This window comes from Oncorhynchus gorbuscha, linkage group LG13 (assembly GCF_021184085.1).
Source record: "Oncorhynchus gorbuscha isolate QuinsamMale2020 ecotype Even-year linkage group LG13, OgorEven_v1.0, whole genome shotgun sequence".
NCBI classification, from domain to species: Eukaryota; Metazoa; Chordata; class Actinopteri; order Salmoniformes; family Salmonidae; genus Oncorhynchus; species Oncorhynchus gorbuscha.
Window position 1 is genome coordinate 42,934,505 of NC_060185.1, and position 142,753 is coordinate 43,077,257.

Sequence of the window (142,753 nt, forward strand, 5' to 3'; positions counted from 1 at the left end):
TGCACATGGTGATCTTGGGCTTGTGTGCAACTGCTCTGCCATGGAAACCCATTTCATGATGCTCCCAATGAACAGTTATTGTTCTGACTTTGCTTCCAGAGGCGGTTTGGAACTCGGTAGTGAGTGTTGCAACCAAGGACAGACTATTTTTATGCGCTTCAGCACTCGGCGGTCCCATTCTATGATCTTGTGTGGGCTACAACTTTGCGGCTGAGCCGTTGTTGCTCCTAGATGTTTCCACTTCACAATACCAGCACTAACAGTTGACCGGGGCAGCTCTAGCAGGGCAGGACTTTTACAAATGGACTTGTTGCATTCTATGACGGTGCCACGTTGAAAGTTACTGACCTCTTCAGTAAGGCCATTCTACTGCCAATGTTTGTCTATGGAGATTTCATGGCTGTGTGCTCAATTTTGTACACCTGTCAGCAATGGGTGTCGCTGAACTAGCCAAATCCACTAATTTGAAGAGGTGTCCACGTACTTTTGTATATATAGTGTACTTTAACACCAAACACCCTGACAACCTACTCCACCTGCCCTCCCTTCCCAACATGCTATGCTGGGAATGAGTTCACTGTTCACTGGGGCCCTGCCCATCGGATGCTTCCTGTGCGACGAACAGAGCCACTACAACACCTTTACCGGCTTTCTGCTCTACGCCACTGACTAAGTCTGAGCTGAAGCTACTGAGGCTACCACACCCCACCACCACCTTCGCCCTGTCTTGAACTCCTTTGCCCAGTCCTGCTTCAGGAAGGGAACCTGGAGCTGGTCTTGAGGCTCTGTGATGAGAATGTGATCAGGGGCCAGCTCCTCCAGTGAATGTCAATCAGAACTACATTCATCTTTCCAGGACCAGAACTAGGCTCCCCCAGCCTTGACCATCCCTCAACAACTTTGGTGTAACAACTTCTTACCCAATCAAGTTAACAGGTGATGTATGCCGTGATGGGAAAAATAAATGTGCATGTGTTAGATTATTAACATTTTTATAAACCATGATTATACAACAAGTACTGATGAGTGGGGTGAAAGTACAGCACAATAAAGATAAATGCCAAATTAGCATTTTTGAGGGGGAAAAAATCAAAAGCCTGTAACTAAAGTGACAAACGCAAACAGACAAACTCAACTTGCCTTTGTATTGCTATGAATTCACTCAACTAAATCGTTACACATTGAAAGCGTACATTGTCCTCTTGAGTGAAATGGGTTACTTTGACACCACTTTATGTAATCTGATCATATTTTTCAACTTGTTGCTATTTTCTGAGCTCTGTACCATACAGCTCAGCATGTTGTCAGGGATGTAGGGGCGGCAGGGTAGCCTAGTGGTTAGAGCGTTGGACTAGTTCAAACCCCCGAGCTGACAAGGTACAAATCTGTCGTTCTGCCCCTGAACAGGCAGTTAACCCACTGTTCCCAGGCCATCATTGAAAATAAGAATGTGTTCTTAACTGACTTGCCTGGTTAAATAAAGGTAAAATTAAAATTAAAATGTACAGGCTAGGGGTGTACAGAGCAGTGAATTTAAGCCATCTGCATGAATACTGTATGTAACTCTATCAGTAGCTGTCTCTATGCCCATCAGACTCCACATGAGACAGATTTGACCTCAGTGACCTCAGTGAGCCAAGAGATAATGTGCCAGAAAATCCAGGGAGGAGTTATGGACGAGATAATATCATTTGCATGAATCAATAGAGGTGCACAAGTGTAATACAATGTGTATTTGGCTCGGCAATAGTGACATGAATATCTTTACAGCTTTTCTTATGTCCCTTTCAGCAGCACATTACTTAAATGCTATGTACTAGCTACATACTGTATGTAGCACAACCAGTTCACTGGTCCTTGACCATTATTTATGTGTCATATATTTATGTCATCAACACACATGCAGATGTACAATGCAACATTTATATTCACATATACTGTGTGTATTCTGAACAAAAATATAAATGCAACATACAACCATTTCAAATATTTTATTGAGTTACAGTTCATATCAGGAGATCAATCAAATGTAATTAATGAATCAAATTGAACTAATCTATGGATTTCACATGACTGGGAATGCAAATATGCATCTGTTGGTCACAGATGTAATCGGATAATATTTTTCAACATGTTGCTATTATCTGACATCTGTACCATACAGTTATGCTCAACACGTTGTCAGGAATGTACAGGCTAAGGGTGGAAAGAGCAGTGAAGTTTAGCCATCAGCATTAACACTGTGGTCAGGTGCCACAAAGAGGGACTTGGGAAAATGACACTTGGCCCGGAACAGGGAAGCATCAGTGGCCACCCGTCATTCAGGGTACAGCCCCACCTTGCATGTTATTTTGGCATTAATAGGTGTCACATATCAGTTCGCAAACAATGTAAAATAAAAATCATTGAGTTAATAAAGCTGCATAAAAATATGATCTCTTTTTTTGCTTTCTTGAGTAAGGCAGCTCCAAAATGCAGGTTTTTCAGCCTACTGCAGCTCAGTGCTTTCTGTGGTGGTGGGGCAGCCAGCGGAAAATACAGAGTGAAGGGGTTGGTAGTGTTCTCTAGTTACGCCGTGATTGGCTCAGTGTTCTGTCACTCATGGGGACACTACATCACCGCCAAATCTATGGGGAGAGCTCGAAAATTCAAGCCCCTTGGGTGCTACCATAGAGTTACATTAGAAGTGCCCATCCAAGAAGGATCAAGGTCATTGGCCACAGATAAAATTACTTAAAATCACATTATATCTACAGTAGCTTTGATTGGAATGATCATGTCAAGCTAGCAGTCATCATCGTGAATCAAGTCAACAATCTACTGGCAAATCCTTTTCAATCCTTGTCATATGAAGATAAATGATAGATAAAACGTATCAGTACTCATCGGCCATTGGACATAAACATTAGACAACAAGTTGGAAATGGCTAATTCAACAATGAGTGGTTTGGAGGTGTTAGCAGTTGATGTTCCTCTTCAGTAACACAGACCACAAAGCAAATCAGGGGGAGAAAAATAGGTTTATTCAACGAGGACACATCATGGATGTTATGCTGAGGTAGATGTTCATTACCCCTGTCCTCAGTAATTCTCTCCACAGAACAAAGAGACAGAATGTAGTTTAATAACCGAACCCTAGCCTGTGGTTGACCAATTAGAATTCCTTGCAATAAAACCAAATAACAAGTATCCTGTTTCAGGCTCAATGCCGAGACAAATTCCTCCCATGTTTCTGACCCATTGATCATTAATTCCCTACTACATAAAAAACACTATTTCCATTGATCGTTAATTCCCTCTTGACCATTAGTCCTCTGCATTGTGTATTTATCTTCGAAATATTCTTACACTTCCCCCTAGACCATTTTAAAAATAAATATACTTCAAATGACTTTTTAGAAAACATTTAAAAAATGAACAGTATTAAAAAGCATTAGCACAAAGCATAAAATCATTCACATTAAATACCTTGAATTTCTATAAAAAAAAATAAAGGGCATATTTTCCTTGCTGTTAAAACAATAAATAGATTTCAAACAAAGTTATAGAAAATAAGTATTAACATATTTATGATTCCTTCCACATCCTGTATTAAAAGATTGTCTGCAAGTATTTAGTCAGCCACCAATTGTGCAAGTTCTCCCACTTAAAAATATGAGAGAGGCCTGTAATTTTCATCATAGGTACACTTCAACTATGACAGGCAAAATGAGAAATCACATTGTAGTATTTTTAATGAATTTATTTGCAAATTATGGTGGAAAATAAGTATTTGGTCACCTACAAACAAGCAAGATTTCTGGCTCACACAGACCTGTAACTTCTTCTTTAAGAGGCTCCTCTGTCCTCCACTCGTTACCTGTATTAATGGCACATGTTTGAACTTGTTATCAGTATAAAAGACACCTGTCCACAACTTCAAACAGTCACACTCCAAACTCCACTATGGCCAAGACCAAAGAGCTGTCAAAGGACACCAGAAACAAAATTGTAGACCTGCACCAGGCTGGGAAGACTGAATCTGCAATAGGTAAGCAGCTTGGTTTGAAGAAATCAACTGTGGGAGCAATTATTAGGAAATGAAAGTCATACAAGACCACTGATAATCTCCCTCGATCTGGGGCTCCAAGCAAGATCTCACACCGTGGGGTCAAATTGATCACAAGAACAGTGAGCAAAAATCCCAGAACCACATGGGGGGACCTAGTGAATGACCTGCAGAGAGCTGGGACCAAAGTAACAAAGCCTACCATCAGTAAACACTACGCCGCCAGGGACTCAAATCCTGCAGTGCCAGGCGTGTCCCGCTGTTTAAGCCAGTACATGTCCAAGCCCGTCTGAAGTTTGCTAGAGAGCATTTGGATGATCCAGAAGAAGATTGGGAGAATGTCATATGGTCAGATGAAACCAAAATATAACTTTTTGGTAAAAACTCAACTCGTCGTGTTTGGAGGACAAAGAATGCTGAGTTGTATCCAATGAACACCATACCTACTGTGAAGCATGGGGGTGGAAACATCATGCATTGGGGCTGTTTTTCTGCAAAGGGACCAGGACGACTGATCCGTGTACAGGAAAGAATGAATGGGGCCATGTATCATGAGATTTTGAGTGAAAACCTCCTTCCATCAGCAAGGGCATTGAAGATGAAACGTGGCTGGGCCTTTCAGCATGACAATGATCCCAAACACACCACCCGGGCAACGGAGGAGTTGCTTCGTAAGAAGCATTTCAAGGTCCTGGAGTGGCCTAGCCAGTCTCCAGATCTCAACCCCATAGAAAATCTTTGGAGGGAGTTGAAAGTCTGTGTTGCCCAGAAACAGCCTGGTATCAAACCGGGTATCAAACCTCCAACCTTCCAATCTCAGGGCAGACACTAACCACAAGGCCACTGAGTTGGTTAAGATAAGTATATGATATAATCTAAAATAATGTAAACCTAAACATATTTAACACTGTTTTATTCACCAAAAATAATCAAAATGCTAATTCATGCAGTGTATAAAAGAATGTCAGACAAACCCAGAAACCAGCTTTGATTGAATAGGCCCCACTTTAATGTTAGTAGCCATCGCAGATACATAATACACTCTGTTGACTCGTTTTGCCCACTAGAGGGCACATTGAAACCCCAAATATTGTATTTCCTGAAATGGAAAAAAGCAATGAGATGTTGAGCTAGAGAGATTATGGGGGATATTGGATGACATACTGTACATGTCCTCTGGCGGCATTGTGTAACCCTGTAAACACATGTCTTCTCTCACTGCTTATCCTAATTTATTATAAACCAGCGAGGGGCTGGATGTAAGCAAACTCCTCCACTCTTATAAACTCACTCTGACGTATGACCCTACGCACACGTATGCATACACAAATGCCGAACATCCACACACATGCACACGCTCATACACCCATCAGATTAAAGTCTAAGAGCGTGAGGGTTTTAACAGAGGCATGGCGATCATTCCAGGGGACTGGGATTTAAAGGGAATGAGAGGGTGCTGCTTTGACATGATGATATGCATACTGTTACAGGTTCGTCTAGTTTCAATAAATGTATTGATGACGATTGAATGGCAATAGATCCATAGTGTACAGTATCATATGCTAATGCACCCCCTGTAAATTCACCATTCAGAAGGCGATGGCGACCGCAAGAACACTCTGGTTGCATAGAAAGGCTGCGTGTCTTTTAGTCAAGCAAAACTCGTCAGCGGTTGCGGTTTGACGTGGGCGCACAGGGACGAAGGAGTTTAGTTTCTGCTGCAGCATTCGCGCTAAAATATAACGCGTTGCGGCACTGCTTCACATAGAGAGAGTGCAAGAGAGTGGAGAGGTAATGCGTCTCACACATTTTGAGGTTTTACAGTACCTTTCACTATGCAATAACCAAGTATTTATATGTAACTATCATTGGACTTGTGGTTAGTTACCGCCCAGGAAGATTGGGGGTTTGATCCCTGGTCGAGTCATACCAGACTCTAAAAATGGGACCTGCTTGGCAATCAGCATTAAATAGATGGATTTGGGGTAAGGCCCTGCGACAGACTAACATCCTGTCCAGGGGTTGTACATTAAAACTGCATCGTGATGCAAACGGTAGGCTACTGCCATATGGGCCATTCTGGCATTCTGACTTTGGCAAAGTGGGTGGGGTTATATCTATCCTGCCTGGTTTGCCCTGTCCAGGGGTATTGTAATGCCCAGGGGTATTGTAGAACGGGGCCACAGTGTCCTCTGACACCCCCCCCCCCCCCCCCCAGTATCTATTCTGCAATTGTCTATGTGCCGGGAGGCTACTGTCAGTCTGTCCTATCTGGTGTCCTATCTGAACTTACATGCTTCCTCTAATTCTCCCATCTGTCTCAAACATCTTGAAGAACTATCTGGCCTTAATGGCCATGCAATCTTAGAATCTCTACCCGGCACAGCCAGAAGAGGACTGGCCACCCCTCGGAGCCTGGTTCCTCTCTAGGTTTCTTCCTAGGGAGTTTTTTCCTAGCCACCGTTCTTCTACACCTGCACTGCTTGCTCTTTGGGGGTTAGGCTTTGTTTCTGTATAAGCACCTTGTGACAACTGCTGATGTAAAAAGAGCGTTTATGAATAAATACATTTGAAAATGTAAATTTGTCCCGAAGCTTGCTTACTTACCTGAAGGCCTTTGTGTTTTACTAAGTCTGGTTACTGAGACTGGTGATCTTTCTGGAAATATTCCACTTGATTGATTTCCAGATTCCAGACACAATGCGTGCCTGACTACTTCCAGAAGTGGTCAGGAAGATCCGATCACAATCAGATCACAAGGTATCGTTTAATCTTCTACACCCCTCCAAAGAAATGTGTGCACATTCAGAATGTAGACAAGATAAGGACAAAGGATGCATGTTAGCACCAGGTTTAAAAGGGGCTTGTGATAAATTGGTGAGATGGGAGGAGACACAGTGGGACAGAAGCGACAACAACTGACTTAATGTAGGAAACAACGGTTGGCATTGGGTGTGAGGCAAAGTGAGTTTACAGTACTGGGGTCTGGCAAGAGAAGGAGTGTGGGTAATAAGAAGGGAATGTGTTACTAACTATGACATCCACACATCCTCTCTTCCCCACCCCCATTTCTCTCACCACACACACACACACACACACACACACACACACACACACACACACACACACACACACACACACACACACACACACACACACACACACACACACACACACACACACACACACACACACACACACACACACACACACACGTTTGCCCAAACACAACTCAGCAGGCCAGTTGAGGAGCATCCTGGACATAAAAGGTCTGCTGTGCTCTGATGGTGAGATGACTCGTCTTCACTCATTTATCTTTCTCAACCTCAGATTCCCTCTTCTCCTCCCTTTACTACTCCTCCTCCTCTCACATGGCCCTCCCATCTGTGGTCACCCTCCCCCCCCCCACCCCTCTCTCATTTCTGACATCAATAACAGACTTTCGGAAATATGAAGGGGGGAAAGAACAGATGTGGTCTGTTGAAGCAATCTGTGCCACTATCCATGGGCCCTTAACGACCACCTCTATTCATCACCTCCTCCTACTCTAGCTCAAGCCTCCCTTTCCATCCTCTCTTTTTCTCTCTTCCCAGGCAGCGCCTCTCTCTCTCTCTGCTGATGGAGTGGTGTGGTGAAGTATTTGGAGTATTCCTGCTGACCAAACCAGAGCCTCCTGGCAGAGCTCCCCTCGCACTGAACAGGCCTTCCCAAATAAGGATGCACTTTTTTAACAGACAAGAAAAAAAAGAGAAGTCTAGAAAGACAGGGGAGGAGAGAGGGAAAGCACTAGACAAAAGGAGGGAGGGATGGAAGGAGAGTAGACAGAAAGCCCATGCCCTTTTAAGGCTGTGGTTTCCTATTTACTCTCTCTCCCTCTCTCATTCTTAGCTAAATCCATGTTTATACATGGTGCTAACATGTGCCCTGAGTCCTGCTCTTGTCCACATTCCGATTGTGCCCAAATGTTTTGATAGGTGTAGATTAAAAGACACATTGTGATCTGATCTTCCTGACCACTTTAGGAGGTAGTCAGACATGCATCATGTCTGGATATCAGTCAAGTGGAAACAGATCTGAGTGGTCAAAGCATTGAACTCATCATTATACTGTCATTGACAGGTAGCACCATTGACTCATGGCTTCCGTAATGGTCTTAAAATAAATAAAATCTTATTGTTTTGAAATAATTTCTGTCAAATAATTTGCATACAGGGAGCCACCAACTAATATAGTCACAATGCGGACACAGTGGAAGGATAGGAGACACATTTTAATACAATGTGTAGACGTGACAAACCTTGATCAGATAGTGGTTGGATCATATTGATGAGCTCATGAAACTCACATGTTAGCACAAGGTGTAAACAAGGCTTACGAGAAGTGAAGTCATTTCAGCTTGTCTGGTCCTTTTTAAGCCAGCACTTTTCCGAGGGAGGACTTTGCTGGAGCTAGAAGTATACAAACACTCAGTCACACACACGGACACACACACCTCCTGACCCAGCGCTTGTACAGAAGAAAGACTCTTCGCTTCATACTTTAACACAGTGAGTATATCTCTTTACAGTTGCTGCTTTTGGGTTCCAGTCAGAAGAACACCTTGCTGAGAGGGTTGTCTGTCTGTCTGTCTGTCTGTCAGTCCTGTGATGGTATCCTGAGTGTACAGAGCTAGAAGAGGCATATGGCTGTCTGTCAGCTATGTCATCGGTTAAGTCTTTGAGAAAAGTAACCTTATCAGAGCACTGTGTTTCTCTAACCATGTTTTCATTGTTTCACTAATCATCCATACTGTATGTCTGTGTGCCTCATACTCCATCCTGTGTGTGACTGGGTGTGAATAGACGCACAAACACTACTGATCTATGTGGGATGGTGTCTTGCTCAATGGGATACCAGGTGCCAGACGGACGGGATATGTAGTTCTGATTTGAGCTAGCGTGTTTCTACTGTAGAATAACCATCCAAATCAGTCACAAAGATGTAAAGGCAACAGAGAACGTTTGGTCATAGAAAGAGATCTGGGGTAGGCAGCGCAGCAGCTCTTCTTGTAAGAGACACACTTGCATAGCTCAGTTTTCACTTGCAAATGACTGAATGCCATACGTTGGCTTTGGCTAGGAATTCAATAGCAAACACAAGTCCACGGCAGACGCACTTTTCAAAGGAGAAAAGCACGCGCACACAGACAAAGATGCAAACAAGTAACACAGCGGCTTTCATTGATCGTATGGGATTAATCAATACCGTTTCTCAGCCTAATGTTTTCTGTGGGTGAGCGGAAGTGTGTGTTTGAGAGGCAGCGAGATAACACTGGAGAAGTACAGCAGCAGCTTCAGTAGCTGTGGAGTTATCTACAGTACAGTATGCCTAGCAGGATTAAAGTCCCAGAGGATAGCTGACCAGCAGCAGGAGATAGTCTTATCTCGAGTTCCGTTTCAGTGGCACTGCAGCGCCGCTGGCAGTACGTCATGGTTTTAGCCACAGTTCACAGACCACAGCTTTCAAACTGCTTTATGGCGAGACAGCCAGCTGTGTTACCATGGCGAGACAGAAACACAGAAGTAAAAACAGACATGAAAGGAGAGATGGATGGGGATGTCATTAGGATAATTTTCATTAGGATTAGTGGATACTGTTTCATACTGTAGTACCAGTAGTTGAGAAGCAACATGTAGTTCAGAGACTGAATGACAATACTCCAAACACATAGTCTACATGTCTTACCAAATGTAGAACTCATTATGATCAGGTCAAAATAGAAACATAGCTATGTACTTAACACACACACGCATACACACATACATACATGCATGCATATATACGCCAACCAACAGGCCAGCCTGACATTCTGTTCTGGACTGGAGATGTCAGAGACAGGGCTTGATGCCAAACCTAACAGTAGAGTAGGTCCCTAAGCACACATAAACACCATAATGGAACCAGGGTCCCGTCCCATGTGAACTGACCTCTCAGGCCATCCATTTCACCTCTGTGGGGGGCTGTGACCTATACTGCCAGTAGCACAGAGAAGAAAGGGGCTTTCCACATTGGAGGAACATCAGTCTAATTTCCGTTGGTCAAAATGCTTGTTTATGAAGCATAGGTCTAGACCAACTGAAGTGAAAAAGTAATGACATGGCTAGCAGCCCAACATTCCTCACATTCCTCTGTAATGTTTCTATAATTATGCACTGTGCAAGGGTTTGACTGAGTGTGTGTTAGGGTGAGGTTGGGAGCTTATTGTGGTCTGACTGAGGAGGATGTGGGGCATATTAGGCATGTTTCTTGTCTTTATGGTCCAGAGTTCATCTCATCACCTGTGAACAGCAGTCTGTCAATAAGGTTCCATGAAACAACTGGTTCCATGAAACAACTTGAAAACACTAAAGAACCTCCTGTCATGTTTCTGTATTCTGAAGGCTTCATATTTGTGACTGAATTGTTGGCAGATAGTGTCTAGAAGGACTGTGCCTTGGTCTACTTCTTTGCATGATGGAGCAGCACTAATGTTTGACTGGGCCCAGTTCCAGACAGTCCAGGGCTGTGTGTTGATGGCTGCCAATCCAACACAATATGGTGACACAGATACATGCTCTTAATGCCAATGTTCAACAAATGACTGCTGGCTCAGAACTAGGTTAATGGCAGCTGATCGATACATTTTCTCTTAAGTGTTGCCTGACTTAAACTGATGAGTCAATATGGGCACGAGGAAGTGTAGGCACATAACGATTCAGGAACTTTTGGAGAGAAAAAAATGGGAGCTGAGTTTCAAATGAATCTTTTTGTAGAAACACAAGAAATAATAAGCATGAAGATTGAAGAATAAATATTGTCTTCCATTTGTTGCTTGTGTTGCTGCTAGTAAGGATTTTTGAGCTTGCTACAGGTCATCATTCAAATACTAGGTATGGAAGGGTCCATGCTGACCTTGTGGTGGCGTGTGAGTAGTTGAGTCCAACTAAAACTATGCAAATACACACTTAGACAAAAAGCTGCTATCTAGAATCTAAAGGGGTTCTTTGGCTGTATCTACTGTATAGGAGAACCCTTTTGGTAGAACCCTTTTGGGTTCAATGTAGAACGCTTTCCACAGAGTTCTACATGGAACCAAAAAGGGTTCTCCTATGGGGACAGCCGAAGAATCCCTTTGGAACCATTTTGTGTAGATAAGGCAACTGGCTCCTTGAGACACATGAAGTGGCCAGATCTTACTATTGGCTAGCCCATCCAACAGCAGTCTGGGGAAGGACTGAGCATGACCTCCAATCAGGATGAAGATGAACTCCAGGTGGTAACATTTAACATTTGACCTTCAACCCCCAGGCACAACAAGTCGTGGTACCCTGACATCAAGATGGCAAACAAGGTGATAAGTGTGCATTGATATGGGCTTTGCGCTTGGCCCAAAAGCAACAGTTTTGCAAGCAATGGTGTTGGTGGCGCCTAGTGTGTTTGAGAGCAGAGAGACACAAAAAGAGTGATTCTGCTGATTCTAGGGCTCCCATTGTACAGCACTTTGGCTCCTGATATTTAGTTCTGTAATTAATGCAGATGGCTGAATTGATGTGCATTCGGAGACAATCATCTTTGGGAGGGAGCGGCTCAAATACACGCCTTTATAAATGCATGACATCTACATGTGTGTAAGTGTTCGCAGGCGTATTTGTGAGTGAATGTGCCATTTGTCCAATGTCTTAATGTGTCCGCATGCGAATCTGCATATATATCCACAGAGCTGTTGGAAATGGCTTGATTTGCAACTAAGGTAATCTCTGTTTCAGTCAAGGGCCAATGGAAAAGAGTCCCTTTGTATTAGTCATGATAGCAGATTATAGCACAAGTGACATGCAAATGGAGGTGTACATGCTCACCTCCAGGCACTACTTGTATAGAAACTGTCATACATTATACATAGTCAATGTCACAATGTAATCTTGACCATGGAATACTTTCAGGTCTAATACCAGATCAAGATGTTCTCAGACATAGAACAGGGATCATCAACTAGATTCAGGCGCAGGATGATTTTTTTCTTGAATGGAAGATCAGGGGGCCGGAACATAATTACAAATAATCTGTAAACCTCAAATTGACCGCAAGAAGCCCAAATGGATATAAGATTTTACTAAAACATAATTATTTTAAAGCTTGCTTTACATTTGTATACAATTACATACTTTATATCTCTATTATTCATGGGAATAATCAGGAACAAATTTCCAAAATTATTTAAAAAAAATTTTTTAGTCTTATGTCCAAAAATAAACTAATAACAAAAAATGGTAATAAAACAGAAAAATTAACCAAAAAAATTGTCAAAAAACACCAGTTGGGGAATCCTATCATATAACAACTTCCTTTCCTCAAATAAATATCCATATTACCTCTATTTAATATCTGTTCTAATCCACTCCCATCTTTCCCTCAATCCTTCTCTCCCTTTCGGTGGGAAAGGGACCTCAGGTAGGCATGGCCAACAAAGGTCCATCTTATGGCATGAGCCGTGTGGTGCAGGACAAGATTGACAAGAAGTACGACGCTGAGGTGGAGGAGCTCTTGGTGCAGTGGATTGTGGCCCAGTGTGGATCTGGTGTTGGGAAGCCTGAAGCTGGCAAACTGGGCTTCCAGGACTGGCTCAAGGATGGATGTGTGAGTACTAACCTAATGCTTAAGACCCCTCAGACTGAAACATTCATTTTATCTTAACAGAATTCATATGAGCCATTTATTTGGACCATCTTTATTCGATCTAAAGATTTATGTAGAGAACGGAGAAACAAACACTTTGGAAATCAGATGATCATATACAATTTAAAACAACAATGGGCCAAGTATCAAACCTTGGGGGACCCCACAAGAGTATATGACGGTACAGGTGGTTATTTTCTGTCAACTTACTCTTGTGTTTGTTCCTATTCCCCAGGTCCTGAGTGAGCTCATTAACAGCCTGCATAAGGACAACAAGCCCATCAAGAAGATAGCCAGCTCAAGCATGGCCTTCAAACAGATGGAGCAGATCTCACAGTTCCTAACTGCTGCCGAGAGCTTCGGTGTCATCAAGACCGACATGTTCCAGACCGTGGACCTCTGGGAAGGTTTGCAAAGCATGTCCATCTGGCATATCATCAAACAATCACAATGACAACACAGGGTAGTAAATATGCCACATAACAGCAGATGTAGTGGTGGGCACATACAACGGTGTAGTGTACTGTCGCTATGGTGTGGCGACTTATAAACCCTGCTGTGATTTTTGTGGTGACAGGGAAGGATTTAGCTGCAGTCCAGAGGACACTGATGTCCCTTGGCAGTGTGGCTGTCACCAAGGATGACGGCAACTACCACGGCGACCCCAACTGGTTCTTCAAGTGAGTTAGAAGAATGCTGATGTTGCATTGCTCGTGTATTCAGCCAGTGCTGTGGCTGTTTTAAAGCTGGAGTATGTATTGTGCCAGTGTGTGTTTTTGAGTTCATCGTCCATGTGCCCTTGCAGGAAAGCCCAGGAGAACCGGAGGGAGTTCACAGACGACCAGCTGAAGGCGGGGAAGGGTGTGATTGGCCTGCAGATGGGCTCTAACAAAGGGGCCAGCCAAACTGGCATGTCGTACGGGGCCACCCGACAGATTCAATAATAAATACCAAACCACTGACCCTTGTCCTTTCCCCTCCCTTCTCCACCACACCCTGCACTGCCCTCCTCCCCCCTTCGCCCTCTCACTGCAGCTACAACAGGCCCAACAGATTGTCTTAATGCCTCAACTCAACCTTATCCCAGTGTAGTAGGAAGTCTCACTAGTATCACACACACACCACTATGACCAACCTTGACCAGCCCAATCTTACAACCCAAATCCACACTACAAATACCATATGTGAAAAGTGAGGCTTAAGGTGAAAGGGACAACATGCATATACAGCTGTCAATCACTCATTCTCAAATGCAATTCTCATGTTTACATGAGACTGATATTTTAATCATAGAGAAGGCACTGAAGCAACTAAGCTGTCTTCTTAGAACAAGGACATTCTATCCAAATGTAGAAACATTGAGAGATCATTTGAAAAATACCAAATAAAAAGGAAGGATATTAGGTTGAAGTTCATTGTGTCTTCATTGTGTCATGGATAACTTTAAGTTAACAGTGCAATACTGTATGTACCATTCCCGGACAGCTGCTATGACCTCTTAACAGACCCATATTTTTGTACATAGTCTTGAATTTCTGAAACTGAATTTCACTGCTTGCTCTGCCCTCATATTTAGCCTCACATTGAAGTGTTTTTCCAGTGTCTTTTCAGGACAACCAGGGCTTCAAGTGGAAAAAACTATTTGACATAAATACTTGCATCCATGAGTTTTATTGACCAATGTCAATGCACAAATAAGGATCGTTAAGCAAACAATACATAAGAATGCTGTAAGTACAGAAATTGTTTGCTCAGTGGGAAATGAATATCCAATTAGTCAGTGACAAGTTTAGAGTTTGTGACAAACTGAGCTTATTACAGGATAAGACTATGTCCTGGGATTTCCAATGATCTATGTATAAGAACCTCTTCCCTTCTAACGACTAGGGTCAGCTTTCAATAGATTGTCGCTCACACATTTTTTTGTGAGAATAACCATTTTTCGGGATCCGCCCTCGTCTCAAACACCACTCTACCTCAACCCCCGTTAATCACACAAACTAATACAACAACCCAGCTGTTGTAGGTCAGACAATGTTTAAAAAAGGGGTTAGAAGTCCAAAACACGCCGGCGATAGCACTGACTTCGTCCTAAATTCCTCTAGTATGATTGGAAGGGAAATGATGAATGATCCAGCCTGAAACTCCAATTCATTTTACTCAGTCAAGCTGTGACCAGAACAGGCTTCCAGTTTAGTCCAGTAAACACATATAATCATTGTTTCAGTTCATTAAAAAAAAATCAAACTCCAAAATATTGTTGATTGTAACATATTACAGTTGATACAAAAAAAAATTAACACATTCAACCCCCAAATCAAGCTCAAGTACCAGAAAAATGTATAGTCTGCACAAAATAACATTCCAAAACCACCACGCCCAAACGGGAGGTCTGTTTACAAAATAATTAAGTTAAAAGGTGCACTATGCAGAAATCGCTCCACCATTTCCTGTTTGCTCAAATTAGAATAGTTCCCCTAATTTCAGTTTGTGACAAAACCGCCATTGTGTAGAGAATCATTGTACCATCTAAGTCGTTGTGAAATATATTTTCCATCACCAAAAATATTGAAGTTGGTGTCCAAAAGCAAAACTTCAGAATGGGAAGCATAGAAATAGCACACAGAACAGATATACTGCTTCTTATCCTGCTTTCAATAGGAATTAAATATCTCACATTTCTATGTGAATTTGGTCAGGTCACTCAAATAGTTACATATTGTAGCTTTAAAGTTTCTACACAGGATTTATTTTTTGTATTGTAATTTCAGAAAATGTCCATAAAATCTGTCGCTAATAGTGTTTCACATTATCTTACCTCTAATCTCCCACCAGAACGGCATCTGTTAAAATAGGAAAGCTGTTCTGACTTATCTAGTGGAAATAGCTTATTTCCTAGCTGCTCAAATTCTACACTGTTCCCTCAATTTATATGCAAAAACAAGCATTGAATAGTGTTGGGAACCATTGTACCATCTCAATCGTTGCAAAAAATACATTATTTTACAGCTGTTTGATGCTTGTGGATCAAAACCGAAAGCAACTTGTTCTACAACCCAAAGGACATCCAGTCAACTTGACAACTGTGGGAATAATTGGCATCAACATGTGCCATTATCCCTGTGGAATGCTTGACACCTTGTAGAGTCCATGCCCGACAAAATGAGGCTGTTCTGAGGGCAAAAGGGAGGGTGTAACTCAATAAAAGGAAGGTGTTTGTTTTGTACACAGTGTATTATGGACATTTTTATAAAATCCTATGAGTAACACCTTTAATTTAAAAAAATAACTTAAAGTAACCATAATCAAGAGCACTCACACACATCTTCAAACCCAAACACCATTTACATTTTAAAACACATTCACACACACACAGCATTGTAATGCCTTCCCATGGTACACACCTAATAAACTTTAGAAGTTTGCCATAAACCCAGACTAAACCTAATCCTGACCAATATTAGCCTTAATCGTTGTCCAGGAAACCAGCCCGGTGATGCTCTTTCTGGTTGTCCAGGAAACTGCCCTGGGAGTGATGCTCTGTCTGGTTGTCCAGGAAACCGCCCCAGGAGTGATGCTCTGTCTGGTTGTCCGGCACACCTAGTCCCACACTAAAAGACCCAGGTATGGGACCGAACCAAACTAGTGATATATACTCCAAACCAAAGACCAAGTCAAACTGCCACCTCTATAGCACTGCTAGGTGAGACCGGAGGGTCCTGAGAGATCCAGGGGGTTTAGGTTGCTCCACCACAGTACACTTATTCACACACACATGGGGCACAGCAACACTGATAAAAGGCCACAGGCTTGGGGAGCAATGGGTTGGCCAGTGAGCACACAGTTCCAGCCCACATAGTTCAGTCTCCAGTTCAGTTCAGTTGGCCCCACTGGTGCCAGGCCCAGACTGTTGAGCAGCGGGTGGGATGTCGTAAAGAGAAAGGACAGAGGTTTTCTCCAGTGTTATGTGGCAGTGTCTCCAGTGATGAAGGGTACCTTGTACTCTGAGTCCAACACACTCTGCATCTCCAGCTCAGAGCTGTCCCCCAGAGTTCCAGTGCCTCTCCCCCGGCCCCCGCGGGAGCCCCGCATCCCCCTGCCCCGCCGACACAGTCCCCTAAAGTCCAGGTTGGCCAGGGTCACCTCCAGGGTGTAGTACAAGGACCAGAAGAGAGCAAAGCAGCCCAGCAGTAGCAGAGACTACACAGAGACATGGTGATGGGTGAGGGGAGGAAATGACAAAATTAGGCATATTTATTTTGTGTGAGTGTGTGTAACATACCTTGAGGCTCTTGGAGGTGAACGGGCTGACCGTCTCAGAGGGGATGTCCATGCCTGCAGGACAGGGCAGGGAGAAACTGCTGTCCAGATACTGCCCCCCCATAGCCTCCTCCACTACACTGTCAATCAAAACACACAAATCAATGCTCACATCCACTAAGGGAGCACCAATGACTAAACATCCCTTCCCTTTAAAAATAGAGCATCCAAAAACGCATAACAAATATAATTAGACATTTTCTATTTATATCAATGCAGGCTGCTGTTTTAACAGTGATGTGTCTCCTGACCTCTGTCTCTCCTTGACCTCTTCGAAGGACAGAGAGGAGCCGTACAGAGTGAGCTTCCAGTGCTTCAGAGAGCCCAGGGTCAACCCAGGGTCATCTAAAAAACAAAGAAAGGGACAAAGACAGAGAGGGGGGGGGATGATGACTGAGCAACAGAGAGCTCATACTGTAGCCAGGGTCATGTAGTAGTCAGTGGCAGACAGGTGAACGACAGAGAGACAAAGACTGGTCCTTACTGTGGTCAGAGACTTGCAGCCTGTACTGGCCCTCGGGTCTCTCCCCCCAGCAGCGCACAGTGGAGAACGTCCAGTCTGAGTAACCAGAGGTATCCCTGGAGTAACACACAAAAGGACAGAGGCAAGGATGTCCATTTTTTTCAAGTAAGTAAATAGAATGTCAAACTAAAATCAGTGTACATGCACATGACCAAAAGTATGTGGACACCTTCTCGTTGAACATCTCATTTCAAATTCATGGCCATTAATATGGAGCTGGTTCCCCCTTTGCTGCTATAACAGCCTCTACTTTTCTGGGAAGGCTTTCCACTAGATGTTGGAAGGGACATTGCTGCGGGGACTTGCTTCCATTCAGCCACAAGAGCATTAGTGAGGTCGGGCACTGATGTTGGTCAATTAGGCCTGGCTCGCAAACAGTGTTACAATTCATCCCAAAGGTGTTCGATGAGGTTGAGGTCAGAGCTCTGTGCAGGCCAGTCAAGTTCTTCCACACCGATCTCGACAACCCATTTCTGTATGGACCTCACTTTATGCACATTGGCATTGTCATGCTGAAACATGAAAGGGCCTTCCCTTCACTGGAACTAAGGGGCCTAGCCAAACCATGAAAAACAGACCCAGCCCATTATTCCCCCATCCACCAAACTTTACAGTTAGCTATATGCATTTGGGCAGGTAGTGTTCTCCTGGCATCCTGCAACTCCAGATCCGCCAACCCCAACGTCCATCAGACTGCCAGATGGTGAAGCGTGATTCATCACTCCAGAGAAAGTGTTTCCACTGCTCCATAGTCCAATGGCGGAGAGCTTTACACAACTCCAGCCAACGCTTGGCATTGCGCATGGTGATCTTAGGATTGTGTGCGGCTGCTCGGCCATGGAAACCCAGTCCTATTCTGAGCTTGTATGGTCTACCACTTCGCGGTCGACCCGTTGTTGCTCCTAGACGTTCCACTTCCCAATAGCAGCACTTACAGTTGACCGAGGCAGCTCTATCAAGGCAGATATTTGTTGGAAAGGTGGCATCCTATGACGGTGCCACGTTGAATGTCACTGAGCTCTTCGGTAAGACCATTCTACAGCCAATGTTTGTCTATGGAGATTGCATGGCTGTGTGCTTGATTGAATACACCTGTCAGCAACAGGTGTGGCTGAAATAGTATAATCTACTACTTTGAAGGTGTGCCCACACATACTTTTGAATATATAGTGTATGTGTGTGCACTGTTATTACTAGTGATGCACTGATATTACATTTTTGGCCGATACCGATATTTTCCTCGCTAAAACAAAACTGATACCGATAACTTATATTACAATTTTTGGCGGCCTTTTAACCATTCTAGTGCAGTTAAATGGTTAACACACACACACACACACACACACACACACACACACACACACACACACACACACACACACACACACACACACGGACGCAGCGGCCTAAGGCACTGCATCTCAGTGCAAGAGGTGTCACTACAGTCCCTGGTTCAAATCCAGGCTGTATCACATCCAGCCATGATTGGGAGTCCCATAGGGCTGCGCACAATTGGCCCAGCGTCGTCCGGCTTTGCCCGTCATTGTATATAAGAATTTGTTCTTAACTGACTTGCTTAGTTAAATAAAAAAAGGTTACACACACACACTCCAGTCAGTTGTTCAAATGGAACTAGCTAGTGTGTTCATGTTTCAAACATGTTCTCAAATGCCATTGAAATGGCAGGAGCGGAATGACAACCAGCACAGTCATGAACATGCAATACGACTTCCTCAGTACAAAATCCTTGACGACCCACTGTGCTGTCTGACTCATGGGGTTGATATCGCTGGTCCAAATGACAGTCGTAAAGCTCATAGCAATAACATAAAAATAATTTTTTAGCAGTGTCACTATTACCGTTTAACTCCAGTAGGGAAACATCTGAAAAAGAGAGTACTAGGTAGTGTGGACTGGTGATTGACCAATCAGCGAAAGCCAACATCACCCACGACAGAAAACGGTTGATTGTCAAGAGCAATTCATTCCATTATCTTGGCTTCAATGGATTTGGACCTTTGAGTTATCTCGCTGAAAATGTCTTACTCTTTCAAATGACTGCTGGACTTGTTGACTGCTCCATCCACACAGCAGACATTGTGGGCTAGGTTAAGAATGCTGTAGCACATGTAGCGCTAAGTGTTACGTGGCATCATGACGTCATGTACCTACGTTATATAGGTCTGCACGTCAGCTTTGACATCGGTCTTTCACATCGGCGTAAACTAGACATCAGGCCGATGCCGGCATTTTTTGCTAATATCGGCCGATTCCAATATGTTCACCGATATAGCGTGCATCCCTAGTTATTACTGCACTGTTGAAGCTAGAAACAAGCATTTCGCTGCACCTGCTATAACATTATATAAATCTATGTACGCGACTAATAAGCTTTTCATTTGATTTGTGTGCGTGCGCTAACTCACATGTCCAGAGTACGGCGCGCCCCGATGAGTGAGGTCATGCCACTGGGGCAGAGTAGTACAATCTCCACGTTGCCACGGCGAGAATGGACCATCGTCAAGGTGACAGACACGTGCTCCAAGGTCTGCATCCCGGACTGCCTGAGGTCAGCTGCAGTGACTGGGGTGGGAGGAGCACAGAGATCCTAATGAATGACTATATGTCTTTCGATAGGAACGGCAGAGTGAGGGGAAGAGCATTTAGTGTGAAACTGTATTTCCCCATAAGATCTTTGTATATGCATCTGTCCCAGACACCTGCAATCTTGTTTTCGCCTCTGTTCAAGATCATGTATCACTGTCCTCATGTTTAATTGAAAGTTGTTGAAAGTGTCATCAGTCTCATATTACCCAGTGTCTGTAATGATGCATTTCTTCTTCATTCAGAATGACTATATATTGTTTTAGCAATTGTATCAGGTGCCTGTTGGGACATTCAAATACATTTTCGTAACTTGACTGCTGTCTGAGCGGTCTCCTTTTACACCCAAATCTTCCCCAGAAGCGTTTAACATTGTTACTGCACCATCCACTGTGCAATGGCTCTGTTGTCGATATTCTACAGCCAATTCTTGTGAGGACATCTGGTACTCACAAGTAGAGTAAAATGTTCACGCCCCCCCCAGAGGAATACAATATGTCTCAGTCGTAGAACATGCAAGGAGCAGACAGACTTGTAAGTCCCTCACAGCGGAGCCTCCGTTTCACTCTGGATTCCTGACCTGCAGCAGCAGCATACTGTAATTCACTGGCATTTCCTCACCCCCTGTTTGCTAATGGGCCTTAATGCTCCATTACCATCTAGGGAAAAACACTTCCCCAGGCCAAGGAAGGAGAGCTAGAGGGAGGGATATACAAAGGTGTGGAGGAAGAGAGACTGGTGGTGAAGGGGTGCAGAGAGAGGGGCAGAGTGTATAGGGGTAGAGCAGGATGGATGGAGGGAGGGGGGAAAGTATGGACACTTCCTGGAGTCCAATCATCTTCCAAAAATACAGGACTGGTAAAAGTTCCTCAGAGACCCTCCCACACAGACAGTGACTTTTAATGAGAATCTCACTCCTCATCCACATAATCACGACTGGTGTGTCTTAAGAGGGCGTTACTGCCTTTTCACACAAGTTTCATATTAAATGATGCACAAACTTGTTGCAACCCAAATGCTCCAAGCTCTGAAATTATAGAATCTTTTTCACCAATATGGAGGTCTGCATAATCAACTCAATGGCTATGCTTCGCTTCTACTGTTCTCTCCCTCTCCGACACACACACACACACACACACACACACACACACACACACACACACACACACACACACACACACACACACACACACACACACACAGGAAGATGAATTAGCCAGAGATTGTAGCTACATCCCAAGTGGTACCCTTTGTGCAGACTTTGTGCACTATAAGAACAGAGTGCAATTTGGGATGCAGTTTGAATGGCAGAGGTTTTAATCAACACTGCCCTGACATGCACCCCATACATTCCTCTCTGGACAAACATCTTAAGACGTTTTTAACAGCAGCTTTTCTTTTCAACAACAACACGCGCCTATCTTTTGGGAATCCAACGTTTGGGACTGAACACTCTAGTCTTCCCTTTTCACATGGGAAGGAAATAGTGATCACACTAACTACTGGACCTTAAGCTAATGGACCGGCCAAAACACATAGCAACAAGGACAACAAATAGCCTAGCGATAGAGTAGTTTAACATAACAACCTGCCTCATGTATCGTTGGGAATAACCAAAACTAGCTTACTTTTCAATAAACGGAAATATAATTTCCATGTATAAATACAAAGTCGATTCACATCTCGAATTTCATTCATTCAAAACGCATGTCCGACTTGGACTAAAACATTTAGCCTTTGACAACAACTCCTACTCTGCTTTGTCCTTAGGAACCCTAGTCACGTGAGACTGGACACACACACACACACACACACACACACACACACACACACACACACACACACACACACACACACACACACACACACACACACACACACACACACACACACACACACACACACACACACACACACACACACACACACACACGGCTGTGCTGCAGCAGGGAAACACAGTGCTTCTGGCTCTGCTTCTGACCACAGAACAGGCAACACACAGGCTGCATACGCTGGACTAGGAGGGAAGAAGAGAGAGAGAGGGAGGGAGGAGGAATACAGACATCTCTGCTGTGACACTGTGTGTGTGTCAGAGAGGGAGAGAGAGGGAACGTAGGGATGTGTTCTCTCCTCCATAGTTCAGTCAGTATACCCAGTGGCAGAGAGACTCTGAAGAACATTGCCTAATAAGGGCAGACTGCTGATTTGCCTGTTGGGAGGGTCTCTCTGGAGAGCACTGGCAGAGAGAAGAGAAACAGCAAATATTCAGACTCGCTTGCATGCTCATTCTCAACACACACAAACGCTACCAACCGTTCCAGGTTAGGTTGAGTTGATCCGGATAGGCTGGAATAAGCTCCTCCTCCATCACCCCTAGGCTCTGATAGGACACTAGGAACGGCACCATCTCCCACACCTGATTAATACACACGCACAAAACAAAAAACTTTCACATGTATACCCTCAGTCTATTTTAAATGAGCAGAATATTGAATTAGCTGAAAGAAAATCCCTACCACTCATTACGCTGTCAGTAGTGTAGTTGGTAAAGCTTGACATTAGTGTGCTGCTGAGACATTAGGAAGGGAGTGGGTGAGGTGGAGAGGTACCTTGGCAGCGTTGACCAACCGCCAGGCGTTGAGCAGGCCGAAGCCGTGCTGGTGACTGTGGTGGAAGCCCGCTCCATTGATTTTCCAATCCCCTTGCACATCATACTACAGACACACACACATAATTAGGAACTGCATGTGCTTGTGTAGCAGTGATTCATTCTACAGTACATAAAGGGGGGTCATACAGTGAGGTCCAACATTGTATTGAGTCAGTGACTGTTTTGTTCTTTTGGCTCTGTACTCCAGCACTCTGGATTTGAAATGATACCAGACTGTCAGCTTTCATTGGAGGGCATTTTCATCCATATCAGGTGAACCGTTTAGAAACCAGAGCACTGTTTGGACATAATCCTACCATTTTAGGGGACCAAAAGTATTGGGACAATATATCATAGCCCCCAAAAATGCTAACCTCCACTGTTATTGTAACGGGGAGAGGTTAGTATGTCAATGTCCCAATACTTTTAGAGCTCACTGTATGTCTACATAACTGTGGAGTGTGCATGTAGGTGGTGTTGTCATGTAGATTGTACCTGTGTAGGGGGTGATGTCACTCTGTTGTCATGTAGATTGTATCTGTGTAGGGGGTGATGTCCCTCTGTTGTCATGTAGATTGTACCTGTGTGGCTGTGTAGGTGATGATGTCACTCTGTTGTCATGTAGATTGTATCTGTGTGGCTGTGTAGGTGGTGATGCCACTCTGTTGTCATGTAGATTGTACCTGTGTGGCTGTGTAGGTGATGACATCACTCTGTTGTCATGTAGATTGTACCTGTGTGGCTGTGTAGGTGGTGACGTCACTCTGTTGTCATGTACATTGTACCTGTGTGGCTGTGTATGTGATGATGTCACTCTGTTGTCATGTAGATTGTACCTGTGTGGCTGTGTAGGTGATGACGTCACTCTGTTGTCATGTAGATTGTACCTGTGTGGCTGTGTAGGTGGTGATGTCACTCTGTTGTCATGTAGATTGTACCTGTGTGGCTGTGTAGGTGATGACGTCACTCTGTTGTCATGTAGATTGTACCTGTGTGGCTGTGTAGGTGGTGATGTCACTCTGTTGTCATGTAGATTGTACCTGTGTGGCTGTGTAGGTGATGACGTCACTCTGTTGTCATGTAGATTGTACCTGTGTGGCTGTGTAGGTGGTGACGTCACGCTGTTGTCATGTACATTGTACCTGTGTGGCTGTGTAGGTGATGATGTCACTTTGTTGTCATGTAGATTGTACCTGTGTAGGTGGTGACGTCATTCTGTTGTCATGTATATTGTACCTGTGGGTCTGTGTAGGTGGTGACGTCACTCTGTTGTCATGTACATTGTACCTGTGTGGCTGTGTAGGTGATGACGTCACTCTGTTGTCATGTAGATTGTACCTGTGTGGCTGTGTAGGTGGTGACGTCACTCTGTTGTCATGTAGATTGTACCTGTGTGGCTGTGTAGGTGGTGACGTCACTCTGTTGTCATGTAGATTGTACCTGTGTGGCTGTGTAGGTGGTGACGTCACTCTGTTGTCATGTACATTGTACCTGTGTGGCTGTGTAGGTGATGATGTGCTGCACGTCTCTCCAGGTGAGACAGGGCCGGACCTGCAGCATCAGAGCCACCATGCCAGCCGCCAGGGGTGCCGCCGCCGAGGTGCCCGTGTGCCCGTCAGTACAGCCCGTGCCCTGCTGCAGTGACCAGTCTGACGTCACCTACACAGTACACACAGAATAGTCATAAACATGTATGCAGACAAAACACTCTCACACTATTACAAACAGCCAGTGGTAAGGAGCTATGCCATGACTAGGGAGGAAAATAAAACATGGAGAGAGTTGGAGATGGAGGGTCTTAAGGTGGAGGACAAGGAGAGAGAAGGGATAAAACAGACAGACAGGAAGTGGTGAAGGGGGAGAGAGATTGATAAGAGTACAGGGACAGGGAGACAGCAGGGAGAAAAAGACTGCTGATGGGAGTCACTGATAAACATCTCTGCCCGGGGGAAGGGGGTAACAGATAAAGATGCCATTTTCTCGCTTCACATGCATTTCTACCAGCTCTATAGACACTGTTTCAGCCTTACTGAATGATCACTGACACGCTCAAGCATTTCAGACCTGCATACTAGTATAGATCCCATAGCCCTTCCAAATGGAGAGAAATTACTATGGTGGCGTCCCAAACGAGAGCCTATTCCCTATTGGACTTGAGCGGGAAATACCCCGGACAGTCATGGGCTCAATAGCTGACATAAACAAAGAGAGAATAACATATGAGCTCTGTGATGTGTGTATTTTGGGTTAGAGTATAGGGTGTATTTTTGCATATGTACTAGCTTATGAGCATAAAATGCATGACAATGGTATGGTATGAGGTGTACTGAACCTATTGCCCATAATAAAGTGCATAGCGCTATGATAAACTACATCCAATGGCTTCATTCAAATGACCTGCATACACATTTATATGAATGCAGCTGCCACTGTATCGAAGCCATTGGATGTAGTTTATCATAGCGCTACGCACTTTATTATGGGCAATAGGTTCAGTACACATCATTTCATTTTGTATCAGAAAGTAACCTGGCCCTCTTTGAAGATCAATGCATTGCTCTCTTCTCGTCTATAAAGCCCTCTTGCATAAACTTCCGCTATACTTTGTCTCATTGTTAACCTACAGACGTACGAGCTACCGGACCCGGGCTCAGGGATGGCCAACTCTGGACATCCCTTCCATCTCTACTGAGTTGTTTAGCACCTTACGGGTGGAACGATCTACAATACACTTTCAAAATGGAGGAATGTGTGCCTCTAGCGCATTTCAGATTGTTAGGGGACCTTTTCACTGAAGATTGTGTCTGTTTCTTATGATTGTGTTTGGCTTTTCATGTACGGTAATGTGTAGTTGAATGTGTTTATTGTATTGTGCATGGTGGTGCTATACAGGCCTCATCTGGAAAAAGAAACCTTGGTCTCAGCATCGACTCCCTGTCAAATTAATATAAATTTGGGACACAGAACTGCAGTACAGATCCTAACAGTGCCGTCTAAACAGCCCGTCTTCCAGAGGAGTAAGGGACCTCTCTGGAGCGTTGGTGACAGACAGACAGCTAGGGGTGTTTGATCATAGGTAACGACTGGCCTGGTCGGACACCCAGAGGAGAGAGTCTGACGGGAACACGACATGTGGCCTCTCTGCTGTGGAGGGAAAGGGACGGAGGAAGAGTCCACAGACATATGGTCAACTAGAATGCCTTCTCTTATTTAAAGCAAAGCCATGACAGCACAGAGCGGAAAAGCGAGCTCACAGACTGCAGCACTGCTCAACATCAAATGGGATCCCATGTGTTGTGAATGTGATGAGGGAATGGTGCATAGCAGTGGTGGCACTGCAGAATAGCACATGGCAGCTAGAGGCAGTCGGGCTGGTGGGTGGATACAGTGTCTGTATCCCAAATGTCACCCTGTTGCGTATATAGCGCACTACTGGTCAAAAACAGTGTACTATATAGGGAATAGGGAGCCGTGTGGGATACACACAGTACGTGCAGAGCACCCGTGCGACAGGGAAGAAAGAGCTAGAGCCTAGCCCTAAAACCACTTGGCCTGGTGTTAAGTGGTGGATTTGGCTTTTCAGGAAGTCACGGATGCCAGTTGAGAGTTTGATGGTTTTAACCCGGGGCTTACATCACCCGGCCAAACCATGTTACCCAGGAGATGGCAACAAACAGCAGCAAACAGAGATTTGCCTTACAGATCTCCTCTCTTGCTTCCGAAAATCCTCTCCTTTGCCCTCGCTCAAAACGCAGCATCACATGATGCAAAATGCAGCATACCGACGGCATTTCTGTACTTTGAATGTTATGCATCTTGAAAACTTGATTTCTGACATGCAAAGCGTTCTGGGACTATATCAACAATGGACTAAGCACCCAAAATACAGTTTTTGGGCGGTTTTCCTTTAGCTCACTAGCCATCAATGTGTCCTCTCTGCTTCATTCAAAGATGTCTGATGGCACAGTACAGTATCATCTGTCAATATCCCACTGTCTAACTTTCACATCAATCTATGTCTTAAGGGGCAAGGCACAACCAGTCTTTGGAAGGGGGATCCCATTGGTACCGTGGTGCAGTTCACTGCAGGTGAGAATGCAGTCCGGACCAAACACAGGAAAAGAACCAGAGGTGTGCAGTATTATTGGTTGTTTGACTGAGAGCATTTGATGAAATGCACGCAGTGCCTCAACTTGGCACCTCTGAAACATTCTGTGAGTAGCAGCACATTTATGATTGCATCTGATGCGGATTAGGGGAGAGGGGAGAGGGCTATACCCGGGGATATAGGCTATGGAATATAGTTAGTGACTATTGCGCTGTTTAGTCCCGCATGTTGCTGGTAGACCAAAGCGAAAGTAATATGAAGTTTGGGACACACAGGTTATGCGCCTTGACATTTGGCGACCAAAAGGAAAAAAATACCACATATAATGGAACTCTGATTCAAACTATAACTCAGAACTGTGTGATAACGCCCTAAATGGTGTGTGTGTTTGCTACCAGTACAGACTCACAATACTGCGTAGCGTTCTGCCCCCACTACTGAAGGTGACAGCCAACATGGAGGCACACTCCTCAGCATAGAAGGGCATCTTACCTTCCTCATTTACTGCTCCTACAAGAGACACACACACACACACAATTAGAAAACACTCACCACCACACACACACACACACACACACACACACAGAGAGACAGACAACATTGCTCCTATTCACTTACCAATGGTAACAGTGTAGATTGAGTTGGCATAGCCATCGTAGTTGCAGTTGTCCTCGTACTGGCCTCCGTTGCCACTGGCGACGACAAAGATACTGCCGAAGCCCCTTCTGCCAGCAATCACGCCGTGCTGCAGCGCCGCCTACAGGCAAAACAAGGAAACATTCGCTTCAGTCACACCTAGTAACTTCTTGTAGACTTATACAGCCAACCAGAGTATATAGTAACATTTTAAAATGGTTAGCAAGGGTCCTCATTGGTGAGCAGCATTCTCAGGCCTAGTCATACCTGAATATTCAATATTGAGTATACAAAACACATGCTCTTTCCATTATATAGACTGACCAGGTGAAAGCTATGATCCCTTACTGCTGTCACTTGTTAAATCCACTTCAAATCAGTGTAGATGAAGGGGAGGAGACCTTTTAAGCATTGAGTTATTGATCGTGCATGTGTGCCATTCAGGGCGTGAATGGGTAAGACAAAATATTTATGTGCTTTTGAACGGGGTACGGTAGTAGGTGCCAGGTGCACTAGTTTATGTCAAGATTTTCTACGCTGCTGGGGGTTTTCACACTCAACAGTTTCCTGTGTGTATCAAAAATGGTCCACCGGGCCTCCTGAGTGGCGTAGCGGTCGAAGGCACTGCATCGCAGACCCGGGTTTGATCCCGGGCTGTGTCACAGCTGACCGCGACCGTGAGACCCATGAGGTGGCGCACAATTGGCCCAGCGTCGTCTGGGTTGGAGGGTTTGGCCGGCAGGGATGCCCTTGTCCCATCGTGCTCTAGCGACTCCTGTGGCGGGCCGGGCGCATGCATGTTGACACGGTCGCCAGTTAGACAGTGTTTCCTCTGACAAATTGGTGAGGCTGGCTTCCGGGTTAGGCGAGCAGTGTGTCAAGAAGCAGTGTGGCTTGGCAGGAACGTGTTTCGGAGGATGCGTGGCTCACGATCTTCGCCTATCCATATGAGAATTGCAGCAATGGGACAAGACTAACTACCAATTGGATATCACGAAATTGGGGAGAAAAAGGGGCAAAAAGTCCCCCTCTTTCCACCAACCAAAGGACATCCAGCCAACTTGACACAACTGTGGGAAGCATTGGAGTCGGAGTCGACATGGGCCAGCGTCCCTGTGGAATGCTTTCGACACCTTGTAGAGTCCATGCCCCAACGAGGCTGTTCTGATGGCAAAAGGGGGGTGCAACTCAATAATAGGAAGGTGTTTCTAATATTTGGTATACTCAGTATATGTCACTATAATCCTATAACTATATGATCACTATGTGTGTATACCTCCATTCTTAGGTTTGTGAAACCTGGATTCCGAAGCTAGCATGAATTTCTATTTGACAATGAGGACTGGCTGAGGGGATTTGGAGGTTCTGATTCACTTCCACAGTGCCTGCCGAAGCCATTCAGAGAGTGAGGAACACCTAGGCAACGAACATGACCAGAAAAAGCCAGACACTCTGTCTCAATTCAGAATGTGTGTGTGTACGTGTGTGAGACGTTCGCTCTCTCTTTTTTGGTCTCATAAGACACTCACAAACTGTGCCCTGTCGAGTGCAACAGTATACTGCCCTCTGCTGGTACAGAAGAGTGGCGCAAAAAATGCATTCTCATAATGCATTTCTATAACGAGACCAGGACTAGCAATATGTGTTAGAAATGGGTTGTGTGTAGTAACGCGTGTTGTATCCAAACCAACCTTGCCCAAGGGGTGTGGTCCATCAACAGTGTGGCCATCATCATCAGGACCCCAACTGAGGAGGAGGAAAGGGAAGAGGAGAGAACAGTTGAGTCAGACACATTTTTCCTACAGCCGCTGAAGAGAGGCTGGGGGGGGGACCTAGAGCGAGAAGGGCATATCTTCATAACTATGCTTAGAGCGGTGGTTGGCTGTATATTACGCTTAGTAGTTTTCTTTACGCTGAGATTATAAGCAACTGTACACTGTTGTACCTGCAGCTGTAGACGTCGTTGATCTGGTAGTGCTTGTTGAAAGCCACCGCCTCCATACTGTCTGTGAGCGGCCCATCCAGGACTCTGATACCTGAATAGACAAAACATGACGTGAAGAAAGGACTTCAAAAACATAAGAATCTCATAGCGCCGTCTACATAACTAGGGCCATGAGATTTTTCTCAGCACCTGACCAGACCAAGGTTTTATTCACGAGGGGCCCGATTCAGACTTAGGAAATGTATGCCTTTCCTACACATTTTGATTTCAGCACGTCTCAGTATGTGGTATTCAGACTTACCTGATGCAGGTGCGCAACGAGCTCTTTGGGAGAGGCATATTATGTGCACTGAATAGATTTAATTAAACTGCTGAAAACACTCCCACTTGCTGGCCAACAGATTTCCTCATGGAGTTTTCAGTACATTTATCTAAAGCCATCCGTTTAAATTCGGTGTACCTTTAATTTGAATTCATGACTGACAATATAATATATAGAGAGAATGGGTTCAGAATACTAGGGATAGATAAAAGACAGACATCTAAATATATGCATATTTGTCTCCGATTCCACAATAAAATGGTTGATTTTAAAGTACTCTAATCTTTTAGATAATTTAGGGTTAGGAAAGTATTTATAAATCATGGTCTGGAGCCCTTTACGCACAAAATATATTGATGAATGAAAAATACAGTGGTTTGATTCATCCTGAAAGTTGCCATATTGAATTGTGCAATCCATAAAATATTGGAAGGTGAGAAAAGTGCAGAATAGGCTACTGATCATGGAACTGTACGATAATGATCCAGTCGTCGTGAACTGTGCACCAAGCTGTGGTATGAGTTCCATAACGATTCAAATAGGCCAGGGTGCTCAACTCGGTGCTCAGGACCCCAAGGGGTGTACCTTCTGGTTTCTGACCTAGCACTACACAGCTGATTCAAATAATGAATGAATGAGAAAGCTTTGATAATCTTAATCAGCTGTGTAGTGCTAGGCAAAAACCAAAACGTACACCCTTTGTCCCGAAGACAGAGTTCGGGAAACGCTGAAATAGGCTAACATGTTCCAAATTATTGCACAATTATTGCACAACAGCCTAATATGTTCCACACTTGCTAGCAATCCTCAGAAACAACTACACGGACGTGACAGAGGAAAGAAAGGTAAACGGAACGAAATTATGCAAAATGTAAGCTACAAATTGAAGAAAACTGACACTAAAGTGACTTATCAAATGTACGTGGGAATTACTGACGGTGGCTACCGATAGTGGCTAATATTTAGCGTGATACAAATAAAAGAAAAACCTGTGCTTATAATTAAAACATTCCAGAGCGCATAGAGTACATCAACTCAGTAGGTTTGGTGATACAGAAGCCTATAGCTTCAGTCTCAATTTCATTCCTGCAAATTTTGAGGACATACAATAAAATTCTGAATAATGGCACAGCTATTTATAGCCTACTTTACTGTATACAGTGCATTCGGAAAGTATTCAGACCCCTTGACTTTTAGCACATTTTGTTACGTTACAGCCTTATTCTAAAATGAATTAAATAAAATAAAATCTTCATCTACTACACACAACACCCCATAATGACAAAGCGAAAACAAGGTTTTAGAAATTGTTGCAAATTTATAAAAAATTATATTAAAAAATACCTTATTTACATAGGTATTCAGACCCTTTGCCATGAGACTCGAAATTGAGCTCAGGTGCATCCTGTTTCCATTGATCATCCTTGAGATGTTTCTATAACTTGACTGGAGTCCACCTGTGGTAAATTCAATTGATTGGACATGATTTGGAAAGGCACACACCGGTCTATATAAGGTCTCACAGTTGACAGTGCATGTCAGAGCAAAAAACAAGCCATGAGGTTGAAGGAATTGTCTGTAGAGCTCTGAGACAGGATTCTGTCGAGGCACAGATCTGGGAAAGGGTACCAAAACACAGTGGCCTCCATCATTCTTAAATGGAAGAAGTTTGGAACCACCAAGACTCTTCCTTGAGCTGGCCGCCCAGCCAAACTGAGCAATCGGGGGAGAAGGGCCTTGGTCAACTATTTAATCAATTTTAGAATAAGGCTGTGACGTAACAATGTGGAAAAAGGCAAGGGGTCTAAATACATTCCGAATGCACTGTAAAAAGGCCCGAAATACATGTCATGTTGATATTATTTTGTTATATTCCATGATTGGTTTCACATTCGTCTTTAGGGGCGGCAGGGTAGCCTAGTGGTTAAGAGCGTTGGACTAGTAACCGGAAGGTTGCAAGTTCATATCCCCGAGCTGACAAGGTACAAATCTGTCGTTCTGCCCCTGAACAGGCAGTTAACCCACTGTTCATACGCCGTCATTGAAAATAAGAATTTGTTCTTAACTGACTTGCCTGGTTAAATAAAGGTACTTTATTTTTTTAGAGATCATAAGAAAAAAAAAAACTAAAACAATTGCCATTTGAAATTACAATCCCCTTCTCCAAACAGATTACTAATTTACCTAGCTCTTATCAACTTCTACATTACCATGCATGGAGAAGGGTGTTATTTCTATCGGAAAGTTTTTCCACTTTGAACAGACAGGTACTCGACCTTATTCAAAACTAAAGAAAACAGACAAACAGGGAGGAATTATATGATCTTGTCCAATAAGCAACACAAATGTTCATTTTCCGTGCAAAACTATTTGCTACGGTGTGCACTAATGAACACAACCCTGCCAGCCACCATAACCAAGCTTTCCAAACACACAACGTACCTGCCACTTTACTGCCGTAGGCCACGCCCACAGCACAGAAGTTGTTGTTGGAGACGGCGGCGATCTCCCCGGCGCAGCGCGTGCCGTGGTGGTTGTCACTGAGGGCGTCCGGGTGGGGCATGGGGTCCGGGTCGTTCGAGTTCAAGTCATAACTGCCCTCTGGACTCTAAAGGGACAGAATGAAGCACGACAACATTCGTATTTGTGAGAATGTGAATTTGGAAAATAACATACTAGATGATGACATGATAGAAAGAAAGTCACTAATTATACTCCCAAATATTTTATGGGTATCGCAACCAACATTTCTGACACAGTGCTTTTTTCAGGGCACTGAACCCTGTCACTGAAGAAGGCACTGCGTGCGGGAACGTTGGTTTCGATACCCATAAAATATTTGGGAGCATAATTAGAGTGTGCTACTTACTTTCTTTTTATAGTTTACTCTGCGTTAGTCAGAACCTCTACAAAAGATTTTGAGGTGTGCGTCATCTTATGCTTTTTAACAGCAAAAAGCTCAAAAGGAAATAGGCCTAGACGTGGCCAGCATGAAACTCACATAGTTTGGCTGAATATCCTGGAGGGTGTGTTGAACCCCATCATCCACGACCACCACTGTCACCCCTGTCCCTGTGATGTTGTGCTCCCATACACCAGTCACATTGATGTCCATGCCCTCCCTGACATCGTTGTGCTGCGGGTAGGTGGAGAGGAGGAGGAAGAAAGCGTGGATGGAGGAGGAGAAGAGCGGGGAAGTGACAATGGTTCGGGTCCAAGACATTGTTTGCAAATTAGGAATGAAAATAAACGTGGCATATAGCCGACTCAGTTCAAAAAGCACTGTTCATTCTTACAGATCTGAATCTTCTATAGGCTATAAGTGTGCAGTAAGTAGATCTAAATGTTGCTTAGCTATGAAACAGTTCTGAAGAGGAAATAAAAGAAGACAAATTAGGCCCAATTCTCACCAGGTGCCACTGTAAGGGGTATCTGGGGTCGTTGAAGGCCATTGCCCTCTTGGAGCGGCTGAGGACCTGCTCTTGGGAGTGCCAGAGCACATGAGGGTGGGCTGCCAGCACGTCCCCCGCTCTGCCCTCCTCATCAGGGCCGGCACAGAGCAGGTAGTGTCCCTCCAGCTGCCCTATCTGGCCCCTGTTCTCCAGGCCAGCCTGCTCAGCCACCATGCTGGCCAGCTCGTGCAGGGTGGAGCCGTCAGCCTCCAGCAGCTCTGAGTCTGTGTGCAACCGGACGGCCCAGGACTGGCCCGGCCCACATGAGGGTGGAGGAGCCGCGGGAGGGGCGGACGTGTGGAGGGTATGAACAGTCAGACAGAGCATAGGGGTCAGGCCCAGGAGGAGCAGGAACAAGGGGGGTGAACCCATGGCAACACAGGTAGGTGCTCAACGCAAGTTCTGCTCCGCCTCCACATTAGGACCAGCAGCCTGAGGAGACACAGTGTGGTGAGGAAGAGTAGGGAAGGTAGCTGAACACACAGAAGGGAGAGAGATGGCTCCACTGCAGTGTGGTATTCAAAAGGCAGTAGCGATATTTCACAACAACAGCCCAGTTCTCATATTCAACAGCCCTCAAAGTAACACATTGGTACACACCCTTCATTGGCACACTGTTCATATCAAACCTCCAGCCAATCACTGCACCAGCCCTATATAACATTGTGCTGTTAATGACACCAACATTGGAGAGGCGGCAGGTACATGTTGTACCATATCCATGTGACACTATGATCCTGCTAATTATAGGCTAGTCTAACCACAGAATACAAGGACAACGCCATGTAAGCATATGAATCAACTCAAGTTCTACAAAAAGCCAAAGCCAACCCCGACAACGCATATTTTGCCGAGTATTGACAAGCCCTTTTTCTCTGTTAGGAAAGAATAGGACTATAACCCGACTAAGACAACCGACAACAGACTTGTGTCACGAATTCACACACATTGTGTTTTTTACTGGGTGTGGACAGAGGCCATTTCAACCCACTTGTACACAATCTGTCAAGCTTGTAAATTAAGATGGGCGAATTTACCTACAAAGCAGAATAAGCTAGGCTACATCAACAAAGGGAAAGACTTGTCACTTCTGGGTCGTTTGACCTGTTCAACCAGTTATTCAGTAGTAAATGAATTGAGAATGGATATCAATGTTGACAGATATTCACAAATTAAGAAAAACATGTTTGTTAGCTAACGTTAACCATGTAATTTGTGTGTTTAGGCCTACTTCTACCAAACTAACTAGCTTACTCAGCCTCCTACATCCCAATTACAAAATACATGGAATCAACTTGACATAGCAGCTAGTAAGATGGCTAGATATCGTACACCGATGTAAAACCCCATTATTGCTTGTTTCAAGAGTGTAGCCATCAGTACAGTATACGTAGGCTAGCTAGCTATAGTACTGTAGTTAGCTAACGTTACTGTCCTAGCTACAGTAAAGCAAATTGGAAGCTCGTTTCATAACACGACAGCGACTGAAACGCAGCTTACTGTATTGTTTTTATTCAACAGCTAGTTAGCTATGTAAATAGCCAGAGAAGTCGTTGGTGAATCATTACTAACATTAGTTAGTGAGCTATAAACGGACAGTATGGCTCATTTGACATGCGGATGTTGTAGCTAGAGCTAGCCCACAACACGCAAGCAAGTATAGTATAAACACATGGTTAAATTTCATACGGATTTATGTATTTTACCTTTTCGTCGACGTCTTTATTGTACAGTTTATTTGTGGACAACAATTTCATTTACGATAGCTATTTCGCTGTCATCTGTCGTTTTTCGAAATGTTGTCACTTCCGCAACAACTTGGCCGTCTATCATTTGTTTCTCCACTTGGGGGAGATCTAGTCTTATTATGTGTACCAGTATGTTTAGCCGTCATTGCATTCCTTGTCATGCTAAACATCTTTGGCTCATGACGCGGAGTACAAGCAGTGGAATGTTAGCTAAACATACTGGGACCCAGGTAAAAAGTAAGGTGAAATATAATAAATAACCTTTTACAGATCTCTCACAGCTACATAATCATAACCTCTAGGAATGTTGCTAACGTTACATCATTTTTAAAAAGTTGCTACAACCCTTTTTTAAAAACTTTTAAATGAATTGTATTGTAATGACCTGACTAGATCATGACGGAACAATTGTCCAGACAGAGGATTGAGTTTACGAATTGACGGTTTATTAACCCAACTTTATACAGGCTACTGTTTGGCCGTAGCCCACGCCAAATAAATGAAAAATAAATGAAAGATAACCCACAAGCCAACCGTAACCTCCTCTTGTGAAGGCCATATTTAAGAGAGAGAACAAAGGATAAACCTGGTCTTAACTTCCAATGCTCCATCCCCCTGCCCAAACCCCCTCCGCTAACCGCCAGGATGCCCGGCGTCAGAACATTCCAGGCATTCCCGTGATTGGCAGACAGCAGGTTGATTGGCATGTCGGACCCCGCGAACACTGGGTACTGGTAAATACAACACAACCACCTACTAGCCTAACACATAACACCCAGCTGTCTGTGCGGGTCGCCACAATAGCTTCCCATCTTGAAAAATATAACTTAAGTTATTCTAATCATGATACTGCAGTATTTGGTCTTTCACTTAGAGACCTTGAGTGTTTCCAACCTACATAAAACGTAACTGTCACGTCTACTCCCACTCCTCCCCTCCTGCGTTCGACTTCGCAGGTATATGAACCACTGGTCTTGGGATCATTATGCACACCTGGCATCAATCATTACACGCACCTGCCCATCATCATCAGGCACACCTGGACTCCATCACCTCACTTATTACCTCCCCTATATCTGGCACTACCTTAGGTTCTTTCTCCAGTCAGTATTGTTTATGTCTATATGCGACTTGTGATATTGTTTAATGCTCCATTTATTATTAAACTCACCACTTTCTTCCGACTTCCAGCGTATACGTTACAGAATTCTGACCCCAACAATGGAAGCAGCAGGAAAACAGAATATCTCCCAGATGGTCGACGAGCAGGGATACTTTCTACGTCAATGCCATGACCAGCTGGCACAACTGGGGACGGCTATGGAAGAGGCTCTTCACAGTGTGCAACGTCTCGAACATGCCCGGAAGGCGTTGTCGTCAACTAGCGAAGGATACTCTACAACCAGTTGAGAGAGCCCATTCAGCAACCCTCTCAGGTCAGCAATGCCCATTTGTCCCTCCTGGATAAATATGACAGTACCCCATCTAAAAGTTGGGGCTTCCTTCTTCAGTGCTCCCTATAATGTACACACCAGATGGGAGCACCACCACCGAGAGGTCTAAGGTTGCCACAGTTATTTCTCTGCTGACTAGGTGGGTGTTGAAATGGAGAAACGACCGTTTGAGGGAGAGGAGCTAGATTCAAATGAGGGGTTCATGGCTCTCCAGAGGGCAGAGAATGGGGTGAGGGCTTACTTCAATTACGGCTGGGGGACCAGACAGCTGCTGAGTACACGCTCACCTTCTGGACAGTAGCCGCATCCAGTGGATGGAATAAGCCGGCGCTTCATATGCTATTCAGAAGGGGTCTGTGTGAGGAGGTGATAGAGGAAATGATGGTTGAAATGACTAATTATGTTTACATTCCAATCAGACCTGACTAGTCCAAATGCTATAATGTACTGTACATGTGAATTTTCTCTCTTGCTCCCTTTCCCAATTGTATATAATGTAGTCAGGAGTTTAGTAACAATGAAGGTCTGTTTCTTAGTTCATTCAGTTGTACAAATCTCCAGGTGGTTGGAATTGGCCATCTCCAGATTGTCTAGAATGTTGATTTATACTGACTGGCCTTGACTTCGTGCTGATAACGCGAAGGCTCAAGAGCTAGAGGGCCCCTCTGCTTGTAAATAGAACGTTTGGAAAACGCTGATGTCATTTTCAGTTTATAACCTGTGGAAATGTGTGTATGCGTTTAGTACTCTCTTGTAATAAACGCTGTTACCCTGTTTGGCTTTTAAGACTGGTCTCAATCTACTTCATGCATAATTAATGCACTTACAACTCAATAATGAATTAGAAATGAGTGCGAATTGGTTTTGGCTATAAAACATACAGGAATTTAGAATTCCTCCATCAGGAGGTCCAGACGGAACTGGCCTGTTGAGACAACATCATCTCCTTGGACGCACTCATTGCGATGGCCGGCTGTCTGGATAACCTAATTCAGTAGCTTCGGTACTCTCATCGCTTCTCTCCCTCCCTCAGTGAACACTCGATCAGAGCCTGAACCCGTGGAGGTAAGGGGTCACACACCTCCCCGTGGTGGAGCAACACAGCTGGGGCTCTGTCTGTTTTGTGGTCAAGGAGGGCTCCAGCATTGTCCGGGACTTCCCAATTCGGGATCTACGAGCAGAGGGACAGTCACGTGATCTTCCACCTCCTGGGGCAGGAGTGAGTATTCCATCATCACTTTCTGCTATGCTCTTTTTGGCATCATCACACTAGTTGACTGCTCCTCACGTACTGTGTCTACAGCGTTAGTGGATTCTGGTGCCGCGGGGAACTTTATTGACCAGACCCTTGCCGCCTCTCTTAACATATCATACCCGCGATCCTTTCCTAGTTCAAGCCTTCAATAGTCGGCCATTAAGGCCCTGAACCATCACCCAACCACTCACCCTCACCGTGGAGTCCATTCATCAGAACATCACCAGTTCATAAGATCATCCTTGGCCTGGCTTGGCTCCAACACCATAGCCCCACTATCTCATGGTCGAGGATGAGAATCACAGACTGGTCACCTGAATGCTGGAGGACCTGCTTCGCTTCCCCATCCCCTGTGGTTCCACATTGGTTGAGGGTCCTATGGTTGCCCTTCAGCCCAACATCCCCGGAGGTTTACCAGGTCTTGCGGGAGGTATTCTCCAAGACCCGCACCACTTGTCTTCCTCATCGCCCCTTGGACTGTGCCATTGACCTGCTGGCAGGGGCTGTGCCTCCGCACAGACGCATCTACTGTCTGTCAGTGGCTGAGACCCAGGCCATGGAGCATGTCCACTTCTCCCGCGTCGTGGCCAAGCAGGATTAGAGGACTCAATGAAATTACCACAAAGTACCATTACCCTCTCCCGTTGGTGCCGGGAGCTATAGAACAGCACCGTGGGACCTGTTCTTTACCAAAATGGACCTGCGGAATGCATACAATCTCATCTGCATCCAGGAGGGGGATGAATGGAAGACTGCGTTCAGCATGATGTCTGGTCACTACGAGTACTTGGTGTTGCCATTTGGTTTAGCAATGCTCCGTCAGTGTTCTAGGCATTCGTTAACAAGGTGTTTAGGGACCTGCTCGGACGCCAGGTGGTCATGTATATCGATGACTTCCTGGTCTACTCGGCTACCCTGGAGGATCACATCACTCACGTCCGAGCCTCCTGGCTAACCAACTGTTTGTCAAGACTGAGAAGTGCCAATTTCATCAGAAGGCGGTCTCCTTAGGCTACCAAATCAGCCTGCGGGGATTGAGGATGGACGACATGAAGGCAGATGTGGTCAGATCACTGACAGTCCCAACCGCCATAAAGGGGTTACAACGTTTTTGGGGGTTTGCCAACTTCTACTGCTGTTTCATCAGGAACTTCAGCTCAGTTGCTGCCCCTCTCACCTCAAGGGTGGTCCCCTTCCATCTACTCAAGGGACGTTTCAAATCCACCCCATTGCGCAAACACCCAGATCCCACTATCTCCTTAGTGGTGGAGGTGGATGCTTCAGAGGTGAGCGTGGGGGCAGTTCTCTCAACGACAGGGTAATCCACATAAATTGTATCCATGTGCATATTATTCTAAGAAACTGTCCCCTGCAGAGAGGAATTAGGATGTTGGTGATCGAGAGCTCCTGGCGGTGAAGTTGGCATTAGAGGAGTGGAGACACTGGCTGGAGGGCGCCAAGGAACCATTCGTCATCCTCACCAGCCTATAATCCCATCCTCCCGAGTCGTATCCCCTGTGGTCTGGGACGTAGATATGGACATTTGCCAGGCTCTGGAGAGGGAGCCCTCACCCACTAACTGCCCTCCTGAGCTCATCTATGTTCCCACAGGAATAAGGGATCGGCTGCTGACCTGGGCACACACAGCTGTCGTTGGACATCCAGGTATTTCCCAGTGTGTGTTCTGGGTTTTCTGCTGGCCCTGGCTGCATGGACCCCAGGTCAGACCGACACTCCTACGGTAATTAGTGGTTCGCAGTATTTGGAGTGACGCTCACGTGAGACTCCAGCGCTTCAAAAGGATAGGCAGACCGCCACTGCAGTGAGACCGCCACTCCTGTGTACCAGACAGCCACTCCTGTGTACCAGACAGCCACTCCTGTATACCACCTTGGGGATCGTGTCTGGCTTTCTTACCAGGAACCTCCCACGCCGCCTGCCCTGCAAGAAGCTGATAGTGACATTATAGGTCTAGATGTCTGTATCCCACTCATTAAGGAAAGTGAATTCATGTCATGACACAGATTAAATTATATTTGTTACTTTATTTATTGGTAGTGCTGTGTCAGGTGCGTCTATTTATTTACAGCAGATCTATGAAAGAAGAATCTGTCTGTAATTGTGAAATTGAGTTTCATTTACATAAAATCATCACACAACGATTTATATTCAAGCACACCATGGGGATAGTGCAGTAGACTGGGGCACATGAACGTGTGTTACTGTCTGGGGCTGTGCCGGTGAGTTTTTGTATGTGAGCTGTTAAAGGGTTGGCTGAGATCAAGCTGTTTGGAGGTTTTGAAGACCTCTGAATGTGTGGGAGAATGATTGTGTGTGTCTGTGCGTCTCTTTCTGTGTGAATAGTACATTCACAAGCAGTGAGGTACCAACTTGTGTCATATCTGATATTAATTGTATTAAATACATAATCTAAGCTTTTTAATGTACACCAAGTAACATGGCTTCACCATATATTTGAGTGCTAATTTTACACTCTTGAAAAGTTCACCCAATTAGCACTTATGATTAGCGTTGCTTAGCTGGTACTGTTGATGTAAAATAAAATATATTCATTCAGGTCCATCCTTAAATTCTAGATCACCTCGTGTATATGTGATCAATAAACACACAGTACCCGCCAAGTTTGGACACACCTGATTCAAGGTTTTTTAGAATTTTTACTATTTTCTATATTGTACAATAGTGAAGACATCAAAACTATGAAATAACACATGGAATCATGTAGTAACAAAAAAGTGTTAAATCAAAATATATTTTATATTTGAGACTCTTAAAGTAGCCACCCATTGCCTTGACAGCTTTGCACACTCTTGGCATGCTCAGGTAGTCACCTGGAATGCATTTCAATTAACAGGTGTGCCTTGTTAAAAGTTTGTGGAATTTGTGGAATTTAATTCCGTAATGCGTTTGAGCCAATCAGTTGTGTTGTAACAATGTAGGGGTGGTATACAGAAGATAGCCCTATTTGGTAAAATACCAAGTCCATATAATGACAAGAACAGCTCAAATAAGCAAAGAGATAGGTCCATCATTACTTTAAGACATGATGGTCAGTCAATCCGGAAAATTTCAAGAATTTTGAAAGTTTCTTCAAGTGCAGTCGCAAAAACCATCAAACGCTATGGTGAAACTGGCTCTCATGAGGGCCACCACAGGAAAGGAAGACCCAGAGTTACTTCTGCTGCAAAGGATAAGTTCATTAGAGTTACTAGCCTCAGAAATTGCAGCCCAAATAAATGCTTCACAGAGTTCAAGTAACAGACACATCACAACGTCAACTGTTCAGGGGAGACTGCGTGAATCAGGCCTTCATGATCTAATTGCTGCAATGAAACCACTACTAAAGGACATCAATAAGAAGAAGATACTTGCTTGGGTCAAAAAAACACGAGCAATGGACAGTAGACCGGTGGAAATCTGTCCTTTGGTCTGATGAGTGCAAATTTCAGATTTTTTGTTCCAGCAGGCGTGTCTTTGTGAGACAGAGTAGGTGAACGGATGAATTTAAATGTGTGGTTCACACCGTGAAGCATGGAGGAGGAGGTCTGATGGTGTGGGGGTGCTTTGCTGGTGACACTGTCTGAGATTTATTTAGAATTCAAGTCACACTTAACCAGCATGGCTACCACAACATTCTGCAGTGATATGCCATCCCATCTGGTTTGCGCTTAGTGGGACTATCATTTGTTTTTCAACAGGACAATGACCCAACACACCTCCAGGCTGTGTAAGGGCTATTTGACCAAGAAGGAGAACGATGGAGTGCTGCATCAGATGAGTTGGCCTCCACAATCATCTGACCTCATCCCAATTGAGATGGTTTGGGATGAGTTGGACTGCAGAGTAAAGGAAAAGCAGCCAACAAGTGCTCAGCAAATGTGGGAATTCCTTCAAGACTGTTGGAGAATCGTTCCAGGTGAAACTGGTTGAGAGAATGCCAAGAGTGTGCTAAGCTTTCATGAAGGCAAAGGTTGGCTACTTTGAAGAGTTTAAAATATATTTATATTTGTATAACACTTTTTTGGTTACTAAATGATTCCATGTGTTATTTAATTGTTTTGATGTCTTCACTATTATTCCACAATGTAGAAAATTGTACAAATAAAGAAAAACCCTTGAATGTGTAGGTGTGTCCAAACTTTTGACTGGTGCTGTTCATACATACATACATACATACATACATACATACATACATACATACATACATACATACATACATACATACATACATATACAATCACGAACACTCACACACATCTATAAATACTGTATATGTATATCATGCCCTTCTATCAATAAAGTTGTCCACTGAGTCCAGGAAGCCATTTAACCCAGCTTGCTGGTATATCCACCTTTGATGAATCCAAAGTAAGTGGCCATGGGCTTGTTTGGTCATTGTGCTACCCTCCCAAGCCACAACTAACACCATCCTACATGATAATCTGTTTCTGCATTACTCATTGAGGCTGATGCGTCCTCAATAACCATTAGAAAAGCCTCCATCTCCATTCCTGGTAGGCTTGCCTCTCCTGTGTACTGTATTTCCATGCCTTTCTATCATTTGAGGAGTGAGATATTATCAGCGAAGTCCCCAGCTCCAGATGGGCGGAGACAGCGGGAGAAGCGCCACTGGCACAGCATGAGGCACAGTGGCAGCATGAAGAGGGCACAGATGCTTGCCATGATGTAGGCAATTGTCATCAGGGTGGACTCGTCCGTCTGCGGGATGTTGTAGCCGCAGTCCTCCAGATCCACGCCGTGGAAAGGCCCCTCGACAGAGGCCGTCCGGAACTCATCGTGCACTGTGGCATAGAAATACACATAGATCAGGAACATACATACAGGCACACAGACACACATAAATCCATCTTTAATCTGTCTCCTCCACTTCATCTACACTGATCGAAGTGGATTTAAAAAGTGACATCAATAAGGGATCATAGCTTTCATCTGGATTCACCTGGTCAGTCTATGTCATAGAAAGAGCAGGTGTTCATAATGTTTTGTTCACTCAGTGTATATACACTGAACAAAAATATAAACGCAACATGTAAAGTGTTGGACCCATGTTTCATGCTCTGAAATAAAAGATCCCAGGAATTTTCCATACGCACAAAAAGTTTATTTCTCTCCAACTTTGTGCACAAATTTTTGCATTTCCAGATGTCTAGATGGGACGCCTGCGTGTCGGGTGGAGGTAAGAGGTTAAAATCGTCAAAGACCAGCCACCTGGACAGCTGATGAAACTGAGTAGTATTTCTGTCTGTAATAAAGCCCTTTTGTGGAGAGAAACTCATTCTGATTGCACTCTCTATTGCACTCCACACTGCCCTTTCCCATCTGGAACACCTATGTGAGAATGCTTTTCTTTGACTACAGCTCAGATTTCAACACCATAGTACCCTTAAGCTCATCACTAAGCTTAGGATCCTGGGACTAAACACCTTCCTCTGCAACTGGATCCTGGACTTGACAAGCCACCCCCATGTGGTAAGGGTATGTAGCAACACATCTGCCACGCTGATCCTCAACACAGGAGCTCCCCAGGGGTGCATGCTCAGTCCCCTCCTGTACTCCCTGTTCACCCACGACTGCATGGCCAGGCACAACTCCAACACCATCATTAATTTTGCAGACGACACAACAGTGGTAGGTAGGCCTGATCACCGACAACAACAAGACAGCCTATAGGGAGGAGGTCAGCTACCTAGCCGGGTGGTGCCAGAATAACAACCTATCCCTCAACGTAACCAAGACTAAGGAGATGATTGTGGACTACAGGAAAAGAAGGACCAAGCACGCCCCCATTCTCATCGACGGGGCTGTCGTGGAGCAGGTTGAGAGCTTCAAGTTCCTTGGTGTCCACATCAACAACAAACTAGAATGGTCCAAACACACCAAGACAGTCGTGAAGAGGGCATGACAAAGCCTATTCCCCCCCGGGAAACTAAAAAGATGTGGCTTGGGTCCTGAGATCCTCAAAAGGTTCTACAGCTGCAACATCAAGAGCATCCTGACCGGTTGCATCACTGCCTGGTACGGCAATTTCTCGGCCTCTGACCGCAAGGCACTACAGAGGGAAGTGCGTATGGCCCAGTACATCATTGGGGCTAAGCTGCCTGCCATCCAGGACCTCTACACCAGGCAGTGTCAGAGGAAGGCCCTAAAAATTGTCAAAGACCCCAGCCACCCCAGTCATAGACTGTTCTCTCTACTACCGCATGGCAAGCGGTACCGGAGTGCCAAGTCTAGGACAAAAAGGCTTCTCAACAGTTTTTACCCCCAAGCAATAAGACTCCTTAACAGGTAATCAAATGGCTACCCAGACTATTTGCATTGTGTGCCACCCCCCAACCCCTCTTTTTACGCTGCTGCTACTCTCTGTTCATCATATATGTATAGTCACTTTAACCATATCTACATGTACAAACTACCTCAATCAGCCTGACTAACCGGTGTCTGTATGTAGCCTCGCTACTGTATATAGCCTGTCTTTTTACTGTTAATTTGATTTCTTTACTCACCTATTGTTCACCAAATACCTTTTGTGCACTATTGGTTAAAGCCTGTAAGTAAGAATTTCACTGTAAGGTCTACACCTGTTGTATTCGGTGCAAGTGACAAATAAACTTTGATTTGATTTGATGGTTTGTCATAGGGCATAGCGTTATGTCTTATAAGCATCCGGGTTAGAGTCGCACTCCTTGAAAGCGGCAGCTCTACCCTTAAGCTCAGTGCGGATGTTGCCATAAATCCATGACTTCTGATTGGGGTATATGTACGTATGGTCACTGTGTTGCGATGTCATCGATGCACTTATTGATGAAGCCGTTGACTGATGTGGTATACTCCTCAATGCCATCGGATATTTCCCGTAACATATTCCAGTCTGCTAGCAAAACAATCCAGTAGCATAGCATATGTGTCATCTGACCACTTCCATATTAAGCGAGTCAGTGCTACTTCCTGCTTTAGTTTTTGCTTGTAAGCAGGAATCAGGAGGATAGAATTATGGTCAGATTTGCCAAATGGAGAGCGAGGGAGAGATTTGTATGTGTCTCTGTGTGTGGAGTAAAGGTGGTCTAGAGTTTTTTTCCTCTGGTTGCACAAGTAACATGCTGGTAGAAATTAGGTAAAATGGATTTAAGTTTCCCTACATTAAAATCCCTGGCAACTAGGAGCTATAACTCAGTAAAATCATTGAAATTGTTGCATGTTGCATTTATATTTATTTATTATAAATTGTTGCATTTATATTTATTTATTATACTTTAAATATATTTATATATAAACTCAGCAAAAAAAGAAGCGTCCCTTTTTCAGGACCCTGTCTTTTAAAGATCATTTGTAAAAATCCAAATAACTTCACATATCTTCATTGTAAAGGGTTTGAACATTGAGCATGTTTCCCATGCTAAACAATTAATGAACATGCACCTGTGGAACGGTCGTTAAGACACTCACAGCTTACAGACGGTAGGCAATTAAGGTCACAGTAATGAAAACTTAGGACACTAAAGAGGCCTTTCTACTGACTCTGAAAAACACCAAAAGAAAGATGCCCAGGGTCTCTGTATGAACGTGCTTTAGGCAAGAGGCATGAGGACTGCAGATGTGGCCAGGGCAATAAATTGCCATGTCTGTACTGTGAGACGCCTAAGACAGCACTACAGGGAGACAGGACGGACAGCTGATCGTCCTCGCAGTGGCAGACCACGTGTAACAACACCTGCACAGGATCAGTAGATCCCAAAATCACACCTGCGGGACAGGTACAGGATGGCAACAACAACTGCCCGAGTTACACCAGGAACGCACAATCCCTCCATCAGTGCTCAGACTGTCCGCAATAGGCTGAGAGAGGCAGGACTGAGGGCTTGTAGTCCTGTTGTAAGGCAGGTCCTCACCAGACATCACTGGCAACAACGTCGCCTATGGGCACAAACCCACCGTTGCTGGACCAGACAAGACTGTAAAAAGTGCTCTTCACTGACGTGAGTCGCGGTTTTGTCTCACCAGGGGTGATGGTCAGATTCATGTTTGTCATTGAAGGAATGAGCATTACACCGAGGCCCGTACTCTGGAGCGGGATCGATTTGGAGGTGGAGGGTCCGTCATGGTCTAGGGCGGTGTGTCACAGCATCATCAGACTGAGCTTGTTGTCATTGCAGGCAATCTCAAAGCTGTGCGTTACAGGGAAGACATCCTCCTCCCTCATGTGGTACCCTTCCTGCAGGCTCATCCTGACATGACCCTCCAGCATAACAATGCCACCAGCCATACTGCTCGTTCTGTGTGTGATTTCCTGCAAGACAGGAATGTCAGTGTGCTGCGGACAAGTACATTAGAGTAGAGTACATTAGTGTCTAGTTTGAGAAACAAACGCCTCACAAGTCCACAACCGGCAGCGTCATTAAATAGTACCCGCAAAACACCAGTCTCAACGTCAACAGTGAAGAGGCGACTCCGGGATGCTGGCCTTCTAGGCAGAGTTCCTCTGTCCAGTGTCTGTGTTATTTTGCGCATCTTAATATTTTATTTTTATTGGCCAGTCTGAGATATGGCTTTTTCTTTGCAACTCTGCCTAGAAGGCCAACATCTCGTAGTCATCTCTTCACTGTTGATGTTGAGACTGGTGTTTTGTGGGTACTATTTAATCAAGCTGCCGGTTGTGGACTTGTGAGGCGTCTGTTTCTCAAACTAGACACTCTAATGTACTTGTCCTCTTCCTCAGTTGTGAACCGGGGTCTCACACTCCTCTTTCTATTCGGTTAGAGCCAGTTTGCGCTGTTATGTGAAGGGAGTAGCACACAGCGTTGTACAAGAGCTTCCGTTTCTTGATTGTTGCTGATAATGAGCCTCTGTACGCCTATGTGGATATTCCATAAAGAATCTGTCAGTTACAGCTACAATAGTCATTTACAACATTAACAATGTCTACACGTCTGCTAAATGACTTAAATGTAAATGTAAATGTACACTGTATTTCTGTTTAATTTGATGTTATTTTAATGGACAAAAACAAGGACATTTTTAAGTGACCCCAAACATTTGAACAGTAGTGTGTGTGTGAATATATATATATATATATCATCTCCCTCTCTCCCTCCTTCTCATACTTCCTCCATCCCCCCTCACCATGGCAGGTGCTGACGGCAAATCCGATGCGTTTCCTCTGGCGGTCGAACACCACATAGAAGCCCTCCATGATGACGGCGCCCATGACGGTGCCCGTGCTGGACTGGGACACGGCAAACTTATAGCAGTCCTCCTGGGCCGAGGCCACGTCCTCCACGGGCCTCAGATACTGCTGCAGGGGGCACAAAGAAACAGCGGACAGTCAGTAGAGAACAACAACAACAATGTATGTTAAGTATAAACCAGGAGAAATACAGCAATAGGCTAATAAGCTCACTGCACTGTTTTGTGCTTGTCTATGCAGTCTGGGTTTGGTGTAAGCATGAATTAACCAGTCCACGCATGAGTGAGGAATTTACTCACTTCTTTCACATTTTTATACAAGCATATTATCAATGTCAACTGTTGCTAGTCAAAGGTTCAAAGCCAGAGCTGGCTGCCTCTACTGTCCCAATATACAAGCTGCTCTCCACTTCTATCTCATCAGGGATTCCACTAATCACCACTATCTCCAAGGTCCAGTCTCTCATAGGAATAACATACATCAAATACTCTCTGACGTTCTCAACACATCTAAATTGAATGAACAGTGAAAGGAGTTTAAGAGAGGATCATCACTAGCTCATTGAATTGATGAATTGAAGGTAAGTACACAGACAGACACTGTTACCTGTGGGAGAATGGAGATGCGGAAGGACTGGTTGCGGTTCTCACTCATTAGGTAGAGCGAGATGACAGGGAAGATGTGCCACGGGGTGGTGCCAGCCTGCCAGCACACCAGCTGCTCCCCCAACCAGAACCCAGAGGGAAACTGCTCTGTCTGATAGGGAGACATGGGGTTTGTGTATGTTTGTGCGTGTGTGTGTGTGTGTGTGGGGGAGAGAGGGATAGAAAGAATATTTAGCAACTGCAGAAACTAGAAACTAGAGAAAGTTGATAGCCATGAACGTATTACAGACATTAGACCTGAGAAAGGGGATATCACATGACACTAGCTGAAACTGGCAGCTAGAAAGATGAGAAAGAGCAAAACAACAGAGAGGGGGAGTGTGTGAGAGAGGAGAAAAGGTATGAGGAGGAACTCACAGACGAGGCAGCCTCGATGGCCTTCACGGCTGCCTGGAACACTTTACGAGGGAGCCGGAGGTTAGTGGTGCCACTGTCCACAATGCTCTTATCATAGTTGTACTGATAGAACCACAAGCCAAGAGAGGAAACAAATTGTCATTCTTTATTCACCGTCACTTACCGCACCAGTATTAGTGATCAAAGGTAAACAGACAGATATTCAGGGTTAACTAAAGAGAATACAGGAGCAAACTAAAGAGAAAAAGAGAAGGGACCACACATACTTCAAATGTACGCACACATGACTATACGTCGTTTTGGATAAAAGCATCTGCCTAATGGCATATATTATATTAAAGATTTTTTTTATGAAATAGAGAGGAAAATGTTGATTAAAGGATCATCAGAAAAACACAGATTATAAAAAATGTTATCAGCAAAACCGTTAGCTCCAGTACCTCCTTGCAGTCCATGTTGAGATCCTGACCATTGACCTCAATGCGCACAATGATGACCTCATAATACCACTCCCGGCGGATCGGGGTGTACCACAGGTCCCCAACATAGAGAGAAGAATCCACTCCACCGATGATCTAAGGAAATGGAAATCAGACAGTATCATAGGATGGGTCCAAACTCTCAACACACTTTCTATCTCATATTGCCTTTGCAATACAGATTATAAATAAACAATAAACAATACCGACATACAGTACCTACCTGGCACATACCATCTCTATATAAACTCACTGTCAACTGCGTTTATTTTCAGCAAACTTAACGTGTAAATATTTGTATGTGTCAGGACCCGACACATACAATGAACATGATTCAACAACTGAGACATAAACTGAACAAGTCCAATTTGTAAGTCGCTCTGGATAAGAGCGTCTGCTAAATGACTTAAATGTAATGTAAAATGTAAGTTCCACAGACATGTGACTAACAGAAATGGAATAATGTGTCCCTGAACAAAGGGGGGGTCAAAATCAAAAGTAACAGTCAGTATCTAGTGTGACCACCAGCTGCATTAAGTACTGCAGTGCATCTCCTCCTCATGGACTGCACCAGATTTGCCCGTTCTTACTGTGAGATGTTACCCCACTCTTCCACCAAGGCACTTGCAAGTTCCCAGGCATTTCTGGGGGGGAATGCCTCGATCCCTCACCCTCCGATCCATCAGGTCCCAGGCGTGCTCAATGGGATTGAGATCCAGGCTCTTCGCTGGCCATGGCAGAACACTGACATTCATGTCTTGCAGGAAATCACACACAGAATGAGCAGTATGGCTGGTGGCATTGTCATGCTGGAGGGTCATGTCAGGATGAGCCTGCAGGAAGGGTACCACACGAGGAAGAAGGATGTCTTCCCTGTAACGCACAGCTTTGAGATTGCCTGCAATGACAACAAGCTCAGTCCGATGAAGCTGTGACACACTGCCCCAGACCATGACGGACCCTCCACCTCCAAATCGATCCCGCTCCAGAGTACAGGCCTCGGTGTAACGCTCATTCCTTCAACGATAAACGCGAATACAACCATCACCCCTGGTGAGACAAAACCGCGACTCGTCAGTGAAGAGCACTTTTTGACAGTCCTGTCTGGTCCAGCAACGGTGGGTTTGTGTCCATAGGTGACGTTGTTGCCGGTGATGTCTGATGAGGACCTGCCTTACAACAGCCTGCAAGCCCTAAGTCCAGCCTCTCTCAGCCTATTGCAGACAGTCTGAGCACTGATGGAGGGATTGTGCGTTCCTGGTGTAACTCGGGCAGTTGCTGTTGCCATCCTGTACCTGTCCCACAGGTGTGATGTTCGGATGTACCAATCCTGTGCAGGTGATGTTACACGTGGTCTGCCACTGCGAGGACAATCAGCTGTCCGTCCTGTCTCCCTGTAGCGCTGTCTTAGTGTCTTAGCCATCTTACAGTACGGACATTGCAATTTATTGCCCTGCCACATCTGCAGTCCTCATGCCTCTTGCCTAAAGCACGTTCATACAGATGAGCAGGGACCCTTGGCATCTTTATTTTGGTGTTTTTCAGAGTCAGTAGAAAGGCCTCTTTAGTGTCCTAAGTTTTCATAACTGTGACCATAGTTGCCTACCGTCTGTAAGCTGTTAGTGTCTTAACGACCGTTCTAAAGGTGGATGTTCATTAATTGTTTATGGTTCATTGAACAAGCATGGGAAACCGTGTTTAAACCCTTTACAATGAAGATCTGTGAAGTTATTTGGATTTTTATGAATTGTTTTTGAAAGACAGGGTCCTGAAAAAGGGCCGTTTCTTTTTTTTGCTGAGTTTATAACTCTCTTGGTTACACTAACACAATACACCGCTTCTGTGTATTTCCCTAAAACAGAAAATGTGTCTGTGTCTTTTCCTATCTACTGTATGTCTATTTCTCTTTCTCTATCTCTCTCATCTCACCATGCTGCCACCCACGGTAGCACTGCCCAGGCTGTAGTTCTGGGTGAACCCTGCACCACACATCTGCAGGGAGAACAGGTTAGGCACGGGGGTCTGCCGCACCAGCGAGTCAAAGAAAGGCTCCAGCATCTCATCAGGCTAAACAGAAATGGGGGGGGCGGGGGTTAAAGGATTTAAAGATGGGAAAAGGATAACTACATTAAAGTGAGGGGGAAAACATCCAAAACAATCCTGTGGTCATTTTAGCCATCTTGTTGACAACAAGCCTAAACTGATATTGTATCTCCACAAATCCATCACTGTGCATTTTTCACATTACTGAATAGTGTTGTCCCTCTACCCTCACCAGTGACCCTCTAGCCGATCATTCTCACTCTCCCTCTTCCCCCCTCTCACCCATGTGTTTTCTACCCAGACCTTTTCCCATTCCCTCCTTCTCTCTCCCCTCCTCTCACCCGTGCAATCTCGGCGTAGGCCAGGCCCAGAATGCCCTCCCAGTTGGATCCGTTGATGAAGAAGCGGTCTGACTGAGTAATGGCAGCGATGTTGGCATGGAGCGAGGCGTTGGGGCCGTGTGGCACAGACACCAGGTCAGTGCCCAGCTCACCCTCCCAGCGGCCCTGGGTGTAGGGTACGTAGACACTGCGCCCAAGGTCGCGGTAGGAGTTGGACCTATGAACAGCAGCGGAGAAAAGGGGCTTACTGTATAAAGCCCACCAAGGGACGTATGTGCAGAGTCATCTAAAAGGGAGAGATCCCACTGAGATTCACTCGTCAATGGGATTCATATTTAATATTATATTTAAAGGGATAGTTTACTCAAAAAACATGTTTTAGTATTTTGCCCATCCGGCCACTGTTGATAGGGTCCCAAAGCATTGCGCATGTCAGCAGTAAGGTTTTCAAGAAAGAGCACTTTCAGTGTATTGTAATAAGATCCCATGGTACTCACAGTGAGCGATGGTAGTATCTGCAGAGGAAAGGGTGAGCAGCTGCCCCGACTGCAAAGTTACTGCTGCCTGTGTCCACCAGAATATTCAACTGATTCCCAAACACACAAACACAACATAGTTGTCATTACATATTCACTAGGCATTTTTCCAATGCTAGGCCTATATTATGTGGTAGCTAGATGTGGTGTATGTAGGTGTGTGTGTGTGCGTTATCGAGTCTTCCAGTGTTAAAGGACAGAATAGATTGAAATACACTGATGATAAGGACATTATCCCGGTTACCTTGGAGACAACCATGCCTATTCATAAAATGATTCCCTGCAGCTGCTGCTAAAAGCACTTCATTTCAGCCATTTGGAGTCACTTTCTCTCTCCCTCACCTCCTGGCATTGTGGTACTGGCAGTTGAAGCTCATTTGCAACTGGCAGTTGCTATGTATTGATTTCTTTTGCTCCAAATGTCCTTCTCTTTTCCTTTCCCTCTGCATCCAACCCCTAGGCTGTTCTCGGATTGCCCTCTCTCTCTCTCTCTCTCTCTCTCTCTCTCTCTCTCTCTCTCTCTCTGTCTCCCACCTTCCCTCTCCTTTCAGTGTGAGTATCACATTTTGCGCAGTCAGTCAATCAGACTGGCAGCCATGTTGTCTCTCTGGTGACCAGCAGGACCCTGATCAATAATAGATCTGCTCCAGAAATATCCAGGGATGCATCCTCAACTGGCACCCTATTCCCTATATAGTGCACTACTTTTGACCAGAGCCCAAGTAATGCACTATGTAGGGAATAGGGTGCCATTTGGGACATAACCCAGGAAAGTTCTTCTTCTCAGTGGCAGAGCCAAGAGCCTGAAGGACTGTGTGCATGGAATAACCCCCAGCCTGCCTTAGTCTCTCACCCGGTCCCACACACACTCTCCACACAAATGCCACATGCACACACTCCCACTAACAGAAACATGTCACTTGAGATACACTCATCACATGCACCCTGCTGTTCCATAACATATCCATGTCGTCTTCTAACCCTCTATCACAGAAGTGTTAATTGGGTATGGCAGTCGCCCTACCCTACAACACAAACAATTTAAAATAGGCTACTAAAATCATTTAAATCCCGATTAGAAGGCAAATGCATTTTTCCGGAACTGACTGGCTGACTTTAGGACCATGCAGACACCTGGGAGCAGGAGGGAAGGCTGTTTGTATGGATGGCTGGCTGGCTTTATGGAGAGAGCATCACGCAGCTGCAGGGAACAGCGCCACATTTTCTCAAAACAGTGCAGAGGTACAGATGGATGTAGTAGATTGCTTTGGCTAGGTAACTGCTGTTTGACTTGACATGAAACTAAACTAGAGTTTTAATTGGGGAGAAAGGGCTCGTGGTAATGCCTTCAGCGGAATTGGTGGAATGGCATCGAATACATCCAACACGTTTCCATGTGTTTGATGCCATTCCATTTGCTCCATTCCAGCCATTAAAATGAGCCGTCCTCCCCTCAGCAGCCTCCACTGGTTTCTAGAATGTTCAGTCCCCTATTGACTGAGAGGAATGAAGCTACAGCAACAAACTGATCATGTCTGGAGTCATGTAAGCTTGTTTTATGCTATGCTCCAAATGCATTTGAGAATTTTTACATTTTGTAGAAATATAGCAAATGAGCTTAAGTTTTCTAAACATTGCTTAGAGGAGTATGTCCCTTTACCATCCATTCCCTGTGTTTACAGCAGCTGAAATTATGTTCTACTATGTACACATATCACATAAAAACACTAAGCCATGAAAACACACATACATTGCAATGAATTGTGGGGGAAACCCAAATCAAATGTAAATTAAATAGGGTTACTAGGGAGATTGTGCATAACAGTCTGTGTGGACCCATTTGCATGTTATATGATATTGAAATAAATAAATAATCACCTTAGCATTATGAGGTAGTACTGTAAAGAGTGATTTCACTTTAACCTGCATAAACTCTCCCTGTCAGCCTCTTGGCCCGCTCTCTTCCCTTTCTCTCTCTGATTGTAGTGTAGCGGGTGTATTTTGGTGAGGAATACGCTGACGGCTCACAATTGATTTGTCCTGCCCGCATCCTGCTTCCCTTCAGACACACCACCCGAGACGCATGGCCCGCGGCTACATCCTGACACACACACACACACACTTCACTCTTGCTACGACCCTTCTAAACTTCCTCTAGCTGGCAAAAGCCTAGAATCCCTGTTGCAAACCTCATCTATTATTTTAGGGACTGTATGCATGAAGCATCTCAGAGGAGTGCTGATTTAGGATCAGTTGAGCCTTTTAGATCATGAATAAGATTACAGTGGGGACCTGATCCTAGATCAGCACTTCTACTCTGTGATGATTGATACATACAGCCCCTGGTTTACATCTTGAAGTTGATTTAACAGTCACACATTTAAGTCTTATAAACTCAGCAAAAAAAGAAACGTCCTCTCACCGTCAACTGTATTTCTTTTCAGCAATCTTAACATGTGTAAATATTTGTATGAACATAACTAGATTGAACAACTGAGACATAAACTGAACAAGTTCCACAGACATGTGACTAACAGAAATTGAATAATGTGTCCCTGAACAAAGGGGGCGTCAAAATCAAAAGTAACAGTCCGTATCTGGTGTGGTCACCAGCTGCATTAAGTACTGCAGTGCATCTCCTCCTCATGGACTGCACCAGATTTGCCCGTTCTTATTGTGATATGTTACTCCGCTCTTCCACCAAGGCACCTGCAAGTTCCCAGACATTTCTGGGGGGGAATGGCACTATCCCTCACCCCCCGATCCAAAAGGTCCCAGACGTGCTCAATGGGATTGAGACCTGGGCTCTTCGCTGGCCATGGCAGAACACTGACATTCCTGTCTTGCAGGAAATAATGCGCAGAACGAGCAGTATAGCTGGTGGTATTGTCATGCTGGAGGGTCATGTCAGGATGAGCCTGCAGGAAGGGTACCACATGAGGGAGGAGGATGTCTTCCCTGTAATGCACAGCGTTGAGATTGCCTGCAATGACAATAAGCTCAGTCCGATGATGCTGTGACACACCGCCCCAGACCATGACGGACCCTCCACCTCCCAAATCGATCCCGCTCCAGAGTACAGGCCTCGGCGATAAACGCGAATACAACCATCACCCCTGGTGAGACAAAACCGCGACTCACGTCAGTGAAGAGCACTTTTTACAGTCCTGTCTGGTCCAGCAACGGTGGGTTTGTGAGGACCTGCCTTACAACAGGCCTAAAAGCCCTGAGTCCAGGCTCTCTCAGCCTGTTGCGGACAGTCTGAGCACTGATGGAGGGATTGTGCGTTCCTGGTGTAACTAGTTTTTGCAGTTGTTGTTGCCATCCTGTACCTGTCCTGCAGGTGTGATGTTCGGATGTACCGATCCCTGTGCAGGTGTTGTTACACGTGGTCTGCCACTTCGAGGACGATCAGCTGTCCGCCCTGTAGCTCTGTCTTAGGTATCTCACAGTTCGGACATTGCAATTTATTGCCCTGGCCACAATTGCAGTCCTCATGCAGATGAGCAGGGACCCTGGGCATCTTTCTTTTGGTGTTTTTCAGAGTCAGTAGAAAGGCCTCTTTAGTGTCCCAAGTTTTCATAACTGTGACCTTAATTGCCTACCGTCTATAAGCTGTTCGTGTCTTGACAACCGTTCCACAGGGGCATGTTCATGAATTGTTCATGGTTCATTGAACAAGCATGGGAAACAGTGTTTAAACCCTTTATAAAGAAGTTATTTGGATTTTTACGAATTATCTTTGAATGACAGGGTCTTGAAAAAGGGATGTTTCTTTTTTTGCTGAGTTTAGTAGTCTATAGGCCTTTGTGGCACTTTGTTTGGTTTGTATTACTGTAACAAAGCAGTATGGTAATGGTATCCCTTTGAGTGTATTTTAGTGTGTTGCATAAATAGTTATTAACACTGGATTCATCTCTATGGTTGTATTTGTATCAATGTCTCTAAATGTTAGTGAGTGGATGGAAGCCAGTGATGGTTTATCCTCCTAGTGGCATAATGAGAGTGTCCTAGGCAGGGCATAACATTGGCTCTGTCACACAGTAATCCCTGTGGTGTGCCAGTCTGTACCCTGCAGCTGCTTAGCTGCATCACACTGGGAATTATCCCCCCCCCCTCTCTCTCACTCTCTGCAGAATTAAAGGCTTCATTCTCTCCTTCTTTCTCTCTCCTTCTCTCACATGCAAACACGGGCACAGACACACACATTTATTATTGTCCTTCTCCTTCTTCACCCTCTGTCATTTTAAAGGCCAGGTTACCAAGGTTTACGAAGGCCAGTGTTTCTTAATTCTGGTCCTGGGGACCCAAACAGGTGTACATGTTTTTTTTCCTACTACTCATCACCTGATTCCACTAATCAAAAGTTTGATAGGGTAGGTTTGACGTGCCACAATGCAGAGGATATGGATGTCATAAGGTGAATGCACCAATTTGTAAGTCGCTCTGGATAAGAGCGTCTGCTAAATGACTTAAATGTATGTAAATGGATATAGGGCACAGGTGCGCAAAACGTCATACAGGGTCAATGGAATGGGCGTCTCAATAAGAGAGAGAGAGACAGAGACAGAGAGTGAGAGAGAGAGTCAGTCAGTCACCTTCTGTGGCGGTGAACCCACTGCCATCTCCACGTAGTAGCCCTGTCCAGATTTCCCACGGAGGTTGTCGATCATGTCCACGAAATTGATGCCCCTGACCCCTCTGCGCCTTCGCGCTGCCCTCGAGGAGCGTTGCGGGGCCACGTGCGGGGGTTGGGTTTCGGAGAGAGGGCCCTGCCGCAGTGGGAAGTGGAGAGTCAGTGGACCAGAGGTGTTTGGTTCAACTTCAGCCTCGTTGGTGCCGAAGCTGACACCCACAAACAGGGCGACAATCGCCCATAAAAATACCATCCAGCGAGGACAAAGTGCATCCATTTTGAAATGTTATTTTAGGCTTTATATTTTAGGACACTTAATTTGCGCGCTCGACCGTCTCCTTTCGGGTTGGCATCATTAGAAATGCTGCAGAGTTGTTGTTTATAGCACCAAGATCAAACGCTGATGCTGCAAAACAATTGATAGTTGCAGCCATAATGCAATAATGTAATAATGTTGACATATTTATTCAAATACAGCGGAGTTCCCTTGATTTGAAGATCTGTCCGTGTACGGATGCTGTCGTATCGAGCGCGTTGCTGGCGCGACCATATACCTTGTCCACACCTTATAAGAAAAATAACAATAATTTACAAAATCTTTGATAATATCCATGTGCCAATAGTCTAAAACAATCCAATTCAGTATAATAAAATCATCAACTGCGCAAATAGGCCGATAATGAAAGAAAACAGAGAACGCCTGAATTAGAGATTGTCCAAAAAGGGCTGTAGTCCCAATATCAACAATCTAGTGGCCCGTCCCGTCACACGTCCGATCATCGTTCTGTCACACGACCAAAAATCCCAGTCAAATAGACCAACATAATCCGCATCACTCCTCTGTGCATTCTCTCCGCTACATTCCCGCATTCAACCGCTTCCTCCATCAATCCTGCATCATCTTGTAATTGAACGGAACATCTCCTTGCAAGCGCAACCTCAGTTGGGAAATAGGAGCACACAGGGCATTGTGGGTATAGTAGTTTTTCTATGTAATCATTGGCATAACAGAACAAAAAGCCTTTAATAAAAATAGCTTATAATAAATCATAAAGCAAAAGAGCAAATTATTTTAAATGGGTCTTTATTGACATCATTTGAATAACAATATTTTCCACTTTAAACAATTAATCCCCCTATATTGCCTTGTGTGCTTTGTGTAAAAAGTCATATCTAAAATCACCAGCCCAAGATGAAACAATCAAAGAAAATAGGCTAAATGATTGAGCTCATAATAGAACATTTTCACTTGGTTCCTTTGAGAAATAATGAAGAGAGATATTCACATATTGAAGGAGAATGTGGGCTACTGTAGGAAGATCTTTAGCAATGGAACTATGTAAGACATTCCCTCCTCTCATCCCAGGTTCAGTCTCTCTGAAATGCCTGGACATTCCCAGAGAGTGGGAAGGGGGATGAAAGTCAAAGGTGGAAAAATATTACTCTCCACATCCTTTCTCTCACTGGTACAGTTGATGTCTTCCCTGCAGTGGTGGCCTAGTTCACGGTGCGCTGTTGATAGAAAGGCAATGTTTTAATCCTCTAATCCTACAGAGGAGGAAACCAAGAGCAGCTATGTAAAATATAATTTCTCTGACCAAGATTAGTTCACATTGTGGAGTGACAGTGACGTATTAAGGGCTGTATATTGCTTTAATAAAAAGCTCAGTATTTCATTCCTGGGTCTCAGTCGCTCACTTGATAGACTCTTTAGGTTCTGTGCTTGCTGCTCTCCTGACATACTGTCAGGCTCGTGGCTGCCCTCCTGTGGCTGCCAGGTGGGCAGAGAGTGACGCAGGGGCCTGGCACTGCCCACCCTGAACACACACAACACACAGTCACATTACAATCAAAGGAGTGTTAGGCAGAATTGCAACAGGTTCAAAACAGGTTACCACCATTAGTCACCTTTTATCCGATCATGGTATGCTTGGCTTCAATAACCAATGGCTTACTTTATCAAGCATATTTGAGTGTCTGCTGTGTTGTCATATGTAGAGGCCAGAGTCAAAGTTCAGGTATCATATTGCGATTGATCCTTAACCTGAATATCAGGTGATAAGGGAGAGAGCGATAAGGATGTACAATGGTGCAGTTATTATTTAGTTGAGCGTTTTCGTGGAACAATCTAGATTTGATATTAGCTGTAGGAGGGAAACCCCCTGAATCCAACAATCAGTCCCCAATGTCTGAATATGGTTGTGTTCAACGTATCACCAAAATCATTCTGACATTTTAGACACTAACAAACAAAGATTCGTTATTATTTTTTATTATTAAGATTCGTTATTATTTTACCAGGCGTCAGGATCAGTAGTTCGGAAGCCCTTGGCAAACGGGTTACTGGCTATCTTCAACTGGGTGATCTGAGAGAGAGAGAGAGAGAGAGAGAGAGAGAAAGAGAGAGAGAGAGAGATTTTTGATTTGAACAGGATCCCTCGTCAATGGCGACAGCTAGTCTCATTGGGGTCTGACACAATGAAAAAGACATTATAGACAAAAGACTTTAAAATGTACATACATTTAAAAACATTAACATGTAGTGTGTGTGTGTGTGTGTTTATCTATCAGCTACACATACATTTCAGCACATACACACAAAAAGTAGGTCACGTGGGAGGCAGTCGTTTTGCTGCGAGGTGTTGCTTTATTCGCGTTTTGAAACCAGGTTTGCTGTTCACTTGCGCTACATGAGATGGGAGGGAGTTCCATGCAATCATGGCTCTTTATAATACTGTACGTTTCCTTGAATTTGTTCTGGGCCTGGGGACAGTGAAAAGACCCCTTGTGGCATGTCTGGTGGTGTAATTTTGTGTGTCGGTGCTGTATATAAGTTGACTATGAAAACAGTTTGGAATTTCCAATACATTATTTCTTATAAAAACTAGAAGTGATGCAGTCAGTATTTCCTCAACTCTTAGCCAAAAGAGACTATCATGCATAGTATTGATATTAGCCCTCTGATTACAATGAAGAGCTAAACTTGTCGCTCTGTTCAAGGCCAGCTGCAGCTTAACACGATCCTTCTTTGCAACACTTGACCATATGCCTGGACAATAATCAAGATAAGATTAAACTAGAGTCTGCAGGAGTGTGGTCTCCAAAAAGCTGAGCATCTCTTTATCACGGACAGACACTCCCCATCTTTACAACCATTGAATCAATCTAAGATAACAAACACTGAGTAATTTAGCCTACTCAACTTGCTAAACAGCCATGCCATTCAGCTGAGGTTTAGAACAGGGAATGATATACATGTACCAAATAGAATGCTCTTAGTTTTAGAGATGTTCAGGACCAGATTATTGCTGGCCACCCATTCTAAAACTGACTGTAACTCTTTGTTTAGGGTTGCAGTGATTTCTTTCAATATTAATTTTTTTATGCATGAATACGATGTCTCACTGTTTGTTGTTGGCATTTCCTGCCTAAGGTTGCCCACTTCACCAATTAAGTAATCAGTAAAATAATTGGCAACATCAAATGGTTTTGTGATGAATAAGACATCTGATTAGATGAAAGATGGAGTTGAATTAGTCTTTCTGCCCATAATTTCATTTAATGTAATGCGATCATCTTTATATCATTGATCTTGGCTACATAATACAGTTTCTTCTTCTTTTTGTTAACTTTAGTCATATAATTTCTCAATTTGCAGTAAGTCGGCCAGACTTATTAGCCACTCCTTTTGCCCCATCTATTTCAACCATACAGTTTTTAAATTCCTCGTCAATCCATGAAGCCTTAACAGCTCTAGCAGTTTCTTAACAAGTGGACGTTTATCAATAATTGTAAGGAGCAATTTCATAAATTCATCAAGTGCAGCATTTGGATGCTCCTTATTTATCACATCAGACCAACAAATATGTTTAACATCATCCACATAAGAGTCAGCTAAATCTTTTGTGTGATCTCATAAACAATATTTTAGGCCCAGCTTTTGGAACTTTGGCTTTCCTGGATATAGCCACTGTATTGTGATCACTTTATCCAATGGGCACGGATACAGCTTTAGAACAAAGGTCTACAGTGTTAGTAGAAATGTGGATGATATAGTTCCTGTTGTGTTTGTAAACAACCTGGTAAATTGATTAATAACCTGAACCAGATTACAGACTTGACTATTTTGTCTCTGCAACATCATATGTTGTGACAGTTATAACATAGTCATTACATTACCCTGTGGTTCTGGTAGGCAGTGACGGCTATGAAGCGTGTTTCTGGGAAGGAGAAGGTGCAGAAGTTGCGGTGGGCATGAAGCTGGCTATCCCGCCGTGGGTCCACATACACCACATGGAATCGAGGCTGGTAACGATGCATGGAGTTCAAGATCATCTGGGTGTTTGACAAACAATCACAATGCACATTACATCCACACACAGGCACAAAGACTCAGAAATACAAAGAATGTATAAAGAACACAAGCAAGTGCTGATTGTAAAGATGTGTGTGTGTGTGCGTGCATGTGTGTCTGTGTCTGGACTGGTCGGTGTGTGTGTGTCTGCGTCTGGACTGGTCGGTGTGTGTGTGTGTGTGTGTATGTGTGTGTGCTTGTCTTACATGTCCATTGTCATCCAGCAGGTTGTTGGTCAGTTTGAGTGCGTCGAAGGAGACCATCTGTTTCATCCACTGGGAGCCTCTGGCGGGGGAGTCAGGGTGGAAGTGCATCCTCCCCGGGGCCGCCACGTCGGCCCGGCCTGCCACCAGCCACGAGGAGCTGTGGAACGCATATCTACATACAGGAGAGCAAAGATACTATATTCATTGGTTGCAAGTTGTGTCACTCCACTATTGAAAGTTATGTTACATCAGGCTGAAAGTTCTACTCAATACATTCTCCATTGGCGCTGATTAAGATTTTGTGCATTATCTGGTACATATTATGTGGTACAATCAAGAAGAGGCTGCCAGGGTATGTACTGTACACCATAACCACAATATACCATATGATGATTCCACACAAACACTATTATGTGTAGATCTAGTGTATGTCTCTTATGCTGGCAGAGTGTGGGTAAAACCACAGAGCCTAAAAATCACATTCTATGTAAGTCTATGGAGAAAACTCACCTGTATCTCTTGTCATCCACAGGGATGAAGTCCATGAGCAGCACATACTCCGCTGCAGGGTCCATCCCTGAGATACTCACCTGGAAGGTAGGGAACATCCTCCTACAAGGACCATGCATGACTCAGCAGCAACACAGTGATATGTGATTAGTTCAACCACAGTGAGTGTGTTTGTTTATGTGTGTGTGTTTACGTGTGTGTGTGTGTCCATTTGTGTTAGCATGTTCCTACCTCCCAGCCTTGGTGACAATCATCTCTGTGCCCAGCTGGTCAAACTGTTGCCACAGCGTGTGCATCTCCAGCTGAACTGTGACCCCCGTGACCTGGGGGGCTTTGGCACAGGTGGCCCCACCAGCTTCTGCACAGCAGGGCAGCGTGAGGGCACACCTGTGAGACAGCTGGGGAACTGGAGAGGAGAGGAGAAAAAAACACATGAAAAACAGAATTTCCCAAGAAAAGTCAGGTGGGAACCAATGAATTCAAACTAACGCAGTGAAGCTCCAGTACCATCCATACTGTTTGTGTTACAGTCAGAATCTCCAGTGGTGGGGAAACGCTTCAGATTTCTCCACTTTCAATTTCCATCAATTGGTCTTCTGTTCCACTGTTCACTGACCAGTCTGATGTCCAGTTTAGAGTCGAACTGTGACCACATCAAATCCCCTGCTTTAGTCTCAGACCGTTAGCTGTCCTTGGAGAAGCAGAGTGTCTATGGTTGAGGGTACCACTGACTGGGTCTGGGACACAGAGGACTGGAACACCAAGCAGGCTTTATACAGGCTGGGACACTCAAGGGACCCTCGATCCCACCTCATCCATTACACTGTAATAAAGCCCACTGACATGCAATATTAACATACTCGCACACACAAGGACACACACACACACACACACTCTGCACATATACATAGATACATGCACATGAGATGTGACAGAGGAGGAATGAAAACATTTACTACTGCTTTCAGACAATTCTTTACAGTTTTATACCATGATAGGATGCACAAAGTGTTATTTTCGTTGAGATGCACTTCACTTTTTAGAAGTAGGTCATTAATTACACTAGTTGTCCTCCGTTATTGAGTGATGACAGACATCCGACAGAGAGCCGCTGCTGCTATTGATGAAAAAAAAAAATCTCTTCAACACCATGCTAATTGCTATCTTCAACTCTAATCTAAAGTTGCCTTGAGATGGTCACCAAAAGAGCTTCACCGTGTTTCGTCTGGGAGGAATTCTTATACGTGCCGTATCCATAGGAATAATATAATAACAACATCTGCCATTTAAAAGATGCTTTTATCCAAAGCAACCTACAGTCATGCGCGTATATATTTTTCCTATGGGTGGCCTGGGGAAGCGAACTCAGTCATTAACAACAACAAAAAGAACAGTTAAGACAAACCACGAAAACAGTAAGAGAATCACGTTGCAAAACACATTAAAAACAAACCAAAAACCAAATAGCAGTGGATACAAGTTTATAGTCCAGTTAGTACAGGTTTATTATCAAAACTATTACAACTGAGCAGTAGATAGCAGCAAATATAAGTTTATAGTAGAATTAATGTAGGTTTATCATCAAACTATTACAACTGAGCAGTAGATAGCAGCAAATATAAGTTTATAGTAGAATTAATGTAGGTTTATCATCAAACTATTACAACTTAGCAGTAGATAGCAGCAAATATAAGTTTATAGTAGAATTAATGTAGGTTTATCATCAAACTATTACAACTTAGCAGTAGATAGCAGCAAATATAAGTTTATAGTAGAATTAATGTAGGTTTATCATCAAACTATTACAACTTAGCAGTAGATAGCAGCAGATATTATTTGATAATACTGTCGGTGCAGAAAACAGCACCCACAATCCTGATGTTAGAAGCACCATACTCTACCAACTCAGCCGTTGAAGGCCCATTCCTACCCTCTTGCTTATTATCAAGGATTGTTACATGTGAGGGGACAGAAGTTGGTATTGGTGGAAGAAGTCCACTCTATAAAGAACCAACTTATGTTTAGATGGCATGACTGATAATCAACCGTAGAAGTCAAGTGTAAACTCAAGAAGTTATTTTTTTCTCTCCACAGTCATACCCCCTCCCAATGCTCCAGTGTGTGTGTGTGTGTGTGTGTGTGTGCGTGTGCGTGTGTGTGCGTGTGTGTGTACTCTGTGATGGGAGGGTGATGATGGGGCTCAGCCTGAGAGGTGCTGAGTAGCACCCCATCCATCTAACACCGTCTCTAATGAAACTCTACGGGTCACAGCCTGACACCTCCTCCTCCTTATTAACCCATTCATCAACCCTCTATGGCTATTAACACCACGACTCACATGAACTCCCATGATCTCCATGAATGGTCGCTGGTTTTCAGAGAAAATCATTAGAAAAGTCCATTCGTTAAAAAAAAATCTAGCTTTCAAATGAACCGTTCTTTTGAACCAATACTGTTACAGTGACGTGATATCCGTGTAAGAGACGTTCGTTCATTTAATTACATGCAATAGTTGCATCACTTCATTTTGATCATGTTGCGATCATGGAAAATAGAAAAATCATAGAACGCATATCGTTTTAGAACACAGAAGTGTGTGATACGAGACGTTCATACATAAACCCAACATGGCTATTTTGTCACAGAGCGCATGTTAGTTGTGAGAGCCACATGTAAAAGCTTGTTCTAAACAATACAATCCAAAGAAGTCAAACTCAGAGAAGGAAATAGTATGAAACAGTATGATGTTTATTGAGCTGTTTTGAAGCACACAGCTATCTTGAACAAGCAGCAACACTAGAATATTCACACTTGATGTTCATAGTACAGTCAACATTATGCAGGCCCAGGATTGTGCACACAGGCCCTGAACACAACTCAAAACTGAATGTATGCAATAGTGCGTTAGTGTCTGCGCTTGCGTGTGCTTGAGCGCATATGGTGGTGCGTTAGAGAGAGCAAGAGTCCTGCCATGCCGCTGCAGAGGAATTGCATCAGTTTGGCATTGGCGTGGTACGTATGGTGTGTGAGTCAGTGTGAGTGAGACGGGAAGGGAGGGGGTGTCCGGCTGAGAGCGTGTTTATGCCTTCATGGCCTGGCTGATGGTCTCGTAGAAAGCCAGGAGCTTTTGCTTGGCCTGTTCGGCTGCGGGGCCCACCTGGCCCTTGAAGTCCTCAGACAGGGGAGACACCTTCTCACGCACCTCACCAACAGCCTTGATCATCTGTTCCTTGTACTCCTCAGCGTAGGGGGCGGCCAGGGTCCTCAGCTCCTCCAGACGCTCGGTCAGCTTGGCACGGACAATCTCCACAATGGGCATGAGCTTGGTCTTGGTCTCCTCCACGTTGATGGCCACCTTGGCGCGCAACTCCTCCACAACGGGCTCCATCTTGGCCTTGAAAGCCTCCATCTCGGTGCGGCGCAGTTCGATGTGCTCCTTGATCAGGGGCTCCAGCTTCTTGCGGTACTCATCTATGTGCTTGTCCAGGACTTCCTTGAGTTCGGCGCGCTTGGGCTCCAGCTGGGAGCGCAGCTCCTCCACGTCCTTCATGACCTCAGCGCGCACGGCGGCGGTGGCGTCAGTCAACTGGGTGCCGAAGGCTTCGCTGTAGGGGGCCAGGGACTGGGAGGTGGCATCAGCATAATGCTGGAGGTTGTCAAGGCTCTGGGTCAGCTGCATCCTGAGAGGAACACCAAGAAGAAGAGGAGAGAGAGAGAGAGAGAGAGAGAGAGAGAGAGAGAGAGAGAGAGAGAGAGAGAGAGAGAGAGAGAGAGAGAGAGAGGAGATAGAGAGAGAGAGATGGAGAGGGAGGAGAGGGAGGGAGAGGGAGAGGGAGGGAGAGAGAGGGTGGGAGAGAGATATTGGTTTAGTTATCTGTGGAGGTTGGGCACCATTGAATTGAACCTTTTAAATTTGAATGGAGTGAGTGAGTGAGTGAGTGAGTGAGTGAGTGAGTGAGTGAGTGAGTGAGTGAGTGAGTGAGTGAGTGAGTGAGTGAGTGAGTGAGTGAGTGAGTGAGTGAAGAGGGAACGAGAAGATAGAGAAGACTAAATTAAACATGTCCTTACTTGTACTCTTTGTACTCTGTGTCATCCAGAAGGTCAATGGACCTCTGTGCGGTCAACTTCACCTGAGCTATGTACATGCTCAAGGCTGCCTTCACATGCTCCAGCTGAGAGGGAGCATCAGCCTGCATAGGAAAAGCCTGGGTACCTGGGAGAGGAGAGAGAGGGAGAGAGGGTCAGGCATTGGTTGGGAAACAGTGGTGAATGGCCCAGCACTTTAAAAGAATTGAGTAAGATTTCATTTTCAATTGTTCAATATACCAGAGCATGGTACACACACACACACGATGCATTAAAATGTCATTACTACATGATCAATTCGGCGGCACTATGACAAGGCTGGGATACTAACCTGCGGCCAGCAGGATGGTTAGTGCGAGAGCCAGGAATTTCATGATGGAGGTCTGGGAGGAAAGAAGAGAACGGATGGTGAGCAATGAGCCCGACAAGAATTCCAATATTCGCAATTGAAACAGGGAACCATGGGAAGTCAAGATTGAATGGTTAAAAATACATTTAGAGCTAACAATATTTGAACAGTGCAACAAATGACAAATTGCAAAACACTCTAAATTAAATTTTAAATGTCACCAAAACCAAACAAGCCAATAATTCAAAGTCATTCTCCAGTTATTTAGAGAATCACAAGGAGCAAACCCACAAAGACACGCAACTTCAGGCTGCCCTCAATCAATTCACCCCATGCCATATGTCAGCCTATTAAAAGGACCTCTAATCTGGTCAGATTACACAGAGCTGGATAGAGCTATAATGTTCCTACAAAGAGATTAACCCTCAACTCCTACCACCTAATCCCCAATCCCTGCACTAAGACAGACACATCACTGGATCACTGTGGCCCGGACAGAGGTTACACTTAAACAGTTGTTGAGAGTAATTCCAGAAAGCTATTGGCATAGGAAGAGAATTAGCGACATCTTTTTTTCTAGGACATTTAATAACATTATTTCTCCATTGTTCCTTTCCATTTCTCTAGTAAATTATAGTAAACTGTCTGAAAGAAGTATTGCTAAAGCGATAACTGCTGCCTAATGTATTTGTAACAGTTCATATCAAAGTGGTAATAAGCATTCCAAATAACAGACAAAAAAAGTTTCCTGAAAAAGTATAGTCTGCATTTCCCTCTCCTAGTTCCTCAGTCCTCTGCATATGCAGACCAAGTCTTTGGCCTCTAGCCCCAGCCCTTAGCTCTCCCAGTCTGTTCTCTTACCTGGTGGGTGATTGGTCGTTATGAGACTGGGGAACAGGAGAGCCAGCTCTGTTTTTTTATAGGGATGGAGCAGCAGGAGGGGGGAGAGGTGTGAGAGGTTGTGTGCCTCCGTGGAGGTGGACCTCACCCCCACACCGTCTCACAGGGAGGAGCCGGGTACAATGGTCACCTGCTGAGTGCATTCAAGGGGAGTCAGCAAAGTGAAATGCTGTGGACAAACACTCCCACGCTAGTGTAAGCGCACACACACACACACACTCGTACGCACACACACTTGTCTGTGTGTGCATTATCTTGGATAATCCAATGTTCTTGTGTCTTTCTAAATGGCTATCTATTCTAATTGGGATATGGTTTAATTTTCAGGTGAATAATTACAATCTCCACTCTGGCTGTGCTCCCAATGCCACATTCAACTCAATCCCCTTGTGCGATGGTAAAACATTCACACACAAAACAACCACCATGTGCTCCATGATTGCTTGGGACATTTGGCCTCCAGGACAATGGCCATTCTTGCCTGGACCTGCTGGTCGACCTGAGCTGCTATTTCCTGTGGCATTACTGTGAGACATGAAAGGGCCAGACATACTGAGCAGGAGCCAGGGAGACGGGCCAGACAGCATGGGAGAGAGAGGTGACAGGAGCACCCTGAGGATGCGTTAGCATCTTGATGCTACCAAAGAACATTCACCATTCAAGGAGGATCATCTGTACCCTACGATGTAACTGCAATGATGAGATATATGTTCTTCTTCTTTGTGTCATACCGTGTTCAACCGCGTTGGAACTTGTCTAGCCATCTTGTCTTTCATTTGTATTTTATTTCACCTTTATTTAACTAGGCAAGTCAGTTAAGAACAAACTCTTATTTGCAATAACGGCCTACCCCGGCCAAACCGTGTGCCGCCCTGTGGGACTCCCAATCACGGCCGGGTGTGATACACCCTGGATGTCTCAAGAGGGGCACAATGGAAATAAGTCCCAGACTTTATTGTGTGTTGTCCTCCATGATTTTACTCATGTGCATGTATGGCTTTTTCAAGTTCTATGTGTGCTGTTTTTTAAAACTAAACTTAATTGGCCTCAAGCTATCTTGTTCATTTGTTCACTGCATTGTTCACTAAAAAGAGAATGGATTATACATTATTGGAGGGCTTAGGGTTACCAAATGAGGGACACATGAGATTTGTCCCTGATTCAACACTGAAATAAAGCAAAAATAAACATACTAATATATAATAAGATTTTAAAGAGATAAGTCAGAGTTGTCTAGTTTTAAATACTGAAAGGTTTCAAATACTGCATTATCACTATTGGTTGCCTCCATGGTTTGATTTGTGGAGACCTACAGTACGTCAGAGTCTACATGTATCACTTTCTTCATTTTTTTTAAAGGTACCAGTTAGAACTTTGGTAGAACTTTGGCAACCCTGTCAAAGAGAAGAGAGTTAGTTGAATGCAATCAACCTAATAACATTCTGCTATCCATTCTGACTCCTTCTCTTGTGTGTTGACTGTTGCGTTGGTGCCTGTGTGGGGGTTGGACAGAGTTTGCTGTCTTGATCGAGATCACTGATAAGACACACAGAGAGGGCATCAGGTCCAGGGCCATAAACCCCAGTGTCATAGAGTATGTTGTAATTTCCATTGGAACACAGTGTTTCTATATCACTCCATTGAAAGTATTGCCAGTTGTGTGTGTGTGTGAGAGAGAGAGAGAGAGAGAGAGAGAGAGAGAGAGAGAGAGAGAGAGAGAGAGAGAGAGAGAGAGAGAGAGAGAGAGAGAGAGAGAGAGAGAGAGAGAGAGAGAGAGAGAGAGAGAGAGAGAGAGAGAGAGAGAGAGAGAGAGAGAGAGAGAGAGAGAGAGAGAGAGAGAGAGAGACCGCATGTTCCATGGTGATTAATAGGTTAAAGGTTCAGTGTTGAGCTGTGACTTGTTCCGTCATCAACGGACTTTGTCACTATGGCTTCATGTCAATCGGAGGAATTGGAATTTCTTTGGGGATAGAGGATTGAGTGTGTCATCATAGTGTTTGTGTGTCATCAGATATCCATTGATATATTGTACGCAAACTTGTATATGGCCTCGTTATTGTTTTTATTGTGTTACTATTTCCTTTTTTCTTAGCAAACATGTGTCTTACTTTTTTAACTCTGCATTGTTGGGAATGGGCTCATAAGTAAGCATTTCACTGTAAAGTCTACACTTGGTCACAGGTAGCCTGCAAATGTAACCAATACACTTGGTCACAGGTAGCCTAGTGGTTAGAGTGTTGTGCCTATAACCGAATGGTTACTGGATCGAATCCTCTAGCTGGCAAGGTAACAATCTGTCCTTCTGGCCCTGAACAAGGCAGTAAACCCACTGTTCATAGGCTGTCATTGTAAATAAGAGTTTGTTCTTAACTGGCTTGCCTAGTTAAATAAAGGTAATACAAAAAATGGGTCTCTAAAGTGGTGCCGCTGTCTAAGGAACTGCATCTCAGTGCTAGAGGCGTCACTACAGACCCTGGTTCACAACCGGCAGTGATTGGGAGTACCATAGGGGACACACAATTGGCTCACTGTCATCTGGGGTAGGCCGTCATTGTAAATAAGAATTTGTTCTTAACTGACTTGCTTGGTTAAATAAAATTAAACATTTTTAAATTGATTTGAACTTCAAGTTTTCCACACTGAATTGGTGAGCTCCATAGAACTTGTTCATTTATTAGTGGGACAACCATGCAGACCCCTGGGCTGAAATTTGAGTGTTCTGTGGTATGAAAACAGTTCATGATGAATATCAATTCTAAAACAATTTGACTGGAGTTGTATACAGTGCATTCAGAAAGTATTCAGATCCCTAGATTTTTTCCACATTTTGTTACGTTACAGCCTAATTCTAAAATGGATTAAATAAAAAATAAAAACTCATCAATCTACACACATTACCCCATAATGACGAAGTGAAAACTTAAAAAAAAATGTAAAACAGAAATATCTTATTTACATAAGTATTCAGACACTTTGCTATGAGACTTGAAATTAAGCTCAGGTGCATCCTGTTTCCATTGGTCATCCTTGAGATGTTTCTACAACTTGATTGGAGTCCACCTGTGGTAAATTTAATTGATTGGACATGATTTGGAAAGGCACACCCCTGTCTATACAAGGTCCCACAGTTGACAATGCATGTCAGAGCAAAACCCAAGCCATGAGGACGAAGGAATTGTCTGTAGAGCTCCAAGACAGGATTGTGTCGAGGCACAGATCTGGGGAAGGGTACCAAAAATGTCTACAACATTGAAGGTCCCCAAGAACACAGTGGCCTCCATCAAACTTAAATAGAAGAAATTTGGAACCATCAAGACTCTTCCTAGAGCTGACCGCCCGGCCAAACTGAGCAATCGGGGGAGAAGAGTCTTGGTCAGAGAGGTGACCATGAACCCGATGGTCACTCTGACAGAGCTCAAGAGTTCCTCTGTGGAGATGGTTGTCTTTCTGGAATGTTCTCCCATCTCTGCAGCACTCCACCAATCAGGCCTTTATGATGGTCAGACGGAAGCCATTCCTCAGTAAAAGGCACAACAGTCCGCTTGGAGTTTGTCAAAAGGCCCCTAAAGGACTCTCAGACCATGATAAACAAGATTCTCTGGTCTGATGAAACAAAGTTTGAACTCTTTGGCCTGAATGCCAAGTGTCCCGTCTGGAAGAAACCTGGCACCATCCCTACTGTGAAGCATGGTGGTGACAGCATCATGCTGTGGGGATGTTTTTCAGCAGCAGGGACTGGGAGACTAGTCAGGATTGAGGGACAGACGAACGGAACAAAGTACAGAGAGATCCTTAATGAAAACCAGCGCCAGAGCGCTCAGGACCTCAGACTGGGGCGAAGGTTCACTTTTCAATAGGACAATGACCCTAAGCACACAGCCAAGACAACACAGGAGTGGCTTCGGGACAAGTCTCTGAATGTCCTTGAGTGGCCCAACGAGAGCCCGGACTTGAACCCGATCGAACATCTCTGGAGATACCTGAAAATAGCTGTGCAGCAACGCTCCACATCCAACCTGACAGAGCTTGAGAGGATCTACAGAAAAGAATGGGAGAAACTCCCCGAATACAGATGTGCCAAGCTTGTAGCATCATACCCAAGAAGACTCGAAGCTGTAATCGCTGCCAAAGGTGCTTCAACAAAATAATCAGTAAAGTGTCTGAATACTTATGTAAATGTGATATTTCAGTTTTTTCTTTTCGATAAATGTGCAAAAATTTCTACATCTGTTTTTTGCTTTGTCATTATGGGCTATTGTGTATAATTGAGGGGAAAAAAAACTATTTAATCAATTTTACAATAAGGCTGTAACTTAACAAAATGTGGAAAAAGTCAAGGGCTCTGAATACTTTCTGAATGCTCTGTATGTACGTACTTCTCAGATTAATACACCAAGATTGATAGTCATTTGTTGAATGCCAAATCAGTGTGCTGAGGAAATACATTTCATCCATATCTCTCTTTTCTCAGAATGGTTAATTATGTAAAGCAGGAGAAATGTGCTGGGATGGACTTTGTCTAGACTAGAGCAGTCAGCAACTGTATATTATAATGACACAACTGAGGGTTACATTGGGTAGCTAACATTACAGTTCCAATAGGTGGCTTCTATCTGAGAAGGTCCAGAGCAGTCATTGGACATGTGTGCAATAACTGTAAAATAGTTCAGCGTTCTAAGTTAGGAATGAAGTATAATTAATAATAAAATACCACTGGGGAAAAAACAGGTTGAATCAATGTGGAAAACTGATTAGATTTGCCAAAAGTCATCAACATAAGGGCATTTCTGCCTTATTTCACCCAACATTTAACCTAAATCCAATGAGATTTTGTTCTGTTGATTTCACATTCAATACACGTTAGTTGACAACTCATCCAAATGTCAATCAAAACTAGACTTTGAACTGACGTCTGTGCCCAGTGGGATTTCATCCCATTATTTCCCTCAAAACAATTTAGAACTTGATAGAGAGATGGCAACAACAGCACAGCTTCTCGTGCAACATGCAATGTATTTCAACCAGGGCTCTCAAATGATTTTTAAAAATGTATTGAGTTAATCGCTGGATTTGCTGTGATTCATCATGATTAATCGCAAATACGGAATTTGCTCAAATTGAACTGTAATTTATGATTTTTTTAATACAAAAAGCAATTACAAGAATATTGACGTCTTGGTTTTGTCCAAAGTAACGGTTATAAAAATGAGGTACGTTGACAAACGTATAGTTTCTTTAACCTCAATGTCATCTTGTTTTGACATCACCTTGTTCTGATTGTTATAGATGTACTTTGGATATTTTCAGTGCATTTTGAACGCTTTCAGACAATAGGATTAATCCCAATCAAAAAAATAGTTTTTTTCATTCAAATGTACTAGTGTTATTTGATGAACTCTGACAGCCATAACTTCAACACATTGTAATTGTTGCATGGAATTACACCTCCTTCGACAATGGTGGCTCTCAGCACCCATTGTGCCCCACAAAATCAGCGAGATGACTTTCTTCTGCATGTAATGGCTCATATCACGATCTGTATCACACAGCTCCTGTGGTATATTTGAATGTGTTTCCTTTCCAACCTCTGTATGGTTATTCTACTGAACATCTATTCTTTCTCAGCCTATTCAGATGCCCTATTTCCTGTTCGCACCTCTTCTTTTCTTATGCATATTTTCACACTCATTCCCCATGTCCTCTTTTACTCCCACCTCTCCCTTGTCGAATCTATTCTTCCTGGATCACTCCCCCCTGTTGGTCACTGAAACCCCATTGAGCTTTATGAGCAGTTGAAGACAGAGTGGCTGATGGGGTCTGTCTCCTGTCTTGTCACCTGACCCAGCCTGCATGACTCCACCTAGGAAACTGGGCCTTGGACTGTTTTACCATTTGTTACCTGATATGAGATGAAATAAAATAGGAAATAACAATATTAGTATCAAAATCTTTCCATTGCCCAAAAACTGGTTGAATCAACGTTGTTTGCATATAATTTCAACCCCAAAAATATATTTGATGACATTGATTCAATGTGCCTATACAAACCTAACAATTTAGAATCTCAGCCTATATAAACCTAACCCCTAGAATCTCAGCCTATACAAACCTAACCCCTAGAATCTCAGCCTATACAAACCTAACCCCTAGAATCTCAGCCTATACAAACCTAACCCCTAGAATCGCAGCCTATACAAACCTAACCCCTAGAATCTCAGCCTATCTAAACCTTTAGAATCTCTTGCAATAACTACGAATAGCTGAGACATTCCTTTCATCATCACTCAGTCAGAAGTACAACAAGTATTGCATGGTCATATATCAGTGATGTATGTTTTTATTAATACATTTAGCTTTATAAGACTAACCCAATCACACCTCTTTTTTAAAATCCATTCACGTAACACACCTTATGCTGCTTCATATGCCTATGGACAACAATGCAAACTAAACTGGCTTTGTATTAGATGTAAGATGGAGACGGTGGGTAGGGTGAACATCTTCCCACTCGACTTGACTTTTTTAATGTCTATTTTTGCGTGAATTATTACTTTGTTTGCTCCTGTATTTCTACCGAGCTCATTTAGTTTGGAGTTTTTTATTCCGATTTTTTACTATTTCTTATTGTTGTCGCATTATCGAGCGGGAACCTGCAAGTAAGCGTTTCATTGGACTGTGTGCATACTACAGTATGTGTATCCTGTGCATACGACAAATCAACTTTGAACTTGTACTAGTGGTCTGCAGAAGCCCACAGTCAGTTCACTATTCCAGGGCACCAAACTGGCTTTAGCTGAGCATGAGGACCAACCTTTTATTGGCATTGATGGTAGACTATCACAGCAAACATTCTACTCTGTATAAGCTGTGCGGGCCAGACAAACAAGGCATGGATGTTCATTGAATGAGCGTTATCTTAACAACCTTTGAAACTGCTATCATTGCACCACATTTATCCTGACAGAGGTTGCCGTCGAGATTACAGGGCCATAACGACTTTATCTAAGAACCTCTGCATTTACTTCCACAATTATTCAGCTAGGTAATTTATGATAGCAGGCTTGGAAAAAGATAGTAGAATATAATTATTACATTCTATTAGAAGGGACATCTGTAAGAGCAACTATAAGCACAGTGACAAATAACAGGGTAACACTGTCAGGGGTATTTCCACTGTCGTACTACAGCACATGGGGTAAAATTGCCATATGCTATAAATATTTAGATAGCCAATCACCACTTCATCAGATGTTGGCCTGAGTTCGAAGGTCAAGTTGTTTGATCTGCTCCATCCAGCTGTCCCTGTGATTGAGCTTTGCTCAGAACCAGCAGGGAAGGTTTCCCCACTGAAACCGAACATATGGCTGAATGGTGACCCCCTCCCTCGCTTTTTACTGATTGATCTCCACTGTGACAAGTAGCATTGCAACCACGCATCTGTTGGAGACCAGGTGACGTCTTCGACTTCAGAAGAGATTTGAATTCCCCTTTTCCCTATAAGTTTATCAACATGTACAGATAACAGAAGCAAAGCAACAGAAGTTGTATCCACCCTGCACTTGAATAACCTCTTGAATGGTAGGATCCCCACTGGGAACAGAAGTCAGTTCAACATCTAGTTTTGATTTACATTTGGTTGTCAACGTGAAATAAACAAAAAAAGTCACCATGTCATTGAATTTGGGTTAAAAGTTGGATGGAAAAAAAAGGCAAAATTCCCATACGCCAGTTTTCCACTTTGATTTAACGTCATCACATTGAATTTTTGGGTTGAAATGACGTGGAAATAACGTTGATTCAACCAGTTTTTGCCCAGATGGGTGTTGGCGATAAGGAGACTTTAGGATGAGATACGGTCACATACAGTGCCTTGCAAAAGTATTCATCCCCTTGGTGTTTTTCCTATTTTGTTGCATTACAACCTGTAATTTAAATAGATTTTTATTTGGATTTCATATAACGGACATACACAAAATAGTCCAAATTGGGGAAGTGAAATGAAAATATGACTTGTTTAAAAAAATAAAAAAATTTAAACCAGAAAAGTGGTGATTGCATATGTATTCACCCACTTTGCTATGAAGCTCCTAAATAAGATCTGGTGCAACCAATTACCTTCAGAATTCACATAACTAGCTAAATAAAGTCCACTTGTGTGCAATCTAAGTGTCACATGATCTCAGTATATACTGTTCTGTATACCTCAGTATACCTGTTCTGAAAGGCCTCAGAGTCTGCAACACCACTAAGAAAGGGGCACCACCAAGGAAGCGGCACCATGAAGAACCAAGGAGCTCTCCAAACAGGTTAGGGACAAAGTTCTTGAGAAGTACAAATCAGGGTTGGGTTATAAAAAAATATCAGAAACTTTGAACATCTCACGGAGCACCATTAAATCCATTATAAAAAAAATGGAAAGAATATGGCACCACAAACCTGCCAAGAGAGGACCACCCACCAAAACTCACAGACCAGGCAAGGAGGGCATTTATCAGAGAGGCAACAAAGAGACCAAATATAACCTTGAAGGCGCTGCAAAGCTCCCCGGTGGAGAGTGGAGTATCTGTCCACAGGACCACTTTCAGCTGTACACTCCACAGAGCTGGGCTTTACAGAAGAGTGGCAAGAAATAAGCTATTGCTTAAAGAAAACACTTTTAGTATTCACCAAAAGGCATGTGGGAAACTCCTCAAACATATGGAAGAAAGTACTCTGGTCAGATGAGACTAAAATGGTGCTTTTTGGCCATCAAGGAAAACGCTATGGCTGGCGCAAACCCAGCACCTCTCATCACCCCAAGAATACGATCTCCACAGTGAAGCATGGTGGTGGCAGCATCATGCTGTGGGGATGTTTTTCATCAACAGGGACTGGGAAACTGGTCAGACCTGAAGGAATGATGGATGGCGCTAAATACAGGGAAATTCTTGAGGGAAACTGTTTGTCTTCCAGAGATTTGAGACTGGGACGGAGGTTCAACTTCCAGCAGGTCGATGATCCTAAGCATACTGCTAAAGCAACACTTGAGTGGTTTAAGGGGATACATATAAATGTATTGGAATGGCCTAGTCAAAGCCCAGACCTCAATCCAATTGAGAATCTGTGGTATGACTTAAAGATCAAAGGACACCAGAGGAAACAATCCAATTTGAAGGAGCTCGAGCAGTTTTGCCTTTTGCAAAAATCCCAGTGGCTAGATGTGCCAAGCTGATAGAGACATTCCCCAAAAGACTTGTAGCTGTAAAAAGGTGGCTCAACAAAGTATTGACTTTGGGTGGGGGGGGGGGGTGAATAGTTCTGCATGCTTTTGTTTTGTCTTATTTCTGGTTTGTTTCACAATTAAAAAACAAAAGTGGTAGGCATGTCGTGTAAATCAAATGATACAAATCACCCAAAAATCTATTTTAATTCCAGGTTGTAAGGCAACAAAATAGGAAAAATGCCAAGGGGGTGAATACTTTCACAAGTCACTGTAGGAAGACTGAACCAGGCCAGCATTTGGTAACACATATCTGTGAAGTGTAAATAATGTAAATAAGGACACGACCAGAGCAACCTTGGTACCAACGACTCACAGTGGAGTTCTCTGCATCCTCAACTGATATCTTCTTTGTGTGGAATGTATGGTTGTGAATCAGTGGGTCCAACTATTATCTCCTTCAGATGCCGTTCAGCAACACAAAATCGTCCTTCTTGCTATTTCTTTTAAACCTTTCTTTACAACACTCTTGCACTGGTTCTATGCACAATCACTAGACTCAACCCACACGTACTACACTGACACTCCAACATACACACGCAACACACACATGCGTATTTATGCCAGACACATACTCAGACATCGAGACACTTTCACACTCTTCACATAAGCTGCTGCTGCTACCCTGATTGCCTAATCACTTTTACCCATATCTACATGTACATACTGTATTACCTCAATGACCTCAACTACCTCATACCCCTGCACATTGACTCAGTACCGGTACTCCTTTGTATATAGCCTCCTTATTTTCATTTTGTGTTACTATTTCCTTTTTTTGTATGCAAATAATTGTCTTACTTTTTAAACTCTGCATTGTTGGGAATGGGCTCGTAAGAAAGCTGTAAAGTCTGTTGCATTTGGCACTTGACCCACACATTTGATTTTAATCTACGCATTACTTTAAAAAAATCAATCTGATTTTTTCCATTTCTTGAAGTCTGAGTACTCGAGATACAAGAACTCAAATGTATAAGCCAGAGATGCTGTTTATTTAGCTGTGTAGATATTGTTATTAAAGTTCCAAGGCCCGTGTTTGTGTACTAGTGCCGATCACTGCCGGGAATTAGGGGGCATTCACCTAGGACCTCGACCAAACCACCTACACAATACTTAGTACAGAAAATAAAGATAAAGCCGTGTCCAATTCAGGGGCCAAAATACAGCAATGCTAAATTCATATACTGTTCCTTTTTCTTGCTATCTAGAACCAGGAGAATCCTTTGAAGAACCCTTTTGGGTTCCATGTAGAACCCTTTTTTTACAGAGAGTTCTACATGGAACCCAAAATGGTTCTACTATGGGGAAAGCTACAGAACCCGTTGGGAACCTTTTTTCCTAAGAGTGTGGATGCCATCTCTCCATTTTGGAAACAATTCGTCAAACTTTGCCACAGATCTTACACAACCGTGACATTGACCATCAGTCATTGATTTGATGGATACTAGATCAGGGATATGCTGAAAATACCAGTGGAGGGTTAACATTTAACGCACATTTTTTTTTTACAGGCATTAAACAAATAAGCATCTACCACACAAACTGAACCAGTCATGCCAAATGGGTGTGAGGCTTTCATTCCATCAGAGTGATCTAGGCTATTTCAAGATCTTTATCTATTTCTCATAGCAACAGAGGACTGCAAAGCCAATAATTGAATTACTGTGTAGAGTAGGCTACTGTGTAGATAACATCTCACGTTGAAGTTCATGGAGGACATGTTCAAAGACAGCTACACAATCATAATAGTTCTGAAAATCTGATTGGCATTCACGCCTAAATTCTCTGCTGCCTTGACATACAATGTCACGCTGGTATAAAGGATATGGAGACTGGCGCAGGAATACACCATATGGATTTTTAATACACCCAAAACAAACACGTATACAAAAACACCGGGCTGTACCCAAACAAAAGAGCGAGGGTAAACCTCGTTAAACGACACGGGACGATACCCGTAATACACAATATATATGGCACGCAGCATAACAGCTGCACCAACGCATAGGCACTCACATGACCAACAGACATGGGAACAATAACCGACAAAGACAACAGAGGACACATATATAACATACTTATCAGGGGAAATGGGAACCAGGTGTGTGTAATCAGACAAGACAGCCCGGGGTTGATGATAATGAATCCCGTTCAGTGAAGCCTAGAAAGCCGGCGACGTAGACCTCCGGAACTGGTGAACAGAATGAGCAGCAGTACCGGGGGATCCGTGACAAACAAGGCCTATAAACAATTAGCTCATTGATTTGTCTTCTGTAATTTTAGAAGGGTCTCACGGTAGAAATGGCCGGTGGGTGTTTTTTTCCCCAGAGAAACAAGGCATTGATGGAAAGTGATGATGACACAGGAGCATCTCTCAGATTTTCATTAGGAGCAAAGCCAATGAATATGCTTTTGCAATGATTTCGCTCAGCGGCGAAAGCAGAGGACTTCTCTGATTGATTTGCTGCCATCTTATGGAAAATTCATGTGTTGAATTAGGGGCCAAACATACTGTATGTTGCAATACCCTGCAAAAGAAAAACTACATAGACCAGCATACATTTCAAGCTTGTCCATGCTGGTCAGTGCTGGTCTGATGCTGGTCAAGTTGGTTGGAACAACATTGCCTGGTCTATGCTGTTTTTTTCAGTAGATATTGTGACAATGTTTTTGAAATCAGATGATACTTTAAAACTATATTACTGTTATTATTGAAAAGGAAGCCCCAATTCATGGATTCAGAAAAGACAAACCAATCTATAGTGTTGCAATGTAAAATATACTGTAAAAAAACAACCCCAAAAAAAGGCATAATTTTGGTGACAAATTAATGGAGGCTTAACTGAGTGCATATTACCTTTTGGTTGCTGTCAAAAACATCACTTTTCCCACAACAAAGCAGGATGCATTTGTCAAGGAACCACTTAATTGAGAAGACGTTTTATGACAACCGTTTGACACCTCCTCATACTGGAAGGCTCCTAATGTTGTTGCACTGTTGTTAATGTCATGTGGAAGTGGCTCTGCAATAATGTATTAATTGCATGCAAAATAGAGTCTTCAATTGTAACTAATCTGACCTGTGTTTAAGAGAGAAACACTGCCACTACCTCACTCTCGAACCAAGGTGCATGAATCAACTAACACTTGGATAAAGGTTGGGTTTTACAGAAAGATAAAATACACTTTCGAATGGCCTACTATGGGCTCAAGGACCAATTGCAGAAATCCGACCATTCATTTGTTACATGGACAGACCAATAGATTGTGGTTACATACATTACATTTTCGGCCAAATGCATTCATGTTTCCAATGAGAATGTGGAAATAAGAAAGCACTAGCATATTACACTATAAGATTACCTGTTAATGGGATTATACTGTACTAGTTAATAAATTACAGTACTGTAAATAATTTGAGGGGCGGTGATTAGGTCCAATGAGAGGTGTCCTCTGCATCACTGTTGTCCAATCTACTAGTACTGCGATATTTCTGAGTGGTAGGCGGGTGCTACGTGGTTTAAATGGAGTGGAGTGATAGGTTTGTGGTGATTGTACGGAGATTGTGACAGCTGGTTAAATGGTGTCCCTTGACAAGGCAAGAACAAGATGTATGTCAGGAGAAGTGCAGTATTATCATAAGGAGAGTTATACTTAGAATACGGAGGAATGGAGGGAAAAAGAGAGGCAGAGGAGGTCTAAGAGAGAGAGAGAGGGAGGAAGAGGGTGCGCTTGAGTCGGTTAAAAATGGTGGAAAAAAGGGAGATGGTTTGTTAAAGAACTTAAAGAACAATGGTAGAAAGTGTAAGCAGAGTGAGTTGAAGACAGGTGGAGTCAGTTAAGAACAAATTCTTATTTACAATGATGGCCTACTCCAGCCAAACCCAGACACCCAATGGGACTCCCAATCACAGCCGGTTGTGATACAGCCTGGATTTGAACCAGAGTGTCTGTAGTGACTTAGACCGCTGCTCCACTCGGGACATCAAAATAATTACAGGATGTGTTAAGTGGTGGTGTTCCATCCTTTCAGGCTGTTGGCCTGAAGTAGGACTAAATAGATTTAAATAGTGGAGTAGGGTATTTATTAATACTTTTTGTGAGTGTAGTGTTATATGGTAAGGTATTTTTTGAATATTATTATATATTATATATATATTATATATATATTTTTTAGCAAAGTATAAGGGAAATACATACCGCACCAACAGATGCACAGATGATGCAATCTCTATTGCACTCCACACTGCCCTTTCACACCTGGACAAAAGGAACACCTATGTGAGAATGCTATTCATTGATTACAGCTCAGCGTTCAACATCATAGTGCCCTCAAAGCTCATCACTAAGCTAAGGACTCATCACTAACCCTGGGATTTAAACACCTCCCTCTGCAACTGGATCCTGTCATTCCTGACGGGCCGCCCCCAGGTGGTAAGCGGAGGTAACAACACATCCGCTACGCCGATCCTCAACAGGAAGGCCCCTCAGGGGTGCTTGCTCAGTCCCCTCCTGTACTCCCTGTTCACTCATGACTACAAGGCCAGGCACGACTCCAACACCATCATTAGGTTTACTGATGACACAACAGTGGTAGTAGGCCTGATCACCAACAACGATGAGACAGTCTATAGGGAGGAGGTCAGAGACATTTACATTTACATTTACATTTAAGTCATTTAGCAGACGCTGTGGTGCAAGGACAACAACCTATCCTCAATGTTATCAAGACAAAGGAGATGATTGTGGACTACAGGAAAAGGAGGACCGAGCACGCCCCCATTCTCATCGACAGGGCTGTCGTGGAGCAGGTTGAGAGCTTCAAGTTCCTTGGCGTCCACATCACCAACAAACTAACATGGTCCAAGCACACCAATACAGTAGTGAAGAGGGCACGACAAAACATATTCCCTCTCAGGAGACTGAAATGATGTAGCATGGGTCCTCAGATCCTCATAATGTTTTACAGCTGCACCATCGAGAGCATCCTGATGAGTTGCAACACTGTCTGGTATGGCAACTGTTCGGCCTCCGACCGAAAGCCACTACAGAGGGTAGTGCGTACGGCCCAGTACATCACCGGAGCCAAGCTTCCTGCCATTCAGGACCTCTATACCAGGCGGTGTCATAGGAAGGCCCTAAAAATTGTCAACGACTCCAGCCACCCCAGTCATAGACTGTTCTCTCAGCTACCACACGGCAAGTGGTACCGGAGCGCCATGTCTAGGTCCAAGAGGCTTCTAAACAGCTTCTATCCCCAAGCAATAAAACTCCTGAACAGCTAATCAAATGGATGCCCCCACCACCACCACTCTGTTATTATCTACACATACAAACTTACAATAGTTATTAAAGTGAGTAAGTAAGCATTTCACTGTAAGGTGTACACCTGTTGTATATTCGGCGCATGTGACAAATACAATTGGATTTGATTTAATTTTATACTCCAGTGTAGTAGGTAGCGGTAATGCAACATATGTTGGATGCCAACCGCCGTTAATCCTCATTGAAGAAGAAGAAGCAGTCTACGTGGTTGCTAGGGTGTTAGAACCAGATACTGAATAAAGCGTCCCTGGAAGCTCCATCAGCGGATTCTGTTTTGATATGTTGTCGTTGTTTAGGTAGCAGACCCAGTGCAACTGTTCTACTCATTTGTAAGGGAAAATGTCGATTATAATCGCACTTGATTGATCTTACCCTTACTGGGACAAGAGAAGAACTTGTAGTTAGAAAGGTAAATCGTATAATTTGTTTGTCTAAGTTTAAGTTTCTAGCTAGCTAATATGCTAACGATAGCTAACTACAGTAACAACTAGCTAACGTTTTCCTCTGAGATGACACCACCCTGCCTTGATCTGTCAGGGAATTTAACGTTAGCCAGCTATCGAGCTAGTTATTCTAATTTAAACGGCCAACTAGCTAATGTAGCTAACTAGCGCATTAGGTAGCTAAACTGACGTTAGCCAACTACATTGACGTACTAGCTAGCTAAAAAGCAAAGTTAAAACTACTATACTGTCGTTTAAACTCGCCAAGTTAGCTAATTCATGTTAACTCCCGCTACCCCGTTTAGTTTTATATTGAAAAGGTTTCCCCTTTTAACTGTGGTAAAGGGTTCTTCATTGTGACTAGATACACTTAGCTAGCTAGCTACCCAACTATTTATAGCTAACGTTAACGTTCCGTGGATAGAGTTTGCAAAACCCAATAATAGCATAGACCCACATAGGCACTGGTGTAAAGTACTTATATTTTGTTTTATATATATATATATATATATATATATATATATATATATATATATATAAAATGTAAACCCTTATTTTACCAAGTAAGTTGCCTGAGAACAAGTTCTCATTTACAGCAACGACCTGGGGAATAGTTACAGTAGAGAGGGGGTGTAATTAGGTGGCCAGATTGGGAATTTAGCCAGGACACCGGGGTTAACACCCCTACGCTTATGATAAGTGCCATGGGATCTTTAGTGACCACAGAGAGTCAGGACACCTGTTTAACGTCCCATCTGAAAAACGTCACCTTACACAGGGCAATGTCCCCAATCACTACCCTGGGGCATTTTTAGACCAGAGTGTGCCCCCTACTGGCCCCCCAACTACTTAAGTAGTTTTTTGGGTAATCTGTACTTTACTATTTATATTTTTGACAACCTTTACTTCACTACATTCCTAAAGAATGCTTAGCAGGACTGGAAAATGGCCAAATTCACACACTTATCAAGATCCCTGGTCACCCTCTGATCTGGCAGACTCATTAAACACAAATGCTTCATTTGTAAATGAGCTACAGGCAGTTAGATTTGGGTAAAATTGAAAGGGTCCGATCCTTAAGAGTATATTTAAAACCAAGTACCTTTATACTTTTACTCAAGTAGTATTTTACTGGGTGACTTTTACTTGAGTGATTTTCTATTAAGGTATCTTTACTTTTACTCAAGTATGACAATTGGGTGCTTTTTCCACCACTGCTCATAGGACTGTACACAAATAGAGGTCCCATATGGGATTTGGTTTGTAGTGATGCATGCGCTACTTGCAAATGCAATTCAACCTAGCTAAAATGTTCAAATAGCATCTACAACATGACTATTCCCCACTTTAGTAACCATGACAGCAGCTGCTGCTCTACAGATTGGAGACCAGCTGATCCTGGAAGAGGACTACGATGAGAACTATATCCCCTCCCAACAAGGTAGAGAGGAATGATACAGAAGGGGCAGTATGGCTCCCTTTCTAGTTAACAGATCAATAGACTGTACACCGCATTGCTGAAACAGAACTACACAAGCATGGTGCAAATGATTGTAGTGGGCATCAAACACATAGGCACGTCTCAAAACCAAGCAATGCTCTGTTTTACATGGACATGCTATGCTTCATGACACAGTCACTAACCTATGTTGGTTGTGTGATAGGTCATGTAATGTTAACTGGATATTTTCCTCATTGCTTTCTTCCCCTCCCCTGTCAGAGATCCATGAGTATGCACGAGAGATTGGCATTGATCCCAATCAGGAGCCGGAGCTCCTATGGCTGGCCAGGGAGGGCATTGTTGCCCCACTGCCTCCCGAATGGAAACCCTGGTAAGCAGGCAGGCGTCTGCCACTATACCAGAAATGGAGTCTGAACCTGGTGGCGTCGGTCGGTAACATCCACTCAAGTGAATTTGAAACCGAACACAAATATTCTCACCTGTGTGGTGAATTTGTGTATGGATGGTCAACATATTTGTAGAGGGGGGATGCTTTTTGTGCTACCCCAATTAGTTGCAGTAAAACAGTACTTTTTATTTTTCACAATACTTTTTTGATGGTGATTCATTAAGCAAAAATAACACAGATTTGGTCATACTGACTAGTCACAATCTCACCTTTCTCTTGCATGGATCAGTTGTGTCTTGGTCGGGGTCTCGATTCACAGTCTTTTTACTGTGATCTGAGTTTGAAGACACCTGACATTGACTCCATCTCTGGCCCCTAGCAGTGTATTAACAGTGGTAGACTGCCTAGTATTCCCAGACACCATATACACCTACAATCTACCTCTTTAGAGGAAAACCTCTTTCTTACTCTCTAGATCCTTCCTAGCTGGCCTAGTTCAGTAAGTGGTTTCTCAAATCCCACCTATTAGTCCCACTGTTATTTTAACGTTCACTGGTCTCTTCTCCCTTCTCTGGGTTCTGAGGTGCTGAAGTGACCCCCTCCTCTCCCTCCTCTCGCAGTCAGGACGTGTCGGGGGACGTGTACTACTTCAACTTCTCCTCGGGCCAGTCCACCTGGGACCACCCGTGTGACGAGCAATACCGCAGCCTGGTAAAACAGGAGCGCGAACGAGCCGGCACCCAGCCCCACGGGCCCCCCACCACTGCCGCTAAGAAGAAGGAGAAGAAGAAAAAAGACAAGAAGGAGCCAAAGAAGAAGGCGAAAGACCAAGAGCTCCTGAAGCCACCAGGAGTGAGTGGGTGTTGTTATGTTCTGAAATACACCAAGCGCATGAAGTGACTCACAGATGTCTCAGAACTCTGCAGTGCTGTTGTGTGTAGATGTATTGGTCTGGAAATAACTTCAACTCTAAATAATGTCAAAGAAGCACGGCTATTCCACATAGTCACTGAGGCGTAGCAGAAAATACTGTCTATTGTAGAGAGGAAACAAAGTACAAAGATGAGGCCTTTAGAGTGGCTTGGCTCAACCAATATATTATTATATTATTGTCTTGATCATCAACACGACAGTCACATACTCATGCTTGGTTGCTTCATGGCCCTAAGTTGCTAAGTGATACAGTTATACCGATATAGGGATTGTCGTAGTGATAATAGAGTTGTAAACAAGTCATTGTCCCAAGTCATTCTCCATTTGCTATGTGTATCCTTTCTTAACAGTCTGTAAACAAAGGGGAAAGTCCTGCATTGAAGGAGAGCCAGACAGAAACAGGGAAGGCCACTCTCGGATTACAGGGACCCTCCGCACCCGCCCAGCCCCTTCTCTCCCCCCTGAACACCCTCTCTAATACAGCACCCCCCAGCTTGGCTCCACTATCCCACCTGTCCACCCTCCCTCCTCTCACCTGGGCTGTATCTCCTCTCTCCCCACTGGGTGGGTCTGTCCGCTGCAGTAAGGCCCTAGCGGATGCCCAAGAGATCCTGGGCCTTTCTCCTGGCTTCTCTAGAGCTTTCTTTGACCCAGTCCCAGAGACTCAGCCTCCACCTGCCTCCTCACACCCTCCCAACACCCCTGGGAGGGGGTTCGAACTGACTTGGGGGCTAGGCCCATATGATGAGGAATGGGACAGGGCAGTGGGGTTTGGCCTAGAGCCCACTGATGACACACAGAGCCAAGCTGATGCAGTCAGTCATGGTAGTATCGAGGGGGGAGCAGAGGGCTTTGTCACTGAGAAGGTGGTGGAATGGAGGGAGGCAGCAGAAGCGGGCAGGGAGAGCAGTAATGATATCAGTGACAAGGTGGTCTGTTTGGAAGTGGAGGTAGAGGAAGGAAAGGCTATTGAACCCCAATTGCCTTCATGTGGTCATTCTACACCTGGGGCAGTGATGACCGAAACATATGAGGGAATAGAAAGCCAAGCCAAGCAGAAGGGAAAGTTCATCCCAGGTGTTCACTTACTTGATGCCAGGGACAGTGAGCAGGACCTCGTCACCTACCTGGCCCCTCTCTGTCTCTCCCCGGGACTCATGTCCCCCTACCTCTCAGCCGAGAGACAGGGGATGAGAGAGAGCATGGCTGATCCCGCAGGGCAGGGCAGTGCAGGGAGTCGGCAGGTAGGACCACAGATTAAAGACAGGCAATAGTAAAACAGGCTCAGAGCGTAAAGGACCTGTTGTAGTCATAGAAGGATTGGTAGAAGCAGGTGAATGATGGGAGCAGTATACCAAATTTGACTCCATGATCCTTGAATATCAAGATAATTACTATGAACCTGACCCCTCTCTATACAACAGATTTGTTCACGTGTGTCTCTCTCTGTCTCTCTCAGCCGTTGAGCTTGGCCCTTGGACCTCTGCAGGCCCCATTGGGTAGCCTGGGGAGCCTTGCTCCTCTACGGGGTCTTGATGGCGCAGCCTTGAGGGGGTCCCTGGGCAGCTCTGGAGGGCTGGAGTCCCTGAAGAGTCCGCTTGGGGTAAGAGCTTTCACCTTGACGAAAAATCATGATAGTTATGTACTGTATTACCTTTATGCTTATAGTGTGCTGTTCAGAGTCCTTAACCTTTTACCTATCTCTTTCTCTCCTCCTTCACTTCCTCCCTCCCTCCCCCAAGGGTCCTCTCTCAAGCCTGGGGTCCAGCCTACTGGGAGGGCGACAGGAGGAGCGCGTGTCTTTCTCTCTGCCTGGGTTCGAGGATGATGAGGGTAACATCTCAGAGGATGAGCAGCCGGTACGTCTTTCAACTGGCAATGTGCATACCAGCCCTTTCAGGGCACTTTGAAGCAGAATGTTTTAGAGAACAAAAATGTTTCATTTGTGGAGTATACAGTGCCTTGCAAAAGTATTCATCCCCCTTGGTGTTTTTCCTATTTTGTTGCATTACAACCTGCGATTTAAACATATTTTTATTTGGATTTCTTGTAATGGACATACACAAAATAGTCCATATTGGTGAAGTGAAATGAAAAAATATTACTTGATGATTATTATTATTTTTAAATAAATAAAACCTGAAAAGTGGTGCGTGCATATGCATTCACCCCCTTTGCTATGAAGCCCCTAAATAAGATCTGGTGCAACCAATTACCTTTAGAAGTCACATAATTAGTTAAATAAAGTCCACATGCGTGCAATCTAAATGTCACATGATCTCAGTATATACAGTGCCTTGCGAAAGTATTCGGCCCCCTTGAACTTTGCGACCTTTTGCCACATTTCAGGCTTCAAACATAAAGATATAAAACTGTATTTTTTTTGTGTAGAATCAACAACAAGTGGGACACAATCATGAAGTGGAACGACATTTATTGGATATTTCAAACTTTTTTAACAAATCAAAATCTGAAAAATTGGGCGTGCAAAATTATTCAGCCCCTTTACTTTCAGTGCAGAAAACTCTCTCCAGAAGTTCAGTGAGGATCTCTGAATGATCCAATGTTGACCTAAATGACTAATGATGATAAATACAATCCACCTGTGTGTAATCAAGTCTCCGTATAAATGCACCTGCACTGTGATAGTCTCAGAGGTCCGTTAAAAGCGCAGAGAGCATCATGAAGAACAAGGAACACACCAGGCAGGTCCGAGATACTGTTGTGAAGAAGTTTAAAGCCGGATTTGGATACAAAAAGATTTCCAAGCTTTAAACATCCCAAGGAGCACTGTGCAAGCGATAATATTGAAATGAAAGGAGTATCAGACCACTGCAAATCTACCAAGACCTGGCCGTCCCTCTAAACTTTCAGCTCATACAAGGAGAAGACTGATCAGAGATGCAGCCAAGATGTCATGTTTGTCATTTATTATCATGTCTTGTCCCTGTGCTCCCCATTCTGTTCGTTTCCCTCTGCTGGTCTTATTGGGTTCTTTCCCTCTTTCTATCCCTCTCTCTCCCCCTCCCCCTCTCACTCTCTCGCTCTCTCTTCTCTCTATCGTTCCGTTCCTGCTCCCAGCTGTTCCTATTCCCCTAATCATCATTTAGTCTTCCCACACCTGTTCCCGATCCTTTCCCCTGATTAGAGTCCCTATTTATTCCTTTGTGTTCCGTTCCTGTCCCGTCGGTTCCTTGTTTAGTATTCACCATGCTGTGATTGCGTTTCGCCCTGTCCTGTCGTGTTTTTGCTGTGATTGTGTATCGCCCTGTCCTGTCGTGTTTTTTGCCTTCATCAGATGCTGCGTGTGAGCAGGTGTCTCTGTCAACTACGGCCTGCGCCTACCCGAAGCGACCTGCAGTCTGTGGCCGCTTCTCCAGTTATTCCCCTCTACAGACTAGAGGATTTTTGTTATTCCCTGTTTGGACTTAAATAAACTCTGTTTCTGTTAAGTCGCTTTTGGGTCCTCTTTCACCTGCATGACAGAAGGAACCGACCAAGGAATGGACCCAGCGACTTCAGACGCTGTTTACACTGCCGTCAAGATCCAAGGAGCCATGCTCGGCAGACACGAGCAGGAATTGTCTGCTGCTCGCCATGCCGTGGAGAACCTGGCCGCTCAGGTTTCCGACCTCTCTGGACAGTTCCAGAGTCTACGTCTCGTGCCACCTGTTACTTCCTGGCCTGCCGAGCCTCCAGAACCTAGGGTTAATAACCCACCTTGCTACTCCGGGCAGCCCACTGAGTGCCGCTCCTTTCTCACGCAGTGTGAGATTGTGTTCTCTCTCCAACCCAACACATACTCTAGAGAGAGAGCTCGGGTTGCTTACGTCATTTCACTCCTTACTGGCCGGGCTCGAGAATGGGGCACAGCTATCTGGGAGGCAAGGGCTGATTGCTCTAACAAGTTCCAGAACTTTAAAGAGGAGATGATTCAGGTTTTTGACCGTTCAGTTTTTGGTAGGGAGGCTTCTAGGGCCCTGGCTTCCTTATGCCAAGGTGAACGGTCCATAACGGATTATTCTATTGAGTTTCGCACTCTTGCTGCCTCTAGTGAGTGGAACGAGCCGGCGCTGCTCGCTCGTTTTCTGGAGGGACTCCACGCAGTGGTTAAGGATGAGATTCTCTCCCGGGAGGTTCCTTCAGATGTGGACTCTTTGATTGCTCTCGCCATCCGCATAGAACGACGGGTAGATCTTCGTCACCGGGCTCGTGGAAGAGAGCTCGCATCAACGGTGTTTCCCTGCTCCGCATCGCAACCATCTCCCTCCTCTGGCTTTGAGACTGAGCCCATGCAGCTGGGAGGGATTCGCATCTCGACTAAGGAGAGGGAACGGAGGATCACCAACCGCCTGTGCCTCTATTGCGGAGTTGCTGGACATTTTGTTAATTCATGTCCAGTAAGAGGCCAGAGCCCATCAGTAAGCGGAGGGCTACTGGTGAGCGCTACTACTCAGGTCTCTTCATCTAGATCTTGTACTACTATGTCGGTCCATCTACGCTGGACCGGTTCGGGTGCTACATGCAGTGCCTTGATTGACTCTGGGGCTGAGGGTTGTTTCATGGACGAAGCATGGGTTCGGAAACATAACATTCCTTTCAGACCGTTAGACAAGCCTACGCCCATGTTTGCCTTAGATGGTAGTCATCTTCCCAGTATCAAATTTGAGACACTACCTTTAACTCTCACAGTATCTGGTAACCACAGTGAGACTATTTCTTTTTGATTTTCCGTTCACCGTTTACACCTGTTGTTTTGGGTCATCCCTGGCTAGTATGTCATAATCCTTCTATTAATTGGTCTAGTAATTCTATCCTATCCTGGAACGTTTCTTGTCATGTGAAGTGTTTAATGTCTGCCATCCCTCCCGTTTCTTCTGTCCCTACTTCTCAGGAGGAACCTGGCGATTTGACAGGAGTGCCGGAGGAATATCATGATCTGCGCACGGTCTTCAGTCGGTCCCGAGCCAACTCCCTTCCTCCTCACCGGTCGTATGATTGTAGTATTGATCTCCTTCCGGGGACCACTCCTCCTCGAGGTAGACTATACTCTCTGTCGGCTCCCGAACGTAAGGCTCTCGAGGATTATTTGTCTGTGTCTCTTGACGCCGGTACCATAGTGCCTTCTTCTTCTCCGGCCGGGGCGGGGTTCTTTTTGTTAAGAAGAAGGACGGTACTCTGCGCCCCTGCGTGGATTATCGAGGGCTGAATGACATAACGGTTAAGAATCGTTATCCGCTTCCCCCTTATGTCATCAGCCTTCGAGATTCTGCAGGGAGCCAGGTGCTTTACTAAGTTGGACCTTCGTAACGCTTACCATCTCGTGCGCATCAGAGAGGGGGACGAGTGGAAAACGGCGTTTAACACTCCGTTAGGGCATTTTGAGTACCGGGTTCTGCCGTTCGGTCTCGCCAATGCGCCAGCTGTTTTTCAGGCATTAGTTAATGATGTTCTGAGAGACATGCTGAACATCTTTGTTTTTGTCTATCTTGACGATATCCTGATTTTTTCTCCGTCACTCGAGATTCATGTTCAGCACGTTCGACGTGTTCTACAGCGCCTTTTAGAGAATTGTCTCTACGTAAAGGCTGAGAAGTGCTCTTTTCATGTCTCCTCCGTTACTTTTCTCGGTTCCGTTATTTCCGCTGAAGGCATTCAGATGGATTCCGCTAAGGTCCAAGCTGTCAGTGATTGGCCCGTTCCAAGGTCACGTGTCGAGTTGCAGCGCTTTTTAGGTTTCGCTAATTTCTATCGGCGTTTCATTCGTAATTTCGGTCAAGTTGCTGCCCCTCTCACAGCTCTTACTTCTGTCAAGACGTGTTTTAAGTGGTCCGGTTCCGCCCAGGGAGCTTTTGATCTTCTAAAAGAACGTTTTACGTCCGCTCCTATCCTCGTTACTCCTGACGTCACTAGACAATTCATTGTCGAGGTTGACGCTTCAGAGGTAGGCGTGGGAGCCATTCTATCCCAGCGCTTCCAGTCTGACGATAAGGTTCATCCTTGCGCTTATTTTTCTCATCGCCTGTCGCCATCTGAGCGCAACTATGATGTGGGTAACCGTGAACTGCTCGCCATCCGCTTAGCCCTAGGCGAATGGCGACAGTGGTTGGAGGGGGCGACCGTTCCTTTTGTCGTTTGGACAGACCATAAGAACCTTGAGTACATCCGTTCTGCCAAACGACTTAATGCCCGTCAAGCTCGTTGGGCGTTGTTTTTCGCTCGTTTCGAGTTTGTGATTTCTTACCGTCCGGGTAGCAAGAACACCAAGCCTGATGCCTTATCCCGTCTGTTTAGTTCTTCTGTGGCTTCTACTGATCCCGAGGGGATTCTTCCTTATGGGCGTGTTGTCGGGTTAACAGTCTGGGGAATTGAAAGACAGGTTAAGCAAGCACTCACGCACACTGCGTCGCCGCGCGCTTGTCCTAGTAACCTCCTTTTCGTTCCTGTTTCCACTCGTCTGGCTGTTCTTCAGTGGGCTCACTCTGCCAAGTTAGCTGGTCATCCCGGTGTTCGAGGCACTCTTGCGTCTATTCGCCAGCGCTTTTGGTGGCCGACTCAGGAGCGTGACACGCGCCGTTTCGTGGCTGCTTGTTCGGACTGCGCGCAGACTAAGTCGGGTAACTCTCCTCCTGCCGGTCGTCTCAGACCGCTCCCCATTCCTTCTCGACCATGGTCTCACATCGCCTTAGGCTTCATTACCGGTCTGCCTTTGTCTGCGGGGAAGACTGTGAGAGCCGCCAATAAACGCAGGATTAAGAGTCCAAGGTATTGTTGCGGCCAGAGAGTGTGGCTTTCCACTCGCAACCTTCCTCTTACGACAGCTTCTCGTAAGTTGACTCCGCGGTTCATTGGTCCGTTCCGTGTCTCCCAGGTCGTCAATCCTGTCGCTGTGCGACTGCTTCTTCCGCGACATCTTCGTCGCGTCCATCCTGTCTTCCATGTCTCCTGTGTTAAGCCCTTTCTTCGCACCCCCGTTCGTCTTCCCTCCCCCTCCCGTCCTTGTCGAGAGCGCACCTATTTACAAGGTACATAAGATCATGGACATGCGTTCTCGGGGACGGGGTCACCAATACTTAGTGGATTGGGAGGGTTACGGTCCTGAGGAGAGGAGTTGGGTTCCGTCTCGGGACGTGCTGGACCGTTCACTCATCGATGATTTCCTCCGTTGCCGCCAGGATTCCTCCTCGAGTGCGCCAGGAGGCGCTCGGTGAGTGGGGGGTACTGTCATGTTTGCCATTTATTATCATGTCTTGTCCCTGTGCTCCCCATTCTGTTCGTTTCCCTCTGCTGGTCTTATTGGGTTCTTTCCCTCTTTCTATCCCTCTCTCTCCCCCTCCCCTCTCACTCTCTCGCTCTCTCTTCTCTCTATCGTTCCGTTCCTGCTCCCAGCTGTTCCTATTCCCCTAATCATCATTTAGTCTTCCCACACCTGTTCCCGATCCTTTCCCCTGATTAGAGTCCCTATTTATTCCTTTGTGTTCCGTTCCTGTCCCGTCGGTTCCTTGTTTAGTATTCACCATGCTGTGATTGCGTTTCGCCCTGTCCTGTCGTGTTTTTGCTGTGATTGTGTATCGCCCTGTCCTGTCGTGTTTTTTGCCTTCATCAGATGCTGCGTGTGAGCAGGTGTCTCTGTCAACTACGGCCTGCGCCTACCCGAAGCGACCTGCAGTCTGTGGCCGCTTCTCCAGTTATTCCCCTCTACAGACTAGAGGATTTTTGTTATTCCCTGTTTGGACTTAAATAAACTCTGTTTCTGTTAAGTCGCTTTTGGGTCCTCTTTCACCTGCATGACACAAGAGGCCCATGATCACTCTGGATGAACTGCAGAGATCTACAGCTGAGGTGGGAGACTCTGTCCATAGGACAACAATCAGTCGTATATTGCACAAATCTGGCCTTTATGGAAGAGTGGCAAGAAGAAAGTCATTTCTTAAAGATATCCATAAAAAGTGTTGTTTAAAGTTTGCCACAAGCCACCTGGGAGACACACCAAACATGTGGAAGAAGATGCTCTGGTCAGATGAAACCAAAATTGAACTTTTTGGCAACAATGCAAAACGTTATGTTTGGCGTAAAAGCAACACAGCTCATCACCCTGAACACTGCATCCCCACTGTCAAACATGGTGGCGGCAGCATCATGGTTTGGGCCTGCTTTTCTTCAGCAGGGACAGGGAAGATGGTTAAAATTGATGGGAAGATGGATGGAGCCAAATACAGGACCATTCTGGAAGAAAACCTGATGGAGTCTGCAAAAGACCTGAGACTGGGACGGAGATTTGTCTTCCAACAAGACAATGATCCAAAACATAAAGCAAAATCTACAATGGAATGGTTCAAAAATAAACATATCCAGGTGTTAGAATGGCCAAGTCAAAGTCCAGACCTGAATCCAATTGAGAATCTGTGGAAATAACTGAAAACTGCTGTTCACAAATGCTCTCCATCCAACCTCACTGAGCTCGAGCTGTTTTGCAAGGAGGAATGGGAAAAAAATTCAGTCTCTCGATGTGCAAAACTGATAGAGACATACCCCAAGCGACATACAGCTGTAATCACAGGAAAAGGTGGCGCTACAAAGTATTAACTTAAGGGGGCTGAATAATTTTGCACGCCCAATTTTTCAGTTTTTGATTTGTTAAAAAAGTTTGGAATATCCAATAAATGTCATCCCACTTGTTGTTGATTCTTCACAAAAAAATACAGTTTTATATCTTTATGTTTGAAGCCTGAAATGTGGCATAAGGTTGCAAAGTTCAAGGGCCGAATACCTTCGCAAGGCACTGTATACACATGTTTTGAAAGGCCCCAGAGTCTGCAATACCACTAAGCAAGGTGCCCCACCAAGCAAGCGGCACCATGTAGACCAAGGAGCTCTCCAAACAGGTTAGGGACAAAGTTCTTGAGAAGTACAGATCAGGGTTGGGTTATAAAAAAATATAAGAAACTCCCACGGAGCACGATTAAATCCATTATTCAAAAATGGAAAGAATATGGCAACACAACAAACCTGCTAAGAGAGGACCGCCCACCAAACTCACGGACCAGGCAAGGAGGGCATTAGTCAGAGAGGCAACAAAGAGACTAAAGATAACCCTGAAGGAGCTGCAAAGCTCCACAGTGGAGATATGGAGTATCTGTCCATAGGACCACTTTAAGCCGTACACTCCACAGAGCTGGGCTTTACGGAAGACTGGCCAGAAATAAGCCATTGCTTAAAGAAAAAATAAGCAAACAAGTTTGGTGTTCGCCAAAAGGCTTGTGGGAGACAACATATGGAAGAAGGTACTCTGGTCAGATGAGACTAAAATGTAGCATTTTGGCCATCAAGGAAAAATGTCTGGTGCAAACCCAACATCTCTCATCAACCCGAGAACACCATCCAGCATCATGCTGTGGGGATGTTTTTCATCGTCAGGGATTGGGAAACTGGACAGAATTGAAGGAAGGATGGATGGCGCTAATTAGAGGGAAATTCTTGAGGGAAACCTATTTCAGTCTTCCAGAGATTTGAGACTGGGACGGAGGTTCCAGCAGGACAATGACCCTAAGGATACTGATAAAGCAACACTCGAGTAGTTTAAGGGGAAAAATGTAAATGTCTTGGAATGGCCTAGTCAAAGCCCAGACCTCAGTCCAATTGAGAATCTGTGGTATGACTTAAAGATTGCAGGACACCAGCGGAACCCATCAAACTGGAGCAGTTTTGCCTTGAAGAATGGGCAAAATCCCAGTGGCTACATGTGCCAAGCTTATAGAGACATACCCCAAGAGACTTGCAGCTGTAATTGCTGAAAATGGTGGCTCTTCAAACTATTGACTTTGGCGGGCGTGAATAGTTATGCACGCTGAAGTTTTCTGTTTTCTGTTTTCTTATTTGTTTCACAAGAAAAAAATATTTTGCATCTTAAAAGTGGTAGGCATGTTGTATAAATCAAAATGATACAAACCCCCCACAAAAAATACATTTTAATTCGAGGTTATAGGAAAAATGCCAAGGGGGGTGAATACTTTTGCAAGCCGCTGTAAGTTAGATGTATTACTGTGATGCTGTTTGCAGAGTCCTCTTGGCTCGGCCAGACTGTTACAGAACTTGCACCTGGACTTGGATGCGTTGGGAGGAGGGCTGCAGTATGAGGTACACCCCCTTCTTCACCATGCACAACAACACAGCGCAAGAACATCAAATAGGGGTCATTCCACACTTATACCAGGACACATACCATGCTCATAAATTACATAGCACACCTACCACTCACCTTCAACTGTGAACCATTTCCCTGAAAATGTCTATTTTACAGCATAAACCCCTTAGGACTTTTCACCTACTTTCAACTCCATCAGTGATACCAGTGCAGACAGGTCCGTGTCATTATTACATTAGAAAACCTCTCTGTGTGTGTTGTGTTTCTAACAGGACAGCGAGGCCAGTGGAGTGGCCCCACCAGAGGAGAGGACAGAAGCAGAGCTACGGGACCTGGCCCTGTCTGGAGAGCACAGCCCTGAGCCCCCCCCTCAACAGGTAACATCAACACTACTGATGTGGCTCAATCTATTATGTCTCTCGCTGTCTCTTTCTCTCTTTTCATCCCACTGTCAATCCTGCCGTGTAACTTTCTAGTAGTTTAAACTACACACTTAGATATATTGAACCGTCTCAAACTCATGACTATGCTATCAGATCGCAAGATGCAGAACTTGATAGAACTGCTCTTGTGTACTAGATTGATTGCCTTGAACCAAAACCAACGCTTGAGGGATAGAAAGTGTAAGCTATCATTGGGAAACGATGTAGGCCTGTTCATTCATTGAGACATAAAATCTTTGTCATTTATCAACTCTCATAAGTGTGTGTGTGTGTGTGTGTGTGTGTGACTCTAAACATGTGTTTCGGTTCTTGTCTCGATCTCTTCCTGATTCTGTAGCTGCTGTGTCAGTGGGAGCTGTGCTATGGTCACGGCTGCCACTGTTTCTTTCTGTTGGTCCTCTTGTCCTCATACTGTCACTGTTATTGCTTTGCCGTCTGAGTCGTTCATTTGATCACCCCTCCCCTTTAGTCTTAGTTCTTTCTCTGTGTGTGTGTTTAACTGTGTACTTCCTCTGATTTTGTCACACTTCTCTGTGTTGTTTGTTGTTGTTGAGATGACTGTTCTCTTTCGATTACCTCTACCTATGGAATGCGTGAGTGGTTTGCATGCTACTCATGTCCCTGTGTCTTCTCCTTGTCACAATGTTTTGTCCCCCTACTTTCTTTTTGTGTTTGTCTATGCACGCCTTCCCTCTCTTTCTCTCCGGGTGCCACCATCCTCCTCTTCCAACCCAGGACTCCCTTCGTGGACGCCACCTCCCCTCCTGTCCACCACACGGAGGCAACAGGGACTGCCCCCCTACCCCAGACCCCCAGCACGCTAAAACTAGAGACAGTGGAGAGGAGGAGGAGGAAGATTATGAGGAGGGGTGGGGAGAGGATGGAGAGAGTGTGGTTGGGGAGGAAGGAGGCGAAGAGGAGAACCAGGGAGAAGAGGGACAAGCGAGTGAGAAGAAGAAAGGAGAGGAGGAGGAGGGAGGAGGAGGGCAAGGACGTTGGAGCTGAGGTCACTGAGGAGGTAGAGTGTGTAGAAAAGTTGGAGGAGGCAGAGGAGCAAAGTGATGAGGTCATAAAGAGGTGTGTAAAAAGTGAGGAAGAAGAGGGGACTGGTGACGTAGTTGAGAAAAGTGTGGAGAAAGTCAATACAAAGGAGGAAGAACAAGGAAGTGATGAAAAGATAGAGAGATATCTTGGAGATCAAGAAGAGAGGGATGAGGTAGTAGAGCAATGTGTTAAAAATGAAGAACTTGATAAACAGGTAGAAGAAAGAAATGAGCTGGTTGAGAGCGGTGTTAAAAGTGAGGGAGAACAAAAAGCAGAAGAGAGTGATGAGGGAGTTGACAGATGCAATACAAGTGAGGAAGAAGGAGAGGAAAAAGAGGGGGAACAGGAGGAAGAGAGTGATGAGGTAGTAGAGAGATATTTGAAAGAGATGGAAGGAGGCGATGAAGAGGAAAGTGAGATAGTGGGGGAGAGAGATTTGAAAAGCAAGCATGTGGAAAGGAAGGGAGAGACTGTCAGAGACAGTGTAGAGGGGAAGAAAGAGGAGGACGATGAGGCAAAGGGACATGAGGATAGTGATGAAGTGTTTGAGAGGTGGTTGAAAGAGGAGGAAGGCAAAGAGGAGGCTGAGGAGGGCGAGAGTGAGGTGGTAGAGAGATGTGTGAAAAGTGAAGAAGAGGTGGACGAGGAGGGTGAGAGTGAGGTGGTAGAGAGGTGTGTGAAAAGTGAGGAAGAGGAGGGTGAGAGTGATGTGGTAGAGAGGTATGTGAAAAGTGAGGAAGAGGTGGAAGAAGAGGGTAAAGAAGAGGGTGAGAGTGAGGTGTTGGAGAGGTGTGTGAAAAGTGAAGAAGAGGGTAAAGAGGAGGGTGAGAGTGAGGTGTTGGAGAGGTGTGTGAAAAGTGAAGAAGAGGTGGACGAGGAGGGTGAGAGTGAGGTGGTAGAGAGGTGTGTGAAAAGTGAGGAAGAGGAGGGTGAGAGTGAGGTGGTAGAGAGGTGTGTGAAAAGTGAAAAAGAGGAGGGTGAGAGTGGGGTGGTAGAGAGATGTGTCAAAAGTGAAGAAGAGGTGGACGAGGAGGGTGAGAGTGAGGTGGTAGAGAGGTGTGTGAAAAGTGAGGAAGAGGAGGGTGAGAGTGAGGTGGTAGAGAGGTGTGTGAAAAGTGAGGAAGAGGTGGAAGAAGAGGGTAAAGAGGAGGGTGAGAGTGAGGTGTTGGAGAGGTGTGTGAAAAGTGAAGAAGAGGGTAAAGAGGAGGGTGAGAGTGAGGTGTTGGAGAGGTGTGTGAAAAGTGAGGAAGTGGAGGAAAGTGACAAAGTCTTGGAGAGATGCTCGCCGAGTGAAAAACGAGCTAGTGAAGGAGTGGAGAGCAGTGAGGAGGAGGTGGAGGGGTACATCAAAAGCAAACGAAAAGAAAAGGAAGGAGACAAACTTGAAGAAGACAGTGATGAGGTGGTGGAAGAAGTGCAAGCCTCACCAAAAACATCCACAAGCTCAGACAAAGTAATCGAGAGATTTGAACCACAAACGGTCCAAGTTAGGTCACTGGGGCAGAAGAAGAAGATAGCGGACCTTAAACGAAGTGACAACATGGAGGTGTATGTGGGGGAGAAGAAGAATGTACCCAAACAAAGCCCTCTACCAGCAGAGGTAGGGGTTTGGTGTGCTTTGACCATGTCGTGGCCCCTGCCCTGTGTGCTCCCCCTCTGCATGCACCTCGCCCCTCTCTCAGTCAAAGGAGACACCAATCCACTCCCTGAGGGGCTGTGTGTGTCCCAAGTCCCAACCCTGGTGAATCCAGCCCCCCATGGTCTCCCTCGCACATCACATTGGTGTCTTTGGTCTTTACACACATTTTTGCCCGTCCAGTAAACCTCCAGCCATTGGGCTTCTAACACTTCAGCCCCTGAGGACTGGATTGGAATATTCTGGTCCCCTTGTTGCCAGTTTTTCTCCATCCCTCTTCCTCCAGAGCTGAGCACTGCAGTCCCACCCTGTCAGCCAGCCCCATAGGCAGTCCCATCCTCTTCTCCAGCCCCAAAGGCAGCCCTATCCTCTCAGACAAATATCTTGGCAGGCATATCATCTCAGACAAACCTCTAGGCAGCCCTATCCTTTCAGCCATACCCAAGGCAGCCCCATCCTCTGTCAGCCTCCTAGCCAGCCCTATCGTCTCAAACAACCCACTTTGTGGCGGCCCCATCCTCTAAGTCTACCACCAAGGCACTCTAATCCTTTCATCTAGCCCCCAACCTTCTCTGGCAGCCCCACCCCCTCTGACAGCCCCCAAGGCAGCCCCACCCTCTCAGACAGCACCCCTACCCTCTCAGACAGCCCCCAAGGCAGCCCTGTCCTCTCATTCCAAACTTGCAGTACTGTAGCCTTTGTTTCTCTGTCTCTACTACTTGCTTGACCAGCCATGTGTTTGCGTGGTATGGGTATTTTGTCTGACTCTTTGACGCTTGTCTTCCCAAGCTTTGCTCATCAAGCCATGGGATGGCTGCTCTGTGCTGTTGACTAGTGTATTGTCCCTTTGCTGCTGTACTTGCTTTGCCCTACTATGAGAGCCTTCATAGTTGCTGTGTGTCCTCCTGTGTGACTGGGTGTGTATTGCTGAGAATGGCAGCATACATGTCTGTCTGTCTGTCCTGTCTGTCCTGTCTGTCCTGTCTGTCCTGTCTGTCTGTCTGTCTGTCTGTCTGTCTGTCTGTCTGTCTGTCTGTCTGTCTGTCTGTCTGTCTGTCTGTCTGTCTGTCTGTCTGTCTGTCTGTCTGTCTGTCTGTCTGTCTGTCTGTCTGTCTGTCTGTCTGTCTGTCTGTCTGTCTGTCTGTCTGTCTGTCTGTCTGTCTGTCTGTCTGTCTGTCTGTCTGTCTGTCTGTCTGTCTGTCTGTCTGTCTGTCTGTCTGTCTGTCTGTCTGTCTGTCTGTCTGTCTGTCTGTCTGTCTGTCTGTCTGTCTGTCTGTCTGTCTGTCTGTCTGTCTGTCTGTCTGTCTGTCTGTCTGTCTGTCTGTCTGTCTGTCTGTCTGTCTGTCTGTCTGTCTGTCTGTCTGTCTGTCTGTCTGTCTGTCTGTCTGTCTGTCTGTCTGTCTGTCTGTCTGTCTGTCTGTCTGTCTGTCTGTCTGTCGAGGTGATACGGTGGCACTATGCTTCCTGTCGGTGACTGAGTGTGTGTTTACATCAGCAGTCCGAGGCCAGCGAGCACATGGAGGTGGCCTCCTCCTCCACCAAGGACCTCAGGGTACTTTCTATGGCTTGACAACATGCTTTGTAATGTAACATTTAAACAGATATTATCAAGGGGTGTGTTTAGTAAACACTAATAGTGTTCTGTTCCATTTTCCCTTTAGTCTGGTTTTGGCTCCATGTTGTCAGAGAAAGTCCTGGACCTGAAGGATCTCTCCCCTGCTGTTAGTCCACTCTTGCAGGTACCACACTTACTCCTCCTCTTCCTCTCTTTTCTTTTTCTCACTCGCTCACCCCTCTTCATCCTGGCTCTCCTCTTCACCTCCTTCCCCCTCAGCTACAGTCTCTCCTTCCTCACTTGGATGTTCTCAGTCACAGTGGTTCTCTGTAGAGTCTGTAGGCACAGTTTGTACTGTTGTTTTATTTTGAGAGTAACACTCACATCATGCCACGTGGAGTTATATGTTAGCATTTGCTATTCATCTAAAAAAAAATATTCCGCAGGATGAAGAGGGCAAAGTGAAAGTCAGTGCGGCAGAGGAGAAGGAACGGAGGAAGAGGGCAGAAGCTGCAGAGAGGTTGGCAGACAAGACTTTCTGATTCTGATAAATGCCCATACTTCAGTAGAATGTCCTCTCTGAATTTGAAACACACATTGTGATACAAGCCTATTGTCACTGTCACTGCTGCAGTAGTATGTCTCTCGTACAGATCTGCAGTCTAGAGCTGAGCCAAATCATTTATCTGACTTCCCTCCCTCGCTGTCTCTTTATCCCTCCCCTCCCTCCCTCCCCTCCCTCCCTCCCTCCCTCCCTCCCTCCCTCCCTCCCTCCCTCCCTCCCTCCCTCCCTCCCTCCCTCCCTCCCTCCCTCCCTCCCTCCCTCCCTCCCTCCCTCCCGGCCTCCACTCTGCAGGCGTCTTCAAGCTGCAGGCAGAGAGGATCCAGCAATGGAGGACAGGCACCCCAGCCAGTCCAGTGAATCCCAACAGGACGCAGGATCCTCCCATTCTGAGCCGGAGCCCCGGCCGCGGGCTGAGGGGGTTAGCACCAGCGCCAGCCTAGGGGTGCCGGGGGTTCAGGGGGTCAAGCGGCCTGACACCTCCAGAGGACGCCTAGTTAGGAGCCCTCACAACCACTACAAGGAGGAAGCCCCCAGACAGGGGGCGGACAACAGAAGGGCCCAGGAGGAGGAGAGGGACAAGGAGAGGAGGGAGACTGAGAGGGAGATAGAGGAGGAGAAGGAGCATGCGCTGCGTGAGAGGCTGGAGAAGGTGCGCCTACTTCAGGAGGAGCTGAGGCGGGAGGAGGAAGAGGAGGAACAGAGGCTGAAGGAGGAGAGCGAAGAGAGGGTCAGGTAGGCATCCAAGCAGCAGGCCACAGAGTGGTCAACCTCCCTCAATCTCCACTAATGTCCACTTTTATACTAGTATTTGTGAGCTGTGATGCTCCCTGTGGTAGTGAGAGGATATGACTCAGCGTTGATGCTTAGTGCTGTGTGACAGTGCTGCTTATCTCACCCGCTGCTATTTGTGTGTTCTGGTCCTGACCGGTCTTCCAGGAGCCTGAGGGAGAGGCTCCAGAGTAAGGGGAGGGAAGAGGAGAACAGACTGAGTGTGGAGTCTGAAAGCAGGCTACTGGAGATAAGGGAAATGGCCCGGAGGGAGAGAGAGAACCAGCAACGCAACGTTAGGTGACTCATCTCATGTCTCTCTACAATTCATCCATCTGCTTAAGCACACACACACACACACACACACACACACACACACACACACACACACACACACACACACACACACACACACACACACACACACACACACACACACACACACACACACACACACACACACACACACACACACACACACACACACACACACACACACACACACACACACACTCATCCAAGACAGGAGGTTCTTTCAAATCTTCCACATGTAGCACTTTCTCCCGTCCAGCAGTAGAGGGCGGTGCCTCGCTATCCTTCTCCTCCTTCCTCGCCTGACAGCTATCGCCCTGGAGTGCTCCAGTGACCCTTAGATCACACGCCCAGCGACCATAGCCTTATGAATATGACACTACTTCACATAACTATTCTGTGCTAAGGCAATACATTCTTACTACACATACAGTAGGTATACCATACCGCTTGGCCACTGGAGAAAAACAATACCCCAAAAATATTTGAGCTAGGAAATGATTGTGTGTGCGTGCTTGCTACGTTCGCGTGTGTTTGTTGTTTTTATCAGGGAGGAGGGCGAGGTGATGCTGAGGCAGCTGCGTGCCACCCTGGAGGCGGAGAGAGAGGCGGAGCGAGAGAGGATAGAGGCCCAGAGGAGGCGGGACCTACAGCGACTGAGGGAGGAGTCAGAGGAGGAGCTACATGCGGAGAAGCGGAGACTGCTTGGGGAGCGGGAGGAGCAACTTGACTCCCTCAAACAGGAGGTGGGGAAAGGGGAGGTGGGAGGGGGAGGTGGGGGTCGGAGAAGGGAGGGGTGGAGGTATAGGAGAAGGGCCTTCCAATACACACGTGTACTTGAAACAACTGAATGTGTACTGTCTGGACTCATGTGTTTGGGTTTTTGTGTGGGGAATGCGTGGAGGGAGTCTAGGATAGTGTGGTGTGTGTGTCACACTGATGATGGTTGAAGACAGTGTGTTGTTGTCTTAGGGGAGAAGCAGTGCCAGTGAGAGGCGGAGGGAGTTGAAGAGCCGTCGTAGCCCAGAGCAACATCTAGCAGAGTACCAAAAAGAGGTGATAGAGAACACACACACACTACTTCCCACCTTTGGTACACAAACTTTTAGCCCCTCATCTCACTGACGACATATTACCATAACAGTGTCAGTCTAAACCCTATAAAGTGTTGTGACATTATGTATCCCTCCCACTCACTGTCTTGGTCCAGTTGGGAGACGTGCTCCAGGAAGTGAGGGAGGAAGTGCAGCGTGACCACGGCAGGAAGCTGGAGCAGCTCAAAGACGACCACCGCAAAGAACTCAACTCAATCAGAGACAATTATCTGGACCAGGTGAGACACAGTTCAAGGGTCACAGCTTCTTGTAACAGGCCTGCTGCTAACTCATTATCTATTTGTGTCTGTGTGTGTGTCTGTTTGTGTGTGTGTCTGTGCGTCTGGATGTGTCTGCATGTGTGTGTGCGTTTGTCCTCCAGGAGGCTGTCCAAAGGGAGCAGTTGCTGTGTGCCCTGCAGGAGGAGAGAGATCGCCTGCTGGCCACCCACAGCGCCCAGCTGGAGAGACTCCGTACACAGCTAGACTCCCAGCTCTCCAAGACCCGCCAGACGCACACACGCAAGGTGAGGACAGAGAGACACACACGTGCGGCACGAACACACACACACACACACACATTCCATATCATCTCCAAACACCTATGTCATCCCTTAGGAGGCAGGGATTCAGGAGCTGGGGGACAAGCTGGAGCTGAGAGCCAGAGAACTGAAGACCCAGGAGGCAATACTGAAGACCCAGGTAGTCAATCAATCACTGTTGCACTGATATGTGTATTCATGACTACCTGGAAGATGTAGGGATGGCCTAGGCTATGGAATGGAATGAACTGTATGTGTGTGGTTGGGCGCTGTTGATTAAAGGAGATGCACCTTTCAGGCAGCGAATTTGAAGAAGAGGCGGCAGCAGCTTGGGGATGAAGAGGATGAGATAGACAGAGGAATAGAGGTGAGGATTCATCATCATCGTCACCACCTCTGTCTTCGTCATGCTGTAGATTTTAAGTCTGTGATGTTTTCAGGCTCTGCCTGGAGTCATGCAGGAGAGAGATGGACTGAGAGAGGATCTGGAGCGGGTGGAAGGACAGAGGGACAGGGCGAGGCAGGAGGCGGAGAGAGCGAGGGAGGAGAGGACCAAAGTGAGAGACGAGTTGGAGACAATTAGGGAGGAGAGGAACAAAGCGAAGGAGGAGAGCAGGAGGATGAAGGAGGAGCGGGACCGGTTAGAGAGCAAGGTGGAGCTGCTGCAGGAGCGCTGTGATCGGCTGTGCCGCAGAGTCAGGTACACACACACACACACACCTGTCCTGTTAGTTCGGGTCAACCTCCGTTCACTCCTGTTTTATTGTCAACTTGCAACTGACAGTAGCATGTCTTTCAGACTTAGTGGGAGACTTCATGTCTAGCTTGCCAGACTACTGAGCTATTTGTCAAGCGGTTGATCGAGTCATCAAATCAAATTGCATTAGTCACATGCGCCGAATACAACAGGTGTCGACCTTTCAGTGAAATGCTTACTTACAAGCCCTTAACCAACAATGCAGTTAAAAAAATATGAATAAAAATAAGAAATAAAAGGAACAAGTAATTAAAGAGCAGCAGTAAAATAACAATAGAGAGACTCTGTACCAGTACCCCCTGTATATAGTCAATGTGCGGGCACACCAGTTAGTCGAGGTAATTGAGGTAATATGCACATGGAGGTAGAGTTATTAAAGTGACTATGCATAGATAATAACAGAGTAGCAGCGGTGTAAAAGAGGGAGTGGGGGGGTGCAATGCAAATAGTCTGAGTAGCCACAGGAGTCTTATGGCTTGGGGGTAGAAGCTGTTTAGAAGCCTCTCGGACTTAGACTTGGATCTCCGGTACCGCTTGCCGTGCGGTTGCAGAGAGAATAGTCTATGACTAGGGTGGCTGGAGTCTTTGACACTTTTTAGGGCCTTCCTCTGACACCGCCTGGTATAGAGGTCCTGGATGGCAGGAAGCTTGGCCCCAGTGCTGTACTGGTCTGTACACACTACCCTCTGGCTTTCGGTCGGAGGCCGAGCAGTTGCCATACCAGGCAGTGATGCAACTCGTCAGGATGCTCTCGATGGTGCAGCTGTAAACCTTTTGAGGATCTGAGGACCCATGCCAAATCTTTTCAGTCTACTGAGGGGGAATACGTTTTGTAGTGCCCTCTTCATAAGTGTCTTGGTGTGCTTGGACCATGTTAGTTTGTTGGTGATGTGGACACCAAGGAACTTGAAGCTCTCAACCTGTTCCACGGCGGCCCCGTCGATGAGAATGGGGGCGTGCTCGGTCCTCCTTTTTCTGTAATCCACAATCATCTCCTTTGTCTTGATCATGTTGAGGGAGAGGTTGTTGTCCTTGCACCACATGGCCAGGTCTCTGACCTCCTCCCTATAGGCTTTCTCGTCATTGTCTGTGATCAGGCCTACCACTGTTGTGTCATTGGCAAACTTAATGATGGTGTTGGTGTCGTGCCTGGCCGTGCAGTCATGAGTGAACAGGGAGTACAGGAGGGGACTGAGCATACACCCCTGAGGGGCCCCTGTGTTGAGGATCAGTGTGGTGGGTGTTGTTACCTACCCTTACCACCTGGGGGCGGCCCGTCAGGAAATCCAGGATCCAGTTGCAGAGGGAGGTGTTTAGTCCCAGGAAGAGGTCGGCCGATTTCAAATTTTCATAGCAATCGGTAATCGGCATTTTTGGACGCTGATTACCGATTACATTGCATTCCATGAGGAAACTGCGTGGCAGGCTGACCACCTGTTACGCAAGTGCAGCAAGGAGCCAAGGTCAGTTGCTAGCTAGCTTTAAACTTATCTTATAAAAAAAAACAATCAATCTTCACATAATCACTAGTTAACTACACATGGTTGATGATATTACTAGGTTAACTAGCTTGTCCTGCATTGCATATAATCAATGCGGTGCCGGTTAATTCATCATCAAATAACAGCCTTCTTCGTCAAATCGGTGATGATTTAACAAAAGCACAATCGTTGCACGAATGTACAGTTGAAGTCGGAAGTTTACATACACCTTAGCCAAATACATTTAAACTCAGTTTAAATTCTGACATTTAATCCTAGTATAAATTCCCTACCTTGGGTCAGTTAGGATCACCACTTTATTTTAAGAATGTGAAATGTGAAATGTCAGAATAATAGTTGAGAGAATTATTTATTTCATCACATTCCCGTTGGGTCAGAAGTTTACATACACTCAATTAGTATTGTGTAGCATTTGCCTTTAAATTGTTTAACTTGGGTAAAATGTTTTGGGTAACCTTCGACAAGCTTCCCACAATAAGTTGGGTGAATGTTTGCCCATTCCTCCCGACAGAGCTGGTGTAACTGAGTCAGGTTTGTAGGCCTCCTTGCTCGCACACGCTTTTTTTAGTTCTGCCCACAACATTTCTATAGAATTGAGATTAGGGCTTTGTGATGGCGACTCCAATATCTTGACTTTGTTGTCCTTAAGCCATTTTGCCACAACTTTGAAAGTATGCTTGGGGTCACTGTCCATTTGGAAGACCCATTTGCGACCATGCTTTAACTTCCTGACTGATGTCTTGAGATGTTGCTTCAATATATCCACATCATTTTCCTTCCTCATAAGGCCATCTATTTTGAAGTGCACCAGTCCCTCTTGCAACAAAGCCCCCTCACAACAGGATGCTGCCACCCCCGTGCTTCACGGTTGAGATGGTGTTCTTCGGCTTGCAAGCCTCCCCCTTTTTCCTCCAAACACAATGATGGTCATTATGGCCAAACAGTTCTATTTGTGTTTCATCAGACCAGAGGACATTTCTCCAAAAAGTACAATCTTTGTACCCATTTGCAGTTGCAAAACTTAGTCTGTCTTTTTTATGGCGGTTTTGGAGCAGTGGCTTCTTCCTTGCTGAGCGGCCTTTTAGGTTATGTCAATATAGGACTTGTTTTACTGTGGATATAGATACTTTTGTACCTGTTTACACCAGCATCTTCACAATGTCCTTTGCTGTTGTTTTGGGATTGATTTTCACTTTTCGCACCAAAGTACGTTCATCTCTAGGAGACAGAACACATCTCCTTCCTGAGCTGTATGGCGGCTGCGTGGTCCCATGGTGTTTATACTTGTGTACTATTGTTTGTACAGATGAATGTGGTACCTTCAGGTGTTCGGAAATTGCTTCCAAGGATGAACCAGACTTGTGGAGGTCTATCGTTTTTTTCTGAATTCTTGGCTGTTTTCTTTCGATTTTCCCATTATTTCAAGCAAAGAGACACTGAGTTTGAATGTAGGCCTTGAAATACATCTACAGGTACACCTCCAATTGACTCAAATGATGTCAATTAGCCTATCAGAAGCTTCTAAAGCCATGTCATCGTTTTCTAGAATTTTCCAAGCTGTTTAAGGGCACAGTCAAGTTCGTGCATGTAAACTTCTGACCCACTGGAATTGTGATACAGGAAATATTAAGTGAAATAATTTTAAGTGTATAACTACACTTAAAACTTCTTAACTGGGAATATTGAAGAACTGGGAATATTGAAGAACTGGGAATATTGAAGAACTGGGAATATTGAAGAACTGGGAATATTGAAGAACTGGGAATATTGAAGAACTGGGAATATTGAACCACCAGCTTTCATATGTTCTGAGGAAGGAACTTAAACATTAGCTTTTTTACATGACACACAATTACAAATATATATATAAATAAATCTGCCGATTTAATCAGTATCAGTTTTTTTTTTGGTCCTCTAATAATCTGTATCGGCGTTGAAAAATCATAATCGGTCGACCTCTAGTCCCAGGGTCCTTAGCTTATTGATGAGCTTTGAGGTCACTATGTTGTTGAACTCTGAGCTGTAGTCAATGAACAGCATTCTCACATAGGTGCTCCTTTTGTCCAGGTGGGAAAGGGCAGTGTGGAGTGCAATAGAGATTGCATCATCTGTGGATCTGTTAGGGCGGTATGCAAATTGGAGTGGGTCTAGGGTTTCTGGGACAATGGTGTTGATGTGAGCCATGACCATCCTTTTCGAAACACTTCATGGCTACAGATGTGTTTGCTACGAGTCGGTAGTCATTTAGGCAGGTCACCTTAGTCCTACTGAAGGTTCAATGTTATTCCAATGTCAGTACTATTTCAGTTACTAACATGTGATTTTATTGCAGTGATTTGGAGCAGAGTGAGATCAAGAGGCCTACTACTAGACTGGACAGAACAGAGGAGGAGGAGGCGAGGAAGGAGGAGAAGGATAGCGAGGCACCGCCCTCTACTGCTGGACGGGAGAAAGTGCTACATGTGGAAGATTTGAAAGAACCTCCTGTCTTGGATGAGTATGTGTGTGTGTGTGTGTGTGTGTGTGTGTGTGTGTGTGTGTGTGTGTGTGTGTGTGTGTGTGTGTGTGTGTGTGTGTGTGTGTGTGTGTGTGTGTGTGTGTGTGTGTGTGTGTGTGTGTGTGTGTGTGTGAGAGCATACATGTTGCACCCTTCAATCCTGACTAACTTCTATGTGTGTGTGTGTGCTTCTCTCTTTCCTCTCCCAGCTTGCGTCAGTATATCTCCTCTGAGGGGCTGTCCCTGCAGAAAGCCCGGCGCTTCCTGGAGAAGGAGAGTGGTCGTCTGAGTGAGAGACAGGCAGCACTGCAGGCAGCTCAGGCCCAGTCCAGCTCCTCTCAGTACCCCAACACCACCAGCCACGCCCAGGCCACACAGGAGATGTACAGGAACCTGCAGCAGGTGCGTGTAAGTGTGACTCCCTTCCTTATCCCATATAGACTCCTACACCCGGCCCTAGTGCCCTTGTGTCGAACATTCATGAAGTGAGAGAGTATGCATGACCTCCGTGTGTAACTGTCCCTGGATCAGTTTTCTCTCTCTCTTTCCCCCACTCTCTGTCTCTCTCTTTCGTTTCCTCTTCTCTTCCTCAGGAGGCCAGTGACGTGGAGGAGTTGAGGGTGACTGTGAAGAGGGGGAACTCGCTGCTACGCAGGAAGGAGGAGAAACTGCAACAGCTAGAGAGCTCCGTAGCTGAAGAGGTGCCTTAGTAGTACACCATAACACGTTTATATACCACATATCCTGCCCCCTGTGCACCACCTGTACTACATACCATGCCCATAACGTTAGGCATACTGGAATAGCTAATAAACACACTGTACACTGAATGGACAAAACATTAAGAACACCTGCTCTTTCCATGACACAAACTGACCAAGTGAATCCAGGTGAAAGCTGTGATCCCTTATTGATGTCACTTGTTAAATCCTCTTCAATCTGTGTAGATGAAGGGGAGGAGACAGGTAAAGAAGGATTTTTAAGCCATTAGACAATTGAGACACGGATTGTGTATGTGTGTCATTCATGGGGTTGCTGGGCAAGGCAAAATATTTAGGTGCCTTTGAACAGGGTGTGGTAGTAAGGGCCGGGCGCACCGGTTTGAGTGTGCCAAGAACTGCATCGCTGCTGGATTTTTCACGCTCAACAATTTCCTGTGTGTATCAAGAATGGTCCACCACCCAAAGGACATCCCGCCAACATGACAGAACTGTGCGACGCACTGGAGTCAACATGGGCCAACATCCCTGGGAAACGTTTTCAGCACCTTGTAGAGTCCATGCCCTGACGAATTGAGGCTATTCTGAGGGCAAAAGGTGGTGCAACTCAATATTAGGAAGGTGTTCCTGATGTTTTGCAACGCTCACTGTATGTACGCGTTTACATTTTTAGGTAACATTTTGGTCATTTAGCAGACACTCCTATCCAGAGAAACTTAATTTATGGTAGTTAGGTAAGAAAATCGCATACCACAGTCATTGTAAGTTAAACTTTCAGCGAAGTCAATGATGGTAAAGAAAACGTGTGTTAGAGTTAATGGCAAGTACAAAAGTATGGAGTTTGTTTTTTCTCTTGCTTTATCTTGCCCAGGTCTCCCCCCATCACTACTATGATGACCAGGACAGACTGGTGACTGATAGGAAGGTGGCCTTTGATGTGACTGAATCGGATATGAGCAGCGTCAGCAATGGCCTTGATGGCCCTGGTGAGAGAGACAGACATACTGGAGTATTCATAGCAGGCCTGTACTCCTCTGCCAAATTATTATCATACTCTCTCTCCCTCTTTATTATTCCTCCTTTCCCTCCCCCCTTTCACCCACTCCTTCCTCTCTTTCACAGCTCATCCCTTGTTCTTCATGTGTTCTGACATTGCCTCCCTTTCTCTCTTGCGCTCTCTCTCCCTTTGTCTTTCCCTCTCTATCTCTCCTCTCCAGGTGAGGAGCCCACAGTGCCGGCTAAGGTGCAGCACTTAGCTGAGTCGCTCCAGCACATCTCTGGCCAGCTCAGCACAGTCCTGGGGGCCCTGGGCTCCCTGACTCAACGGCAGACCCCTTACCAGCCTCTCCCCCTACCCCTGCCCCTCTCCCAGCCCCGAACCCCCACCTCAATGCCTCTTTCACAGCTCTCCATGCCTCTGTCTGGGCCCTCCTGGGCGTGGGCCCCTCACAGCACCTCCATCCAGCCACTGGGTTCTGAGGACCTGCTCAACAGCCGCTGGGCCAAGCTCTTCCCTGGTACATCTCAGCCAAAGAGATTCAATATCATATATATTATATTAAATACGCGTTCTATTTAGTCCTGTGGACTGAAGAACTCTGTTCTGTGTAGTTTCAGGTAGGGTGAGGAGTTAGTTTATTGGTATAACAAGACTTCACTTCTCTTTGTCCCTTCTTCCATAGGGGCTCCTATTGAGTCCATAGCCACCAGTTCCCTGAGGACGCATACGCTTTATTCAGGGTACAGTCCTGCAAGGTAAATAGGGAAATGATTTGTTATAACCGTCACTCATCCCTTTCACAGTAGTCTGTCTTGAAGGAAGGTACTAAAGACATGTGTGTTTGTGTTAGCGAGCAGGCTCGAAGTCTGTCCTCCATGCAGCCTAAGTCGGTGGAGATGGATGGCCAGAGGCTACAGGGTCTGATCGACGGCAACAAGAGATGGCTGGAGACACGCAGGAAAGACCCCAGTGTGTATCCTTGTGTAAAAATGCTCACACATTACACAACTTTATAATGGAGCTTGGTTCAGTCTTGTAAATGTCCTTAACAGGTTTTCATCAGACCTCTGTTCACACGTTATCGGACCCCCCCAACTATGAGTGGACTGGTCCAGCTGAGCCTGGATGACAACAACCAGATTAAAGTGTACCATTACTAAAGGGGGGTGGTGGAGTTACATACGGAGCAAGGATCAACAAGCAGATAAAGATGTACTGTTAATGAAAAAGGGCTAAGGACAGGGGTGGGTTTTTAAAATTAACTTGGGAGTAATGCAGGGATCCCTCTAGCTCTGGTCCAGGGCGTTACTAGAGGAACCCCGTCGACTATGTGTGGACCAAAGGAACGCCCTGGACCAGAGCTAGGATTCCTCTACAACCAGGTTTACATATCAGATTACTGTAAGAAACATTTTTAAGACTTCTGTCTTCTGGTGAACTCCGCTTTAGCTGTGATTGTGTTTCAGTGGACTCATATTATTCCATTGGCCTGCAAGGGTGAATAGCTTGGGATTATGGAGACAATAGCCCCGTAGTCAACAAACCAGTTTGTTTCCCAATTTTTTGGCCTCTAGCTATTTAAATGTTTCAAAAGCAGATTGCATAGTTGTTACACATACAATAGGTGCTTCACTTTATTAGGAGAGACATCTCGAGGTTGGAGTGAGATACTGTTGATAGCTGACATAAGATCACTGTCATGGTATCAGGTTGTACAAGAGACGCATCACTCATTCCACTGTGTGAGAAGTTCAAGCCATACCATAATAACCACTACAAGGGCAAGACAATGACTTGTGAGGGATTCGCAGTCTTTATGAAATTCTGGTAAGAGGGACTCTTCCAGTGTTTTACTGTGCATAGACGTGTGACATTTTTACCATATTTTTTTATAAGAAACGTTTTAATAAATGTAAAGTGGTGTATATTCATAATGCCAAACTTTCATTCTTTTTCATGTTTCAGTATTTAATTTGTCTACGTTAAAATGTGATCACCAGCGTTGTATTCATTGGGACACCCAACAGAAAGTGTTGCAACTTAAATGAGAATTTCTTGGACAAGTTCAAATCAAATCAAATCAAATTTTATTTGTCACATACACATGGTTAGCAGATGTTAATGCGAGTGTAGCGAAATGCTTGTGCTTCTAGTTCCGACAATGCAGTGATAACCAACAAGTAATCTAACTAACAATTCCAAAACTACTGTCTTATACACAGTGTAAGGGGATAAGGAACATGTACATAAGGATATATGAATGAGTGATGGTACAGAGCAGCATACAGTAGATGGTATCGAGTACAGTATATACATATGAGATGAGTGTGTAGACAAAGTAAACAAAGTGGCATAGTTAAAGTGGCTAGTGATACATGTGTTACATAAGGATGCAGTCGATGTTGTAGAGTACAGTATATACATATGCATATGAGATGAATAATGTAGGGTAAGTAACATTATATAAGGTAGCATTGTTTAAAGTGGCTAGTGATATATTTACATTTACATTTAAGTCATTTAGCAGACGCTCTTATCCAGAGCGACTTACAAATTGGTGCATTCACCTTATGACATCCAGTGGAACAACCACTTTACAATAGTGCATCTAAATATTTTAAGGGGGGAGGGGGGTGAGAAGGATTACTTTATCCTATCCTAGGTATTCCTTAAAGAGGTGGGGTTTCAGGTGTCTCCGGAAGGTGGTGATTGACTCCGCTGTCCTGGCGTCGTGAGGGAGTTTGTTCCACCATTGGGGAGCCAGAGCAGCGAACAGTTTTGACTGAGCTGAGCGGGAACTGTACTTCCTCAGTGGTAGGGAGGCGAGCAGGCCAGAGGTGGATGAACGCAGTGCCCTTATTTGGGTGTAGGGCCTGATCAGAGCCTGGAGGTACTGAGGTGCCGTTCCCCTCACAGCTCCGTAGGCAAGCACCATGGTCTTGTAGCGGATGCGAGCTTCAACTGGAAGCCAGTGGAGAGAGCGGAGGAGCGGGGTGACGTGAGAGAACTTGGGAAGGTTGAACACTAGACGGGCTGCGGCGTTCTGGATGAGTTGTAGGGGTTTAATGGCACAGGCAGGGAGCCCAGCCAACAGCGAGTTGCAGTAATCCAGACGGGAGATGACAAGTGCCTGGATTAGGACCTGCGCCGCTTCCTGTGTGAGGCAGGGTCGTACTCTGCGGATGTTGTAGAGCATGAACCTACAGGAACGGGCCACCGCCTTGATGTTAGTTGAGAACGACAGTTTGTTGTCCAGGATCACGCCAAGGTTCTTAGCGCTCTGGGAGGAGGACACAATGGAGTTGTCAACCGTGATGGCGAGATCATGGAACGGGCAGTCCTTCCCGGGAGGAAGAGCAGCTCCGTCTTGCCGAAGTTCAGCTTGAGGTGGTGATCCGTCATCCACACTGATATGTCTGCCAGACATGCAGAGATGCGATTCGCCACCTGGTCATCAGAAGGGGAAAGGAGAAGATTAATTGTGTGTCGTCTGCATAGCAATGATAGGAGAGACCATGTGAGGTTATGACAGAGCCAAGTGACTTGGTGTATAGCGAGAATAGGAGAGGGCCTAGAACAGAGCCCTGGGGGACACCAGTGGTGAGAGCGCGTGGTGAGGAGACAGATTCTCGCCACGCCACCTGGTAGGAGCGACCTGTCAGGTAGGACGCAATCCAAGCGTGGGCCGCGCCGGAGATGCCCAACTCGGAGAGGGTGGAGAGGAGGATCTGATGGTTCACAGTATCGAAGGCAGCCGATAGGTCTAGAAGGATGAGAGCAGAGGAGAGAGAGTTAGCTTTAGCGGTGCGGAGCGCCTCCGTGATACAGAGAAGAGCAGTCTCAGTTGAATGACTAGTCTTGAAACCTGACTGATTTGGATCCAGAAGGTCATTCTGAGAGAGATAGCGGGAGAGCTGACCAAGGACGGCACGTTCAAGAGTTTTGGAGAGAAAAGAAAGAAGGGATACTGGTCTGTAGTTGTTGACATCGGAGGGATCGAGTGTAGGTTTTTTCAGAAGGGGTGCAACTCTCGCTCTCTTGAAGACGGAAGGGACGTAGCCAGCGGTCAGGGATAAGTTGATGAGCGAGGTGAGGTAAGGGAGAAGGTCTCCGGAAATGGTCTGGAGAAGAGAGGAGGGGATAGGGTCGAGCGGGCAGGTTGTTGGGCGGCCGGCCGTCACAAGACGCGAGATTTCATCTGGAGAGAGAGGGGAGAAAGAGGTCAGAGCACAGGGTAGGGCAGTGTGAGCAGAACCAGCGGTGTTGTTTGACTTAGCAAACGAGGATCGGATGTCGTCGATCTTCTTTTCAAAATGGTTGACGAAGTCATCTGTAGAGAGGGAGGAGGGGGGAGGGGGAGGAGGATTCAGGAGGGAGGAGAATGTGGCAAAGAGCTTCCTAGGGTTAGAGGCAGATGCTTGGAATTTAGAGTGGTAGAAAGTGGCTTTAGCAGCAGAGACAGAGGAGGAAAATGTAGAGAGGAGGGAGTGAAAGGATGCCAGGTCCGCAGGGAGGCGAGTTTTCCTCCATTTCCGCTCGGCCTTCCGGAGCCCTGTTCTGTGAGTTCGCATTGAGTCGTCAAGCCACGGAGCGGGAGGGGAGGACCGAGCCGGCCTGGAAGATAGGGGACATAGAGAGTCAAAGGATGCAGAAAGGGAGGAGAGGAGGGTTGAGGAGGCAGAATCAGGAGATAGGTTGGAGAAGGTTTGAGCAGAGGGAAGAGATGATAGGATGGAAGAGGAGAGAGTAGCGGGGGAGAGAGAGCGAAGGTTATTTACATCATTTCCATCAATTCCCATTATTAAAATGGCTGTAGTTGGGTCAGTGTCAATGACAGTGTGTTGGCAGCAGCCACTCAATGTTAGTGGTGGCTATTTAACAGTCTGATGGCCTTGAGATAGAAGCTGTTTTTCAGTCTCTCGGTCCCAGCTTTGATGCACCTGTACTGACCTCGCCTTCTGGATGATAGCGGGGTGAACAGGCAGTGGTTCGGGTGGTTGATGTCCTTGATGATCTTTATGGCCTTCCTGTAACAACGGGTGGTGTAGGTGTCCTGGAGGGCAGGTAGTTTGCCCCCGGTGATGCGTTGTGCAGTCCTCACTACCCTCTGGAGAGCCTTACGGTTGAGGGCGGAGCAGTTGCCGTACCAGGCGGTGATACAGCCCGCCAGGATGCTCTCGATTGTGCATCTGTAGAAGTTTGTGAGTGCTTTTGGTGACAAGCCGAATTTCTTCAGCCTCCTGAGGTTGAATAGGCGCTGCTGCGCCTTCTTCACGACGCTGTCAGTGTGAGTGGACCAATTCAGTTTGTCTGTGATGTGTATGCCGAGGAACTTAAAACTAGCTACCCTCTCCACTACTGTTCCATCGATGTGGATAGGGGGTGTTCCCTCTGCTGTTTCCTGAAGTCCACAATCATCTCCTTAGTTTTGTTGACGTTGAGTGTGAGGTTATTTTCCTGACACCACACTCCAAGGGCCCTCACCTCCTCCCTGTAGGCCGTCTCGTCGTTGTTGGTAATCAAGCCTACCACTGTTGTGTCGTCCGCAAACTTGATGATTGAGTTGGAGGCGTGCGTGGCCACGCAGTCGTGGGTGAACAGGGAGTACAGGAGAGGGCTCAGAACACACCCTTGTGGGGCCCCGTGTTGAGGATCAGCGGGGAGGAGATGTTGTTGCCTACCCTCACCACCTGGGGGCGGCCCGTCAGGAAGTCCAGTACCCAGTTGCACAGGGCGGGGTCGAGACCCAGGGTCTCGAGCTTGATGACGAGCTTGGAGGGTACTATGGTGTTGAATGCCGAGCTGTAGTCGATGAACAGCATTCTCACATAGGTATTCCTCTTGTCCAGGTGGGTTAGGGCAGTGTGCAGTGTGGTTGAGATTGCATCGTCTGTGGACCTATTTGGGCGGTAAGCAAATTGGAGTGGGTCTAGGGTGTCAGGTAGGGTGGAGGTGATATGGTCCTTGACTAGTCTCTCAAAGCACTTCATGATGACGGAAGTGAGTGCTACGGGCGGTAGTCGTTTAGCTCAGTTACCTTAGCTTTCTTGGGAACAGGAACAATGGTGGCCCTCTTGAAGCATGTGGGAACAGCAGACTGGTATAGGGATTGATTGAATATGTCCGTAAACACACCGGCCAGCTGGTCTGCGCATGCTCGGAGGGCGCGGCTGGGGATGCCGTCTGGGCCTGCAGCCTTGCGAGGGTTAACACGTTTAAATGTCTTACTCACCTCGGCTGCAGTGAAGGAGAGACTGCATGTTTCCGTTGCAGGCCGTGTCAGTGGCACTGTATTGTCCTCAAAGCGGGCAAAAAAGTTATTTAGTCTGCCTGGGAGCAAGACATCCTGGTCCGTGACTGGTAGTTCAGGTAGTCTCTCCATGATTGTCAGTAACTTTTGTTTCAGTGCCTAATGAACACAACCCAGGTCCTTAAATCTGGATTTCCTCTTCATCCTGTTTGTCAGTTAATTAAAATGCAAAACCTAGAGACAGATTGTACTAATGCGAAGACTACACGTTTATCATCGTGGACACAAACTTTATTCAGTAGTCACATAGTCCCAAGTTCTTATCCTACAGTGCAAAATCTATTTCTCACCAGCTAAGGACATAGTTTATTTTTTTAAACTTTACCATCGTGGACACAAACTTTATTCAGTAGTCACATAGTCCCAAGTTCTTATCCTACAGTGCAAAATCTATTTTTCTCACCAGCTAAGGACATAGTTTATTTTTCAAAACTTTACCTTTAATTAACTAGGCAAGTCAGTTAAGAACAAATTCTTCTTTTCAATGACGGCCTAGGAACAGTGGGTTAACTGCCTGTTCAGGGGCAGAACGACAGATTTGTACCTTGTCAGCTTGGGGGTTTGAACTTGCAACCTTCTGGTTACTAGTCCAACGCTCTAACCACGAGGCTACCCTGCCGCCCCGGACGTAGTTAGTAATTAAAATACAATCGTTGATCTCTCTGGGACAGACCCATCCAGTATCAGACAGCCATAGAAATACAAACCACGCGCATGATCAGAACATTAAAGGCCACAGACAGACTGGACATGGAGTGTTCACACACACACACACACACTTATGCTCCATCATATATACACAGGCGCACACACACTATACACTTTTAAATGCATTGATGGAGTTGCAGGTGAATAATGATGCAATATAAATTAAATTCAAACGGTTATCAGCAATAAGAAAACACAACAACCACAGTAGTTTTGGATGGCAGTAAGGAGAAATGTCAGCATGTCCTGGTGAACCAGACTCATTGATTGGCACGCCAAGTGTCCATACAGATTCCAACTCCGGGGAGGGCGCACCGTCCTTCCCCAGCTCTTTGATTGGCTGAGAGATGCCCAGCCCGCCTGCAGTCAGGGAGACATGCCATTGGGTGTCTCAGTTGCCAATGTGTCACTACTGGCCAGCAATAAATGTTAAGGCAGAGCCAGAGAGTAACTCTCAGAAGACGAAAATCTTGTCTCTCTGAACATCGTCCAAGTCATCGTCCATGGTGAGGAGAACCTGGCAGAGAAAGCAGAGGAGTCAGTCACTATAAGATGTTACTATCTGGGTATGTATGGGTCAGGAATGGGGTCTTCATCAAAGCTCAGCCACTTATGATCTATTGCTGAATGATGTGTGCAGTAACCATGTCCACGGTGTGAAATCTGTGTATTCCCCTCCAATTTATAATACTATGAAATGAGTGCCACATGGCCCTCCCCAGAGATGTGCACACACATGCACACTCACCAGAAAGGAACCAAACATGGCAATGGAGGACAGGAAGTGCCAGATGTCGTGGTCGTCGAAGAAGGAGAGCACGATGCAATCACGGTTGTGTTCCCGGGACTCGGCAGGGGTTTTCTACGGCAGGGGGAGAGGGGACAAAGCAGTCAGCGCCAAAGTGACATGAGAATGTTGGGGGTTATGTGACCATAGCATGTGGTGTGTGAGCATGTGATGTTTTCAATGTGGTACTACAGATACCATGAATCCCATTGGGGCAGGAGTTGCCAAACTTCTCGTCGGAGACCCCTAAAACTTTCACTATTTTATTGTAGACCTGAACTAGCATACCTGAATCAACTTACCTACACAGACAAGGGCTTGATGGACTAGTTGAATCAGGTGTGTTAGCTCTGGAACAGTTTGAATACATGGAACGGCTGGGGGGTTCCCCCGAGGAGGTCTGAAAACACCCTGTCATGGGGGTGTGTAAGGCTGACGTGTGGTGGAAGCCACTGATCTGTAAGGTCATTGTGTGTGTGTTGTGCTGACCTGCCAAGTACTGAGGCCCTGGAAGAAGAAGAAGAGAGCGAAGCCCCACACCACGGCCGTGAAGAGGATACACACCATGGCCATGCACTGGATCCTCTCACCACTGCGGAGCTACACACACACACATCATCTGTGATTGTACACGCGGAACATGTTCTACGTCGTTTCATGTGTCAGATGTGCACTTTCTATATCCAAAACTGTTAGAATATGGCAACAATCAAACAAAGCACATTTGGTAGAATGTTTGAATTTAGAATGTCTGTTGCTAAGAGTTAGTCATTCATGATTTCAAATCTTTTCATTCCTATGGTGATTCTAAATCATACAAATACATTGACATTTGACTATGATGATATCACAATTGAATAGAGCAACTATAGTGGAATGTTGTGAATTTAGAATGTTTGGTTGTTAGATGCCAATGTTGATTTGGAACTCAGTTTTGGTGGCAACAACCTCAATACTAGAAGTGTGATTTGCTCCTGCTTTTGAAAGATTCATTATTGAGAAATGGATCAGCGACTCCATCCAGCGATTTGTCCAGGGTGTACCATGGATGGCATCATGGACAGCACAGGTGGAAGCGGGCAACCTGAGTCTGTGGGAGTACGAGCAGTACTGGACAAAACCAGCTCAGACACATGGCCATGTTCCTTGAGAACAGCCAGCACCTGCCTGAGCAGGAGGAGAGCAGTCTGATCGACTTGTACAGGGAGGTGAGGCGCGGTTTTCTCTTTTATAGAGTGACAGTGAGAGAGACCCTGAACACGAGAGGACTAAGGCTTTGGTGTGGGAGGAGTGACGAGCAGTGGCTCTTTGATGAGGAGATGGAGGAAATTGGGAGCTATTCCGAGGGTGTTGGAACTGCAGAAGGGCTTCTTGTTTGCCTACGAATCACACGGATTGACAGATCTTTATTTTGTAGTGGATTTAAAATTAAAATAATTTATTAGCTATTTTTTTAACCATTAGCCTACAATTTCTGTGCCCCCACTGAAATATAATTAACATAATCTGTTTAAGATTGAGATATCATTTTCTTTGCATGGACTGCATCTCAATCCACCCCATCTGCCAATATCGCGGTGAAATGTGGCAGAGCTAGAGCGGTGTTAGTCAGACCGGTCGACATCCCGAAAATTGGTCTTCTCACAAAAAAGTATTGACTTCTCTATAGACTAAACTCTCACGAACACAATGGTGTTCTCCGTTTTGCTCTAGGGTGCCAACAAGCCTCACAAGACGGCCTGAAGGTCCCTGGTACCAGTTAAAAAACAATAATGGAAGCATATACAGTATCGGGATAGTTTAGTGCCTAAAATATGATGCCTTAAATACATGCCTTTAAAAAAAGATATATAGCTTCCTGATCTTATATCTCTCAGATATAGGACAGACACTTCAGAACAAACTTCCTTTAGATTTTTTGGGGGACTATCCATGGTCTTCAAGTTCAAAATCAAATAGCTAAATGATTCTTGGTATGACAATCTTAAAACAATTCCATATGTTAGCTTAGACTCCCCCAGCTTAGACAGGGTTTAGACTCTAGAGGGTTAATGACTTAAAATATACTGTGTGTGTGAACTTGTCTATGGAAAGTTCACACACACACACACACACACACACACACACACACACACACACACACACACACACACACACACACACACACACACCTACCTACCTACCTTCATGATGATGTAGAAGGCAAAGTAGAGTAGCAGGTTGCAGATGGCGATGGCCAGCAGGTAAGAGGCAAAGTCATTGGGTGTCTTTAGTAGCCCATAGGCAGCCCTGGACAGACCGAACAACAACCACACAATGTCAATGATGAGATGTCTACTCTACTCTCATGGTTGTGGGTGAGTAATGACTATTCTACAGACTAAATGGATACCTTGCCTCATCAGGCTGAGTGGGTCGCAATAAAATCACATTGACAGAAAGGGACATTAATCACTTAAAGTAGTTGTGAAAGACCTTTGGTAAAAAATACAAAAAACACTGCATGATGATGTCAAACAATGTACAGATCTGCCATCTTAATTTGAACCCGTTTCTCACAGCAGGAAAACAAATCCGGCGGCGACAGGAAATGGTCATTATTACGTGGATTATATTGAATTGATTTTTTTTAGGGGTTGATACATTTTTCGTTAGGGCACATCAAGTCATATTTTAAAATGGAAATGACAAACTTTAAAGCCCTTTTAAACCCTAATTACACTACAATGAGCATTTCATGTCACGCTGGAAAATGCTCTGCGACAAGTGATCAAATTAAGATATCACATATATAGAACACTGCAGTAAAGGCAGTCCAGTCTGAATAAGATAGTGAGTGAATGAAAGAAATACTCACAGAGACCAGTTCACTATGTTTCCCATCACTAGCAGAACCATTCGGTCCTAACAGAGAGAGAGAGAAACATTTACTTGTGGATTTATAGATCTTTCGCGACAGAGTGAGTCTCCATACAGTATGTGTCTGTATAGTCTACCATTTACTGTATATATATATATACAGTATGTGTCTGTATAGTCTACCATTTACTGTATATATATATATATATATATGAATGGACAAAGCCATCGATCACGTATAACCATTCACTCAATAGCATATTGAAGCCAAATGAAGGCTGTTAAGATGGTGTGTCATGGAGACACAAAATACGCAATTTGAGCTTCATGAAGTGACATTGCAGCCTAACTAAGTACTGCCCCCTCAATTTGAGTAAAGGCCGACCAGGGTACTGCAGGCTGCCATTAGCAAATAAATTATCCTTATAACTTCTTATGTGTGCGATTTAAAAAATAATTGGTTCAAGGACATACTGTACATCGGGTGTATTAGCAGCAATTATTGCTACCACGATTGCCTTCTAAACATTTTTTTTTTTACACAAAGATTGATATTTTTCCATTCACTATAATGGGGGATCCTGTTTATGCAAACAATGCCTGCAGTACCGCGGTCAACCTTTGTGGTTTCAATAAGTGGGCAGTAGTTCTCCCCTGATGTATACTCACAATATACATGGGGCCACTGCACTGGCGGATACAGTCAGTGTAGATCACATACACAATCCTGCGCAGGATGCCAGAATCTGAAACACAGACAAGTAGAATAGACTGACTCGTCCATAGCCCCTGTAACATTACAAGGTAAAAGCTAACCCTGACCCCAGGCCTGTTCCTAGCCCTTACTCCTAGGTTTCTTCCATCTAGGTTGTTTTTCCTAGCTACTGTGCTTCTGCATTGCCTGCTCTTGGGCTTTTGGGTTGGTATCTGTAAAGGACTTTGTGAGAACTGCCAATGTAAAAAAAGGGGCTTTTAAAAATAACAAATAAATGTGATTGATTGATTGACTCCTTACCCAGTCTCCAGCGACCCATGTAGTAGAGCTGGGTGCTGAGCAGCATGGTGGCCAGGATGTGGAGGACAGAGAAGATGATCCAGAACACCATGTTGCCCTTCCCAAACACCTGGACACAACACACACAGGTAGACACACACCCATCAGGAATGTTACACTTGCTGAATGATGATTCTATGGGTGGGTTGCACCAACATGGTTTACATTAATCTAGGATTAGAGCTAATCTAGAGAGATGTGTTGTACCAACATGGTTTACATTAATCTAGGATTAGAGCTAATCTAGAGAGATGTGTTGTACCACTTCATTTTTTATCTGGATCAGTAAATCTATAATTAACGGTTTTAAAACTATGATTATGATTAGTGACATGTTACACCAATATATGATGTATTTCGAGAGTTGAAACGAAGTAGCTAGCCTACTTGTCAAATGAGGCCACAAAGTTTCTGTTATAAAATAATAACAATGGAACTACTGCAACTCCATCGTGAAAGGTTCTCATGGGTTGGCTGATTTGAAATAAAATCTGTTATTTTTCAGTACTAGACAGAAAATTAATTTGTTAGCTACTATATCTAGCTAGTTTATAAACCAAGCTAGTTAGCAATAATAAATAATATTGTATGCTATTACTTAACATTATTTAGCCATTTATTATTTGTCCGCTAGCCACCTGATCATGGCACGTCAAAGATGATACATTTTCTCCGCTTATAAAAAAAAAGAAAAGTTGTCGGGCTGATGGAGGAATTTAGTAAAGTACTGGAGGATACAAAGACAGACAACACAAATGTCAAAAAGAAGGAAGACACCTGGGCCATTTCGTGCGACAAATGTAATGGATCGACATAGATTAAAGAGTGACCCAAAATCAGATAAAAAGCACGCTGGAAAAAAACGTACAACCGAAAGCCAAAAAGGATGCTGCAGAGGAGAAGCGGGGAAGCGGAGCCGGGCCTCCGTCCATGGAAATTGATCCTACCACCCAGAAGATATAGGAGATGATTCCCCAACAGTTTGCCCCTCTCCTTCACCCCTATGATGACGACAGACAACTTGACCCACCAATATTTTGTATGCATAAATAACTTAAATATCAATGCCTTTAATGCTACTTCACTACAATGTTACCGTTGCAGTTTAGAATTCATCTACAATCTAAATGTTTTTTATATTTTTATTCATTGAGCAACAGACTTAAAATTAATCTAGGTTTAAACTAAATTTAGATTAGAGGAAGGATTTAATTTAACTAGGATTAATTTAAAACTAGGTTTAAAATTGGGTGCAACAAGATTAAGATGAGTATGTCCCTAGTCACTCACCACTCCTAGCACAGAGAAGAAGATGACAGCAGCCAGGCAGGCGTAGGCAGTGTAAGCGCTGGCATTGATATCTGGGTGTCTCTTCTGGTACAGCTTTAACACACACAGCCCAGCGATCATATACATGAAGGAGGTGTCTGACCGACAGGGAGATCGAGGAGGAAAGGGAGACATTAATGACGTTTCTTACAGTACAAAATATCTTCCAGTACAGTTATTGGGAAGTAGCCAGAGTCCCAGATCAGTTTGTGCCATCCTGCAGTCACAGCGATGCAGTTGGCATGACAATATGAACCGATCTGGGACTGATTGAGAAACCCATCTATTGAGGATATGTGTTAGTGTCTTCAGGATCTCCCAATTAGCCAACCACTACATTAGTCTCACCGAACTGGAAGTTGGTGTAGTTGGGGCAAACGTGGTAGCAGGCACTCAGCAGTCCCTCCATCATCAGAGCTGTGCCCATGGCGTAAAACAGCCCAAAGTGCTTAGGGATGCCACACTCCTGGAGACCGGCAGAGAGGGAGAGACAGAGGCATAAAAATTATATAAATTCATTGTCACTAGCTAGGTTCCCCATCCAAGTGGCGACAGATTTTCATGCAAATATTCAAAAATGTTCATGCAAATATTTAATATGTGCATTTTCCCACCAGAGATCGGTTTCCATCAAATTGACTTGTTGTGGATATAAAAGGCTTTGTCTGATAACGTAGTGAAAAGACAAAAATATTCACATCCAATGTTCATGCCTCTAGACGAGATTTAAGTCGGTGTGTTTCACAGTGGTGTATGACCTGACAAAGATCCAACTCGGATGGAAACTTTGTCTTTATTGCGCGTCTGATTAACTCACCCTAGGAGCACACGAGAGTTGTGGACATTCTTTTTTTTTCTTTGATAATGTAATACACATAAAAATAACTTTTGCAGTTAAATTCCCATGTTCAGAATAAAAAATACAAGTTAAAATGACTTTCCATTGCATTTTCAAACCTACTGATGGTCATGTCACAGAGATCTTTTGCGTTATATATCGAATGTGCACACACTCCGGTCTTGGCACGAGTGCTGTAGCCAACAGCTTGCAGATACAGTGCGGGCCGAGCCTACATGAGATTTTATGGACATTTTATGGCATCGATCATGTCACCACAATAAGATATTTTTTGGAAAGGAGCCTCAAGCTCATCACCGTGCACTTTCACTACCCAGTGAAGTTCATCATTTATTTAATTTATTATATTTATATATTATTATATTATTATTATATTAACCCGTAGCCAAATAAACCACATGCTTTCCCTAATCATAGTGGGAGGACCACACAAGATATCATTGCATGACTCCAAGTTTACTTCGATATGTGAACTCCTACCGCAATTGTTCCCCGCATAATTAAATTTACCTACACAAAACCACCACAAAAATTCACCTTATCTAGTGTATTTACAGTTGAAGTCGGCAGTTTACATACACCTTAGCCAAATACATTTAAACTCAGTTTTTCACAATTCCTGACATTTAATTTGAGTAATAATTCCCTGTCTTAGGTCAGTTAGGATCACCACTTTATTTTAAGAATGTGAAATGTCAGAATAATAGTAGAGAATAATTTATTTAAGCTTTTATTAATTTCATCACATTCCCAGTGGGTCAGAAGTTTACATACACAATTATTATTTGGTAGCATTGCCTTTAAATTGTTTAACTTGGGTCAAACGTTTCAGGTAGCCTTCCACAAGCTTCCCACAATAAGTTGGGTGAATTTTGGCCCATTCCTACTGACAGAGCTGGTGTAACTGAGTCATGTTAGTTGGCCTCCTTGCTCGCACACGCCTTTTCAGTTCTGCCCACAAATTTTCTATAGGATGAGGTCAGGGTTTTGTAATGGCCACTCCAATACCTTGACCTTGTTGTCCTTAAGCCATTTTGCAAAAACTTTGGAAGTATGCTTGGGGTCATTGTCCATTTGGAAGACCCATTTGCGACCAAGCTTTAACTTCCTGACTGATGTCTTGAGATTTTGCTTCCATATATCCACACAATTTTCCTTCTTCATGAGGCCATCTATTTTGTGAAGTGCACCAGTTCCTCCTGCAGCAAAGCACCCCCCACAACATGATGTTGCCACTTGTGCTTCACGGTTGGGATGGTGTTCTTTGGCTTGCAAGCCTCCCCCTTTTTCCTACAAACATAATGGTCATTATGGCCAAACAGTTCTATTTTTGTTTCATCAGACCAGAGGACATTTCTCCAAAAAGTACAATCTTTGTCCACATGTGCAGCTGCAAACTGTAGTCTGGCTTTTTTATTGCGGTTTTGAAGCAGTGGCTTCTTCCTTGCTGAGCAGCCTTTCAGATTATATCGACTCATTTTACTGTGGATATAGATACCTTGGTCCCGTTTCCTCCAGCATCTTCACAAGGTCCTTTGCTGTTGTTCAGGGATTGATTTTCACTTTTCACACCAAAGTTCGTTCATCTCTAGGAGACAGAACGTGTCTCCTTCCTGAGCGGTATGACGGCTGCGTGCTCCCATGGTGTTTATACTTGCGTACTATTGTTTGTACAGATGAACGTGGTACCTTCAGGCGTTTGGAAATTGCTCCCAAGGATGAATCAGACTGAGGTCTTGGCTGATTTCTTTAGATTTTCCCATGATTTCAAGCAAAGAGGCACTGAGTTTGAAGGTAGATCTTGAAATACATCCACAGATCCACCTCCAATTGACTCAACTTATGTCAGACGATCAGAAGCTTCTAAAGCCATGACATCATTTTATGGAATTTTCCAAGCTGTTTAAAGGCACAGTCAACTTAGTGTATGTAAACTTCTGACCCACTGGAATTGTGATAGTGAATTATAAGTCAAGTAATCTGTCTGTAAACAATTGTTGGAAAAATTACTTGTGTCATGCACAAAGCAGATGTCCTAACCGACTTGTCAAAACTATAGTTTGTTAACAAGAAATTTGTGGAGTGGTTGAAAAACGAGTTTTAATGACTCCAACCTAAGTGTATGTAAAATTCTGACTTCAACTGTAGTTTTGTCGCCGTTTGGAAAGTTTACTGACAAATTTTCAGTTTACATCTGGCATGTCTTGAAATGTTTTATACCACATGTACTTACGTTTGGATGGAAACCTGCTTACTGGTGTGGAACGTTCCTTAGTGTATAGGAAATATCAATTTGGACAAAACCCTCACGTCAACGTCATGGGTGGTGATACGAATTCCATACATGGAAATACCAATATGAGCATTTCATGTTCTATTGCTTATCCCACTGCTATAATACCGATCTGTACCAGGGGTTGGTTTAGAGGTTGGGTTGCCACCCCTGGAACACATATTTCCCCTGGAGGTAGCGGTTCGATCCCCCAGTTCCGCCACTCACACTCTGTACTTCATCCCTGTCATCTTTCTACACATACTCTAATCTACACCTGTCAATAAAAACAAAACTAGGATTATTGCCACCATAAGTGTGTTCTACGCCCTCCCTGTCATCCAAAAAAACTACAAAATATCCCCCCCACCCAAAAAAATGTAAAAACAAAAGCACCATCTCAGTCTGATCTCTCACCAGTGCGTTGAGGTCGTGGCGGTCCAGCGCTCTGCTGTGGATGATGTCTCTCTGCAGCACGATGAGCAGGAAGAGGAGGCCCAGCATCACGTAACCAAGGTTACTCAGTATGTTGTTGAAGGCACTGCACACCAGAGGGTAGAGAATGGATGTCATGGATGACACAAGTCATACATTACATGCCCAGCCATAGGTGTTTCCCCTTATTACACACACACACACACACACACACACACACCTTAAATTCCCCAGGGGGTGTGCACACAGGAAGTTGTAGTAGCAGATGTCCTGATTTCCTGTCACGTTGACAACCTGGAGGAGAGAGGAACATGTCAACAACAACACACTACCCACCCACCCGCCACGTGTGGATTTTAGTCATATCTACTCACTCGAAGCCAATACCTTTACACACTACAAATGCACTCGTTGTAACTCTGTAATAATGTAGCTATAACTCTGTAATAATGTAGTAAATCCGAAGTTGGAGCGTGAGTGAGGGTAGCACACAGTACCGTTTGATAAGTGATGACCAGCTGGATGACAGGGAGGGCATAGAACACACCTATGGTGGCAATATTCCTGAGGAGAGGAACACTGACATTAACTGCCATGACACTGACAGTTGTACGATTACTGTACAATCTGACTGGTACAAAACAAACCTACACCCTATATCCAAAGAAGCAATTGTTATCATGTATTTGACTAAAGTACTGATAGAGTGGAGGGTGCCAGAGGGTTATAGCCCACAGCATTGATGTACAGAATTTGAGGCAACTCTCCGTCCCACTCACCAGAAGTAGATCTGGTACTTTTTACTCAGAACCCGCTTGTCCTTGCGAGCGAGGTCCGACACACACAGGTACTTCTGCAAAAGGACAAGCGACCACAAAGAGCTTCATTGGGAGGGAAAAAGTCAACAAAAACAACAGAGGATAAGGATAATATTGAGTGATGCACAGGGGAGGAGCAGTAGAGGGGAAAGGGATGGATGAGAGGTAGAGGGGGGAGGGATGGAGGAGGGATGGGCCAGACCTTGGTGCGGACGATGTTCTTGTCCGAGTCGATGTCGGCCAACGTGTCATAGTCATCCTCCTCTATTGAGCTCAGAGACTCCTGTCGACTACGACCCGTAACGCTCTCCAACGAACGCTCTGAGAGAGGAGACAGAGAGAACAGCAACCACCTTTACAGTATGTCAGTGACTGAGGGTTACATTTTTAAATTTGATTAGTTTTTGTTGGTTTTACAGCTTGGATTTAAAAAAATATGATTTGGGACGTATTCAATAGATTGGTGGTTCTGGCCAAAGACGCATTCCTGATAGTCACAAAATGTATAATTGAAATTGTTCTCGACATTCCATCTTCATCTCTGCGTACAGTCAAACATGATTGTTGACCATATGTGATCGTTTTGGTCCCCGTCTGTGGTCATCAGAGCATTAAATTACATCAAAAGGAGGATAGATCTTGAACACATTCCGAATTGATTGACATGGTGCTGATTTATACAGTGAAGGGATGCGATTGGCTGGCTGATTAAGGCAGTGAGTGTCACCAATGCAGATGGCTACGTGGTGGATGGCAGTTAGGAATGGTCTGCGTTTCAAAGTCTCCTGTCCTGATAAACAAACACAGATAAACCAATAAGAAACAAGAGCACTCCGCAGCCCTCCAATCAAGAGCCAGTTTGGTGGTGAAATGCTGTGCAACATTACTTAAAGACAGATGTTGTGCCATGTGGACCCCATTGTGTGTATTTGCACATCTGTGTGTGTACAGTATTAGAGTGTGTGTGTCTAATTATGCGTCTGTATTTGGTCATCTTGCTCCATACCCATGTATCCGTAGTTGGCATCTGATGCTATGCTGTCTGTGATGGCCTCTGAGCTCAACGTGCTGGCGTTGTCCGCTGTAGAAACAATAGCAGAGAGAAACAACATTAAAGAGGGCTTGAAGTGGTGTAAGTATTCACTTTGGCTGTGTCCCAACTCTCTCTCCTTCCTCCCAAAGTGTTCACTTCCCCTCGCTGATTCAAAGGAAATGACTGGCAAAAGAAATATGGCGAAAAGTGCAACTTGTCCATGACTCCCCCAATCCAATGCTTTTAGAATTGTGGGAAGTAGTGAAGGAGTGCACATTCACGAGGAGACTCTTGTGCAGAAACAAAATCAACGAGACACACGGCAGAACTGGAACAGTGAAAGCCCTGTCTTACCCAGCTAGCTACACTGATTGTCAATATTTAACTCAAAACCTTTCAAAACATTGTCACACTTGTAATGTAAATGAGCACACACACACTCTCTCACCAAAGGAGCCGTATTCATAGGGGGAGACTGGAGTCACACCTGGCTTTCCTGTGGTAACAGGTAGAGATCATGTCACAAACACACACCAAACACATGCAACAATAGTAGTTAGTAGTCTGCACACAACCACAGCATCTAGATGAATGGTTAGTCAGAGAGGACACACCATGCCCTGTGGGCTCAGAGACAATGTGAAAGTGAGGCAAGGGTTAATGCACAGGTGCTAATCAGTCCCCTTGGGTGTGAGTCCAACGGGAGAAAAATAAGTCCATTTCAGTCAAACTCCCATTGGAACCAAACCACCGTAACCGTAATATCACGACCATGACAAGGGTTTTTGTGACAGGACAATGCTGTGAAGTCAGGCAACTCAGGAAGTGAACTGAAATTCCAATACAATAATTGAAAAAGGGGGTTATATTTTCAATGACTCCTCAATAAAACTGTGAAGGAGAATACATTGATTTAAAATGTTTTTCCATATTTTAAATTTAAATCACTTCCCGATTTCAAATTGACACCCAACCGTGGTGAAGGTCATTTATTAGCCATGCATGTTGATGATTTCCTCATCCTCCCAGATCATACTGGTGATAATGACTGTGAGATGGGTGTAACTATTTATATAGCGTGCACAAAGGGTAATAAGTAGTGTGACATTGTAAGAGAAGCTCAGACACAGGCAATATCTCACAACTCCAACGCCATTCTTACCCAGTAGAGAGGCTGAGCCAATGAGTAGCATGGGGAGAAAGCATGGGGAGAAAGCGAGACAAATTCAACACACAAAGACATAGAAAACCTAGAGAAATAGATCAGTAATCCTTCATCCGATGGGGCAACTGTTAATGGTTCGCATCCATCTTAAACTCGTTTTAAATCTTAAATACACAGTTAGTTCTCTTCACTGTACACCTCTCTGGAAAAAAAAATACAACGGAGTGTGCCGTTATGGTGGGTTGCTGGGATACCTGTCTCCGCGGGCGACATGTCCGCTGGGTTCAGAAGCCCCTCCCTCCTCCTGTGCATCCTGACCAGAGAAAAGACCCAGAGAGAAAGAGACACACTTGAGTTCCAAAGCTTCTATGACAGTGTATGAAATAATGTACTTACTGTATATGACAGTGAAGCGATCGACAGACCTCTTGTTCTCCACACAGGCCACCAGGAAGGTGAGCAGGTAGAAGGAGAGGAAGATGCCCAGGCAGAACAGCATGCCCATCACGTACACATCCGCTGAGACGGAGAGAGGGAGAGGGGCAAGAGGGAGAAAGGAAGGAGAGGAAAAGATGTTAGAGAGAAACAGAAAGGGAAAGAGAGAGAGACATGAACACTTCTCTCTGCTACATTGGGAATGATGTACTGTTTGGCCCGCCTGGCTGAGTGACTCACAGCTGATGGCAGGCGAGACGACCACGTCCAGAGTTTTACTGCGGTTGCCGGCATCAATGAGTTCATCTGGACGGAGGGGGTAGAAGCGCAGGGGACCCCCACATGCCTCGTCCTCCGTCTTCACCACCACCACCACATAGAAACTGTTACTGGGGAAGTCCTTCCTCTGAGAGCCACAAGAGAAAAGGGGAGAGGGAGAGTCGATGAAATGGTTGCCCATTGTGGCAAGTGAGTTGTAAACATTTATTTATTGATCAATTACCTGATCTCTCCAGTGTGTGTGTATATTCTACCTGGACAGTGATGGCAGCTGTCTTGGTCATAGTTTGATACATTCCAATGAAGGCCACGTTGTTATCCAAGTCATACACTGGGCACTGATAAGGTAGAACACAGCATTTAGCAATCAGAGAGGAACGAGTGTCTGTATGTGTGTGTGTGTCTGCCTGTCTGTCTGTGCAGAGAACAGGCGCAGTCACGGCTAATGTGGTTTCCATGGCAACAGGCACCTCTGCACTCCCCATCAAGTGTGTGGAATGGAGATTTCTATATTGGCCAACCTTTCAGGGACACCCCCAATGTGAGCTATTACACACCAGACAGAGCTTTACATAGCGTTTTAGTAACGCCTCTTTTTCACAGCTTTAAGCTGCTTTAGGGTAAATCCTGTGCATTTCCCAAGTTCATTCACAGCTGTCTAGTGGTTGCTGGGGTGCTCAGAATGAACTCAACACTGCCCTTGTGTGGTGAATCAGAGGCTAGCCATTGGAGACAGGCTGAGGGAACCACAGTTCAGTGATGTCATGTGAGGTCAGTGGATGCAGGTTGATGTAAGGTCATGGCTGTATTCATTAGGGTACACCATAGCAAAATGTTTTGCAACAGAAAACTTAAACAACTGTTTATTTTAGCGTTTCTGAACAGTCTATCCCCGTTTCAGTTTGCTTACTTCCGATTGGTCTCGAACAGAGTTGTGAACTCAATGTCACATGACTTGAGACTCTATATAAAATAAAATAACTTGAGACTTGACTTGGAGCCTCAAGACTCGGGACTCGACTTTTGACTGGATGACTTGAATTTTTCTGGACAGGTTTTGTATTGTTTTGTCTGTCACTCATTTTGTGGAAGAGAGTCTACATCGATTATTCCACATGCAGCCAGAGACAGTACCCGCAGCATCGCCCTCGCAAAAAACTCTGCCACAGATTGGCTAGTGAAACGCACACTCGGCACTCTGACTGGATCAGCAAACTGTCAATCAACACAGGTTGGGTGAGCTAGCAAACATACTGCTGATTTGCTGTACAAGCTATAGGATCAGGTGCAGCGCAAACATCAAACTGTAAATAAATAAATCTGCACCTCCAAAAATTGTTCGGTGATCAAGAATTTGAACTGCTTACATTGCAAGCTAATCAGTAATGGGGCAACAATTACTAGCATAAGCCTACAGGTCTTTAGGTATGTAACAATTGCTTTAACTTGTGAAGATTGCATTTGGGATTTGTTGTTAAAATGAATTATTACTGTGGCGAAGACGCACCATAGGCGCGGCTCTTCACTTACGCTCTCCAAACTTGTTTATTTATTTTCATATTTAATTTTACCTTTATTTAACTAGGCAAGTCAGTTAAGAACAAATTCTTATTTACTTATAATGACAGCCTGTTTGATAGGACTACGATACATTTTAATTTAGCCAACCATTTCTTACCCCATTTCTTACCCTCAGTGGAGTGATGCTTATTTAATTCAATGTATGGTTTCCTTTGTTCATAACCGGAGTTCCGTATCTGTGTCCTATGGCCGCGTTCAAAACAACTGGAAACCCGGAACTCTCCGACTTCAGTGCGTTCAAGACAATTGGGAACCCGGGCCTCTTTCACTAATGTCATAATTTGAATTCAGATTTTTTGGAGTTCCCAGTTGTCTTGAAAGCACCATTAATCTCTGTCTTTCTGGTTGTACATAATAGGAGTGTGCAAGGCCTCATAAAATAGGCTTTGGAATCAGAACGTTGAATAAGATCAAATGACTGTTCCATGTATGCATGGTGTTGAAATATCATTAATAATCATTAGCTCTGAGTAAGAGAAATGTAGCGATGTGGAAATGGCCTTTTACATTGTAAAACCAGTTTATTGGTTGTAATTGCCAAATTGGGTAATTGTATGATCCTGGGGGCCCAGTGCTTATATTTTTTATGCGGGCTTACCTGTTTGAGCTCCTGTTAGACAGAATCGACTTGGTTTCTCAAGGGGAGGCTGTGCAGTCTTGCCCTCTACCTGTGTCCATTCAGATAGGACAGGTTAAGCCTGATACAGAGGCTATTTCTTTTGGACTATTGCCCATGAATATTTGGTCAATCTACTTGTATATTTTGTATGATATGGCACTTTCACCACAGGATCACCAAGACCTGTGAATAAATGTACACTCTGAACACGTCAACCCGCCTTGCCTTCTGCTGATGGCATGCCCTCACGACTGCTACAAGGTCTCTATTTTGCAATGACATGGGATTCTTAAAATGTGTCGTACACAAAATAATGAAAAGGGCTGTCTGGTAGCCTCAATAAATATACACATATTTGTAGCTGAACAAGTCGTTGCATGTATAGATTTTTTTTTACTTGACTTGAGACTTGAAAACGTATAACTTGATCTTAGAACGCACGACTTGGGACTTGACTCGAGACTTGACCCGTTCTACTTGGGACTCGAACCTTGTGACTTGGCCCCACCTCTGGTGCCTAATGAACAGGTTTGGTCAAGTTAGTTTACCTGGATGTCCTGAATGGACATGACAGAGCACGGGAAGGTCATCTCAGAGTTGACCTTGACGATGGCCGTGTCCACTCCGTCAGGGAACACATATTTGAAGTACTAAGAGAGAAAAACAGAGTTAGAATAAAAAAAAAGTTCACATATATATTGGAATTAAGTCCTAAATCAGCCGAGTGGAAGAAATATATATATATTTAAAAAAAGAAATTCAAACAATCTTCCTAACAATACTATTCTACTATGTTGATAGATCTACCGTTTTGAAAGGGCAAATTTTTCTTCGAATACAAACGCACATGTGCACACACAAAATGTATGTATGTAACAATATAGATTTTCTAGTGTCTCTTTCTCTCCATCTCTGTCACGCAACAGCTCAACAGATCAGGCACACACATTTGTTTTTGTAATATCAATCCCATCGTTGGCCCTGGCCTTTAGACTTAGACACAGTAAAGAGGTAGTACCCAACCGTCTTCTCCACCCACACACACATCTCATGGTCACGTGCAGTATAAGGGTTTCACGGGAAATATGCTATGTGCGTATGTACGCACGTGTGCATCGGTGTGAGTGGCTGTGTTTCTTACCTGGGGTTGGGATGGTGAGGCAGTGAAGCTGAACTTTTTGTCTGTACTGTAATGAAGAAGACGAGAAACACTCAACAAATACAACAGCCATATTAGCCAGTCAGGTCACATATACAGTACGCCATCTCTACTCTATGAGTTATGCTGCTACACAGGGTGTCTCTTGGCTTGCTGTAGAGATAGGCAGTCACGAGTGTGTGTATGCAAAAAGGCCGCATTCAATGCAAATTAGACCAGCTCTACACAGTTGCATAATAGTGATGTAAAATATGATGACTCAGAGTATTGAATACATACTGCTGTGGGAGGCATGTAAAGCTCTACAACCAGATATCATGTATTCGCTCAGCTAGCTAGCATGAAGCTAATGATCCCTGATGAAGATGACTCACTGCAGGGTGAAGCTGTCCACACGGCTGATCCTCAGCTGGTAGTGGGTGCCCAAGCTGGACAGGGTGGACACGTCCACAAAGAAGTACTGGGTCTCAGAGAGGGTGCGGGTGGGGGGTTGGCAAAGTGTTCGGCCCACATGGGCATAGGGGTACTTCCTCTGGTACCTGTGGGGGGGGGGGGGGCAAAGAGATATCACTTCTCCACCCATTTTCATCAAGGTCTTTTATAAAGGGAGACCTGGCCAAGAGAGTAGCTCAATATACAAATCATGATCACATACTTGGGCTCATAGAACAGAAAAGGCTTATTATTAGACTAGGGTCCCATTCAAAATTGCACCACTTTTGAGCAGGGTCCATAGGGAATGTAGGGTGCCATTTCATAAGCCATTTTTAGACTGAACTAAACAACCATGACCATTGCAGCAGCCGCTCATAACAGTTCCTATGGACGGTAAATGATAAGAACAGGAGGATAAGAAGAGCCACTGCTAAAAAAGGGACTGAATTGGCCTGTTGAATTGTGTCAACTACAGTCCCACAAAAAACAGTGTTAATGACAGAAAAACCAACAACTTCCCAAAAACACAACAACCTAGCTAGTACTGTAATTATAGCTAGTGTCTATGGGAAATTAGGCCTATGCTTTATGTTTATGTGGAAGTGAAACTCAAGGTACAACGATGACTCACTCTCAACTAGAGTTTTACCACCTGACACAGGTGTTCTGGTATTGCGCAAGTCCGTGGATTATGTTACGCCATGAAAGACGTTCCCCAAACACGGTGCACGGTTCGTAAAAAAAAACAACAACCAAAATGTGCACCACTTGGGGTCCAGAAGACAGAGTTTGGAAAAACCCTGGGCTACTGTATAATAGAACAAATTATACACTGATCCAACAGGTAGGTTCTGCATGCAGGCTAAACACTTAGACCTAGGCTATATCATATAATAATTAGGGAGGGCTTATATAGTCCTGTTTGACTGTATGTACAAGTGGGTACCCTGTACAGGTGTGAAGTGAAAAAGTTTTTTTCCTGCATATTCCATTGAGACACCCTCGGAGAGTGTGGTCACGGCCAGGGATCAGCCATTATTGACAGCAACTCTGGAGCAATTAGGGCTAATTGCCTTGCTCAAGGGAATAATGGCAGATGTTTACCTCGTTGGCTCAGGGATTCAAACAGCAACCTTTCGGTTACTGGCCAAAACAGGATTTGCTGTTTTATTTTCATGTCTTATTGCCCTGCCGTCACTCCCTTCAGTTAACCCATTCAGTACTTCTACTGCACATCTCTCTGTACTGTTTATAATACAGTGAGCTCCAAACGTTTATGGACAGTGACACTTTTTTGTTTTGGCTCAGTACTCCAGCAATGAAGGAAATTATACATTGACTATGAGGTTAAAGTGCAGACTGTCAGCTTTAATTGTAGGGTATTTTCATCCATATTGGGTGAACCATGTAGAAATTACAGCACTTTTTGGACATAGTCTCCCCATTTGAGGGGACCAAAAGTATTGGTACAAATGGTATTAAAGTAGACAAAAGTTCAGTATTTGGTCCCACATTCCTAGCATACAATGATTACATCAAACTTGCGGTTTGTGTTGGTTGTGTTTCAGATTATTTTCTTCCCAATAGAAATTAACGTTAATAATGTACTGTCATTATGGTGTCACTTTTAAGAATAGAATATGTTTTTAAACACTTCTACATTAATGTGAATCCGACTATGATTACGGATTAACCTGAATGAATCGTGAATACTGATGAGTGAGACACCATACTCCCAAGACATGATAACCTCTCATTCATTCATTATAATAACAGGGAGGTTAGCATTTTGCATTTTGTTGGGGGGGGGTATGATATTTGTGCATATCTGTAACTTTCTCACTCATCATTATTCACAATTCATTCAAGATGATCCGTAATCATGGTATCAGCCACACTAATGTAGTGTTAAGAAACACATTATATTCTTATTTACAATAAAACTGACTCCAAAATGACACAATACATTATTTACCATTAATTTCTATTGGGCACAAAATAATCTAAAACCAAAACAAACTGCAAATGCATTCAACAAGAGAGTCACAAGCTGGATGTAATCTTTGCGTGCTAGGAAAATGGGACCAAATACTGAACTTTTGACTACTTTTAATAGACATAAATGAATTTATCCCAATACTTAAAATGTGGGGACTATGTAAAAAAAGTGCTGTCATTTTTCTAAACGGTTCACCTGATATGGATGAAAATACACTCAAATGAAAGCTGACAGTCTTAACTTCATGTATCATTTCAAATCCAAAGTGCTGGAGTACAGAGCCAAAACAAACAAAAAAATGTGTCACTGTCCCAATACTTTTGGAGCTCATTGTATCTTCACCCGTGAATAAGCCAATATCTAGCCTACATAATGAAGAGAAACACAGCAAAAACAGACCCAAGGAGAAACAAAACCCTACAACATCTAGGCTACACAACTTCAGTTGTTTTCTTTGACTGAACAATTTAATACCAAAGCACAACCACGTATCACGCTTCCCTTCCAATCTAGATGAATATGGCCAGCTGTATATTGACATAATGAATTGTGGTGACATAATACAGGGACAGGACCAGGATGTGTGAGGGTTGCGTTCAGTAGGGCACAACTTTGTAGATAGAAATGTCCTGTATAGAGCCGACTTGAGTCCTTATTCTACATGTCAAACGATGCATGTTTTTTCTACATAACACATTGCTTCTGTCTGAACGTTCCACAACATTGTGTCCTACTGAACGTGCCCCCAGGTGTGCCAGTAGGGTAGGCTACTCACAGTCCACGCAGTATGAGGGGGACCTGGAAGGACAGCACGGCCTGCTTCTGTCTGACCACAAACAGGATGGGACTGCTCTCTGCCCCCTCAGACAGTACATCCACAGTCACACGGACCCCCTCCGTCTGCCAGGGCAGGGGGGAGAGAGGTTTAGAGAAACTCACAGAATCAAAGTAAAACGACAGTACACACACACACACACACACACAAGTTTTGTATTGATCACTTATTGCAATCTTATTTTACCATAAAACCAAATTAGGCTACTCATAGCAAGACAGCTGTTCAGTGTTCTTCAATCCTAGTACTGGGGACGGAATGCGCAGGTTTAATTCCAGCCACGTACTAACATGATTAGTTGAAACAGGTGTGTTAGCAATAGGCAGCAACAAACGCCAGAACGTGGAGGTCTGTGAAAAGCAGGTTCGAAGAACAAAGTGGGATTTGTGACCTGAACTATGTACTCACCTTGTTTCGGGAGACGGTGTGATTGAAGGCGTAGATGGTTTGGTTGTCACTCGTAACTGTATCGTTGTAGGTAACATCAAACTCTGCATCCTTTTGGACCACCGTTTTACTTTCTGCCCGTGCGCACCGCAAGTGGGTCACACATAACAACAACAGGGCCACATAACCAAGCCGGAACAAGACTGAAACGGGGCCAAATTTACAACAGCTCCTCAAAACCATTTCCTTGCAATTTGTCAACAATAGCTGTGCTAGCTGATCAAAACGACCTAAATGCACGACCTAAATGGCAAACCTACCTAATGTTAGCTAACTAGACTAGAGCTCAATTGTAATGTTTCATTCACAACAACACAACAGTTGATTGCGAACGACTAGCTAGTGAGATAATCTAGCCAGCTAGCTACATTTGCTTGCTAATGATTAATGTATTACATTCACACCGCTCCTCCTGTTTCACCATCACCAGCTGGCAAGCTAACCACTCCTCGGTACTGCGACGTAAACTAACGTTAGCTAGACGATAACAACACAACTACTACTCGCTAGCTAGATCCCGAATGATTTAATGTCCGCGGTTTTTTACAGCTCATGTCATCCGCATTTTATCATTTAGGTTGACATATGCCTGCAGTGTTGATCATATCGAGTATCGTAAAGTGAACGTTGTTTGCATCTGTTGAATCGACTGACCACGTTTGAGGTGTTAAATCTGTGTCACCCACTCCCTCCCTCCGCACGCACAAAAAAAACAAGAACGGCGTAATGAGGTCATTCTTTACGTCCCAAGCATAGAAATATAATGCATATTAATTAATTAATTATTTAACTAACAAATTCTTATTTACAATTACGGCCTACCAAAAGGTCTTCTGCGGGGACGGTGTCTGGGATTTAAAAAATAAATACAATATACATATAGGACAAAACACACATCACAACATTACATAAAGACAGACCTAAGACAACAACATAACAAGGCAGCAACACATGACAACACAACATGGTAGCAGCACAAAAACATGGTACAAACATTATTGGCCAAAGTCAACAGCACAAAGGTCAAGAAGGTAGAGACAACAATGCATCATACAAAGCAGCCACAACTGTCAGTGAGATGATTGAGTCTCTGAATGAGGAGATTGAGATAAAACTGTCCAGTTTGAGTGTTTGTTGCAGCTCGTTCTAGTTGCTAGCTGCAGCGAACTGAAAAGATGGATGTGTGCGCTTTGGGGACCTTTAACAGAATGTGACTGGCAGAATGGGTGTTGTATTTTTTAAATTTAATATTTGTTTAAATTTCACCTTTATTTAACCAGGTAGACCAGTTGAGAACAAGTTCTCAATTACAACTGCGACCTGGCCAAGATAAAGCAAAGCAGTTTGACACATTCAACAACACAGAGTTACAGATGGAATAAACAAACATACAGTCAATAATACAGTAGAAAAAAGTAATATACAGTGTGTGCAAATGAGGTAAGATAAGGGAGGTAAAGGCAATAAAATAGGCCATAGTGGCGAGGTAATTACGATATAGCAATTAAACACTGGACTGATAGATGTGCAGAAGATGAATGTGCAAGTAGAGATACTGGGGTGCAAAGGAGCTAAATAAATAAATACCGTATGGGGATGAGGTAGTTGAATGGGCTATTTACAGATGGGCTATTTACAGGTGGGCTATGTACAGGTGCAATGATCTGAGAGCTGCTCTGACAGCTGGTTCTTGAAATTAGTGAGGGAGATAAGTCTCCAGCGATTTAAAAATATATATTTTTACATGTTTTTTTGCAGTTTCTTCCAGCATAGGGACGGGCAGGGTAGCCTAGTGGTTAGAGCGTTGGACTAGTAACCGGAAGGTTGCAAGTTCAAATCCCCAAGCTGACCAGGTACAAATCTGTCGTTCTGCCCCTAAACAGGCAGTTAACCCACTGTTTCTAGGCCGTCATTGAAAATAAGAATTTGTTCTTAACTGACTTGCCTAGTTAAATAAGGGTAAAATATAAAATAAAATATAGAACTGTAAGGAAAGGCGGCCAAAGGAGGAATTGGCTTTGGGGGTGACTGGAATTGGCTTTGGGGGTGACCAGTGAAATATACCTGCTGGAGCGTGTGCTGCGGGTGAGTGCTGCTATGGTGACCAGTGAACTGAGATGACTTGGAGCCACTGGGTTTGGTGACAAGTATGAAGCGAGGGCCAGCCAACGAGAGCGTACAGGTCGCAGTGGTGGGTAGTATATGGGGTTTTGGTGACAAAACGGATGGCACTGTGATAGACTGCATCCAATTTGTTGAGTAGAGTGTTGGGAGGCTATTTTGTAAATGACATCGATGAAGTCGAGGATTGGTAGGATAATCAGTTTTACGAGGGTATGTTTGGCAGCATGAGTGAAGGATGCTTTGTTGCGAAATAGGAAGCCAATTCTAGATTTAATTTTGGATTGGAGATGCTTAATGTGGGTCTGGAAGGAGAGTTTACAGTCTAACCAGACACCTAGGTACTTGTAGTTGTCCACATATTCTAGGTCAGAACCGTCCAGAGTAGTGATGCTGGATGGGCGGGCAGGTGCAGGCAGCGATCGGTTATAGAGCATGCACTTAGTCTTACTTGCATTTAGGAGCAGTTGGAGGCCACAGAAAGGAGAGTTTTATGGCATTGAAGCTCGTCTGGAGGGTTGTTAACACAGTGTCCAAATAAGGGCCAGAAGTATACAGAATGGTGTCGTCTGCATAGATGTGGATCAGAGAATCACCAGCAGCAAGAGCGACATCATTGATGTATACAGGGAAGAGAATCAGCCTGAGAATTGAACCCTGTGACACCCCCATAGAGACTGCCAGAGGTCCGGACAACAGGCCCTCCGATTTGACACACTGAACTCTATCAGAGAAGTAGTTGGTGAACCAGGCGAGACAGTAATTTGAGAAACCAAGGCTGTTGAGTCTGCCGATAAGAATGTGGTGATTGACAGAGTCGAAAGCCTTGGCCAGGTTGATGAATACGGCTGCACAGTGTTGTCTCTTATCAGTTATGATATTGTTTAGGACCTTGAGCGTGGCTGAGGTGCACCCATGACCAGCTCGGAAGCTAGGAGAAGGTATGGTGGGATTCGAAATGTCGGTGATCTGTTTGTTAACTTGGCTCTCGAAGACATTAGAAAGGCAGGGTAGGATAGATTTACAGTATATCACAAAAGTGACTACACCCCTCATATTTTTGTAAATATTTAAGTATATATTTTCATGTGACAACACTGAAGAAATGACACTTTGCTACAATGTAAAGTAGTGAGTGTACAGCTTGTATAACAGTGTAAATTTGCTGTCCCCTCAAAATAACTCAACACACATCCATTAATGTCTAAACCGCTGGCAACAAAAGTGAGAACACCCCTAAGAGAAAATGTCCAAATTGGGCCCAAAGTGTCAATATTTTGTGCTGTACACTCACTACTTAGAAAGGCCTGCTAGCTGAAGTGTTTCAGGGAGCGTTTGACAGTGATGAGGGTTGGTCATTTGACCGCAGACCCATTACAGGTTTGGGTGAAGGAGAAATGTCGGAGGCCTGGTTGAGTTTCTGTGGGGGGTGCAGGGCAGTTGACCGGGGTAGGGGTAGCCAGGTGGAAAGCATGGCCAGCCATAGAAGAATGCTTATTGAAATTCTCAATTATTGTTGATTTATCGGTGGTGACTGTGTATCCTAGTCTCAGTGCAGTGGGCAGCTGGGAGGAGGTGCTCTTATTCTCCATGGACTTTACAGTGTCCCAGAACTTTTTGGAGTTTGTGCTACAGGATGCATATTTCTGTTTGAAAAAGCTAGTTAGCTTTCCTAACTGCCTGTGTATATTGGTTCCTAACTTCCCTGAAAAATTGCATATCACAGGGGTTATTTGATGCTAATGCAGTACGCCACATGATGTTTTTGTGCTGGTCAAGGGCAGTCAGGTCTCGAGTGAACCAAGGGCTCTATCCGTTACTGGTTCTACATTTTTTGAATGGGGCATGCTTATTTCAGATGGTGAGGAAGGCACTTTTAAAGAATAACCAAGCATCCTCTACTGACGGGATGAGGTCAATATCCTTCCAGGATACCCGGGTCAGGTTGATTAGAAAGGCCTGCTCGCTGAAGTGTTTCAGGGAGCGTTTGACAGTGATTAGGGTTGGTCATTTGACCGCAGACCCATTACGGATGCAGGCAATGAGGCAGTGATCGCTGAGATCTTGGTTGAAGACAGCAGTGGTGTATTTGGAGGGCAAGTTGGTTAGGATGATATCTATGAGGGTGCCGTGTTTACAGATTTGGGGTTGTACCTGGTAGGTTCATTGATCATTTGTGTGCGATTGAGGGCATCAAGCTTAGATTGTTGGATGGCCGGGGTGTTAAGCATGTCCCAGTTTAGGTCACCTAGCAGCACGAGCTCTGAAGATAGATGGGGAGCAATCAATTCACATATGGTGTCCAGCTGCTGGGGGAAGAGGGTGGTCTATAGCAAGCGGCAAAGGTGAGAGACTTGTTTCTGGAAAGGTGGATTTTTAGAAGTAGAAGCTCGAATTGTTTGGGCACAGACCTGAATAGTAAGCCTGTTTCAATCTCTGGGATTGCACAGACCCCTTTGAATTCTATCTTGTAAGCCTAGTTAGGGATGTTCTTTTTGTCAAGCCAGGATTCAGACATGGCTAGGACATCCTGGTTGGCAGAGTTGCCAGTGAATAAAACAAACTTGGGGAGGAGGCTTTTAATGTTAACATGCATGAAACCAAGGCTTTTACAGTTACAGAAGTCAACAAATGTGAGCGCCTGGGGAATGGGAGTGAAGCTAGGCACTGCTGGGCCTGGATTAACCTCTACATCACCAGAGGAACAGAGGAGGAGTAGGATAAGGGTATGGCTTAAGACTATAAGAACTGGTCGTCTAGTACGTTCGGTACAGAGTAAAAGAAGTTTCTGGGCGCGATACAATAGATTCAAGGCATAATGTACAGACAAAAGTATGGTAGGATGTGAATACAGTGGAGGTAAACCTAGGCATAGAGTGACGATGAGAGAGATATTGTCTCGAGAAACATGTCACCGCATGTGTGGAAGGTGGAACTGAAGGGTTAGCTAAGGCATATTGAGCAGGGCTAGAGGCTCTACAGTGAAATAAGACAATCACTAACCAGAATAGCAATGGACAAGGCATATTGACATTAGGGAGAGGCATTTGTTGCCAAGTCATCATAGGGGTCCAGTGAGTAGTTAAGCTGGCTGGAGACACAGCGATTTAGACAGCTAGCGGACTGGGGCTAGCAAGCTTGCAGAAGGGCCTTAGATGTACGTTGCGACAGAAGAAGTCTGTTGTAGACTCCTCGTGCAGATCCATCGGCAGACCAGCCGTGATGGATTAGTAGGGTTCCGTGTCGTAAAGGTACCCAGTCCAATTGGCAAAATAGGTGTAGTTGTCTAAGAAATTGTCCGATGGACCTATTCAGCTAACAGTCCAATGTGCTCGAGACAGCTAGCGGGCCGCGGATAGCAGGCTAGCAGATGGTCATTCAGGAGACGTCGCGAAGGAGGGGCCTGTTGCAAAAAGAACCCTCGGGCATATTGCGTCGGTAGTCCAGTCGTGATGAATTAGCTGGGCTTCATGTAGTAAAAGGGGTCAGGCCAATTGGCAAAATATATATTGTAGCCCAAGGAGTGGATGATGGACCTATGTGGAGAATGAGGGCTGCAGTAGATATCTCAGATAGGGGGTCACTCTAAGAGGGTTTTATAAATAAGCATCAACCAGTGGGTCTTGCAACAGGTATACAGAGATGACCAGTTTACAGAGGAGTATAGAGTGCAGTGATGTGTCCTATAAGGAGCATTGGTGGCAAATCTGATGGCTGAATGGTAAAGAACATCTAGCCGCTCGAGAGAACCCTAACCTGCCGATCTATAAATTATGTCTCCGTAATCTAGCATGGCTAGGATGGGTCATCTGAATCAGGGTTAGTTTGGCAGCTGGGGTGAAAGAGGAGCGATTACGATAGAGGAAACCAAGTCTATATTTAACTCTAGCCTGCAGTTTTGATATGTGCTGAGAGAAGGACAGTGCACTGTCTAGCCATACTCCCAAGTACTTGTATGCAGTGACTACCTCAAGCACAAAACCCTCAGAGGTAGTAATAATACCTGTGGGAAGAGGGGCATTCTTCTTACCAAACCACATGACCTTTGTTTTGGAGGTGTTCAGAACAAGGTTAAGGGTAGAGAAAGCTTGTTTGAGACTAAGAAAGCTTTGTTGTATAGCATTTAACACAAAATCCGGGGAGGGGCCAGCTGAGTATAAGACTGTATCATCTGCATATAAATGGATGAGAGAGCTTCCTACTGCCTGAGCGTTGTTGTAAATTGAGAAGAGCGTGGGACCTAGAATTGATCCTTGGGGTACTCCCTTGGTGACAGGCAGTGGCCGAGACAGCAGATTGTCTGATTTTAAACACTGCACTCAGAGACGTAGTTAGCAAACCAGGCCAAAGACCCCTCAGAGACACCAATACGCCTTAGTCGGCCCA

General features: G+C 44.8%; 7 protein-coding genes and 1 long non-coding RNA gene across 22 annotated transcripts; 2 read left to right on the plus strand and 6 right to left on the minus strand.

Moving 5' to 3' along the window:
- Window positions 1-8,440: 8,440 nt before the first annotated feature.
- tagln (transgelin) lies at window positions 8,441-14,142 on the plus strand. Of its 5 annotated transcripts, none has more exons than XM_046294595.1 (6): window positions 8,462-8,595; window positions 11,375-11,417; window positions 12,515-12,700; window positions 12,975-13,146; window positions 13,317-13,419; window positions 13,545-14,142. In XM_046294595.1, the coding sequence occupies exons 2-6, from the start codon at window positions 11,406-11,408 to the stop codon at window positions 13,681-13,683; spliced, it is 612 nt and encodes a 203-aa protein (XP_046150551.1). In that variant the 5' UTR covers window positions 8,462-8,595; window positions 11,375-11,405; the 3' UTR covers window positions 13,684-14,142. The 5 variants fall into 5 exon arrangements, with proteins under 5 accessions (XP_046150552.1, XP_046150551.1, XP_046150550.1 ...); XM_046294594.1 differs by having other exon boundaries at window positions 8,465-8,595; window positions 12,506-12,700; XM_046294596.1 differs by lacking the exon at window positions 11,375-11,417 and having other exon boundaries at window positions 8,441-8,595; window positions 12,506-12,700.
- A 736-nt stretch (window positions 14,143-14,878) lies between these two features.
- LOC123992918 (proprotein convertase subtilisin/kexin type 7-like) lies at window positions 14,879-35,143 on the minus strand. The gene is made up of 16 exons (XM_046294559.1): window positions 35,006-35,143; window positions 33,258-33,731; window positions 32,849-32,983; window positions 32,290-32,455; window positions 29,526-29,616; window positions 29,272-29,326; window positions 27,563-27,701; window positions 27,354-27,454; window positions 24,328-24,495; window positions 22,796-22,900; window positions 22,500-22,602; window positions 20,009-20,165; window positions 17,544-17,638; window positions 17,311-17,404; window positions 17,022-17,139; window positions 14,879-16,939 (listed from the first exon to the last, which is right to left on the minus strand). The coding sequence occupies exons 2-16, from the start codon at window positions 33,669-33,671 to the stop codon at window positions 16,703-16,705; spliced, it is 2,178 nt and encodes a 725-aa protein (XP_046150515.1). The 5' UTR covers window positions 33,672-33,731; window positions 35,006-35,143; the 3' UTR covers window positions 14,879-16,702.
- Window positions 35,144-41,939: 6,796 nt separating this feature from the next.
- LOC123993969 (beta-secretase 1-like) lies at window positions 41,940-56,949 on the minus strand. The gene is made up of 9 exons (XM_046296456.1): window positions 55,999-56,949; window positions 51,362-51,450; window positions 50,865-51,081; window positions 50,410-50,547; window positions 48,442-48,576; window positions 48,002-48,103; window positions 47,586-47,735; window positions 46,916-47,087; window positions 41,940-42,579 (listed from the first exon to the last, which is right to left on the minus strand). Exons 1-9 carry the CDS (start codon window positions 56,311-56,313, stop codon window positions 42,335-42,337), a joined length of 1,563 nt encoding a protein of 520 aa, XP_046152412.1. The 5' UTR covers window positions 56,314-56,949; the 3' UTR covers window positions 41,940-42,334.
- Window positions 56,950-57,191: 242 nt separating this feature from the next.
- Window positions 57,192-58,027, minus strand: LOC123993752. The gene is made up of 3 exons (XR_006831502.1): window positions 57,945-58,027; window positions 57,735-57,853; window positions 57,192-57,548 (listed from the first exon to the last, which is right to left on the minus strand). It is a non-coding gene; the product is annotated as an uncharacterized LOC123993752 (long non-coding RNA).
- Window positions 58,028-58,330: 303 nt separating this feature from the next.
- LOC123992318 (T-box transcription factor TBX1-like) lies at window positions 58,331-61,620 on the minus strand. The gene is made up of 6 exons (XM_046293473.1): window positions 61,614-61,620; window positions 61,338-61,512; window positions 61,107-61,208; window positions 60,597-60,768; window positions 60,216-60,371; window positions 58,331-58,402 (listed from the first exon to the last, which is right to left on the minus strand). The coding sequence occupies exons 1-6, from the start codon at window positions 61,618-61,620 to the stop codon at window positions 58,331-58,333; spliced, it is 684 nt and encodes a 227-aa protein (XP_046149429.1).
- A 2,213-nt stretch (window positions 61,621-63,833) lies between these two features.
- On the minus strand, window positions 63,834-66,505 carry LOC123992947 (apolipoprotein A-I-1). The gene is made up of 4 exons (XM_046294603.1): window positions 66,403-66,505; window positions 65,524-65,575; window positions 65,175-65,319; window positions 63,834-64,786 (listed from the first exon to the last, which is right to left on the minus strand). Exons 2-4 carry the CDS (start codon window positions 65,564-65,566, stop codon window positions 64,186-64,188), a joined length of 789 nt encoding a protein of 262 aa, XP_046150559.1. The 5' UTR covers window positions 65,567-65,575; window positions 66,403-66,505; the 3' UTR covers window positions 63,834-64,185.
- Window positions 66,506-81,257: 14,752 nt separating this feature from the next.
- Window positions 81,258-110,759, plus strand: LOC123992948 (centrosomal protein of 164 kDa-like). Of its 7 annotated transcripts, none has more exons than XM_046294610.1 (28): window positions 81,258-81,434; window positions 82,820-82,909; window positions 83,189-83,300; window positions 83,902-84,170; window positions 85,711-85,854; window positions 85,994-86,110; window positions 94,311-94,388; window positions 94,668-94,772; window positions 99,014-99,070; window positions 99,180-99,257; window positions 99,520-99,593; window positions 99,930-100,370; window positions 100,575-100,706; window positions 101,269-101,464; window positions 101,691-101,774; window positions 101,929-102,051; window positions 102,195-102,338; window positions 102,430-102,513; window positions 102,652-102,720; window positions 102,794-103,053; window positions 106,945-107,109; window positions 107,319-107,517; window positions 107,703-107,810; window positions 108,700-108,814; window positions 109,046-109,345; window positions 109,511-109,583; window positions 109,679-109,801; window positions 109,892-110,759. In XM_046294610.1, the coding sequence occupies exons 2-28, from the start codon at window positions 82,883-82,885 to the stop codon at window positions 109,986-109,988; spliced, it is 3,774 nt and encodes a 1,257-aa protein (XP_046150566.1). In that variant the 5' UTR covers window positions 81,258-81,434; window positions 82,820-82,882; the 3' UTR covers window positions 109,989-110,759. The 7 variants fall into 7 exon arrangements, with proteins under 7 accessions (XP_046150566.1, XP_046150564.1, XP_046150565.1 ...); XM_046294608.1 differs by having other exon boundaries at window positions 83,939-84,170; XM_046294609.1 differs by having other exon boundaries at window positions 83,939-84,170; window positions 99,017-99,070.
- A 5,190-nt stretch (window positions 110,760-115,949) lies between these two features.
- LOC123992949 (SID1 transmembrane family member 2-like) lies at window positions 115,950-136,948 on the minus strand. 5 transcript variants are annotated; one of them, XM_046294612.1, is made up of 27 exons: window positions 136,208-136,948; window positions 135,740-135,864; window positions 132,905-133,069; window positions 132,513-132,558; window positions 131,920-132,021; window positions 129,426-129,509; window positions 129,133-129,298; window positions 128,883-128,976; window positions 128,712-128,770; window positions 128,455-128,466; window positions 127,741-127,788; window positions 127,266-127,340; window positions 126,987-127,049; window positions 126,462-126,580; window positions 126,221-126,294; window positions 125,939-126,005; window positions 125,662-125,735; window positions 125,424-125,547; window positions 122,224-122,341; window positions 121,837-121,973; window positions 120,508-120,616; window positions 120,162-120,238; window positions 119,491-119,537; window positions 118,817-118,922; window positions 117,123-117,233; window positions 116,595-116,708; window positions 115,950-116,363 (listed from the first exon to the last, which is right to left on the minus strand). In XM_046294612.1, exons 1-27 carry the CDS (start codon window positions 136,427-136,429, stop codon window positions 116,301-116,303), a joined length of 2,601 nt encoding a protein of 866 aa, XP_046150568.1. In that variant the 5' UTR covers window positions 136,430-136,948; the 3' UTR covers window positions 115,950-116,300. The 5 variants fall into 5 exon arrangements, with proteins under 5 accessions (XP_046150568.1, XP_046150569.1, XP_046150571.1 ...); XM_046294613.1 differs by lacking the exon at window positions 128,455-128,466; XM_046294615.1 differs by lacking the exon at window positions 126,987-127,049 and having other exon boundaries at window positions 136,208-136,947.
- Between the last annotated feature and the right edge of the window lie 5,805 nt (window positions 136,949-142,753).

Excerpts from the sequence above, each read along its gene's own strand:
- LOC123992918 (XM_046294559.1), bottom strand. The coding sequence starts at position 33,671 with ATGGGTTCACCCCCCTTGTTCCTGCTCCTCCTGGGCCTGACCCCTATG. Across the intron at positions 29,617-32,289 it reads CTACGGCAGTAAAGTGGCAG|GTATCAGAGTCCTGGATGGG; the intron begins GTACGTTGTGTG and ends TTGTCTATTCAG. Across the intron at positions 22,901-24,327 it reads TCACCTACACAGCCACACAG|TATGATGTGCAAGGGGATTG; the intron begins GTACAATGTACA and ends GTGTGTCTGTAG.
- LOC123992949 (XM_046294612.1), bottom strand. The coding sequence starts at position 136,429 with ATGGTTTTGAGGAGCTGTTGTAAATTTGGCCCCGTTTCAGTCTTGTTC. Across the intron at positions 132,022-132,512 it reads CCTCACCATCCCAACCCCAG|TACTTCAAATATGTGTTCCC; the intron begins GTAAGAAACACA and ends TTTCTCTCTTAG. Across the intron at positions 121,974-122,223 it reads CTACACCAACTTCCAGTTCG|ACACCTCCTTCATGTATATG; the intron begins GTGAGACTAATG and ends CCTGTCGGTCAG.
- LOC123992948 (XM_046294605.1), top strand. The coding sequence starts at position 86,076 with ATGATGAGGGTAACATCTCAGAGGATGAGCAGCCG. Across the intron at positions 94,773-95,573 it reads CTGAGCCCCCCCCTCAACAG|GACTCCCTTCGTGGACGCCA; the intron begins GTAACATCAACA and ends CTTCCAACCCAG. Across the intron at positions 101,775-101,928 it reads TAGCAGAGTACCAAAAAGAG|TTGGGAGACGTGCTCCAGGA; the intron begins GTGATAGAGAAC and ends GTCTTGGTCCAG.
- LOC123993969 (XM_046296456.1), bottom strand. The coding sequence starts at position 56,313 with ATGGATGCACTTTGTCCTCGCTGGATGGTATTTTTATGGGCGATTGTC. Across the intron at positions 51,082-51,361 it reads AGATACTACCATCGCTCACT|GTCCAACTCCTACCGCGACC; the intron begins GTGAGTACCATG and ends TGCTGTTCATAG. Across the intron at positions 48,104-48,441 it reads TCAACATGGACTGCAAGGAG|TACAACTATGATAAGAGCAT; the intron begins GTACTGGAGCTA and ends TGGTTCTATCAG.
- LOC123992947 (XM_046294603.1), bottom strand. The coding sequence starts at position 65,566 with ATGAAATTCCTGGCTCTCGCACTAACCATCCTGCTGGCCGCAG. Across the intron at positions 65,320-65,523 it reads AACCATCCTGCTGGCCGCAG|GTACCCAGGCTTTTCCTATG; the intron begins GTTAGTATCCCA and ends CTCCTCTCCCAG. Across the intron at positions 64,787-65,174 it reads ACAGAGTACAAAGAGTACAA|GATGCAGCTGACCCAGAGCC; the intron begins GTAAGGACATGT and ends TGTTCCTCTCAG.
- LOC123992318 (XM_046293473.1), bottom strand. Across the intron at positions 60,769-61,106 it reads GTGGATGACAAGAGATACAG|ATATGCGTTCCACAGCTCCT; the intron begins GTGAGTTTTCTC and ends TCCTGTATGTAG. Across the intron at positions 58,403-60,215 it reads CTGCCTACCAGAACCACAGG|ATCACCCAGTTGAAGATAGC; the intron begins GTAATGTAATGA and ends TCTCTCTCTCAG.
- tagln (XM_046294594.1), top strand. Across the intron at positions 12,701-12,974 it reads ACTGGCTCAAGGATGGATGT|GTCCTGAGTGAGCTCATTAA; the intron begins GTGAGTACTAAC and ends CCTATTCCCCAG. Across the intron at positions 13,147-13,316 it reads GACCGTGGACCTCTGGGAAG|GGAAGGATTTAGCTGCAGTC; the intron begins GTTTGCAAAGCA and ends TTGTGGTGACAG.